This window comes from Psittacula echo (genome assembly GCF_963264785.1).
Source record: "Psittacula echo genome assembly, chromosome: 2".
NCBI lineage: Eukaryota > Metazoa > Chordata > Aves > Psittaciformes > Psittacidae > Psittacula > Psittacula echo.
Genome location: NC_137737.1, coordinates 146,379,920 through 146,524,098, shown reverse-complemented (window position 1 = coordinate 146,524,098; position 144,179 = coordinate 146,379,920). Strand labels below are relative to the sequence as shown.

Genomic DNA, 144,179 nt, shown 5'->3' with positions numbered 1-144,179 from the left:
GAGGCCTTGGGTGACATGGTTTAGTGTGAGGTGTCCCTGCCCATGGCAGGGGGGTTGGAACTGGATGATTTTAAGGTCCTTTCCAACCCTAACTATTCTGTGATTCTATGGATTGGTCTCCTGGAGCCAGAAACCTTTCCCGGAAAAAGCCTTTCTCAGAAATCACATTCCTGAACATGCCTTTCATGAGGCTGCACTGTAGTCACTTGGCTCTTGGTTATTTCTCTCAAGCATTGGCAATTTGTTGTTTCCTTGAAATGTTCATCTGGCTCTGTTTTACTTAACTGTGGTGTCTCCCAAAGGTCTGCACTAATGAGTTTCTGTATGCATACCATATGCTTTCTTTGCCATGGAGAAGTTTAGCTGTATAGAAAACAGATTTTGAGACTCTTTCTATACCCTTCCTCTTCTGTCCTCAGATCTGAGAGGTTTTCTCGGCAGAAAAGGCTTTTTGGATCCCTTCACCCTGCTAGTTAGAATCAGACCACATCTTAACGATGCTCCCACATAATGTACATTACATGCGACAAACCTTTGAAAGTAATGGTCCAGTTCCTTCTTGATTTGGCTTCAAGTTAATTGGCTTTTTTGGAGCCCTCATGTGAAATCCCAGGGGCCAAGGTCATCCACACCCTCATAAAGTGGTGGCAATTCTGGGCAACAGACACCAGCTTCCTATTGCAGGAGCTGTGCTTCCCCTGGTGGTGTTGACAGCAAGGCAGGACAGGGAATGACTGCTCCCGAGCAGGGGGAGGTTTCAGAAGGCTTTAGGAGGCCCAAGGAAGCTGTAAGATCAGCACCGGAGCACAAACCTCCCAGAAAAGGCCAAGCCAACTGCCCTGGAATTAATCACAGACAGCAAAGGGAATCACCCAAACTACTCAACTGATAAAAACAACTCATAAGAGCTAAATACCCCAGAGAGAGAATATAAAGTTTCATTTTAAATTAGCCAGATAGGAAACAGCCCAGCAAGAAATGTTCTTTACAAGAAAGTCCTTGGAGGATTTCTATTCCCACCCTTTCTGGCAATGGCTCTCTCTCCACTCCCATAAATTCCCATCCCAGGGCACTTCTGACACAGATCTGCTATCAACAGCAACACTTAGCTTAGTGAAGCATCACAAAAGCGTAAGTGTTCCCTCCTGCATTTCCCCCATATGAACCACATTGTTTTCTAATTTTCTCTTGCAGATGCAATGGAAGCAGCATTCAAATGGCATTCCCTTTTTTTCAGATTGTCCATGAAGTTGAAAGTGTGTATGAGTGTTGTTTGCTAATCCAGATCCATGCATGACCTGTTCCCTGGTACAAAACACTATCCATCACCTAGAACGTAAGGATGTACGGAAGAACCTGGTGCTTTTGGTCCAAATAGCATCAGGAAGGAAGGACAACTCACTCCAATACAGCTGTATCAGGAAACCTCCTGGGCAGGGAGCTCTCCATGTACTGTCCATGTGAAAAGTATGGGAAGATGCTGACTGACCTGAAGGATGAAGACAAGGACAGTGGCACTGACATACACTGGGGCTGGGGGAATTGTGCAGAGTTCATATTTGCAAGCACTGGGAACATGTGGCAGATGAGCAGGGAGACCTTAGAGCAGCCTCCCAATACCTAAAAGGGCTGACAAGAAATCTGGAGAGGGACATTTTACAAGCCATACAGTGACAGGACAGGTGGTGATGGCTGTCCTGGATGCTGCTCTGGGATGCCTAAAACCTTTGTCTCCTAATTTGAAATATATTTGTGAAAGCAATAAATTTTTCCATTACACCAGCAAAGTAGATGTTGGATTTTATTTCTCTGAGTATCAAAACTTCCCACCCCTTAACAGATGTCTTTTGAGTAGCCTTGCAAACTTGATAAATGAAGTACAATGAATCCAACTGATGTCCCACCTTTAGAGCAGGGCTATTATCAAATAGGAGCAAAAGAATGCTCTTGCAGCAAGTGAAATCACAAGAAAGGTCTCTTTATGTTCTTAGCATACTTGGAAATGTCTGGCAAAAAGTAGGACAAAGTATTTTATTCATGTATGTGCACATAACTGTATCTTCATTCATTTAGAGAAAAGGTCCTTGTGATGTAGGACACAACTATACAAAACCCAACAGAGCCTGGCAATAAATGCCCTGTGCAGCTTTGACCCACTGTCTTTCTCCTCAGGATTGTCTCATTTCAGGTGTCCCATCTTCCTCAGCTGTGCCTTTGTGTTCCTCTATTTCTTTTTCTTTCCCTTTTTCTTTTCCTTTATTAAATTCAAACTACAGGACAGAAGCAAACCAGAAATGCTCCTGATGCTGAAATATGCTACCCTGATGGACAGACACCTGAGCTGTCTCAGTCTGGTGGCCAGAGACATTCCTGGAAGAAGACTCCCAGATATCTGGCATATCTTGTCCTACCCAAACCTGCAGACACTGAGCCCTTGCTGTTTTGGAAAGCAGGGTACAAGATAGAATAGATCCTGGGTTTGGTCTTCTGCTCTTAAAATCCCACTGCTTCCCTGAAACCCATCCTGCCCAAATCGTCCTGCCAAGTTCCAACCTGTGGAATGGAACCTGCATCCTAGCACCAAGCCAGGGCTGGCAGAGCATTCACATCTGATGCAAATGGCAGTGTCTTCACTCCTAAAGTGATTTGCTGAACCTGAAATACGAGTGCTTGGCATAGAAAGATGCACAGCAGACAGCACAGACCAAGCCAAGGAGTCTGAGGGTATCCCATACCTAGTAAGAGCTACAGCCAGAAAAAGAGCCACCCATTTCCCTTTGAGTGCAGGTAACAAGGATACGCAGCCTGAATTGTGATAGCAGTTGTAAATGTTTTAAAATCCATTTGCAGGTCACATCTAGCAGGCAGGCGGGCAGGCTGTCATCAGCTCTGATTTTGCTGTTTCATTTCCACTTGCTCTCACTCACATGGAAAGATGCTGAAGCGCCCTGGGCTGTGATCTGCTCAGTTCTGGTCTTGGCTGTCTCCTTCCTGAAGGACGGTGATTTCTCACATGTGGTTGTTTTCCAGCTATCACTTGTTGAGACAAACTCCCTGTTATATTACAAAGAGAATCAGGCGGCAAGTCATTTACAAGTCATTATTCTGAGGCACAGGAATGCCTTATTGATCCAAGCTGTGAACTGAAACTGTTCAAATAGGACTCTTGGGAATCACACTTCTTCTGTCTGAAGTGACTTCTGTGGGACATACAGAAAATTAGGATTCATCTCATTCACTTGTGTGTGTGACTAGGGTGACAGTGGTCCATTGTACACGAATCTAATATAACCAAGTGTCTTCTACAGGATGTTGTAAAGTTCCCATTGTATTTGATATTAAACAGGCTTTCTTCCAGCTACTGTTCACCCACTGCACACCAAGCTGTGACCCAGCTGCTTCTTTCATTTCAAAACCTTAATCCTTTTTGGTGTATACTATTAGTTTGTAAAGCACTTTATCAGGAAAGCATGGATTTGTGAAGGGATGAGTGGGTGAGCTAGCAGTGTTGTGGCCTTTCCTTTTGCTCTATCCCACTCACAAGATGCACGGGATTACCTTTGAGCTCTATCGGCAGCATATGTTTGGAAACTGGAAAATGCATGGCAATAAATGAGACATTTCCATTAGCAGGGAACGACTGACCCATTCTGCATCAAAAATTAGCTTGAATATTGACAGCATTATCATCACACATCACATACAGGACATCAAAAGCCTTGGGGCTGGTTCCTGGCATGGGCTGATCAAAGCCATGTCCCCTCCCCACCATCCACTGTCCCAGTGGGGTCCCAAGGCAGGTCCCAGCAGTTCCCAGTGCATCCCAGTCACAGCAGCAGGACCAGCAGGGTCTTGCTTGGAGCAGCCTTGCCATCGGTGGAGGCTCCCCTCTGTGTCAATGTGCAGGACCAGCTCAGTGAAACCTCCAGACTCTGGTTTCCCTCCATCCTGTGAGCTCCCAGAGGAGGCAGAAGTCCTGGTGAGATCTGCTGGGAGGAGGTTCTGTTTTGTTGACGCTGTGGACATTTCATGCCTCATAACCTTCGGGTTTTTTTGGCAGCCACCTCTCCCTTTGCACCAGTGTGGTCAGAGCTGTCTTTTCTCCTTGAAACCTGAGTGAATTTGACATATTTCTGCAGTTTCTGTTACTTTGGTGAGCAATTTATCCCAGGGTCTTTACACCAGCTGCTTTCCTCTTCCAGCTGTTCATGCACATCTGATGGAATGATTTCATTAGAGCAGTTTCAAGCTCCTTGTAGTCAATGCCCCAGTTTCCTTTACATGTCATTGAGATGCAGTTCATTTTCTTGCTTGTAAGTTTTAGAGATTGAAACCGAGCTGCTTCATCATTCTGGTAATTTCTGTTTGTTTCTTACCCATCTTTTTATTTATAGACATCCTATTTTTTCTAGGCAAGCAATAAACCCATTATCTCTCTTCTTTCTATGTATAATTTGATCAGAAAATCAAATCTGACAACCAACTCATAGGGCTTTTCATCTACAAATGTACGTATTCAGCCTGTGGTGAGTTGTTTTGGCTCTGGTTCAGATAAACACAAGTACCAGATGTAAATATGATACTTGTAGGTCCAGGGAAACTGAAAGAGAAAACCAGCATCTTTCCAAAGGTACCAGAAGGATGCACACAGTCAGTGTAGGAGCTTCCTTTTTGAGGCCCACAGGCCTGGACTGTGCAGCCTTACTTTGTACATGGGCACTTGTATTGGAGATTTCTGTGAGCAACAGCTACCAGAAGGGAGTGCTGAGAAAGAAATAAGGGGTATGATAATGCTGCAAAAAGCACGGGTCGTGAGTTGAAAAGTTCAGTAATAGCAGCAGATAGCCGCAATGGAAAATGCCCTGAAAATATGTGATTGCTCTCTACAGAGCCTTGCAGTTGAAATTTCAGGGCAGTAAGTGGACTATTTCTGTATCAAACGTGACAGGAAGGCAGAGGGGCCCGTAGGGTACCATATAAATATGAACTATGACCATTATTTAAAGCCACCCTACTGAATAGTCTGACACTTGGAAATCCATCTACCAGCAAGAGCAGTTATTTTGTCCATGTCTAAATCATATTTCTGAACCTTTTCTACCTGTCAGTAGTTAGGTTAGAAATAATTACATGATTCAATGGCATGTTTCTGGAAAAATAAGGAGTACAAGAAAGCAGGTCTTTTTCCCCTGTGCAGCTTTGTTTTCCGTGCTCCCTTCTGGGCTGCTTTCACTCTCCATGTATTACATGGGAGACTCATACTAATATGAAGGAAGAATCAAGTGGCCTGGAAATATCTTATTCTAAATTACATGTGCACTTGGGATTCTGACCCACAGAGATGTCTGATAGAATAAACTGGTGTGGTGGGTTTAGTTGAAATAGGATTTACTGCAAAGAATAAGCAAGGGAGTTTACTCTTAGGGCAGCAATAGTTAATCTTTACAGATTTGCTACATTAATTAAAAATGGAACAATCCAGTGATTGCATCAGGGTTCCTATTAAGACTAAATCAATAAACCAATGGGCTCAAATCACGGAATCACTGAATTAATGCAGTGAGTAATCAAACTGGAGTCCAAGGTTGGCAATGGAAGGAATTACTTTGTGTTAGTCCTACTCCAAGCTCTCGTGAGAGCAAGGGGCAGAATTTAAGGAAAAGCCAGCTTCCTCCCCTTCCAGGCTGCAGGCTGTAGTCTAACCAGCGCATGAAACTATTTATCCAGGGAAAAATCATTTTGCTTTCAGGCCCATGCCAAGGAGATATTGCAATCCCATCCTGTTTCATTTTGAGGAAATGCAATTTAGAGTTCTCAGCTCTCCTCTAACAGAGCTCTTCGTGCTCAGCCGCTGCCAGCGGTTTTGGGCTAACTGTTCCCTCTGAATACCACAAAAGCTAGAAACTACCCAGAGAAGAATAGAGACCCCTTCCATGAGGCGCCCTCAGACCAACTGCTCTTTCCCCTCTCCAAGCACTTGTTCCCCTCAGCAAACTGATAGGAACAACTCTTCTGATCTGTGTGCCTTCAGAAGAGGCTATTCTGGCACAGAAATAAACATACCCTGTTGTAATTGCTCCAACTGATCGACTTTGGAAGTGGAAAAGTTACCTGAGACTAAAGACACTTTTCTTTTGAATATATCCAAGACTCTGAGTTTGTTATTGCAGTATAAAATGTCCATCAAATTGCTCATGGCACACAAAAAGCCTCTCATGTGGGTGACACGGCGCATCCTCCCTCCAGATCTTCTGCACTAAGTGCCCCTACATGCACTACGCGCCCTGCCCTCTCTGCTCACTACTCAGCCAAATCAGTGGCAAGACTTCAGAGCAGTTCGGAATAACGATTTGATTTGATTGCTTGTTTTATACAAAGTCCCTTTATAACCCAAGCTGCTTTACTTCTCTGAAGAGAGACCTCAGCCTCCTTGCCGTGGCTGTGACTTTCCTGCTGCCCTGCTTTTATCAGACAACTTCATGGGAACATAATCCAAAACTATTGTCCAAATATCTCATGCATTCTTGTCAGGACAGAGCAGTGCAAGGAAAACAGGGAGCTTTTACCTGTGGAGACTTAGTTCAGGCTTCACTGGGGAAGTTTTGAAAGCCACATTTTTAAGGATGCTGAAGATCCTAACAGACAACTTGTAGGGGTTTTAGTACTGCCTTTACAACTGATTTGTAAGCTTTTGAGTGTCTAACTCTTGCTCACATCAGTGCCTTTAGAAATCAGGTGTAATGACTAATGAGTGCATGCTGGGGCAAGTCAAAAGTTGTCCTGTTCATTTCCCTATGCTTACAACCACCTCTCTGGTACTGAGCACCCTACTGTGTGAAGTGTCCCAGTAGGTATCTTTTCCTATGTTTACCCATTTTGGTGCATTGCTTCAAGAACTTCTCACAGCTCAGATGGACACACTATCTAGGGATTCATTAGGACGTTATGATAAGCCTGAGACAAGACAAAATGCTTTCTTTTTTACCCCTTGCCTGGAAAAGTTATTTCTGCCTCTGTTTCCTTGTGTGTAACACAGGGTACAAAACTGTGCCCCTCCTTTGCTGATATCCATCCTCAGAGACACAGGCTATTACAGAAGAGAGAGGGTCAAATCTTAGTCATGGTGGCTCCACACCTGATCTAGTACCATCAGTAGTCAATATGATCCCTGTCTGAGTGCAGTAAAGTCCTGTGTGGACACCGGATCACACCAAACAGTCGGAATAACCAAATAATTTGTTCCCAATGAAATCACTTTTACAGTGTAATGACTGGGAGTTTGGCCTGTTGGGCATAAATACACCACATCTAGCAGAGCAGCTGTGGTTGTGCCATCATCAAGTGATTAGAAGGCTGGGTAGGCAATGATAACAGTGCCATGGACTCCTATGCGAGAAGTGAAAAACACAGGCAGGATATCGTGTTTTACTGGATTTGACATATTTTTAATGAATTAGAAAAAATCCATGGTAAATTCATTAAGACTTTTCCGTGGGGGTCTTTAACCAGAGTCCCACAGCTGGGATTTAGAGGTCCTGAGACAAGATGTAGAAGTTTTCCCCCTGGATGAGGCCCAGAGAATGTACTGGAAAGATAAATGCACACTCCTCATCTTCTTTCTTTCTCTGTAAAACATTCAGGCTTAGATCTTCCCTGGAGATAAACTGGCACGGTTTCACTCGCTGCAGTAACGCTGCAATAATTTATGAAGGGCCTGTGCATTTTAAATCACTTCAGCTATGGCAAAGCACTGCAATCCATGGTCCCTTCTGAACGACCACAATCCCTCTAGTGCCTGGTCCCCACCTGACTGCTTTCCCCATCAGCCACTTTGAAGCTGGGTTCAGAGGCGGTTTGCACATCTATCAGCACCCCAGTTCTGACATGGGGACAAGGAGTGCCTGAAGGAGCCAAGCTGCAGCCAGAAGCAGCTCAGTGCCCATGTGCCCTCTCAGTGCTGAGCAAAGGCAACGTTCAGGCTCCCTGCAGAGCTGTGCCTTGGGGACCCCACACTGACTCCCACCCCTTCCAGTTCACAGCCAGAGTGCAGGGCCCCACATCCAGCCTGGCCCTGCAAATCCCCCATCCTTTTCCCGGAGCCTTTGCAAGGTTTGGGGTTTCCATTTAGCAGGCCTCTGAAGTAATTAATACAGGGGGCCATACGCTGATTCTGCAGAGCCCATTAATCACTTCTGCTGAGACAGAGGGGCTGTTTGCACAGAGTTTGTAGAGATTATCGCCCTGGCTCCGGGATTTGTCACATTGCATTACAAATGGTGTTTTAGTGAGCTCCTCAGTTCCCAGCGGGCCATAACCTGTCTGATGCAAAGTCAAATATTGTCGAGCAGCAGAGATTTCCCAAGAAGGGGCTTATCTGTTCCAGATTGCTTGATTATATAAATAGGACTTCGATATGAGATACAAATGCAAATAACTCCTCAAGGGTTACATTTGATAATGGCACAGAAATTAATCTTCAGTCACAGAAATAACACTGGCTGTTTCACAGCAAAAGCCTGTAGAGATATCCACTATCCCACCAAAAATGTTTTCCCTTTCCAAAGAATTATATTATTATTCTTGTAACCTACTGAGATTTCTTATTTGAAAACATTTTAACAAGGATTAATTCATTAGTAACTGAAGGAAAGGGCACAGCAGCCACAAGCACTGTTCCGCACAATCAAGAGGCTAAGCCAGTGTTTCCAGGTTTGAGAACCACTCTCCCTGCCGTTATCTGTTAGAAGAATGAACCAAGATGGAGTTTTACAAAGTCATTTAATGTGCCTAAGTACTCTATTGTGAGTCAGTTGCCTAACACCACTGGATAACACCTCCCAGGGGAAACTGGGAAACTCTCATGTGATTGAACAAGGAGATGCTGATCATAAAACCACTCCTGGAAAAGCTTACCAGCAGGACAGTCAGATAAGGACAGTCCTAATGTCAAGGGCATTAGTAAAGCATAACTATTTTGGGGACTATATCATACATTTTTCAGCCGTTCCTTCTGCTTTCAACTGAAGAGCAGATTTTCCAGTCTTAAGCTTTTACTTAGAGTAAACTTAGTAATTTAGATGTATTTAAACTTATTTAAACTTAATAACTGCATTATTGATTCTTGTTTCAGGTTAGATTTTCTTTTCTGGGCCCAATGTACATGTAAATGCATCCAGTGCCTTCCCCAAGCTCTTGTTCTCCATCTGTTAAGTGGTGGCTCTATTCAGTTTGCTGTCCATACACCTTGTACGCCCATGCAGAAGACCAATGCACCTAAATGCCACAGTTTTTTCTGTGGCTTTCATAAGAGAAGAGAACCTGGGAAGAGATGGAGGAGTGAGAGGAGAAGAGGGGAAAGGAGAGGCAAAGGCTGGTAGGATCTGGCTTTGATGCAGAGATGTTACTGCAGGGGTGCACCCAAAGATAAGTGGTGTTCAGTCACTCTCAAATATACCAAACAAGTGGTGCTTAGATATCAAGTGAAATGTGCCCAGTGACTGGGACACATAGTTTTGGCCCAATCATGGAAAAAAAATGCTGGGAAATCTTTCAAAAAAGGTGAAAGTGGGGCATTGGTCTTCTTCAGCATAATGGTACTAGATTGGTTTGTGGCGGAGGTAAGCTTATGTGTAACAGGAGGGGAGCTGAGAAGGCCTTGATCAAATGTAGGTTTAAAACATAGACATGAAAGAAAAGTTTTGCTATTTAGAAGTTTGGTGATTATGTATTTTGAGCAATCCTACCACCTGCAGCTCGAGTCAGCTCCCTGCTTCAGAGACTGTTGGAAGGCACAAGTGAACAGATGGTGTATTTGTGACACCATCAGGTAGTGGGCAGTGGATATCAGTTAACTGGCAAGTATCCACCAAAAATTATTCCAAAGCAGATAATTAAATAGTTATAAATAACGAAACAACAAAAAAATTCAAAAAATCTCAGGAGTTGAAAAGGAAGGAATGAGGAGGCGAAACGAGATCTTCAGATGAATTATACAGCCTTATTTCTTACCTTTTCCTAGTCCATTACACACAGAGACCAATTAAATATCTGATAAATTAAACATCCATCAGATATTCTACGCAACTATGTCTGCATTTTCATATGGTCAAGCATATGTAATAACAATATTCTAGTTCTCACCAGCATTAAGAAATCAGCCCCTTCCAATCTGGGCTGGTTTATGATTCTGTTCTATACAAATTATCATTTGCATCATAATTTTGGTGTACAGGGATACAATCATAAGTTTAATGTATGACATATTTAGGATTTATTGTGGATTGGGTGAAGACTGACCTCTTACAATGTGTGTGTCAGCACAGCAGCCAGTTGACTTGTGTGTGCCAGTGACCCCAGCCTCTGAAGATTTTGGGAGCTCAGGGAAATACTTACACCATCATTCCACAGGCGAGAAGCCAAGACACATCCACGGTCAATGGTATTCAGCTGAGGCACGCAGGGAGCTGGTGGCAAACCAAGAGCTGAATGCTGAATGAGTTCCCGTTCTCCACTTTTTCTCACAAGACTTGTCCACACTCTTCCTCAAAGAACATCCAGCGGAAAGCAGAGATACTCTGGTTTCTTCTCAAGTGGGCCTGAATAAGTTGCAATATGCTTTCCTGTAGGTGCTGCTGTTCGTGATGCAGAAGACACTTGGAAAAGAGATGAATGAGGGGAAATATCACAGAGGTCTATGCAGTTGCGAGCGGCATGGGAAGGGTGACTAGGGAATGCTTGCTTAGTGTTTCATTCATTACAAGTGCTAGCTGGTAGGTAGCACACTCAAAACAGTGACAGTATTTGTCATAAATATGTTCAAGTTGTGCAACTCCTCACCACAGAAAACAAGAGGGTTAAAGTTTACACATTCTCAAGGAGAGGTCAAACAAATTAGCTAAACAGATTCATTGTGTGCTGTTGAAGACAATATTTTGTCTGGGTCAGGAACTCCCTCACAAATTGCCAGAAATTTGGAAACTCATCTGGGGAAGTACCAAAAAACCGTTTTGTCTTTTTTCTCCCTATTCCTGAGCAACAGCTTTCGGCCACCATTGGAGGCGTGATGCTGGGTGAGACAGACTTTTGGACCATTCCAGAACAGCCCTGCTTGTGTTCTTGGGAGCTGAAAGAGAGGTCAGGGGTGGAAAGAGGGAGCCAGGAATTCCAGAAAACCGCTCTCTTCATGTTTTCTGAAATCTGCCTATTGAAACCTCTGCCAATTCACACAGTGAAATATGTCCTTAGTGTTTCTCCAAGACAGCCTGAAAGAGTCACTGCCCCAAAGAATCAAATCAGTAGCATTTTGCCCCAGAGGAACATGGCAAAAAGGTCATTCTGGATCAACTGGAAGTCAAGGCTGCAAAAAGAAACTTTTGAAGTCCCCTACTGAGTTCCTGGAAGATTAGACTTTAAAAACCCTCATACCATGCTTTGGGTCATGATCTCACAGCCTCAGTCTATCCCAGGCTATTGCTGAAAGTACCGCCAGGCCAACAAACTGCATGGATTCACCCTATCAATAATGGCATCGGTAAGGTTGCTCCTGGATGTAATATCTGCATGCCGGGCAGTAAGCCACGCGCAGTGTCAGGCCAGCTCTGCAGAAGAAGGATTTGGCTGCAAACTTCCAGTGCTGCAGAGTGTGTCATATTGAAAAACCATAAAGACAAAGCATTTGGCACCATGAGCCCTTCATTCTGCAGGAACTCTCAGGCTGTCAGTGCAGGATCTGTGAGTGGGTTAGTCAGTCCAGCTCCCTGTTTTGAAAGGGCAGAAACTGAGTCAGAAATGGCAATGAAGCTCCCTTAAGGGAATTAGAAAGACTGGGGGTTTACATTTGTTTATGGTTTATTATTCTGTTTCCTACTCTCCTTGGCCGCAGAGCCATTTCTTGCTCACCTTTTGCTACTGACCAATTCTTTCCTCCAGTTCACACCCAGAAGCCCTCATGTATATTTTTGTCTCTTCCTTGGTTTCTCTTAAATCCCCATGACTAATCTACTGTCTCAGCTCTTCCTCCCAGCTCCAAGTTGTTTTTAATTGGGCCCTTGTTAACAGCTTCGTTGTTTGCCTGTATCCATACACAGAGCACAGCTGCACGCTCTCCCTCTCAACCACAGGAGAAGAAATGAGCAAGTAGAGCCTGTCCAAGAGAGCCCAGCCCGTCTCTTCTGTAACAACCACAGCAACTTGTGCAAAACGACTACCTCTGTGGGCACATAGATGAGCTTTCTGAGACAGATCTGTGGCTTGGAGCGCACAGACGTAATAATCACCAGAAATGCATCACAAGCCGCTCTCCAGGCATTCCTTAGACCATTCCTAAATCACCAGGTGCAGTCTCCCACTCCTGACTCTGGGTACGGAAACTTTTGCTTTCTGTCATTCCCTCTCGGTACACTGCAATCTTTCTGCCTGAAATTGTAAATGATAACACCTGCTGGGGCTCTTATTTGTTCATTCCTCATATCTCCGGCTGCTCCCTGTGTGAGATATTATGCCCACACAGAGGTATGAAATATACAGTAGTTGCTTGTGAACGTTCTATATGAAAGATGCAATGAGTATAAATAATGGTATTGTTCTGACGTTCTTCATCTTGGATGTGACAGAACATGTTCAAGAAACTCCGGGAACACTCTAAAGCTGATGGAAAAGTCGCTCACACTGTTATCAGCGTAGCTGAAAACAAATGAGCGGGACTGCTCTGGACATCTTATTTTCCTTTCACCACCAGAATGTATTTATTCCTCAAGTCATACCATATTCATATTTAGTTTAATGATTCATAAACATCCCAGGTTCCAGAAGCTTCTAATTAACTCATCTATTTAGTGTCGTTAACAGATGCTCAGGGAGTGATTTATTGTACAATACCGGCTCATACCATCGTATAAATCCAGCCAATCTAATTGGCAGGCAGTCTAGGTAAATATCTTATGCTGGTGGATGAGATGCTGTCCTAAATTCAGCATTAATGCCCTGCAGACTGCAGCTGAAGCATTATTATTTTCTCCTTCTATTACTCTGCACGACATACGTGGTACTGTAGAACATCGGTTATTTCCCTCTTTTTAAAAAAAAAAATGTAGTGAGGTACTGTCAGGATTCGGGACATTTATTTATCCTGTCTGAGAAAAGAGAAAATCAATAGCTTCAAAGAAGTTCTTGCTCAAGCTCTTTTTAATGTACCTCTGGCTTTCTGTATTTTCAAACCCCAAACCAATCCCTCTGAAACGCTACAACAAAACAATCCTAAACTTTATTAGAAAAGTCATATTGGGAATCCTGTCTATACCAGAGACGTGGCCAGATGTCCAGGCCATTTGTTGCTAAATAAGGGAGTGGGACTGACCACAGTGGCTCTGGGCCGAACATGGAGCTGAGCACCTACAACAGCAAATTTAGCTCTACAGGTACTTCCATAGCAGTGGAAGTACCTGTAAAGGTACAGGTACAGGTAGAGTGCAGGGACACTCCCAGCCACTCATGTTGCTGGATTGTTAGAGGGACCCCAGCATGGTTTCCAGCCCGGGCCAGCTAAACCTCCACCAAATCCTGACTGGCAGAGGCAGGACAGCCAGAGAGCACCGCCATGGGGCTGTTTGCAGGCAGCCAGGCTGGTGAGCACCATGTGAGTCCAGCCTGGACACAGCCAGTGCACAGGACTCTCTTAGTATCACTGTTTTAATGATACACATCCACCCAGCAGCTTTGGTGAACTTGTTTTACTTGGAAACTAGGGTGAGGCTTTTCTTCTTCCCAAATTTCAGACTGGTAACAACACACAGGCTGATCCCTCTGCTTGTTGCCTGGGCAGGAGCAATCCTCCAAAACTGAAAGACAAATTACTTACCTCTCTGGAGGAGAGCTGCAGCTATGCTGCAGACAAATTCCACAGCTTTTCTCTTAAGAGCTCACTCCCTTTGCATTCCAGTTCTTCCCAATGGCAAAACTGTGACTCAGTTTGTGTTAACAAAATACTAAGGAAACATGGATAAATATTGTCATAAATTCCTTAAGGTGGGAGTCATTAGAGGACTGCTAAAATATTCTTTTTTGAATTAGTTTTTGTCTGTCTTTAGTCTTCAAAAAGGTTTTATTTAAGCTTTTTGTTTCAATGGCACTGAAAGAAACCATTGTAAATAATTAGGGTGCGTTTTCTCCTCATGTTTTAAAACCAATGTTTTTAGTTAAGTTGCTGGGTTTTAATATATTTTTGACTCAGAATGAGATTTTGATGATGAACCATCTCTGCTGTCTGCTCCAAGCTTTACTTACAGCAGTGCCTTCCGTGGGTGGGTTTGGTGAGGGGGAGGAAGTACAGGGAGTATTTAAGAGGGAGTGTGAAGCAAAACTACACTAACATGGGACTGTGCCCAAATAAGTGAAGGAGAAGGGAATATGACAGCTTGAGAAAGGTGATATACAGTAATCATATATGCTGCAGAATTTCTAGGATTTGTTAAAGTTCTCCTCAGGACTCACTATGAGCAATCAATGTAGGAAGAATACCATGATGAGAATGACTGGTTTAACTAAAGCTTTAATCTTCAGTACAGCACTCTTCCTTGCTGCTTCCTTCTCTCGTGATCTGTTCCCAAAGTGCATACGGTCTCTAATATGCAAAGGCACAGCCCACTCCTAACACCTGTATTGCAAGGAACAGCTTTGACCCAGGCCACAGCAGCAGTGTACTATGCTTCAAGTACTTTCAAATCATTGTATCCTGGATTTGAGTTGCATGTTATGGGAATTATTATAGCAAGAACCACCTGAAGCAATGGAGTAGAAGCCTTACAAGAAGCACACAGGTGCAGCAATGACCCAACCTGAGCTGGCTTTGTTGCCCAGTAACTCCACACAACAAACCACCTCTCCTGTCCTGAGAGGCCATCATTACAGATGGAATCCAAAGCCATGGACTAAATTAATTCAGAGGACATTTTGTGGATATTTTACAGATTTTATATAGAGGTGGCCCATCAACTTAGGGAATCATATCTGTGTATTATATCAAAGAATAAGGATGGCGGTGGCGTCTAATGAGGATGTGCTGGATAACGTGGGACCTGAGCATGATACAAATGGCATGGATTAAGGGGTGGAGAATGTGCTTGTCTGGAATAAGAGTTAATTTTCTTCACACATGGGGCTGTGTTTTCGATTTGTGCTGAAAACAGTGTGATATTAGAGACGTTTTAGTCACTGCTGAGCAGTGCTTACAGAGGGTCAAGGCCTTCTGTACTCCTCACCCCACCAGTGTGCAGGCCAGGGGTGCACAAGAACCTGGGAGGGGACACAGCCAGGACAGCTGATCACAACTGACCCAAGGGATATTCCACACCAGCATGTAAAACTAGGGGAAGATGAAGGAAGGGGGGACATTCAGAGTGATGGTGTTTGTCTTCCCAAGTAACTGTGACACATCACAGGGCCCCACTTTCCTGGAGATGGCTGAACACCCACCTGCCCATTGGAAGTGACGGATGAATTCCTTGTTTTGCTTTGCTTGCGTGCAAACTAAAGATAAACTAGATACACTAGAGATACTATTATGTCAGGAGTATCAACCCAATTGCATGCCCTCTGGGATCTTCTTAATAACAAAGATCATAAACAACAAACATACCAGTTCACATGGAATTTACAGAATAACTTAGGCTGGAAGGGACTTCTTGAGAGCATCTGGTCACTTTGCAGAAGTGTTAACTTTTCTATTAAAACAACAGAGATAAATAAGATACTCTGCTCTTTTAGGTCAATTCCACATTCTATACCAAAACAAGTGTCAGAACTAGTTTTAGTATGAATAGCAACGTAGATTTAGAAAGAAGTCTAGTATTCCACCAAAATCCACATGAAATATAAACAATTCTAAAGAATTCTCATTGATCACATGAATTCTCTGACAGGAATCAGGATGCTGAAGAGAATAATGAAACATGAGGGTTCCTAAATATTTTGTCAGAAACCCAGTTACTAAACAACAGAATAAATTACTGGACAACCACCCGCAAACATTGAGATGCAGTAATGAGCTGTACCACCTCATAAAAATAAGTTTTAATATTAACAACTTCATTTCTTTCTGCAAAGTTCAAACAAGGTTCAAGTCCTGCATTGTTTACAGAACTGGGGTTACTCTTCTTCATTCTTCTGCACTGACTGCACAGCTTCTGCTTTAACTCTATTTCGTTTTCTTTTTCTTCTTTTCTTCTTCTCAGAAGAAGGCTCCTGACCCTCCTGTGTTTTCTTCTTTTTCTTCTTCAGACAGCTGAGGGGATTGGGGCCACCTGCCCTTTTACGTTTTCTTCTCTTTTCACCTCCTTGCTTTGCTAGTCCTTCTTGTTCTTTAAGCTGCACAATGCTTTGTTTTTGGTGCTCCGGAACAAGCTGATTTGTCTGCAACTTTTGAACAACTGCCAAAGATTTAGTAGAAGGTTTGTCTAGCACCATGGTGTTCTGAATAATAAAGAGGAGGGGAACGCCAGCCTTCTTTTTCACTTTGTTTGCTAAATCCTGGTCCTGCAAAATTAAATACTTTAGTCAATATTTTGGGATTAAATGATATTTGCAATTCAAATGCGCCTACTTTTAATACAAAACTATGAAGATAAATTACATTATGAAAAAGATAAGAAACTTAATCTATCAGATATACATGGCAGTGCATTTCAGAGCAATTTAATTTTCAATTTCTCTCCTTCTGATAAGCTGTCCTTCTGACGGAAAATTTATTAACATTTCCTTTTTTCATGCATGTGTAAGCATACGTGCATTTTCTGAGGAAGAACTACCAGTTCATTGGTATGCACTCCACCACTTCACAAGAAGTAACATCATTACTCATATAACAAGAATTTTAGATTCCTTGTGTCTTACAGAAGTATATAGCATTCTACTGTAAACCATTATATATATATTGTATATAAGTTAGACATACAGTCCTAGTAACAGACCCAAGAAAAAATCTGCCCATCTTATTTGTACACAACTTCTATCTTATTTAAAACTTCCCAAGTTTCTTAAAATCAAAGTTATATGGTCATTTAACAATTTATTTTCAGACTACTGTGCAAAACAGGGGCAGAGAATGCACACACAAGCAATATGTAAAGTAACATTCATCAGTTGTTTGCTTACATGTCAATAGGTTGTCAGCATGCTTTCTACACCTGCTAAAGCAAGCAATATCCTTCTAGCGTAAAAAAACCTAGTTGTTCAAGTAGGTGAAAGATTCCCTACTTCATAGTTAACAAACACATTTAAAAGCCAGTAAGGCTTTATGGCTTTACAAGATTAATTCCCCCAAGCTATTTAAAAGTCTCATAATGGAGGACTCCTTGTTTCCTTATCCTCAGGTATCAAAGGATCACCTGAAATGAAATGAAGTTACGTTCTCCATGCGCATTTACCTGTGTAGCAATAAAGAAGTGATGAGGGTTGCCTTCTTCAATCATTGAAAATAAACAGCCCGAACCACTCACAGGATCCTTGTGGTGAGAACAGTTTCGAACTTGAAAACTTTGGGCAATTAATTTTGCTCCATAAAGAGCTTTTCCCAATGACTGCAGTTCTTTTAGAACACATCTGAAAACCAAAATCATCAATGATTTAATGTGAAAGAGAAAATAACTACTCATTTTTTACAACAGCAGAAGGTTGACATAGCTAATTAGGAAGGAGCAAGGCCTAGCTGTTCAGACTTTATGATTTATAAATGACACCGAGCAATCTGAAAGCAGTAGCCCATCTGAAGGCATCAGCAAGATTTTTTAGGTTCCAAACAAGATTAAGAAGCAACAACATTAAGTTATAGTAAATGATTTAAAAATATTTCCTATCAGTGGCAATGCTGAGTCCTGACATTTATGTTCAGATATCACCCAGCACAGGAAATAGTACTTAACAAATAAAATTACTTGAATTAGCAGAAACTGATTAATCACTGCATATAAGTTAAATTATTAGTGTCCACCACCCTGCTTCAAACTTGCTATCAGAATCCAACTGACTCAAACAGAAGAAGAAAAGAGACTATCTATCTAATTAAAAATCTGGAAGCTTACGGCTCCACGACATTCCAAGTAGACAATAAAATGCAAACCTAAACCCCTCCTCTCAGCACTCAGAGCAGACGTTCACACAGAAGTAGCAGTCTAGGAGGATGCTGCTTTCAGGATATTCAGAAATAAACACTGGATGAAACCCAACTGACTCCTGCCACTGAGTCTTACTATTAAATATGGCCAGTAGTAGAAATGTATGGCCTTGAAATACAACTTCAAGGATATGGTAACAACTGTTCTTCTTTCCAGAGAAGAAAGGTTAGTCTTTGAGGACAGTCTTTGTGGAGACCTGAGCCTGTTCTTTTCGCAAAGACTCTCACAGTGAGACAGCTCATTTCCGCAGGGAAGCTCTGGCCATGCCACGGAGGTGCTGCCTCACCGACCTAGCATTTTGACAGCAGAGAAAATGAGTCCATTCAGCTGCCCTACGTGAAAACAGGTCAAAAAGACAAACAGATATTGCTGAAAGAAGGAAGCAAGAAGGGTCATTTAGACATGACTGCAATACAGTTTTGATCAATGTGATTCACAAAAATTTCACAGCTAAGGTCATGATCTGATACTTTGTACTGTTTAGAAGTAGAGATCAGTTCTGTATGCTTTGCAAGATGGCTCAATGTTCAATTTTTGTAGCCTAAGGTATACATCTTCCTGATCTTTTCAGTACTTGCCTCCACAATGGGCAGTTGGCTTTTCTTTCATTGCAGAAATCCAAGTGAGGGAAATCTTACCATACGCAATATGGAAAGTAAAGTAAAAACAAAAGCAGCTTCAAGGCAACTTAGACATTTAGTGTGCCTGCTTTACTCCCACACCTTTGTCTAGCATACCCTTGTTCTGCCTTGAGAACAGCTACTTTGGAAACAATCCCTTACTGGCAGGCTGAAACTCTAGACAGGTAGTAATTCCCTCCATGCACAAGAGATCTGACCTTGCTTCTGTTCTCACTCTGCCAAGAAACTGGGAGTGGGAAGAGGCCACCCTAGATGTCTGTCACTCACTGTGGTTACTTCTTGCCCCACCACCATGTTCAGCTCTGGGGTCCCAACACGAGGTGGTCATGGACCTGTTGGAGCAGGTCTAGAGGAGGCCACAAAGATGCTCTGAGGGCTGGAGAACCTCTGCTATGGAGACATGCTTAAAGAGATGGGCTTGTTCAGCCTGAAGAAGGGAAATCTCCAGGGAGACCTTAAAGCAGCCTCCAGAACCTGACAGGAGCCAACAAGAAATCTGAATAGGGACCTTTTACAAGGGCATGTAGGGATTAGACAAGAGAGAATGGCTTTAAACTGACCATAGGACAACACTGACTTGAGCTAACAGCCTCAAGCTGTGCCAGGGGAGGTTTAGATTGGATATTGGGAAAAAATTCTTCACAGAGAGGGTGCTTAGGCATTGGAACAGGCTGCCCGTGGCAGTGGTAGAACAACCATTCCAGGCAGTGTTCAAAACCCTTTAGATTAGGCCCTCAGTGTCATGGGCTAGTGGTGGTCTTGGCAGTCCTGGGGTAATGGTTGGACCTGATGATCTTAAAGGTCTTTTCCAACCTCACTGATTCTATGATTCTATGGCAGAGGGCAGATTTAGGTTAATGGGAAGAAATTCTTCACTATGAGACCCTGGCACAGGGTGCCCAGAAGAGCTGTGGCTGCCCCATCCCTGGCAGTGTTCAAGGCCAGGTTGGACGGGCCTTGCAGAAACCTGTTCTAGTGGAAGGTGTCCGTGCCCGTGGCAGGGGGTTCGAACTGGATGAGCTTTAGGGTCCTTTCCAACCCAAACCACCCTGTGATTCTGTAACAGTTTGTGCCATCTTCAGAAGGGCACCCGGTACCGAGTGCAGCTCCCGTCCCTCTGCAGGTTAACCACAGTGCTACCCCCCCTCCACAGCCACAGCTCCCGCTCAGCACCACAACCACGCGAACGCCACCCCCACGCTACCGTCCCACCGCCGGCGGGGCCCGACGCGCGGCTGAGGGAGGGGACCCGCCCCGCCGCGCATGCGCCCTGCGGTTGCCCGCCAGGCTCCCAGTGCCGGCGGTGCTCGCGCTGTACCGTGTGGTGCAGAGCTGCACGGCGCCACCGAGGTAGCCGGGCAGCTGTTCGCGGATCTGGATCTTGTTGCGGAGGGCGGCCTGGCAGAAGGTGCCGTCCAGCAGCACCTGGAACGGCTCGCGGAAGCTGAAGTTGTTCTTGTAGAACCCCATGTTCCTCTTCGCGTGCTTCTGCCGCGTCAGCTTCATGGCGCCTCCGCCCGCACGGAGCCACCGGCTCACCCGGAAGCTCAGCGGGGCGGGGCCTTGGGGCCTTCCGTCCCCACCCCGGTACTGAGGGAGCGGGAGCTTTGTTAGGAAGGTGTCGGGGCTGCCCACTGCCTGGGTGCTCTATGCCTCACCTCCAGGTCGCGGCCGGGCCTCCTGTGCGCCACCCGTGAAGCTGGGTACTGCTCGCCCGGAGAGGTGAGGCCTGCGAGGGGTCTCCCTCTCGCACCTTGGTGCTTCGCACTGATTAACTAAAGGCTAGTTCATTACCCTGTGTTTGCAGTGCTGTCCTAGCTCCTGCCTTTGCTGAGATCAGAAACACACAGTTTTGTCTAATTCACTTGAGGGAACTGGGGTTGTTTAGTCTGGAGAAGGTACAGGGGAGACCTTATTGTTCTCTATGACCAACTGAAAAGAGGATGGACAGAGGAGGTGGCTGGTCTCTTTGCCCGAGAAACGAGTGATAGGACAAGAGGAAACAGCCTCAAGCTGCACCAGGGGACGTTTAGATCGGATATTAGGAAAAGTTTCTTCACCGAGAGAGTGGTCAGGCACTGGAACAGGCTGCCCAGGGAAGTACAGGAATCACCGTCTCTTGAAATGTTGAAAAACCGCGTGGATGAGGCGCTCAGAGACATGGGTTAGTGGTGGTCTTGGCAGTGCTGGGGTAATGGTTGGACCTGATGATCTTAGAGGTCTTTTCCAACCTGATTGATTCTATGATACTATGCTGATTAAATTATAGTTACTGTTCCAGAGACTGTAGTTTAATCATGGATTGACATGCTTCTCTTAGGAAGCCTTATTCAATGGTTAGTTATGTTGTTTGTCTGTATTGTCTACATTAGTGTAAACTCTGTATGCATCAAATGGAAGTTCCAAAGCATATATTCTACATTTTAATTATACTTTTTCCATGACAAATAGAAAAATCAGTTTCACTGTAGTCTGGAGAAATGACTGTCATTCAGAAAGCTAGATTACACAAACCTTGTCCAACAGAATACATGAGCACACCAGACATTGGGCAGTTAAACTGAACTTAATGCCTGTATTTTAGGCAGCAAAGGGATGTGGTACCTTAACACGATCAGAAAGGGAGACATCTGTCTTAGTATGCAGGTACTGTGGGGAAACATCTTTCTGCCAGGGACAACTGTCATGCAAGCAAAAAGTTGCAGGCACCTTCCAGTTAGCTGTAATCTGTCAGACTAAAGTCTAATTTAAGTAAATATTTGCCTGTAATATTGCTCTTTTTGTTAGCAAACAGACATGGAAAACATCTGCCTCCAGCAGGTTAATTAGTGATAAGAGAAATTGACAAATAGTGCAATTAACTACTATTCTAGAAATTCAAATGTTTAAATAGGAGGATATTTAAAAGTACTTCGAGGATGAAAAGTGTGAAGAACGGGTGATTCAGAGTGTTTTCCATGGGACCTCATACTGTTAACAGTATTTTTCTGTCATTAAATCCTTCTTTCAAGCTGCATTCAGGGGACAGTTGTGTGTGTTCATGAGTATCATGGACATAGGTGGCCACACGCCTGTGAGCCAAGTGATACATTGAATTCATTGGTCTTTATTAACCTTCGATCCCATGGCCAATGTATTTGCACACTAGTGTGGAGTCCCACTTCCTCCATCTAACTCTAATTAATAGTTTTAATTATTTAAAAAATAACACAGAAATACTTAGCAAGAGGAAAACTTTAGCAGATTTTTTTTTTTTCAAGTAGTTTTTTTCTTTTTTAGGGGGGAGTGATGGCAACTAATTAAGTGCCCAAAGACAGGCAGGTATTCCTTATTAAAAACTCTTTCCACATCTGACATCTAGAATGGGGAATCTTCAGTGATAACAGCAGCCATTGCAGAATGGAGATAAAAAGGAGAAACAAGTAAGTGAGAGCTTGAACTAGTCATCATTTGAACTAATTGCAAAGTAAGATATAATCCAGAGCATGGTGTTAAATACCGTTGTGATGAGATACTCTTTTTCCTGTTCAGTTGGTAAATAATATCATCACAGACAAGCTGTAATGCGATTGGCATGGTAAAACAGGTTCAGGAGGCTGGCCAGAAGGCAAAATGACAGCACAGATTTCTCCTTCTTCATCGTGCCGAAGACAGCGTTAACTATACGATAAAATACTTGCAGTACCATTCTGTAGATTGTATTTCACTTCTGTACAATTCTTTTGAATTATGCTAAATAATTTTTAAATGTTAAAAGAATCCCATGACAGTGTGGAGAAGTACAGGTTTTTTCAGCATTTTCTTTGATACTTTGTCAGTATTTTGCATATAATAAAATTTGCCATATTCCTTTCAAGTTCAGTTCTTTTATTATTCCCATGATCCATCTGTAAAGTGGACTTTTTAACCATAAGCCTAAGGATCTCATGAGAGCTGCTGGATCCAGTGGTCTCTGGGACCTGAGGATTGCTGCTTCAGGCTGCAGAAGTCCATCTACGTACACTCTTGGATTTGGGAGGGTTCCTCAGCTCATGTGTGTCCTGGATAAGTATCTGCATACGCATGCACACATGGAGGACACTAACGCAGCCAGCCATGCACACCACAACAGCACATACAATTCTACTATAAATCATGTACATGGTAAGCATGGATAGTGCAGTCCTGCTCCCCTCTCCAGCTGATCAGCACTGAAATTCCCAAGTGACTTCTCACATGCCCTTAACTCTCTACACTCACCAGCACACCTGCATTAGATATCAGCATGGCCCCTCGGTCTGTCTGATACCCATCTCTGGACCTTGGGTTCCTGAACTCCTACTAGCTGTCTTGGCCAACTTAAGTCTGCTAGTGGATTACACATCTACAGGATTAAAGTCACTAGGGAAAGATAACTAATTAAGAAGGGTAACTAATTAAGAAAGGGGCTTAATAAGAAGACAGGATAGGCTGCTGTGCTCAGGCAGAGAGCTCAGCCTGCCAACTGTACTGACTGCTGCCGGCTTGTATGTGAGCCTCCCTCCACCCCATTTTCCCACTCATCCTCCTAGATTCACCCTGGTCCTTCCCTACCTTTGGCCAGTTCTGTGTACATTCCACAGAAAGTTTTGTGTAGTCCCACAAGCCCATGCAGATATCCCAGAAAATGTTTTGCAGAGTTCCATCTGCCTCCTCAAGTATCTTGCAATAATCTTCTGACCAGAGACAAAGCCTGGGCTGACCCCTTCAGGGTGGCTTTCTGGGCAGCTCCTTTAATGGTCTGGAGAGTTCTGCTCTTCACTATTGTTTTTGTTACCACCTGCTTATCCAGCAAGTTTTGTGTGTTTAATATATCACTTCTTTCTCGTTTCTAATTTCTTTCATACTGAATAGTCTTTAACCAGATGACTTAATGGACCAAATGCTCTCATATTCCACATACTCTTACAGAAACTGGCTGTAGCACAGCAAAGCTTGTCATAAAGCTCAGAGAAAGATACCTTTTTGAAATTACTTGTTATTATATTTTTAATGAATTCATTTTCATCATGTGGCTGCACCACTAAAAGACTTTGAGTTTGGGGTTTTTTTAAGCGAGCATTTTATTGAAGAACTAAGAAACCACTTGCATTATCAGCAGATTGCCTGCCAGCAGTGTCACTGTGGAAGTGAGCCCAAGGAGGCGTGGAAGCTGTTGAAGCACCACTTTTGTTAATGTGACTTGTTTTTTCCAAAGGTATTAGAACTGGGGAGCTTCTTTTTCTGAAACAGAAGTCCTTGATTGCTGCTGGACAGGATACATGTCTAGGGTTCAGTTCTGGCCTAACAAAACTATTCATCTGACTTTATCCATAATATTAATACCTTGTGGGTAAATATACAGTATTTATGGAAAGGTGTCACTGAAGGAGACCTTCTGTCTTCATGCTGAGCTTCTCATACCTGCACAGAGAGATAAGCCAGGCACCACAGGAACTTGGGCTTCCTTAGTCATATTGCACATGAAACCTGCTCCAGCAGAGTGTAGCTTTTGCAGAGAAGACTGTCTCTTGGCCTGTGAGTTCAGCTCTGTTTTTGAGATGCTAGGTGATGCAGAAGTAGAATTAAGTAACATGAAATTGCTGTGACATGTGGATTACTTGAAGTGAAAGCCGTTCTTTATCAAGAGCTTTGATGAAGGCCTGGTAACAAAAATTTCCCTTAATAGCTGGCACTTGGCAAATGCTTATAGCTTGGCAAGAAAAACAGCTCTCGATTATCCCAAAGTTGCCCTCTGTCAGACCTTTTTAATCTGAATGTGTTGCTTTTGGCCAAATCTTGTGCTCTTTGGTTATCTGCAAAAAGTCTTAGCACCAGACACACTTAAATTTGAAAAAGTGACCTGATTTAAAAAGAAGAAAAGGGTAGGGTTTTCAATTAGAGCATTTGGAAACAAACCCATAATAAACACAGGACAGTAACACATTGTTAGAGTGTGTCTCAAAATACTTTTCTAGGTGTAGTTTTGAAATTTTCTGAGCTATGTATAGGCCACAGAAGCATTTAATATGCTAAATTATATTTGTCAGAATGTTTATTGTTCATTGCTGCTCCTTCCTTTCATTGCCTTGGGGCTGGTTTTGAGTTTTTGAATTTTAGCCTTCATCGTGTACGTTCATCTTTTACAGCACCTGCTTTTCTGGCATCTCTTAAGAATGTGGCAGCTGGATGTATAATGAACACGGTTGTGACAAGCTCTGTTCTTTATGTATTGGTACGAACTCAGCAGGTGAGAATTTTGTATGTGATAAAGCTTTCTGCACCTTTCTGGCTCTCCTGTTACCATACTCCTGAGTTAGAAAATTACTCCTGGTATTTATACCATAACTGCCCATCACAGCATGTCCCACAATAACTATCTTTTAAATTGTATATTGTAAGAAGAACACATTTAATGTAGAGGTTAGGATGCTTAGTTTCGCTACACACTGGTGGCTTCCATGGGTAAGAAATAGAATACAGGAGATACCTATACAGGCTTTTAAGTGACTGCTTGTAGTAGCAAATACTTTGAGATTTGCAGGCAACTTCAGCTTTCTTACTAGAGCTGAAATAAATTATAGGGCTGAAAATAGTCAGTGGGATTATTGACAGCTTCTCAAATGTTATACCAGCTTTTCTCTCTTTTTTGTCCTCAAGGACAAAATTCACATGAATGATGAACAAAATCAGATCTTACGTAATTTAACTACATCTTTTCTCTTGCTGAATAAACACACTTCACTGATACACATTATTATGCAGTCTTGTTGGTTGATGCAGCTCTAAGATATGCATGTTAAACAACTGGTTTCATGCCGCTGTAAGGACACACAAGGGCACTCTTTAGGAGCAGTCTTTCCTCCCTGCACTGTTCATCAAGATCTGCACTAGTTAGTTGCCATTCTGCACATGTAACATGCTGCAGTACTGCTCCCTCTGTACTTGCAGAGCTTGTAGAAGCTCTTGAGTGATGCAAGAGTGCCATAATCTAGGAAAATAGGAAGCATTTGCAGAATTGTAATTTCAATCTGGGGAGTGGGAAGAACACAGAAGACAAGAAGATATCTTGCCAAACACTGATTATGTGATAGTTGATGTGCTAGGTAGATAGAGGGGAAGAATGGAGTGATGCTTTACATCTTGTCTCCTATTGTGCCTATTGAAGTATCTGTATTTTGTTTTTGTGGCAAGGTTTTGGTAGTGGGGGGCCACAGGGGTGGCTGTTGTGAGATGTCCGACAGAGCCAATATCAGGCAGCTCCAAAACAGACCCACTCATGGCCAAGGTTGAGCACATCAGCAACAGGGGTAGACCCGTTCAGATAACTTATTTGAGAAGGGAGAAAAACCACTGCACAACATCAGCTGGAAGAGAGGAGTGAGAATATGTGAGAGCAAGAGCTCTGCAGACACTAGATCAGTGCAGAAGGAGGGGCAGGAGGTGCTCCAGGTGCTGGAGCAGATATTTCTTGCAGCCTGTGGTGCAGCCCATGGTGCGGCAGGCTGTGCCCCTGCAGCTGCTGGAGGTCCATGGAGAGGAGATCTCCACCTGCAGCCTGGGGAGGACCCCACGCTGGAGCAGGGGGATGCCCGAAGAAGGCTGTGACCCCATGGGCAGCCCACACTGGAGTAGGTTCCTGGCAGGACTTGTGGCCTCACTAGAGAGAGGAGCCCATGCTGGAGCAGGTTTGCAGCAGGGGCTGTGAACCTGCAGAGGACCCATGTTGGAGCAGTCTGTTCCTGAAGGACTGCACCTCATGGAAGGGACCCACACTGGAGCAGCCTATTCAAGAAGGATGCACCCCATGGAAGGGACAGATGCTGGAGCAGTCTGTTCCTGAAGGGCTGCACCCCCGCTCCCTGTCCCCCTGTGCCACTAGGGGAGGAGGCAAGAGAAAATCAGGAGTAAAGTTGAGCCTAGGAAGAAGGGAGGGTGGGGGGAAGGTGTTTTAAGATCAGATTTTATTTCTCATTACCCTGCTCTAATTTGATTGGTATTATATTAAACTGATCTCTCCAAATCAAGTCTGTTTTGCGTGTGTCAGTAACTGGTGAGTGATCGCTCCCTGTCCTTATTTCTCTCCCCTGTCCAGCTGAGGAGGGCAGTGACAGAGCAGCTTCTGTGGGCACCTGGCATCCAGGGTCAACCCACCACACTAGCCATTGCTTTTTTTTGAACAGAACATCCCTCTCCCCCTTTTAATATTTCTAAGTAAATATATCAGGTCTCTTTTAGTTCTTTTAAATAACTACATGGTTTTACTTTGGAGATCACAGGAAGTTAGAAGACAAAACGTTTTGGATTTTTGGTATGTTTACTTCATTTATTTCCTCATTTCTTGTTCTCCTTAGAGAAGGCTGTTATATTCTGCATGTGATAGCTTGCGCATCATCAAGAATCAGAAGGTGCGTTAGTTGTTAATGAAGATAAGGCTGAACAAATTGACATCAAAAGAAAAATGACGTGGGAAGCCATCTCTGACAAGAAATTAACTTCACGGCCAAAATTCTGATTTGTGCAAGAGAATTCAGTTCAGTTGCCTGAGATGTGTCTTTTGTGTCTTTTCACCCTTTCACTGTTTTCAGGGAGAAATCAGTTAACTGGGAACAGAGAAATGGAATCTTTACACTGTGGTGATAAATGATAGTCTACTTTCTATGCTTACATAATTTTCTAACTTGATACTATAGGAGGAGTCTGGCTTTGCTTAAAAGCATACAATAACTTTGTGTAAATAACTTTTCTTAGTTTTACAGGCCAAAATTAGTCCTTAAAATGTCAGTCTTTTTCATCAAATGCATTTTCAATGAGGCAATTTTATAGTTAGTTCCTCTGTCTTTTTTTGTTCCAATTAGTTGTATCCTGAAGGTTTTGAGGTGCTATAGTAAATGATCTATTAATAATAATAATACCGATTAGCACCTGGAATGTATAAAGAGTGGATAAACTACAAACAGGTATTGGAAAAGAGTTACTGAAGAAAGCAATGAAAAAGTTAAGCACTGGAAAAAAAACAAGCCTACTTTTCCCATGAGGAGAGCTTACATTTTTAAGTATTTCCTTCACGTGCAGAAATATCTTATTATGCTACTGTCCAGGATACCTGTTCCATTTTTTAATATAATGCTTTTACATGTAGTCAAGCAATTGCTAAAAGGTTGCCTGTCTGAGAGCATGGCTGAAACCATGCATGGCCTTTGAAACCTCCATTCTTAACAGAAAAGAAATTGAATTTTCCAAGCTCACATTCTGGTCCTGTAGCTCCCTTATTGCATTTGATGTTTGTCCCTGGGGGTTTTTCTATGCTGTTGCAGCTCCTACCTTTGCCATTCTTCTATCACTCCTGCACCTTATTACTTTCAATTTCTTATTTCAAATAAAAACAAAACCAAACCATAAAACCAATTTCTTCACTTCGATTCTCTTGAAGAAAATTAGAAAAAATTGTGGAATGGACTTCAATATTGGAGCCAATAACTTCCAAAATCACAATTAGCCTCATGAGAAATACTAGTAGTTAAAAATTCTTTGGCACAAAATGCCTGCAGTTATGTAGCCTGATCTTATATCCTCACATTGAACTCCTCTGTGGAAAGTACGATGGATGCAGTGGATGAAAGCACTGGATGAATATTTGACACTTCAGAAGATTATTATTTATCAGTGAAACAGAATGTTGTATGTGCTGTAGAAAGAAGTGTGCAAGGGGCCTTTAGTGACTCACATTTGACTATCAGTGGTATCTGAACACGGTGGGTGTACAGTGTTACCTTATTTATAAGGAAGGACCTTTGCTAATGGGCTTGAGAGGCCAGGGGATATTTCATTTCCTTTTGGCTAAGAATGCTGTGGTCAGCAGAACACAAATGGCTGAGAACCTTGAATGATACAAGACTTACACGGAACACTGCTCCCTGAAGCTGTAGTGAATATTAGGAATTGCCTATGCAGGGCACACTCTGCTACTGAAGATGATCACAGTTACACAGTTGTCTATAGTTATTCAAGTGTGCACTTGGCAAAACTGTCTGCTGGAGAGACCTGAGGGTTCCTGTTGCCTCTTCTAACCCCCTTGTTTTTTGCGGCACAGGCACATAAAAGAAATAAAGGAATGAGTATTTAAGAGATTGCATCTGTTCCATTGCTTCTGAAATGGGATGCACAAGTCTTCTCACTATCATTCTGTTTTCTCTCCATCCTGTGCGATGGGAGTGAGCAAGAGGTGAAATAGGGGCTTGGCTATGGGCTGGGGTCAACCCACCACATACCTTCACATATAAACACATGGACCTTCTTGTTATCAGGACTTTCACTTTATGAGAGTGGTATGTGAGAGGCTACTATCAAAGATATCCTGTGAATAAGAAAGGAATTTCAAAAGGAGCAAAGAGGCCATGCCATGTGTGGAATCACACAGAGTAAGCCTTTTATTTGAACACAGGGATTAAGTACAGCCTTGTATTCACTATAGTTCCCCCAAACACAAGCCTTACTTTACACAGAAAAGATATTAGATTCTTGCTTCATTTTTAAGCAATGCTCCTGCCTGCTGAGCCAAAATAGGTACACTGCATGTAATGGCACCTGGAAAAATGTCAGTGACACGTTCATAAGGCGATGGGCAACATGCTTGTGTTTCTTACTGTTTGAAAGTTTAAGCCTGAATATTTCATCTCTTTGAGAAAACTGAACTTTTCTGAACTTGAAACTTTTGTAAGGGCGTGAGATATTACAAAGGCAATTTTAAGTTTGTGTTAGGAGAATCTGCTGCCACAGAGTTTTGGAGATTATTTTACTGGAAACAGCTTTTTTTTGTAGATAATTAATGTTGGTTTAGGCAGCTGTAGTTATTACTGCAAGTCTGCATTTGGGGTGGTGGTGTGTCTCAGTGCAAGTACAGACTGTTATATGTGTATCCTAAGTGATTCTTCCCTATTCCTCTACACTTTGTGATAATGAATTTAAGGTATTCATTATGGTTAGAAATACTTGGAATTGCTGAGAAGGTAGGGAGGAAAAACACAGAATTCAGACATGACCCATTTAGCAGGTGGTAACAAGTCACTGCAGGTTAGCCCATTTATGGTAACTATTCATGTGCATGGTCTTAGCCTGCAGCATACACAAACAAAATTCAAGTTGGTTTAGCCCTTAAGGTAAAGACAGTCTGACAATTTGGAAGGGATTACATCTTTGAACCCTTAATCAGATAAGTTCCACTTAGCAACACTAGTTTAGCACTGACATGGAGCAGCGGCGCTGTGGAGGGAAATAACACATCTCAGTTACAGCAAGCTTTTTACTCAGGCAGATCTTGGGAGTAAAAGGGTTTTGTTTGGCTCCAGCTGTCTTTTGATTTAGAGTATAATTTAAAAATGATTAATGGAGTTTGTGTGCTGCTTGAATTTTTAAAGTATTTTGATGGAAGTCTTCTGTTTTGTGGTTTTCCAGAGTAGCTTGGGCAATGCTCCTAAAATTCTTCAGTCTGACATCCTTTTTATGGCCTCTTTTTTAAGAATTCAGTATTTTCAAGCTGAATTTCTGTATTACCTCTTGCCTACAATGATCTGTTGAGTTCTGTACGTAGAAAGTTGATATTTGTGTTTTGTCTTTCATGTTAATAATAATTAACCAAATTCACTGAATTATTCTGGCCGTGCATTAAGTAATGTGAGCCCTATGCCAGTCCACTGAGTAGGGCTATTTTGGGTGCCCACAGCAACCTCTTTGAACATGCTGATGTTCTGTGCTGTAGCTACTTGTTGGTTTGGGATTTTTTGGCTATTTTTCCCCCTCTTCTTTTAAAATTACATTGAGTTTCTGTTCAAAAGCTGATAGGCAGGACTAGTGTATTGCATTGGTCTATCCCATTCCTTTTATCTCTATTTATTTCCTTTTCAGATCCCAAAGAATTTACCAGTGGTAAAGCACTGTGCATTTACAGACAGAAGGTATGTTTTTTTCTATTTAAATACCTTTCAGCAGTATCTTTGAAGCAGCCCACAGATCCCCAGTTGAAAACCACTGTATTACCATAATACTGTTTCCTAATCTTATTTTTCTTTAATTAAAGCTATTTGATCATATTTGTAAATTAAAACTGGATATGTATACGTAAATAACAGAAAAGTGAAATATCAACACCGAATCGAGCAACTTTGTTCTTTAGAAAAACTTCAAAAGGCAGTGACAGAGGGAGGGCAACATTAACTCATGGAAACCCGCTGAGGGTAGGAGTCAAGTTTGCAACACGAACATGATGGCAGAGCTCACTGGCCACAGCACGCTGCCCTGAAACTTGGGGTTGTTATTGCATCCGCCTTCCTCCAAATTTACGTTTTACAGCAGTGCCCTAATCCCGTTGCACATGCACACTTCAGTCCCTCTGGGGCACAAGGCATGTCTGACATCAGCTATGCTGCAATTCCAAACTTTCCCTTCAGTCTCCATTTTACATTTTTTTTTTCCCAATGGAAAATGGAAAGTGGGATATATCTCACAGAATCATAGAATGGTTTGGGCTGGAAAGACCTTAAAGCTCATCCAGTTCCAAGCCCCTGCCACAGGCAGGGACACCTCACACTAGATCACGTTGCTCCAAGCAGTGCCTCACCACCCTCATAGTGAAGAATGTCTTTCTTATAATCTAACATAATCTCCCCTGTCAATTTAAAGCCATTCCCTCTTGTCCTATCACTACTGGCCTCTGTCAAAAGCCCTTCTCCAGATTTCTTGTTGGCCCCTTTAGGCACTGGGAGCTGCTCTAAGCTCTCCCCAGAGTCTTCTCTTCTCCAGGTTGAACAACCCCAACTCTCTCAGCTTGTTTTTAGGCTCCAGCTCTCTGATCATCTTCGTGGCCTCCCCTGGGCTCACTCCAACAGCTCCATGTCACATAAATGTATGGCAGTCTGCTTTTCTAAAGGTAAACCCCAACACTTTCAGATCTGTTTTGGCAAACAATGATAGGACAAGGGGTAATGGGTACAAACTGGAACACAAGAGGTTCCACTTAAACTTGAGAAGAAACTTCTTCTCAGTGAGGGTGACGGAACACTGGAACAGGCTGCCCAGGGGGGTTGTGGAGTCTCCTTCTCTGGAGACATTCAAAACCCGCCTGGACACATTCCTGTGTAACCTTATCTAGGTGTTCCTGCTCTGGCAGGGGCATTGGACTAGATGATAATTTTGAGGTCCCTTCCAATCTCTAGCATACTGTGATACTGTGATACTGTGTTCTCTCCTGGAAATGCTTCTCTGTATTGAGCTGGTTCATCAGGTGCCAGTGCTCCGTGATCTGAGCCTGTCTCAGCCCTGATGGCAAACCCTCTCTGCAACCACGCTGACCCCGAAGTATGGCGGTGATTCACCTGCCTGTGAGCACCTGAACCGCCACGGGACGCCATGAAACTTCCCCACCGCGTTTCCGCCCGGAGCCGTTTCCCCTCGCACCGCCGAGGCCGCGCCACTACTTCCGGTGTTCTCTTTCCGGCCGGTGCGAGGGGAAAGATGGCGTCGCGCAAGGAGAGCTCCGGGGCTGCCGGCAGCGGGTTCGGCGCCTCGAAAGGCAAAGGCAAGGCCGCCGCCACGGGTGACTCGGCCGTCAAGCAAGTGCAGATAGACGGGCTGGTGAGCGGAGGGGTCGGGGCGGCTGCTGGCGGAGGCGCACGGGGAGGGGCGGCCGCGTGGAGCCGCCGGCGGAGCTGACCCCGTGCGTGGGGCGGTGCCGCGGCCAGGAGCCGTGTCCGTTCCGGGACTGGGGTGGCACTGGCGTCCCGAGGGGCAGGAGCGGTTCCATAGAGTCACAGAGTGGTTTGGGTTGGAAGGGTCCTTCAAGATCATCCAGTTCCAATCCCCTGCCATGAGCAGGGACACCTTCTGCTAGACCAGGTTGCTCCAAGCCCCGTCCAGCCTGGCCTTGAACACTGCCAGAAATGGGGCAGCCACAGCTTACTTGGGCACCCTGTGCCAATGTCTCACCATCCTCACAATTTCGCTCCTCTCAACCTTCCTGACTCATGGGCAACTTCTCTCATGCTCATCTCTGAGGAGGGGAGCAACTTGCAGACTTAAGCAAGTGAAGGCTGGGACAGGGCAGAAAAGAATTGCTTTTAAATATTCTCTTTGATTCTTCAGCTCCACTGCTGTGGTGACCAGGTGTTCTCTTTCTGGGTTTCATACATCAAGCTAGTGAAAGCTACACAGGTGTAAGAGATGGCAAGCATAGTGGGTTTTCCCTTAATCTGTTGTGCTTTTTCCCTTCTTTGTTTGTGCTGCCCACAGCTACTCTGTTCTCTTAATAAATAAACTGACAAATTGAATGGACTTGGTAGAGAAGGGGGTCATCCTAATAAAAGCAGTTCATACAGACTTTAAATGGAAGAGCATCTACTAAACTTGGTTCTTGGCTTTGCTGCTGTCTCTTTTTGTGTTCGTATACATGTCACACGGTTGGTAATGGTCATAATGACACAGAGTGGGGAAAACCATGGCCACTTAAACTTCTTAAGGGTAGAAGCATTGTTTGTTACCTCATTATTTTTGCCAAGTGTTACCAGAACACTGTCCAGCTGAAGCATGAAGGAGAATGGATATACTGGTGATGAGAAGGAAGAGCATAATTTTGAGTGAAGCTTTGAAGCCTGCTTGGCATTTATAACTCATAGTCCACAGTCGTTTTCCTGGAGTTACACAGAATAGTAAGTACTTGTGAAGAGGAAGAATAACTTACTTATGTGTAGTGGTTCTTATGAAAGACTCAAATTCAGATTCTCTCTTTCTGCAATACTCTGTTCAGCAGTCTGTGTATCGGTGGTTTTCGTGCACATAGCGTCTTCAAGGAGTGGTGAAAACTGACCAGTTGTGAAATATAGCCATAGAAATACGGCAGCTGACAACAGCCTGGTGCTATTGCAAGCTGGGTAGTGCCAGACGGACAGTGGTGTGTGTGTGGCTTTTTAATAGCGGGACTGAGGGAATAATGAAAAAGGGAATAGATAAGAGCGGGATACAGGTTGGTACCTTTAATTCCATTTCTGTGGGTGTAAAACCTGTTTCATCAGATTTGGACTTAACAACTGTTACATTTGATTTCTTTAATTTTTCTTTTAATAAATAAAAAGGACAGATGTTTAAAAACTGTTCTCCATTAGATGTGTAATCAGCTTTGTGAACTACTGTTCATTCAGATCAGCTATGAGTGGCTCTAATGGTCAGCTTCTGACAGTCTAACAAATGCCTATGATTCCTTTTGCTTTATGCTTTTGGTTTTCTACCCTGTTCTTGTGTAATCTCCTGGTACAGCACAGTGGTGCCTCTTGCATGGAGTCTGTGTGGAGGAAGGTGACTTACTGAAAACAATTGAAAGCTTTCATCTTTCCACCTGCTGAAGATGTCTCCCAGTGGATCTTACACAAAGTGTTCTCAGGGCACTAACAGTATGGTTCGCAAACTTCCATGACACCTGTGGTGAGGAGAAGCATTGGCATAAATTTGCTTCCTTTGTAAGCAAAGTGACTCATAGGAAGTCCTTCAGATGTCTTACTGGAATTCTGCTAAAACATTTCTAAGATCTTCCTGATTTAAATGTGTGGTGTGTGGTCTGTGCTCTCACAAAGTAACAAGACTTCGTCAGTCATCTTGATGATAGCAGGGTGATTATGTGCCAAAATCTAGGGTGGATTTTGGTGGATGTCAGGGAGGTTGGTGATCTCTTTCCACTGTTGCCTCATCTCTTGGCAGTGGCATAAGTAACCCTTTCAGACGAGGCTGTTTTGAAGGCAAAAGAATGCTATGTAGGTTGCTTTTTGGATCCATGTATGCAGAACAGAAGATGTATCAGTCTTCTCTGTATGTGAGGATGTGAAAGTAATTTTAGAAAGCTTGTTATTTCAGAAGACCAGTAAAGTAAAAGAAAACAATATTAGTAAGGAAGAGAAGTTCTAAATATCAGTATGAATACCTACTTTTCTGGCCTCCTTTTTAATTTTGGTACAAGTAGAGCAACCTGTAGTTAACTTCTTTTGTATTTTAATCTGATTAATTCCTTATTTGGTTATGTAATGGTGTAATTTGGATTTAGATCAAGTCAGTTGTATTTCAGGTAACACTTAATAAATTATAAAGCGTTGCCATGGTAGGAGTAAAAGCTAACAATGAAACCTGAACTAATAGGATGGGCTAAAGTCACATAACTTACTAAAATGTTAATACTGTTAGAGTATTCCACAAAAATAATAGCACCAAAATTTGGGAAGACTGGGGGAGAACTGTGTCACATCGTAGACAATTGATAACTTGATTGAGCTACCTGAATACTTATTTATAAAATGCTTCTGAAATGAAGGGTGAATGTAGATTTCCAATCTTCACAGTTTGACAAAGAAGAAAAATCCAAGTCTGTACCTTTCCTATGAGCTTTCCTGCTAGATACTGAGGTCTCAGTCCTCAAATTATACGTGTGGCTAGCTACTGTATCAGCATGATCATGAGATTCCAAGTATTTTATTCTATTTTTGATAGCGTGAACATGGTTTTGTTTTCTGATGCATTTTTGAAAGGTTTGCAGCAGAGAGGTATTATGTATCATACGGTTATATTGGCAGTTTTGAATTAAGAATGTCTTTTGTAAGGTGTGATAAGCAAAAGTGGGCGGTATTATTCATCCAGCTTTGGAATATAAGGAATGACTGCAGTATCAAAGAAAATTGACTCTATCCAGTTGCTTTTACAGCACAGTGAAAGACACTGATTGCATGTGGATTCAGAGCCATTGAGGTTGAGGAGGCTTATTAAGGCATCTTTGAGGTGCTGTCTTTTTGAACTTGTCACCTCCTGAATTCTTGAATTGAATGAATATTGTGGTTTTGACTATGTGCTGAATGGAAATATGAGATTTCTGTTAGTCCTTTGAAGATGATATTGTGATCTGCTTTGGGTTTATTTAGCTATAAAGATTGTGGCAGTATGTGCTTGTTCTACAGATCACTGCGTTTTAACTCATCCCTAGTGAGAAGATATGTGTAGTCTATATGAGAATTTGTGTAACTCTAAGGGATAACACAATTGTTGCATACTGTGGAAAGTCCTAATATGTCACTGGTTTATGCCATCATGAAGTGCTTGGACTGATTCAGCAGACTATGCTGTGTGTTTAAGTTTTTACCTGGAGATTTTGTTGATACAACAGTGTGTTGGAAAAATTACAGGCTTGATGAATAAATCTGTAGTGAAAGCAGTTTACAATGTAGGTGATCTAGTCTAAGAAATTAGAAATGGCAGGGGAAAAAACAACCCTCCAGAAACTTGGATTTAATGTGCGTTTTCTTTCAGATGAGAAAAAGTTCAGCAGTTGAGTGCAAACATCACATTTTGTTGTCTTTGCTTCCTGTTGTAGAAATCTGAATAGAAATTCCATTGTCTTCTCTCTAGTCAAGTAGTCCAAAGAAAACTTGTGTTCACAGTAGCTTTTAATATAAACGCTGAAAGAGGAGGAATGAAGGGAAAAGCATGATTAGGTTTTTGCAGCTTGGTTTGCAGTAGGCTCTTGGACCTAATTAGAGCTCACACCTTCTTAAAGCTGTGTGTCCATTTGGAGTACCATAAGCTTTTTGGCTTGAATGAATTGCTTTCTAAAGGCATTTTTAGAAGGTGAGTGAGCTTATTCTTCAGATAGCTGAGCAGAGTACAAAGACTATCTACTTGCATGGAGTCCATAGAAAAGAGAGCTTTCTTGAAGAAGTTTAGTTTCTTAAGTTTAGCAGTATCAGCAGCAGCAGCTTTGGAAATATAAGTGGAAGAACATGTATGAGCATGGACATGATTGAAGTTTTCCTTCTATAGAAGGGAACTAGACTAACAATTCTACTGACTCAGTGTTTTGTCTTATCGGAACGTGTATCTGATGTGGTGACCTCAACTGTTTTGTGGTTGTGTTTTAAAAGAAGTACAGATCATCTTATGATCATCTTTTGCCATTTGAGAAAGTGTAAACAGAATTCAGACATATGAAGACTAAAAATCACTTTGGTTTATTATTAGCTCTGGGGTCCTGCATACTCTCACCTTCCTGGTGGTAGATCAGGGTAGCTAGTTTCAGGTATACTGGATGCCATCACAGTTGATTGCAACTGTATTTAAATGCAGGGACACCACTCGGAGATCAGAAAATTGTGACCAGACATCCAGGAGTCCCTCCTTGTAGGTAATTAAATGTTGTCTCTGTTCACTTTTTCATTGAAATAGAGGATATATAAGACATGATTTTTCTAAGCTTTATATATATGGAGGAGAAAGGGTAGCATAGCTCTGGTGTGTGTGTGCAAGGAATGCATGTAAGGAAAGAACATAGTCTTTCTTCTCAATTGCTCCTGTGGAGCAGATTGTCCAATCCCTTTTTCCTGCTGAATGGGAAAGTAGCAGCAGATACAACAAATACTGTAATTTGTAGCTCTCACTACACTTGCTGGAGGCCCTTGTGATTTTCTGTGTAACTAGTGGATTAATGCTAAAGATACTTGGACTTTAAGAGCCACTATAATTATAGAAGCAAGTGTAATAAGCAATTCTGATCACTTGCATTCTTTTGCAGTTATTTATTATCTCTTACAATTTGGTGTTTGTTTGGTTTCCCCCACCTCTCCTTTTCCCCCAAGTTGCTATTCTGCTGTTGCAATTTTTATTTGGCCTCTTACATCTGCACGGGATTATAGCCTTTAACTGTGTGAGTGACAGTTCTGCTCTGTAGTACCTTTGCATCCTTCATCTCACACAGCAAAGTGAGTAAATGAAGTGGACAGAGAAACTCCGGTGCTAAAGTAATTGTGCTATGTCTGTGAGAGCAGATGGAGTGAGTTAGTTTGTCATTGAAGTGTCTCGCTTCCAGTTTGTTGCATTATTACAATGGAAGCTGCAGGGTAACCTTGTTTCATGTTTGTAGCAACTCTTCAGCTTTTGCAATATTAGTGTTCTCTTCAACAAAGCCACTGTATGTATGGTGATGTTATTTAGGCTCAGTATCTCATTGCTTTACTGGAAGTAGCAGATTGATGGCTGCAGAGTGTTACAAGACTGATAGTTCTTCTTCATTTATGGGCTCGTTTCCCATTGCTATGTAGCCTAATCTTGCAAAGTTGTGCTCATGGGTAAGCTTGTTCCTGGGAAACGTGGAAGTTTAGTTTTGTGTAAGGAAGCAGCGTGCAGATTCTCCAGTTTCCAAATTGTCTGCAGCTGGTAGTACTGGGAAATGGTGTAGTTCTAATAAGAGATTCTGAATTTCCATCAGAGCTTGGAGACTTTGCTAGACTGTTGTTTTAGTGAAACTTCTAACCCTGCTCAATTGATCCGGAGTGATGTCAGGCAAGATATAAAGCTGTGAAAGCAGAGATGAACTGGTGCATCACTCGGAGATGTAAGGTCAGGCAGGGTAAGTAACATTTTTAGTAGATGAGCATGAAAGCTTATATAATACAGAAATTGAACCAATATTAAGAAACAGAGTTATTCCATGTGGTAGATTGTGGGTTGTGTCTGACCACTGGTATGTAGATAATGGATATATGGAAACTTTCTTCTGGGAAAATAACAGCTGTGGGTTGGGAGATGAGGATTTTGTAGCAAGGCAGGTGTGCTGCCTGCTAGGCCAAATAAGTGTTTCTTATTAATCAGGTTTGCCTTCAGAATAGTCACAAGGAAGTACGTTGTTAATGGGAAGCTGTTTGCATTCTTTGCAAATCTTCTGCATGAGGATATTGTAGGAAGGAGTGTAAAAGTAAAGGAAAATGATTCCTCATCTAATTAAATTCTTAAGCACCAATATATGACTTTTTTTCTTTTTCTTTTTAAAATCCTAGTAATTTGAATTTATGTGTGCATTCAGAAAATTATAGCCATTAACACTTTTGTTGACTGAGTCAAGTTTTCTTATACCTTGTTCTTGTATAACGATACAGCTGGAGTCTTAACAACACACAAAAGCATTAATATGCGTATTGCTCTTAGTATTTCATTAGTGGGAATGATGTTTCCATTTTTATTTAATCTCTATATGAATTCTTTTTACGCTTATGCAGTATTTCTACTTCTACAGCGTTTTGTATGTTGTAGATGGTAGTGAAAGTTACGTAGGCTTCTCAAAACAACTATAAATTTCTATTTCTTTATCTTCATAGCTGCTAATGTGGAAAGATGTAATAGTAGTAACAAATTGCCTTTCTGTAGTTAATGAATATTGCAAGAGCATTCAACAGAACCCTTCATGGATAGCAGTGGGTGAGGGATACCTGAGTCCTTATGCTGTCAAACTCTGACATGAGGGTTAGAGGCCATGTTACTACTGAAGGTGGTGTTTGTTGCAGCTACTTAATTCTATAAGTCTTTGAATATATATATGTGTGTGTGTGTGTGTGATTTGTATAGAACTAAAGCTAAACCCTAAGACATCCTTGTCAATTTATTTGTATTGAATGCAAACATATATTGGCTAAAACATAATATGTCAAGAAGATGGTTAGAAGTTGTAGGCTTTTTCTGCATTTGTGTTTACACCAGTATGGCTATAGTGCAGATATTTCTCTTGTGTCAGATATGACTGATTTAATCAAAGATTGTTACTTTAAACTTCATTATACCATCCCTGGTTTGGTGATGGTGGAGTCTGCGTAATTGTTTGTATTCTCATCTGTGGTATGTATAAGGTTTATTTATTTTAAACATAGATCAAACCACATTAATTTACCTGTTTTAAAACACTCTAATGTTACCAGATTGTTTTTAGATAGTTACTCTACTCATAGTTGTGGTATTTGAGTTGTATATGTCTTGTATTCTTTACCAGCCATTTTTGTCCTAAAGGTGTAGGATAGACAGGATTGTATCCCCAGCTGTTAATACGGAAAGCCTAGTCAGTTTCTCAGGTGAGGAGTGCTTTAGGTTGATAGGTTTGATAATAGTAATTGAAACAAGATGCCATGTTTACTGAAAATCAGTTTTTGAGATTCATCTTACAAATGTTTGTTTAAGCACTTTTTAAAATGACAGCTTTTGACAGTCTTGGAAAGGAAGCAATCCATTTCTGTAATATTGAGTAATTTGTAGTAACAGTGAAGCCTGTATTGAACTGGCTAAAAGGCTTTCACATTTCTTAAATTGTGAAGATTGTGCTTTTCCTAGCTTTTGTTGTGGTTTCTTCCCTCCTTTATTACCGTTTTTGAAGGCTTTGCAAGAGTGCCCAGACTCTGTTCTGCCTGCTGTTCTCTGTACAGCTGCCTGACATTGCAGAGCTGTAGAATGGGGTTTTCAACATAATGTCCTTCAGGCTCTGTTGTGTTTTGTGTGTCCTCCAGAGGAGTTCAGATGGAATTTTAAGTTGAGTTTTCATCTCTTCGACTTTTCCTTGACCTGTTTCCCTAAAAATTTAGATCAGATTATGCTGGCACAGGGTTAGTGTGTGAATTGAATAGTGGCTTGATGTGTTGTTCATGGATACCTTGAACCATGGAGAAGACAGAAGCTTTTTGTATTACTTAGGTGATATACATATACTTTCTATTAATTTTCAGGTAGAGTGAGTTGCATGAATCTAACCCAGAGGGGAACTTCTGACATGTAATCCATGCTTACATTCAGAAGAGAAAGCATTGATGTGTACTAGCATGTTGAAAGGGCAAGAACCTCCTTGCAATATAACACTTTTCAGGCTCAGTGAATATTTCTTTGCCTGAAATGGGTAGAGTACCCACATTGTGGTGGTCTGGGGATTAAAATTCCAGTGTGTTTTGTCAATGAATAGCAGGTATACTTGCTAACAGAGCACAAACTTCAAATGATGTATAAGGGTGCATTGGTGCACTCAGCATCTACTAAGTGTCATGGTAAGTATACTCCAGTGAGGCATTTAAAACTAGAACATCTGGTATCACTTCATACCGTGGAACTTGTGTGCTGACAAAAGGAGTTAATCTAACTGTGGAGGTTGCTTAAATGTGTGAGCAGCATTATACTTCAAAACTTGAAAGGGAAAGTATTATGTCAAAACAGCCTTTTTTTTTGTGCTGTGTGCAAGGAGAAATAATGTGTTGCATTCTACACTACTGCTATTAACAGTTAAACTTCCCATTTTTTTTTTGTTTGTGTTATGTGCATATCAAACTATTCTTTTGCCTCATAGTATCTATGTGTAGCTGTTGAAAACAGGAAGTCATGCTCTTGTGATACCTATTTGGATGCTAATGCCAAGGAAAAGAGCATTTCCACCAAATACCTGTTGAGTAACGTACTACATTTTAATGATTAAAATACTGCATGAGAAACTAACAAGGTAATAAGCATTACCTTTGCTATTCAGGTGTTAAATTTGACTCTATCTATGAGTGGGGAAGATGACAGTTCCTGGCTTTGTTGCAGAGACAATGCATTATGTCCCCTGCACACTGAAACACTCTTAAATATTCTCCTTGGTTTTCAGTTTATTGTAACAGAATTAGACCTGTGCAGCTGACATACAGCATGGTGTAGTTCAGGGAGGCATACAAGACACAGAAAGCCATGGATAGAAAACCAGCACATACAGATGCTGAAAGGCCCTTTGTGGTATGTATAAAATGAACATTTTTATGCCTTACTATGTGATAGGACTTCCACCTTTTAAATCTTACAGATCTTATAAGAGACCTTGTAAGAAGAGAAGCAAGACTTGTCCAACAAACCCTAGTGTATTTTCAGGTTACTATTGCTATAATACTTTCTTATAAATCTGTCCTTGTCAGAGACATTTTTTGGATATGATTACTCTGTGTGTTATTTTTCTATATATACACACATGCTCAAAATACATTCTCAGTGATGGTACAGTTTTGAGCATGCTGTTCTTTCATATTCTTTTTTGATCTTCAGGCAGCATTAAGAGTGCAGAGATATGATACTTGCTCCAACAGCAGTGCTTAGCAGTTTGATTATGTTAGCACATAGCATAACAGTATAATCTTAATGGAAAGTAAATACATTGTTAATGTAATAAATCGGAAAATTTCAAGCTTGTGTAGTAAGTATTCTTGCTAGTATTTTGTAAGATAAGTCAATCTAAAATCAAGAGGGCAAAACAAAGACAATATAACTTATTTGACTTATGATCAGAACTTATTATCTTTTGTAACATGCATACACCAGGTTCTCTAGGCATAAGAGTGGGAATATTCTTTGATGGCTTTTATGTTAATACTTATTTCAGATAAGTATTTTATTAATTTCTTTTGGCTTAATCTAATTTTAAGGTTAATAGAGAGGCTTATTTACTTACTGGAGTTTGAAGATGCACCTGAATTTTCTGCATGCATACAATAATAGGCTAATTCTTTTATAAATATTTGGTCTTTTACTGGAAAAGAGGGTCAGGATGTTGCTTTGAGCATACAGGGCTTGTCAGTCTGCCTTTGTTCTGCTTAAACGTTGTGTCCTGCTTTGCAGCCCATTTGCTTTACATCCTTTCCATTCCATGGAGCCCTGTATGAGTGCAATACGCAATATATGTACGTATTGGTGTTAAGCAAGTGTTGTACCCATTTGGCATTTAGGAATTAGTTAGAGGTGTCAGTTCTTGCCGATGTTTGGGGGTTTCTTATGCAAATCTGAGGAAAATAAGCAATCTTACTGACAAAATTCCTCCTTAACATAGAGCGGAGTTTTCCGCACTTAGGACTCACTTATTTTTTTAATATTATTATCAATGCAAAAACAACCCACCAACTTTTAAGGCTTTTTAAACTTCAGATGACATACAGGGTATTTACTGCAGCTACCATGTCACTTGTTGGGAACAACCTGAAAGCCATATCATTTTATCCATTGGTGCTCTCAGTGATAAAATTAGAATGGTGGTTTTTAATCTCACTGTCGCAGTAGCTGTTACTAGAAATTAAGCTCTTCTGGAAGTGGTTTCACATGGCCATGTTCAGATGGTGATATCAAGGCAAGTCCTATCTCTATCTGAAAGATGGGGAAGCTGAAGATTCCCACCAGTAATTCACTTTCATTCCCTTTCCTGAATTTTATACTTTAAGTGGGAAAACTGAGATTCAGTCCAGGCTTGGTTCTTTGGATTGCACTACCTGTTACTAGGAGGATCTGTCCCGTAGCACATAACCACGCTTTTGCCAGAAAGGGTAAGTGCTTGAATGTGGAAAAAATTATTGCACAAAAGCTTATAAATCATGAAAATGACGTGGAAGTCATGTCCAGTAGTGATTTTACTGGTTACTTGGAAGCATCTGTTGAATGCATATAGAAGTCATGATTTTTTAAGACATACCCCTAAGTAGTATATGTGTTCCAGTTCTGTTGTGCAGGGTATGGTATTTGAAAAAGATCAGTAGTCTCAGATGAGCCCCCACTCATTCCTCCCCACATAGCTGTGCCCTGTTTTACTAATTTCTGAAGGTCAAATAGGTGAGGGTTACTGTCTTGCAGTTTTTCTTCAAAATGATAAGTTTGGCACAATCTGATTAAAATATAGGCTGTTAAATAAAATTTGCTGCTGCTGCTTTTGGCTGTCATCTTTAAATCTTTTTATAGGAAGCTGCTAGAAGTTGATGCTGAAGAGAAATCCTTTTGCGTGCAAATACACTACCAGCTCAATGAGCTATGTGGATATGTGTACGATGGTGACTCACTAATACATAGAACATACATATCAACTGTATATTGGAGTATAAGCTTAAGGCTCTGGTGTATAGAGCGGAAAATGTTGAAACAGTGCCTGCCTTTACTGCTTCTATGTAATTTCCTTATGTTGTGCTCTTCTCAAGGAGTATATTCATCAGCTTGCATTCTTGGAGTGATGGTTAGGTATTGAATTCATTAAAAATAATTAATATAAATTGTATTTGCAGTTTGCAAAAATTGCCTGACGTACTGAATGTGTTCAGAAAAGATTTGAGTTCCGTGAGATTTGTGAAATAGGAGAAATAATACACTAAGTAGTCCTGGGGAAATGCTGCATCCCACTTGTAAGTAGCAGAATTTCGGACATTAATCTTATTACAGCCCTATTGCTGCTTCCTAACAGTGTGCTAATAGCATCTAATGCCCTGCTGCTTGCATGATTGAAATCCTGGGGCTGCTTTACAGAAATGTTTCTACTAGGAAGTGATTCTGCAGTGCCTGTGGCCCTGATGGTTTCCATAGCAATGAGCATGAGTCCGTGTACTGTGAAATGTGTTATGAAACTTTGTACTGAGGAGAAATATATTATTCCAGTGTGTAAATAGGGCAGTGGAGAATTTAAATACACAAATGTAACTGTGCATTTTTACTGATACTGGGGCAGTATTTAAAGCATATTAATGGCTTGAGAACAATCACGGAGATAGATGGCTGTTAACCTAACCTGTTGTGCAGTCCTAAAAAAACCTGAACAAATGAAAATGTACCAGAACAAAAATCAGGAAGAGATTTTGGTCTGTTTGGTAAAACACACCTTAACATTTGATAGTTTTCTGTGTTTTAATAAGCTTTGCTTTTCTCCACTATTTAATGACTTCTTCCTTTGGTGCACTGCAGTTTGTGTTTAACTTCTTCCCTTTGCAAGAGCAAGCAGCTCGCTAGGACAAGCTTAATAAATGGCTTGAACAGATGTTTCGTGGTACCTACAAGACATTAGCTGATTAACGTAAGTTCCTGACAGAGTCAAGGAAAACCACAGCCTATGAAAAACCAACAGGCCTCTAGGCCTCTTACCAAACTCCAGAAATCTACCTTTCTAGTGTGTGTTTGTACAGATACAGGCTTAGTGTATCTACTATTTCAGTTCTTCAGGCTGAATTCCACCTGCTGATTTATGTCAGTAGCAAAATCTTTTTTATTATATATATTTTTAGGTAAGATATTTACAAGCTTCAATTCTGGGTATTAACTAATGGTTTATTCCATTTCTATGTTTAGTTTTATACAAAATCAGTGATTTTTATAATTTGGAGTAGTTTGTTTGGTTTTTTTGTTTGTTTTTTTTTTTTTCATAAGCTTTATGTTTTTGTTAAATCCCTCCAGCTTTTGAAGTATCCCAGTAATTTAATGAGGAGCTAACCCATGTGTGCAGCAGCTGAGTGTGCTTCCAGTAAATACAGTGTGGGTGTCAATCACTTGGCAGTGCCTGTAGTGAGCCTGGACTCTCACTGTGTGGACAGCCATGGATGCTGGAAGGCTGAGACTTTTAGAAGGTGCAGACAGGCTGTAGAGAAACACCCTGGTCTTGTTTCCCTCTTGTTTGAAGGGCAGCTGTAGACCTGCTGAATTACAGTAGTGTGGAGGTGATTCTTAAAAAGAGAAATAACAAAACAACTGAAAGAGTGGATGCTTATGAAGTATTTTATGTGGGGCATTTCCTAGTAGTGGTTTAAGCTGTGCATTTGTTTTGCATTGCATGGGTCGCTGAGGCACATGTAATCTGTGTAACAAGTACAGAAAGTGAAAAATGAACTGAATATCTTCTTCAGGGTAAACAAGGTGCAGCTTTTCTGGCCGTGCCTAGAGACTGCACATTACCAGTTAATGTTCAGGAAGGAGTGACAAAATGCTGCTTGGCTTGTCACTGACTTTGAGTTGTGCTTTGAGTCAGCCACTTGCTGAGATAGTCCAAGTGGCAAGGTATATTATAGCTAACTTAATGCTGTGTATGGATATTATCACTTTCTTTGTCCTGTTGGGGGGGACCCCACCAAAAAAACCAAACCCTCCAAACCCCACAGGAAAACGTTGAGTTAGATGGCTATAAGTACTTTATGAGGCATGGGATAATACTGTAAACCACTTAGATCCCTGTAATTACAGGGTAATAAGTTTCCAAAGCCAAGTAGAAGTGATCGAAAATACTATAAAAATAATCAGTGATCTGTTATGATTGTTTTAGTTTTCTTCAGTCTAGCTTACATATTGTGAGCTGCATACTTTCTGAAGTTTACTGATGTTCCCTTTTGTAGTTAAATCTTGGGGTTTACAAACTAAGCAGGTGATGTGTTACCAAGCGATGTAGTAAGTCACCGAGGGAACAAAAAGCTTTAGTTGGTTTTCATATGCTTCCTTCTACTCAAAAGTATTTAAATAGTACAGAGGCATGTAACATCCCCATCCCATTTTCCCCTAAGCCCTACAGTTCAGAATGTAATATCTTCCCTTCAGTTTAACATGGATTGCCAAAGTGATTTGGTAATCACTTTAGACCTACATGAAACAAAACCAACAAAATCTGATGATTTCCAATTTCTGTGTGAAATTCTATGTAGTATCCCCTGCTTGAGGACCTCAGATCAACATGCCTTGATTACTAATAATAGTTGAATTTGGGCTCAGCTCCAGGAAACTTCCACTCTTGTGTCAGAAAGAGATTTTGATGTTTGCATCTGATTGGATTGGTATGAAACGTCATACATCATTCTGGTATGCCTCCTATATAATTATTGTTTTTAAGCCCAAAATTTCTGTCAAGTTCAGAAATATGATTTTAACATTGGGTGTTTATTAGCTGTTGAGTGACATAAAATGTAAGCTTACTATTCCAAGAACTGTATTTTCAAAGGCTTTGTAAATGTTGGTGTTAGGGCTCTAGCCACTCAAGATAAAGGTAAAATATTGTGGGGCATTTGAGGTCTTCTGTCCAACTTGCTAGACAGAAGAGTGAGGCCTAAGACTTGCTGTTTCTGAACAGCAAGTTCAAAAATAACATTTTTGTGGAGTTAACTTGCTTTCAGGTCTATTCAGTCTTGGCCTTTTGGCCTTAGATTTTGAGCAGTATGTTCAGATTAAGTATCTTTTTGGTTACTTGCCATGGAATTAAAATAAGTTGTTTTTTTTTTTTTTTGGCCACCAATCATAGTTAGGATTGAAGGTATCTGTCATAACAGTTCCTTTAAAATGTTGAAGGTCTTAATGGAAAACACTGGTGTTTTTTTTGTTGTTGTTGCCTCTTCTTTTTCCTCACAAGATAAAATGGGTCTAACAGTTGTAAGAGTTTTTATTCCAAAGTTCAGCATGAGGAAGAGAAGAATAAATGTTTAGACATCAGTCGTGTCAGGAATGGTTAAAAAAATCAGCAATATTAAATAGGAGAATCTAGAAGATCCTCACAGTTGGGCTGGAATATGCACGTAAGTGAATTCAGTGTTTGACTGTAGAGATTGTCATATTTCTCAAGGTTAGTACATAATGGAAAAGTAACTTTCACCTCAGATCTTCAGTTCACTCATGCCACGACTTTCTGTGGTGGCAGTCTTGTGCTGTGAAGCTTCGTATCCAGCGCCTAAAAGACTAGGGCATCAACCTGTTGATGTTGTGCTTTTGACACGTTATCTGTCAGACAGTGCTTTCTTTCTAGAGCATGTTTCTGTGGACTGCTCTGATTAGGTTGGAATTTTTCATGTGTGTCTGTAAACATCTGTCTCCTTAATCATCTGGAGGAGAGTGTTATGTGTATTAGACACATGTTTTCTTACTCTTAACCACTGCAGTGGTATCTCTAGTTTCCTTCAGAGTTCCTTTTCTCCTGGCAGGAAAGTTGAGAGACTTTGTTACCATCTTATCAAGTGCTGTAACCAGGAGACAAGGCAGCTCAAGGCAAGTTTTCGCTTGGTCAGCTTCCAGAACATGTCTTTGTAACTGTAGGATAAGCACTTATCTGTAGTGTGTAAAAACCTCATCTGGAGCTATTAAAAAATGTTAACATTGCTGATGTCTCACTATATACTGCTCTAGTTTTCTCTTTTTTTCTTTTCATGTTTCTGTTTAAAACCAAAGCCATTCAGTGGTTACCTGAGGATTTCAGAACTGTGTAACTAAATTCCATTTTTGTGTAGCTAATAGGTTAAGTTTCAGCATGATACAGGTTGCTTTTGGTGTAGTGTGAGTTGGGGAAGCAGGCAGGGCCACTAAATTAGTATAAAATTTGATGTGTAACGTTTGGTCTGGTTTTGCATATTATTAAAGAGATTAACACGTTTTCCAGAGGTGACACATACACATTTTATGTGTATCAGATAGATGTCTTGATTCTAGGCATCCTTGAGGTTAGCACAACTCAAGCTCAATTGCATGCCTCATTGTTAGTAGTAGTTAGTATCTATGCATTTACAAAACAACATTACCAGTTCTGTCTTGAACTTTGTCTGTACTAAGAATTGGAGTAAAGTTGCTTATGCTGTAACACTTTAAAGTTCATGGTTTGAGTTTTAAAAATACATACGGAGAAGGCACCATATGTGATACGGATGTATTCAGAATGTATCAGACATAATAAGATATAATACTTTATATCTTTAATAATAAGAATAAGATAACTTTCAAGACTCTTTTACCAAGATAAATATTGATCACAGTTTCATTAGTGTTAAATATTGAGAGGATGTGGGTGTTGTGGCACCTTCCATATTTGGTGCCCTTGTTGGGTTTGCAAACGGCTACATAGCAGTGTAACTTACTCTTTCTGCAGATGCTGGCAATTGGTGCTAGTGGTTGTGCCCACAAAGCTTTCTTGGGTGGGAAAAAATGTTAAGCATTCCTAAAGACTTAAATGCTTTATTTAGGACTGTAAATCGGCTTGTTACATTATGTATCCAGTGGGCTAACAGAAGCTCTCTTTTTGTCTGATATCCCATCTGTAAGGCACAGCAAAGGTACTGGAAACCTGGTTTCAATGTGGTGGCTCTCAGCTCTCTGGAACACAATCATAAATGAAGCTTCAGTGCTTTGGTTTGCTATTGTCTCTCTTCAGAGAGATACAGAAACATGGATCTTCTCATGTTCATGTCCCTGCAGCAGAATCTTCCCAAGACCCCCGCAACGCTTATGATACCTGTAACATGAACCACCAGCTGAAGTATTTCTGTAATGAAATACAAAACCAAAATGATGTCGGGATGTAGCCAAGGTTAGAATTTGACACTACAGTCCTGCAGCTAAAATATGTATCTTTGAAGTTTTTAATAGTTTCAGAATGGTTCTTTTTTGTAGTATGACTTCATTCTTAATGTTTGAGCAGTGCTTTGAAGTTCTGAAGATTAGAAGCACTGCTGAATTAATGACCATTAAAATCTGACAAGTGGCTACTCCAGATAATTAAATTGCTTTGTTATTTTGAACACTAAATTTACAAGGCTGTAAGACTCTTGAGTTTTATTTAGGAGTTATTTGTATATCCTTTAGAGTCTTAGTATACCTGAATATTTCTTACATACTAATTGTATTTACTAAATCCAAGCTGCATACAATTATTGTCTTGTGTGTTCAGAGGTATCAGAATTTAGAAGTCAAATTACTTGATACATTTTTCTACTTGAGTACATAGCCTTTCCTGGTTGGCCAGCTGCATTACTTAACAGGAATAGTTGGAATGTAGTTTGGTTACTGTTAATTTCATATAGCAGTGGTACAGCAGTGAAGGGTCTAGGAGTATTTAAAACCAGTTTGTACAAAGAGACATTATCTCTAATTAGATGAATAGGTGGATGGGAATTGTTAAATAGTGTTTGCAAAGTGAATCAGCACTGGATGAAGGATGGGTTAGATGGTGTTCGTTTAGATTTCCTTGGGATTTTTCTTTTCCTGTGTCATTTTGAAAAATTGGTTTGTATTTCTCTGCATGTTGTTACTTGCATAATTTATAGTAAATTTTCCTATCTTTATTTTCAGAACAGTAAAAGTATTCTGATGCTGTTCTGATGCTTCATAAACATCACGTCTTTCTGAGGAAATGTCTAGATACAAGCTAGTGTTCATTTTTTGGCTGTGTGTGTGGTTTACTCAGTATGAAGTATTGATTTGTGTAGTCACATGCCATGGCGTTGTCATGTTGTTGTATAGTGACCAGCTCTTCCTCCTGTATCTAGACTAGCAAATAAATGGAAATGACATTTTTAATGTTTGAAACTGGTCTTGTTATCGCCAGACAAATAGTTCTACTTCACACCTGAAGGTCTCCTTTTTAGTACTGAAACACAAGCTCCAGTGCACATCTCCCGTGTAGTCATATGGTAGTTTTTTGATGACAGGTTTTTCAATCCATGTTTAAGAGCCTGCTATACTTGTGTCTTATGTGCTAAATAAAACAAAGAACAAAATGTAAAACAAGAACGGTTTTTCAGTGGATGCATTTCTCAGACTTGTTCATTTATCTTTTTATAAATTATTTTGGTGCCTAATGCATTTTTCAGTGCAGTCATAAACCTCAACTTCAGCAGCTTGCTAATGGGTATGAAATACAGAGTTCCTGACCTTCTCTGCTACCTTTCTCAGACTCTGTTATTAAAAAAAGCTTGCAGGCAGGCCCAAATAGGTGTCTGTACCTCCCTGAATAACAACTGTGGTGTCTTCAGGCTGGAGATTGAAAACTGCAGACTTGTGTAATAACTTCATTGTGCATTAGGGTATTTGGTTAGCATTTAAGAGTTTCAAACTCCTGGTTTGATCTCCCTGAAAAATCACTAATACTTTATGACAGCCGATGCTCATTTCATTTGCATCTGCTTTCTGTGAGCAGTTGGCATCAATTTTATTGCAGCATTTCTGATGATGTGTCACAAATCTCCTAGAATGGAATTAAAAAGGCAAACAGGATTCACGGTAACAAGGACAGTCAGTGTGCATGGAAAACTCAAGAGCAGGTGAGGAAAAAAATACAGGAGAAGGTAAAGCTTACACACATGTAAAGAGGTGAGAATAGTTATATAGTAGGCTGAGAGCATGCTGTGCTGTAATCTTTACAGTTAGTTATGGATTCCTTAACTGTGCAAGACAGAGCCTATGGCAAATATATGATAAACCTTAACTTTATACTAAATTCAGGTTGAATATTATTTATGTTCTGGCTATATGGTGGAAGACATCCATCTTCTACATCCAGGTGATCTCAAACTGGTGTTTGCTCTATAGTCTTCAGCACTGTTAAATTCCACTTCATTGTCTGATCGTAATTTCCTTACTGTTTTCCCATGAAATGAGATTTATATCACCAAAGTGTATCTTTGTCTCTCTGCTCTGTAAATTTGCTTTAATAAATTGGATAAAAAGGTACAGCTTCAAGAGTTTTGAGGGACAGATGTGAATGTGTATTGAGGTGAAATGGTGTTACCCATCCGAGATTGAGGAGCCTCAATGCAATTGCATTTAGATGAAAGGGAAAGCATAAGTGAGTGATGCTGTGAATAAACAAGAAATCAAGTGGGTTTCAGTCCTGTTTGATACTTACATCCAGCTTTGTTGGGAAAAGGTATTTCTTTTCCGTTCTCTGACGTTCATCATCTTCCAGTAGGCTGAAGGTCTTGGTTTTCCCATTTTAGCCCAAAAGGGCAATGTATTTGTAAAGAATTTATTTTCTAGTCACCTTTTCTTCCGTTTAACCTACATAGTGGTGCTTTAATTCATTAATGGTGTTTTTAAAATTGTGACATTAAGTTCTGTGAAACAACCAACGGGAAAGTTAAGGACAAATATGTGTTCCTGAATGTATGAATATGAACTTAACATTATTTTCCTGCCTCTCTCCCCTGTAGAATGTTCTATAAATGCGAGTATTTGTACAAAATCTGTTCTCAGGGTGGTTGAGCTGTAATTTATTAGGCTAGTCTGTTTGCCAGTAGACATTGAAGTAGGATTGCTTTAATGACAATATAGTCATCAGACAATTTCTGATGCATTCTGGCTGGCTGGATTAAGTTTTAGTGAAATAAAACCTGCTTAAGCTGGACAAGGCTTAAGTTCTTTCAAGTCTGTGTTTGTGGTTAGTGTCTTAGCTTGTTCTGGTTCTTATTGTTAAGCATAAAATGTTATTTAAGTATAAAGTATTTCTAGCAAATGACTGACTATTTTTGAGGAGTTTTGTTCATACTATTCCAATTTACAGTATCATCTCATGAGAATTATTCATTGTAGAGTCCAGATTTAGGGAAGGAAGTGAGAATTACTTTATTAAAAATATGATGAGTAATTTGTGCTTCTTTTACCATTATTCTGAAGTATCCTATGACACAGTTTACAAAATATAAATTAAACTGTCACCTGAAGTAAAACTGCAATGAGATGTAATTTTCAAGATTGATGCAACTGAAACTTGATGTATTTTGTACCTTTTAAAAACTTCCTACCAGTTTCAGCGTAGTTACTTTTAAGGTGGTGTTTTGTTAGTTTCTTGTACAATGTTTCCCTCAGGAGGGAGCTTACTGCCCCTGCAAAATAGCTTTTAACAGTTACAGCAACAAGGTAAAGTAAAAAAGATCAATATCTCATTTTCAAAGGGTGTTTCAGCAAGTTGGTTTGGAACTGCATCTTGACCATTCATTTACTTGTCTCTTTTTCAATTCTCCTTGAAAGAGAACGGCCACCTATTCTTCTACTTATATTAAAATTGGTGGTAAGCCAGTAGCTGTCTTGGTTTGCAGCTGTAATTTATGCAACGCTTAAACAAATTCAAAATTCCAAATGCGTAGTTTGAGGACAAAAAAACCCATTGCATATTATGATTTTCTTGTTTTGTGTTCTAGGTTGTGTTAAAGATCATTAAACATTACCAAGAAGAAGGCCAGGGGAATGAAGTGGTCCAAGGAGTGCTGCTGGGTCTTGTGGTGGATGACAGACTTGAAATCACAAATTGCTTCCCTTTCCCTCAGCATACAGAAGATGATGCAGATTTTGATGAAGGTAATGGTTACAGTGTTGAAAAACTTTAAAAGAATATAAAATCCATATGTGCAAAAAATGATTTATATTTTCCCCACAGTGGCCAAGAACCTTGTATATGATCAGAGAGTGTTTTTGCTTGACTTGAGGCACCAATGGGTTGCTTGCAGTGCCGTACTGAGTATCCAGCTGAAAGCTTGTCTGTATGAGGAAAGTTGTACAGATAAATACTGTATTATGTGGACACACTTACTTTGGATTAAGACTCCACACAGGAAGTTATGTTAGTCTCCAGTCTATAATTCATACAGACTTTAAACCTTTTTATGAAAATGGCTTTGTGTGTATGTGTCTGTATGCATACATACACCTATGTACATTGTCAGGTATATAGATTGCCTCTCTTTGGATTTATTTGTTTTAAGTACTCATTGAAAGCCTGGAGAGCAGAGCTTTGTAAGTTTATTAGGCTCTGGTTGACTTGAAATCTGGGTGATCTTTTCTCTTCTCCAAGCAAGTTAGAAGTAGCATCAAGTGGTTTCTGTCTGCCTTGGTGTTTCCTTGCTGATCCTAGTGATGTTTTGTTAGTGCTATTAAGTCAATATAATTGGCTTGACACAGAATGATATAAAATTTATAAAGTAAACTTGGAAGGCTTTCAATTCTAATCTTTGTAATGTAGATATATGTGTGTTAATGATGCTAGTAGAAATCCTTCTTTGTTAGAGCTTAAAGAGACAGTTTAACTTCAAGAGTAACTAAAGAGAAAATATAGTCAAAATAGTTGTGGTTGGAAGCTTGGTTCTATCTAATTTTGATAATTCAGTTTGAGCAAGATTACTTAATCTTTAAGTATAAACTGCCTTTCCTTGCTTATAATGAGATTAGATATTATTCAGTTAATATCTTATTACAAAAGAATCTTCGGCCCTGCCTTTTAAAGGAGAGAGCATTTTAAGAATTCTTTGCAACTTGGTAAGGTTTCTGAGCTGTTTATTGCTTCTGTTGTGGGATTATACAATTTGCTATATGGAAAAAAAAGAAAAGGCAAAACACAAGGGAATCTGAATTGTCCTATGTTAATATGGTGCTTGAGTCAGAGCTATATTTTATTAAAGCCTAAAAGATGTCTTAAAGATTCATTCTTTTCTGGAGCTTTTCAAAGGGTTGGAGTAATGTAAATTTTTCATTGGAGCCCATGCTTCAGTTCTTCCTGTAGAAAATGGCTGAATTATTTCCATGTAGCTGACAGGCAAGCAAGGAGTGAAATAAATTTTAGTTTCAGAGGTGGATTCATCTCACCGTATGGTGACTACCATGCTGAAGCTGTAAGTCTGTGATCTGGTATGCAAGGTTCAACTGTTCCTGCTTGGAAGAAGCTTCATTCCAAGAAAGAGGTTCTTGTTACTGCTCCTTCTTTTTCTCTTTTTGGCAAGTAGGCAATAATCTTACTAATAATGTGCAAAAGGCAATGCTCGTGGAGCTTCTCTCACCTGGATGCTGTGCTAGAGGCATGCACCAGCGTCACTGTGATAGTTTCACTTCTGCTCTGGCTAGGGTTTGCTCTTCTTTCTGTGCCTTCCTCTTCCTCAGTCTCTCCTGTGTGGTTCACAGAGGTGTTCTTGTCCTGGGTTCAGCAGCAGCAGTCAGTTTTTTTCTTCTTCTTAGTAGCTGGTGCAGCACTGTGGTTTTGACTTTTGGCCTGGGAATAATACTGATAAAGCCGATGTTTTCAGTTGCTGGTCAGAATGTTTACCCTGACCAAGGACTTTGTGAGTCTCATGCTCTGCCAGGGAGGAGGGGAAGCTGGGAGGAAGCAGGGACAGGACACCTGACCCAAACTAGCCCAAGAGATATTCCATACCACAGCACGTCATGCCCAGGATGTAGAACTGGGGGCCGGAAGGGCTGGATCATGGCAGGGTGGGGGTGAGGTACCGGTTGGTGAGCGGTTGTATTCTCTTGCTTGTTATTTCCTTTATCATTATTACTATTAGTGGTAGCAGTAGTGATTTGTGTTATACCTTAGTTATTAAACTGTTCTTATCTCAACCAGTGGGAGCTGCATTCTTTTGATTCTCCTCCCCGTCCCTCCAGGAGCGGAGGGAAGAAAGGTGGGGGGGGAAGTAGACTGCGTGGTTCTGATTTACGGCCTGGGCTTAAACCACGACAGTTCTTCCTGTATTTTTCTGAGTGAAATACAGTTAAATAGACTGAACCATTCAGGAAATGCACCACACCTTCATTCTGCTTCGTCTTTACTTAGGGCCTGTTCAGCCATTTGACCTATGCAGTAGAGGCTAGGGAAGATGAAAACTCAAATAAAATGGCTCTTGAGGTTGCCAGCTTGAGCATTAGATACCTTTTTAGGCTGTGTATAGAGGTGTTTTCTGTCTTGCCAATGTGAAAAACAATAATGTTTTATAAATGCTTCTTGTTTGTTTTCCCTGGAGCCATGTTTCCCTATGCAAACATCCTGCCAGATTTTCAAAAGCTTCTTTTCTTTCTTCTAGATACAGGTATTCCAGTAGAGAAATCTGTTGTTACATGCCAGAACTTTCAAATTCAGGATGTTAAAAACCAAACCAAGCAAGGCATCTCCCTCTCTACAAGACTTGTATGTTATCTCAGTGTCATAACTGGCTTTATATATTTGCACAAATTCAGATCCAGAGATGTGGAAGGAAAGTATAAGGGTGTTGACACTTTAGTGCCTCTGTCACCCAGAATGATTCTTAATGTTGTTGTCATTGGTCAGAAGAACATTGTATTGGCATTTCTTCCTTAGTGTATTCCCCCTCCGCCTTGTCAAAAATTCTGGAATACGAACAATCCTATTGAGATTCCAAATTTTTGAGCCTGCAGAAAGCATTTTGCATCAGACTTTGGTCATACCTGATCTTATGCAGGGACTGTTGTATTGGCTGAAGGGCCACACTACCCCAGCTGCCCTTCTCCTGAGGGAATGAAACAGCGAGCAACTGTGGTATGGTTGTCTTTTGGCAAACTCCTGATCTGCTTCACTGCGAATTGAACGGATAGACCCCAGAAAAGCATTTCTTCCATATCATTTTGCAAGAACTCTAGGAACAGGTCACCCAAAAATACTTGTTTGCCTTGTGGTCTCAAGGTGATCATTGTTGAGAGAATTGAGCTTATGTTCCGGAGAGTGTTATTTGAGCAAGCAAACTGTTGGATAATGGGCAAGACACATTTAAGCTAATGCTTTCCTTTTTCAAACTGAGCAAATCTAATATAAAACAGATTTTTGAAAGTGCTAAGAAAATATCCTTAATTTGAACTTGAACTAGGTATGCATGACATTTAAGAATCAATTTGATAAACATGCATTTCTAACTTGTTAGCAGCAACCATTTCTTCTGATATGCTTAGATATGCTTCTGTTAGGGTGCCATTTTGTCTCTTGCCGCTAATGCCTGAGGTAATACTAAATTTTGACTACTTGCTGCATCAGAATTGCTTCAGAAATTTTTGATTAAAGACACCCCCCCCCAAACATACCCAGACTTGTTCTTTTAAGGCAAGAACGTTTTTTAGTGTACTTTGAACTGGACTATATCTAGAAACTATGGAAAATGTGAGAGGTTTTTTTAGCCTCAAGTAATTCTCATTTCAAATCTGGGAGGATTGTCTACCATTTATGTGAATCCACAGGTGTTTTTCATCTTACAAAGTTTCTCCTGCAGTGTTGTCTTCCTATGATCCTTTTTACAAAGTGTCATTATTTGGTAAGGTTTTTCTGTCAGGGAGGTCTTAAAACACTTCGGCCTGGTGCAGCACGAGATTTTTGGAGGGGATGTGAGGGTTCAACCTAGCTTTCTGTGTTAGAAATCTGTAGGTCAAGTTTGGTTGATGATGTGTGAACTAATGGAGGAAAATCACAGAGCAGGGGTATGTTGTTGAGTCTTCAGCAAAAGATGCTTCAGTACAAATGTTTTGGGGCTGCGCTCTGGGCTTTTGGTCAGCCATTTGCTTTTCAGATAACTGTGTTTCCTTATTACTAGTGCACTTAAATCTTCATAGGTATCAAATTTATTTCTCAAAACGCAGGTATTTAATTTTAAGGACATACTGTGTTATCTACAGGTACAGCCCCTATTGCCGTGCACCTTCCTCCCATCCTCCAGCTGATGGATTCAAGCCTTGTTTAGGGAAAGCTGGATTTCTGCTGTAAGGATTTTTGGCTTAGGCATTTCTGTGAAATGATGAAGTACCCCAGCTTGTGGTTCTGGCAGTGGTTTTCTGAGAATTGCTTTCACTTCAGGGTGCTCATAAGCTTTTTCTGAGCGTAGTTTTGCTTTCTTTCAGTTGAGGTTTACACAAAAGGTGTAATGCATGAGGTCTATTTTCTAAGAAATAAATGTATTATTCTTGACTGTAAATTTTGTATCTATGTGACAGGTGAAGTTCAATCCTTTGCACTTTGTTGTTTTTATCTTCAGTGCTATTCACTGAGTAGCTCTTCTCCCTACTTAATGGAAATTTATATTCCTTTCATGGAAAGCAACTGTTAAAAATGTAATGTACATCTTGTAATTCATTATAGATCTTGTGAGACATTATTTTGATAAAGTATTTCGAAACAGATTTTATATCAAGCTGATATGTTTTAGAACCTTACTTAGAAAGCTGAGATAATAAATTAAGTGCTATGGTAATTATGCCAATAGAAACTTTGAGACAGCTGTATAATTATACATCAGAATAAGTTCTAGAAGGTTGTAACTTTTTATTCTTTTATAACTATGCAGAGTTTTCATTAGATTCCCTCTGAAATGCTACGGATGAAAAGATGAGGCCACTTTCTACATATCTTTTCCAGCCACCAACGTGATTTTTACCTTCTTACCTGAGAAGGTTAATTTTTCAGTTTTCAGGTTAGAAGTATCTAGGTGATTAAAGACTCCAGTATCTGCATTTTTCTGTGCTGTAGGCTGTATTTAGTTGTATCACCAGTCAGTAGCATCTAGAAGTAACATAGTGCAACATTTCCACAAAAACACCATTTTCTTTAGCCTCAAATGAATGCAGTTGCATATGGAGAAACATGTCATAGCTCTTATATAGTACTTTTACATGGGTTTCATTGGCTAGGGGTAGCAGCAGCTACCTTATACTGCTGAGCCTTACCTCCAGAGTTGTCAATACAGTGACTTGCAATATATGGCCCTTGCAGAAGTAGAAGACTTCAGGTAGCTAAAAGGAGCATGCTTAGAAAAGTTAATTTAAGGTAAAGCAATGAACTGAATGTGTCCTTCTGAACTGCTGCTTGCTGCAGTGAGAAGTCAGCAAGTGTTGGCTGTGTTGAGGCCTCTTCTGTTTTATTGGAGGCCTTGTTCTTGGGTATATTTCTTGAAGCTGGTGGTCTGCACCAGTTTGGCATTATAGGGACTTCAGGACCTAAGTCACATGAGTTCTTGCCTTCCCAGCATACTGTGTCTCAGTGCAGAGGTGTGGTGGTGTTCGCAGGACTGTTTTGGCTTTTTAAAAAGCATCTTCAGAAAACAGACTTCTGTCTTGTGGAGTCATATTTTTGCTTTAATAGTTAATAGTGTAGCTCCACAAACAGCCTTGTGAGTACAACCAGAGAGGTAGTATGAAACCCTAAGGTGCTTGACACCCCTATATGGTCAAACCAGGATCTCTGAGACAATACGTAGGTTGATTTCTTTTGCTAGTGTTGCTGTAGAAGTCCTGATGTCATTAAATCACAGCCCCCTGTTTCTGTTGATTCATGTCCTTTCTGTAAAGGCTTCTGTCAAGGCTAAATTTTGCCAATTTTTTTGGGAAAACAACTTTCAGTTACTCCCGTTTTAAATCTGCTAGTATAACTCAAAGGTTTATCATTGTAGGCAGGTCTTTTATTTCTCTCATTTTGTTTCAGGACAGAACTTGAGCATGCTGTAACTGTGTTCTGAATAGGCAGATGCAATTTCAGCTGGCAAATTCTTTGCTGTTTTCTTCTGTTTAGGTTTATTCTCTTTAGGTATCACAGTTAGCTAAAATAGAAGTGGTCATGTGTATTGTCTGCTATTGTAGGAAAATGGAATGTTTATGAATTGCAGAAATCCAGTTATATGAAATCAAAGTTTTATTTCACTAAGGACAGGAACAGATGATCCAGAAGCACTTAAATCACAGCCTTGATTCTGACTCCAGTTATAGTCCGTTTATCAGATTTCTTCGCCTGTATTTTTCCTAAGTTCCTGTAGTAACTTAGGAAAAAAATCATACTATGTAAATATTGACTTATCAGTTGCAGAGTGCTGGCAAAAGCCCATCAAGTTTGTGTGTGCATTTATGAGTTTCACTTTGTGCTGTATGTAGAAAGGATATTGAATTCCAAGTTGGATTTTTCTTTTTTTTTTAACTTATCATTTGTGTGTAAGGAATTAATGAAATAGTCTGTAGACTTGGTGAGAATTAATTTGTATAAGGAATTCAGGTGGTTGTAGCAGAAGGCGGATGGTCATTTGTTACACACTCAGAACTATCTCATCTAGTCTTCCATGTTTTGGGTTTGGTTTTTTAATGTGAGTGGCCAGAACTGATACTGGAATATACTGATTGGCAGAGAGTTTGGTTATTATGTGTGCTTAATTGTCATGTTATAAAATGTATCATATAATCAAGGTTCTTTAATAAAGCTGCTAATCACACCTTTGTGCTTTACCTGTCACTAGTGCGAGTTCTTGATTTGTTTCCTAAAGGGAAGCTAATATTGACACATAATTGTAATGGTTCAGTGGAATAGCAGACATGCAGCATGGTGATGTTTTGTTAAATTTTCATATTGTGTTGACTTATCTCTACGGGGTTTTTTTGTCTTTATTGGGCAAAGAAGAATAAATTCATACAAAAGGCTAATTTTCAGGTCACAGTCTAAATTGCCCTTATGTACAGATACTTGGACACATCTGTGTCACAAACAGCAATGTACTGTATGCTTTTGTGATAAAAAGTCGTAGGAAAAAGTGCTTTTAAGTATCTTGAATATGACGGAGAAAGGTGAAGAGTACTTGTGTGCATCCTCATCTCCATTTTAAAGCTCCCTGTGGACTGGTAGCAGGCGGTCTTTAAGGAACCCCCGTTAGAGGGCACTCGTACCCAGCACACCAGCTCCGGCTGGCTGCTGCTGAGCCAGGAGACCTGGGGCTTGCAGGCAGGAGAGGGATAAAAATCATTTTCAGCTGATAAGGTTCATATAATCTTTTATACAAGTGAATTCCGAAAATATGTTACAAAGTGCATTGAATTAAATGCAGCTTTACTGACTCAGTGTTTTTTTGTTTCTTAATCAGCCTAAATATACTGTGTGTTCTAAGGAACTATATAGATAGCTAGAATTGGACTCAGACTTTCGTGTGTGTATGTACCTAAAAGCAGAACAGGAGCTTTCTTGTTTTGCAGGTTCTGTTCTTCATGTCCCAATTCTACCACATGTAACTAAGGAAGAGGAGATAGCACTTGTGGTGGAACTTCTTCAGGTTATTCAAGTGGGGTTATACTACTGAACTGTGCAGACTTTCCAAAGATGTATATAAACTATTCCTTTTCTGACAGTATTGCACAAAATGCCTGAAATACTGTGTTTATTGCATTTCTGGATTTTCAAGTTTATTTTTTACTGTAGAGGCAATGCTTTAAAATGGTAGGTAAATCCTGTCGTTCAACATCTAATTTTGAATAAGAAAAAGAGAAATAATTTTGCTCTTTAAAGCACCAGGCATATTGAAATTTTATTTAAATTCAATTCCATTAAAATTTTGTTGCAAAAGAAGTTTGCGTTATTGGCTTCTAAATGCAAAAATTTACTATGTGGTGGCTTTGGTTTTTTGGTTTTTTTTTTTTTTTTTTTTTTTTTTTTTTTTAAGGAAAATATATTTTCATGGCATTTTTCCTTGAGTAATTTTAAACATAAAAACTTTATGGTTGCCTAGATTCTGATAAATCCAGTCATAGGTTGTTTGATTATTATATTTTTTAATAATCCACAATTGCAATGGATATTATTGTCGTATTTAATAACTTCCATGCTGAAGTTTACTGAAAATTATGGTCAAGAATAATTGTTTAGTAATTCTAAAAATGAAGCTAGACAAGCATCTATTTTCAATGGCAGGTAGTTTGCTGTATGTAAATGTCTTCTGTCGGCATTGGAATGAGCTGGAAGATTGTATCCAGCTCAGTTTTGCATTTTACTATTTCACTATTTGCAAGTTTTGCAGTTGAAGCTGGGAGGTTTTTACTTCATAGTTTGTGTTCTACCTTAGTTGTATTCTTTATTTATCATCAGGATATATGATCATTTAGTTTGCTACATGAGTATTTCGTATAGTTTTGTAACACTTGCAGGAACTCATTAATTTTCATGTAATCAGCAATGTGAAAGCCCAATTTATTTTACCTGCAATTTAGGTAAAATATTACAAATGAGCTATTCTGAATTCGATTTTTTTTTTGCTAATATAATGAGCTCAACTTTGACTGAAGACATAAAAGTGCACAGAAGAGGAAAACCAATTAAATAATAAGGTATGTTCAGATGTTTAATATTTGTTCTTTGATTTCAGGCATCAGTCTGAATTTTATGCCTGTGTTACAGTTTGTGATTTGAAAACATTAAGCCTTATGCTTACTGTTTATTAGGGGAGAGAAAATGTTCAGGTCATTTACCCCGAGTACTCAAAAGTTTTAAAAATAATTGTTAATGAGTTACAGAAAATCTGAAGGTTATTTGGTTTTTACAGGTTCACTTAATGTTTCATTTGCTCCATTTTGGGAAGATGCAAGAACCCTGACATATGAAAATATTTTGTATTCCCCCACACTTTAAATCACACAGATGCAAATGACCATGTGTTTTTATTTTATCATCAACTTGTGGAAATATTATGGTAAACGCTATCTAATGTGCTAATTCCTATTAAAAGCAGAGACTCCCAAGTAATTCTTTTAGCTGTTCTACTACAGATTAGTTTATGAAACGGTATTGCTGTGAACATATGGCAAAGATGAAACCTGCTGGCTTCCTCCCTCCCCTCCTCAGATGTAATGTATCTTTAACTAAGCATTTCAGTTTTACTGTACTGCAGTTCAGGAAAAAAGTCTGGATATAACCGTTTGTATATTAAGGAAACAGAGTTTTTTCAGGCAATTGCTATTACATTTAATAGATATCCTGGTAGATCTGTATCCATCTTACCCAGCTGAGGTAGGTGTCGCCTTGGGTGCCTGAAAGTTAGAAAAGTATTAGCTTTGCACTGCTTTGGAGGAAATAAACCTTCATCCAGAAGGAAGCTCAGACCACATAAAGATGGTTTGTCAACTCTGCTAAGTTTTCGTCTCTGGTTATAATTCTTCAGTGTCAGACAACATGCTGCAGGAGTAGACATTTCCATTGGGCTGCCTGGGTCACTCTCACTGTGCTTTTTGCATGTCTTGTTTTGACCTGTAGCATGTCCTTTCTTAAGAGACCGATTGCTTGTGGTTCCTCTGTTCCCCCAAAGCTTTGGCCAGTTATTTTGTCTCTATGCTTGTTTGTTCTTTTGGTAAGACTTCTCCCAGTGTGACTGGATCAAGAGGAAGAGAATGTTCTTTAAACACCTTCTTATTACCTCTTTTCATTCCCTCTCTTTCACTTTTTGCTAATGCAAGTATATAGCCATTTCCTTCCCTGAAGAATGCTGCAATACAGTTAAGGGAGCTGAAGAAAAGCATGGCAAAATGAGCAAATCCTATGTGCTGGTATTTTTTTCTGAGAGCCAAAATGAAGGAAGTGCCTATAGTTCCATTGAACAACAAGTCAAATCCGTACATCTGGGTGAAAAATTATACAAACTGGTTTAATAAGTAATAGTAGTAAATGTAGAAAAATATTTTTGGTTCTTGTTTCTTGCTCCATAATGTTATGTTCTCAACTGCATAATTTGGAAAAATTATGGACCAGTTTTCTCTTCTGGAAGAAAATGCTGCATACTAGAGGCATAGAACACAATAAACTCAAGCAACTTTTGTGTTCATAGCATTTACTTTCTTGATTGAAAGACAGAGACATGTTATTGGCCCAAGATTCAGTACTAAATATTGAATTGAATACTTAAGAAACAGACTTGAAATCCATTTTGCTAACAGGAAACTGACTGCAGCACTGCAGTAGAAGGGATAAGAAATTGATTCTTAAAGATTACTAAGCAGAAAGGATTTTGTAGAGAAATACTAGTCTTTGATAGAAAAGAGAAAAATCCTTAATGGATTTTAAGTTTGTCTGTATTTTAGCATTATTTATGATGAATATGTGTTGTTAATTCCAGTGGTGTGGTCAAAAATACGTGGAGAAACAGAAAGCTCAAACTGAGCAGATCATGCATTTTGCTGTAGTCTGATATGCCAGTGTATTTAATCTTAACAGAGGCAAAATGTAAGGAAATAACTTCTTTAAAGCTCTACTGAAGATGAGCAGGGTGTATGCATAGCTATAGCCATTGTGCATAGTAGTGTAAATTTATGAAACTCCTTACTGACTGTACTTACAAACGTATTTATTGCAGATAAGGTTGTTCTCACCCATCTAACTTAAAGGCATTTAGTATATTTTGGTTTGTGGTGTGTTGCTTGCTGTAGTTTGCAGCTTGTCTTTTGTTTCACTGTTTGCTGAATACACAGTTGTTGGATTACATGCTTCAGTTCAGTGTAAATTCATGCAGTAGGAAAATACACATAAAAATAGATTATTTACTTTTCAGTAAAATACTTGTATGTTTTTGTAGGTTTAGTGTGATAAATCCTTGATGCACATATTTATAGCCAACATGAACATGCAGCATCATGGAGTCAGTAATAGAAATGGAAAGATTTAAAACTTGTTTAGAAAACAAGATAGGCATGTTCTGTGTGTGATATATTTAGGTCAGAAGGGACATCTGCTAAGGACAATTTTTTAACACTTGCTAACAATCCTAATATAACATGGTCTATTCATCAGTCATATTGTTCCTGAATTGGCTAGTGTGGATTTTAGTGATTCACGATGTGCATTCAGACGCTTAATTGCTCGTTTCTTGCTGTTCTGTCTTATTGTTTTGTAGGACAATGCATAAGCGGGCACAGAGTAATCAAAATGGTTTCCCTGGCCATATTAGGCACCTAACAGGGATATATTTGCTCTGCAATGTGTGCATGTTTTTGCAAGTGGAAGTCTCGTAGAAACAAAATAAATCTTAACAGGGAAGCAATTCAACAAGGCTTGAACATGCTATTCAGTATGTGTCTGTGAATATATATATTAAAAATATATATTTATACTTATACATGTGTTTACATATATATTTGTATATAAAAACCTAATCCATGTGATATATCTTGGAGCTTTTATAGTGTGCATTTATGCATCAGAGAAATTTAGAGGGGTAAGTTAGGGAGGGAGGCACTACAGGCAGTGAACATCACGATTTCAGAATTCTCGATAAACTGTTGAATTGTGCCAGTTTTGTGCCTTTGGTTGCGAAAGGAAAGCCGGTTCAGAGATATTTGCAGTATAACAGATCTAATCTTTCACGTTCACATGAAGTCAGAATTTCATTTAGCTGTAAGGCGTTTAACTCCCGAAGAGGCGCATGTAATGTTCCTTGAACTATCATATGCAAGGCAGATAGCAAGAAAGGTGGGCGCTGCTAGACTTTATTGTTTGAGGGGAGAGGGATTATGGTGGGTGTTAGATTTTGGTATTAGTGAAACAGGAAAACTGACCAGCTGAAGTCTGGCAAAATTACTGAAAAGGGTATTTGCAATTTGACTTCCATGTGTAAATGGAAATAGTTTTGTTCCCCCCTCCCATGTTGGTTTTTTTTCTTTTTTAATTTTTAACAGTTTTTACTGCTTCATATTGAGTTCTTATCTACTGGTAGTTTAATAGCTGGTTAATGCTTTAGGATGATCATTCTAATCGTTGTGTGTTTTAGTGCAGTTATGCAACTCTGATTTGTTTGTGATAGTGAAAGAAAAAAAGAAAGTAGAAATAGTAGCTTTTGTAGCAGGTTGGGAGAAGCTTACTTTAAGGCTTACTCCAGCTGCTGAATCTTGTTTAAACCTAAGTCTTATCCTTCTGATCATTTTGGGAGGAAACAAAGGACTTTATTTGCTAGATTTGTTACTCTTATGTTCACTCAGTTGTCTTAGCCAAGCACAACAGATGATCTTTAAAATTCTGCGTTGCTGCAAAACATGAACATAGGGATATTTTTTTTTCCCCAATTCTTTAAGTGATTTTTAGTTCTCCTCCAACAACTCATGTTTAGGAAAATTGGCTTGGGCTATTAAAGCATTACTAATGATTGGGAATAAATCAGCTTGTGGCTGTTAAGTCAGTTGTTGAGTACAGTTGAAAGACCATAGTCTACACAAATGTTGATTTCATTCAGAGTTTAAAATGTGTAGCTGTATGGCTTAATTGAAGTATTTTATTGGACTTGATCGTTGTTCTCCACATTAAATAGTTGAAAACTTGATTCATCTATGCACTGTTGATTAAAACAGTTTGGCAAAAGCTTTATGTAAAGTGCTTTACTTAAAGTATGCTTTACGAAACGTATGGTTTAAGCATAGAGCTGCTGATTTTTTGTGGCTGCTGCCTGGGAGGAAGAAATGAGGGAAGATCGTTTGAAAAGGGAATTGAAGACGCTGTTGTAAGGATGCAGTTTGGACACTGGGTGCCACTCCTGGTACACAGTGAGGCTCGAAAACCTTTCTCACTCAGTGGAACAACAAGCACTCTTAAAAATGGAGGTCTTTGTTACTTGGGAAATTCTGAAGGTCTTCATCCCCTGAGCCTACTGATTCTTCCACTTGAAAAACATATTCTTGGCGCTTACAAGGAGTAACTAATGCTACAAGGGTAGGATTTTTTAAAATTCTATTATTATATTATGAGGATAATTTTCTAGACTTGATGTGTTGCTCTCTGGTTATGTAGCTCACATCACATACGTGAAGGACAAATTCGCAGTGCCAGTTGCTCAGGAACTGGATCAAACATTGCAGTTCTCAGGAATAGGAAGAAAAATTGCAAAGCAAAACAGGAATGAAATGTCTCCCTGGAAGTACTTCTTTTTTCCTTATGCCTGTAGCTTGTTAGAATAGTACAGTGTTAAAATCGTTGGGTGGTGTGTTAACTAATGGAAGACTAGAGGAAGGGACTGTTGAGGATTGGTTTGGGATTAATCAAGTTATCGAAACTGGAACTAGAAACATAGTGATAATTTCCTGTGGGCACCAAGTGCTGAAGGTAAGAGGAATGCTGAGGTGATGGAGAGAGGAGTGGGCATAAGAAGGGCTTAGATGTAAACTGGAAGAAGGTTAGTGTTCCCAGCCTGAAAGCTGTGTAGGCCTCAAACTAGGAAGCACAACCTGATTTATACATTACTCTGCTCATGCCCAGAGGCGTCAGCTGGCTCTGGTTGTCCTAAACATTGTACAAACACATACTTGCTCAAACAGTTTAGACGCAGCGCAGGAGTTTAGGTGTCCAGGTCTTAATGTCTTTCAGTGGAATATTGGCATCTCTGCTTGCCTAATTTTGAAACTGAAATTACAGTTACTACTGGAAGGCAAATGGGGGTTTGGAAGGCTAAATGTCATAGCATTTTAAAAAACTGAAACAGATTTCCATGCAAAAATTTTATCCACTCATTTGTTTGAAAAGGAATTTGAAATAGTGAATATTGAATAGGTCAGAAATGAAAATGCACTTGGAGGGGAGGGAAAGCAAGACACTGCTTGAAATAATGGATGGCAGGGTGAGGGATGAGGGAGTTCCTTGTAAAATTTGACTTTGATGCAGTGATGTAGAGTTAAAAGCAAAAAGTCCCTCTGTCCTCAAATGTAGAAATTCAAGCTCTTGGTTTTACTTTTAAAAATGACATTTGCAAATGGGTTCCTGTTATTCACAGTGCTCCTTTCTGTGATGCTTGACTGAATCTTCCAAGCCATTTTTCTTATAATGATGTTTTGAGCAAAAACTTAATTGATGTATTTGGATGCATAAGGCACAAAGTTAAAATGAAGAATAAATGTCAAATCATCTTTTTTTTGTCAGAGCTTATACTCCTTTTAAATGTAAAGACTTCCAAAAGTAGTTAAAAATGTTAGCTGTGGTTTTAATTGAAACTTGCAGTTTAAGTGTCTTAAAGTTGCCATTAATTTTTTTTTACTTTCCAGGACAAACATATTGGGCCACAGAAAACTGTGGCAAACATGAGTCATTTGGTATCTCTTTTGTAATTAACTAAGCTTTATGTAGACAATGAATAATACAAAGCCACACTGGTTTCTGTGGTTTTGCCAACTGTGGCAAAAAGCCTGACTCCTCAAATAAATATTTTTTAACTTTTTTTTTTCTTTTTGCCATTAGACCTTCTTATCGAAAGGCAGCAGATACATAAGCAGAGCCAGAAATGAAAGAACTGGCAAGAAACCTTCTTTTGTTGACACCTGGAAATCTATTAAATGGGTCACTTGAAATAATAAATGTGGCATGTGATAAGATGGAGCCACCTGGGTTTTATTAGGCTACTTGGTGCTTTGATCACAACTTTATTTCAAGAGGTGTCTGTTTATTGTGTCAGTGCATCACCGTGATTTAGATTTTAATCTGACACAGTACAAAGGGATTGCAAAAACCAAGACAGTATTCAAATCAGAAATTAGTATGGAAGAAATGCTAGTTCAGTGTGTCGGAGTTGGAACAAAAGCACCTGTTAAACAAGACCTGTAATCTGAAAGAGCAGTAGATGGTTTTCAGCAGATGTGGGACACATCTGCATCACACCAGGGAGAGCAATGGCAACAACTCAGGTGTGCTGGAAGCAGGCAAAAGAGTTCACAGGGAGCAGTGCGCTGCTGTCTCGGGTGGAGGGATCAGGGTGGACATCATTAAGGATGTGTGCGTGTTGGCATGCTGCAGCAATCTCCCTTAGAAGCTTGCGTCAGGACTGTAGGTCATGTGCACAGGCTTACATTGCACTATGAAACACCCGAGTTTGGTCCAGCTTCGGGCTCCCAGTGCTGCTCTCTGTATGATGCAGGTGCACTCCTTATGGTTTTCCTTTGCTTTCCTTTCATGCATTTAAGTGGCACTTTAACATGAAAGCAGGAACACTTAGGTCAGTCCTCTGATCCTGCTCATTCTTGTTGATAAATTAATAAAATCTAATCCATCTTAACTTGATATACTTTGCTCTTAATAAAATGTTGGTGTAGTTTTGCAGACATGGAATAAAATTATCACTATATACAAAATTACCTAGGTTGTAACTTCCCGAGCCTTTGCTGATTGGCAGAGCTAAGAGAGCTGCTTGTTTCATGGCATCTGTGCATTTGGTTTGGTCATGGATAATTTGGCATATCATTTATCCTCTAACAATGCTACTTCCCTTGCCTACTTACCTGCTACTGAAAATTCACCCATGCCATCCTTTTTTTTTCCCCAGTATATAAGAGTAGTATTTAATAATAAGGATGGTCATAATTCTTAATTGAGGTTCTCTTTGTTTTGGTTGTGTTTGGGGTTTTTTAGAGCCATTGGGGTGAAGGGATGTTTGATTAAATCTCCATTAACAAAAAAGGTTTCTGCAAAAGAAGAAGAATATTTTTTTCCTGTGTCCCATCTGGCTGCAAGAAGCAGCAGTCTATCACGGTGAGTCCTGAGGAAAAACACTGTGAGGGTGGTGGTACGCTATGGCAGGTTGAGAGGAAGTCTGAGGAGGGTTCGAAGGACACTTTAGCCAAATGCTTGCCACAAACAGCATATACTAGGAGGAAATGGCTATCAAATGACTTTCAGCTCTGTCCCTATGATTTTGATATCCAATTTATCCTGAATTTGAAAGAAACTTTTAAGTTACTGAAATGTATGCATTTCAACATCTGTAATTCGATCAGCTTGGTTGGCAATATTTTCCATATCCCTCCCTATATGTGGAAGTCATTGTTTGTGCAGGGGTTAATGTGAAGGTGGTTTGATTTCACTGAAAGTATTTAGGGTTATGAAATGGAAAACTGGAGTTTGCATGAAAACATCTCAAATGCTGTAAGTCAGGTATCTCAGAATAGAAGAAATAATGGTTTACTTTTATTGTTTGGCAATTTACTCAGTTGTATGTGTTGCAGTTTTTTCTCTGTAGGCGCAGAGGAGGGTAGTTGATACGAACATGTTATACACAGTATAATGTCCAAATGTCTTTGACATTGTAAAATGAAACAGATCATCTGGGGAGGATTATTGGGGTGGAAGTGAGGGAAATAAGGCAAATCTTCTGCACTTTTAAATGTTTGATTGTTATTTTTTCCAGATCACATATGAAACTTAAAGCTTACTTACAAGTTACGGTTTATGTGCGCCGTTATTCCATAGGGATCTGTAGCTGAGCCCTTGCTTGTACAGGTGTGAACTGGAAAGTGACATAGAAATGGGGATAGATCTGGGACTGCTTGAGGTTATCTGGTCCTAGCCCAGATACTTAGGACACTTCCACATACCTTTTACAGTGAGTCTGTTTCTGTCTGGATCAGTTCTCAAACGTGGTACTGAGCTTAATGGTCAAAAAGGTATTGGCCAAAAAAAGCAAATGGTAGCGGTCATTTTTATATTCAAGTGTCAAAGTATATCTTTAACATACACTCCCAGTCCCATTAACTCTTAAAGTTTGCTAAAATAGTGCCACAACTTCCACCATACTCTAGTTCTTTCTGCCAAATGTGTGTGTTTTAAGTATGGACACTGATTGATCGAATGATTTGTTTATTGTAAAGTTGGGTAAAAATAGTGGTAGTTACTTTTAACTTTAACTTTGTATAAGCTGTTGAGGCTGCTAAATTCTGTGCCTTCAGCTCAGGTAGACTTTCTTGTTCTCATTTCCTAGTCAGGTCTTGGCAGATCTTTGGCTCTCTTGAAAATTACAGGAAAGTGTTACAGGAATGTGATTCTGTGATTTTATGAATAAAGTAATACAGGCTCCCCCCTCGTGAAAGATCACTCTCATATCATGATAGAAAAAAGAGCACCATTCTGGGTTTATCAAGAAATGGCTAAAAGTTTTAAGAGAATTGTATATGTGGCTAAATAACTAAAGTTTTCACTAAATTTATGTATTAATGCTAAATGAGTTTTGTCTATGAATCCATTCAAACTCTTGCAAGTTAACGAAACCCCCCATTTTGTTACGTAGGAATAGAATTAATATGTCATGACATGAACAACATAATTGATCAGGTGTTTTTAAACACTTCAGCAGCCTTATAATTTAAAAAGTATTAAATATGTAGAAGTGCCGTTGGTATTTTTCTTCCCAGGATACTTTACTTCTCCAGTCAGGATCTCAGTAAATGGATATGTGTGCTTTTTGTCTCCGTGTAGCAGAAAGGTGTATAGTGCACTGCACATCTATAAAACACTATTGCTGTTGGCGCCGTGAAAAGGGAAAAATACTCAAAAGAGACTTGGAAGAAAAGAATGGAAAGGGACCTCAGTTTCAGGCCTGGGGAACTGCAAAGCACTTCTGAGCTGCTGGAAGGAAAAAAAAAAAGGCTTTGTTTATGCTAGTAAATCATAACTAGAATCTATAGTGAATGCAGAACTAAAGTGTATTTAGCCAGTGTTGTATAACTTTGATCATCATTATGGTTTGTTTTGCATTTCCTTTGCAGTGTCCCACCAGGCTGTCTTTGAATTGGCTTTGTTGTCATCATGTCATCCACACGTGCAGACTCCAAAACTGCTGTTCTTCCGTCCTATCTGGAACCTTGCAAATGCTGTATTTTCTTTAACTTTCTGAAGTGTTTTGCTTTTTCTTCCATCTTTTTGTACAGAATATTGCTTTATGGTAAATCAGTTTTTACTGTCACCTCTTTTTCTAAAGTCTTTCCCCTCTCCAATCAGATTATGGCATTAGGGTAACAGTTGATTTACGTCTATTTTCATCTCTCTCCTTGATCTTTCTCTTTCCTTCCCTCAGCTTGTCCTGTTAACATAGAGCAGATCTACCCTTGCTCCCTCTGCTGCTCTTTTTCCCCTCTACTTCCTGCTTTGAAACCTTTTCTTTACTCGATCTTCTGACCTGCAGACCAGGCTGATAAAAGCACTATCTCGTTGCTGCACCGTTCTTTTTTCTGCCTTTGCTGGAGCCACATCACTAGTGAATCGTGCCTGTGATTTTTTTTTTCCAGCGTTCATGTTACTGCCTGCTCCAAACTTAAGATTGTTTTGCTAGTTTAGAAGGAAGTCTTCATTTAATATATTATTTAAATAGCATTATGATGAGTCAAGCATAAACATTTTGACTGGTTATAAAACCAACGCATGTTTTGAAAAGTATGCAATTAAAAGTTAAATTTACAAAGTCTTCCTTTTGCTCCCTGTATGCTACCACTCTTTTATGCAAGTTAGATGGTATGTGGCAACATGTGTTACATGCAGCCGATAGGAGTTCTATGGATCTCATAGTACTGCAGCCAAAACCTCTCTCTCTGTATGCAGCTCGCAGGCTGTGTATTTGGGCAGTCTACCTGAAGCTGCAGATGTCTTGAACCAAATTCCCTGTTTTATGCAGGAAAGTGTAGGTAGCTGAACCACAAAAGTGTACTGTGTCTAAGATGTCTGCTCTAGGGAACTTAGCCAACATATGTAGCACGGAGTTTTGATGGTTGTAAAGCTGCCAACACAAGGTGGAAGGTGGGATAAGAGAATGATTTGTACCTAGAGTGTGAGATTAATACCCTGCACTTGCATAGCACCTTTCAGTTGAGGATCTTGGCACACTTTATGATCAGTTAATTGCCTCATAACCTCTCTGTGAGGTAAACTATCACTAGTTTACAGTTAAAGAAACTGATGCATAGAAGAATTTCAGTGAATTCTTTGGGATGCCTGGGTAGTTGTGGGAGAAACGTGTGAAGTTGCTTGTGCTAATTTTGGGATGTCTAACATCACAGCAGTTAATTTCCCTAAACAAAAGGCAATAAGTGATTCTCGCTCTTTCTTGCTTCTCCAGCTCTTCAGTTGTGTGGGTTCCTTTCCTGAGTTTTTCCTCTGTGGTCCTTTGAGCTGTAGTCTTACAGATGGTAGCTGTAGGGAACTGTTGGAAAGGGAAATGAAGTGCTCTTTTACTTGTGAGTTACAAGCACTGCAACTTGTCCATCTTTGTTAGATGCTGAAGTGCAGAGTTTTACCATGAAAAGTCTTGACTTTCTTCCCATCCTCCTCAACATAGAGCTGTCTTCAGTCTTCTCCCTGTGTTCCCTATTGCTCTTGTCCTTTAGAGAAATCATAAACCATTAATCCTGTAGCGCCTGAGGTACCATGTTCCTTCGATAAATTCCTGGTGACATTCTAGCCATGCTGGGTGAGCAGACACTACTAACTAGTAGTGCTCATGTTAAGGCATGGCTTTGTCTGTGTTAGAACGTACAAGCATTAAAAAAAAATTACATTTCTGTTTTAGTGTATGAACGCATCTCTCTGTCCCAAAGAAAACTTTCATAGTTTATTCCTAATTGGCCTTTTCTCATGTTAGGAATCAAATAATCAGAGCTATCTTTTTAATTGTTTTAACTATGTCTGTGTAAAATTCTTGCTTGTCTATACTGGTTATAAAGACAGGAGTAAGTAGAAGTTAATATGTGCTGGGAGAGGATATGTTGGGTATTTGGTTGAAGAGGTGTTAGAATATGAAAATTAAATTTATCTTTTCAGGAAGACAGTGCTACAGGCCGCATCCTTCGTGGTAGGATATATGTAAAGTTAGCTCTAGAAAGGCGACTGAGAGTAGTAAATAGTTCTAAAGATTGAAAAGTGCTTCAGGATTTCTTGGATCTGTGACAATTTTTATTCTGATTTGAAGCACACAGGGATGAAAATGGACACTGCATATACACTCTAACCCCCACCACTTAATGAAACTCAATTTCCTTATTACATGTACTGGCTCATGTTAATAGTGACTTCCTTCTGGTTTTAAGACCCTGGACAGTGAGAGGTGGTGAAAGAAAGCTGGTATTAGCTATGTGCTCAATAAGCAAAACACATTTTTTGACCTTGGCTTTGGAGAAGAAAAAGAAGAAAGTAAACAGGGTTTTCCTTTAAGATACTGCAGACTTGACAAGACTGATAATTCGTTTTAATCTTTCATTTCAGCTGTTGTTGCCTCATGAGATAAAGTATTTTTTCTTCTCCTTCTTGAAAGGCAATAATGCATCTCGTGCTGCAAGGCAGAATCATAAGGTCAAGTAATCAAGATAGACGAAAATTGGTATTTACATAATTTTCATCCCAAACCTACTGTTTAATTGTTCAACTTTTCTGATCTGCATCTCATTTAGCAAAGCTGTGCAGTACTTCTTCCTTAAAATAAGAACAGCTAAGGCTGAACATCATTTGACTAGTTTCTCAGCGATCTTTTGAAACAGATGGACAAAGCTTGTCTTTGTTACAGGAGGCAATTTTAGAAACTTTTTAGATGGCACAAGGATGACTGTTGTGATGGGAAAGGTAATGGATCATTTCCAGGGAGAAAACTTTAAGTTCAGAAAACAAGCTGAGTGGTTTTGAGCTAGATACATCTCCTGATTCTGTTTTTAAAAATGATGCTGTTACTCCTGTCATGTATTGCACACGTGTAATGTTAACCAGCTCTCTCTAGCTTATCATCCTAACTCCAAGAAAGTTAATTATGGTCACACTAGGTATGTTACAAATTTCAGAGATTCATACTGGTAAGTGTTTGAACTCACATGATGATAGCTGAGCAGAATGAATCCCTTGTCTTGTAAGGGTACCTGTAAACCTGCTGACGATAGCTGTTTCCTCCTAGTGTTTAAGAGGACTTGGTCTGCATTTCGGATGTAATTAAAGAACAGGCGTTACTGGAGTACCTGTTGCTTTAGCCTCAGTAAAGTTATGGTGGTCTTGAAGAAAAACAAACACCTTTGGTTGTTTCTCTTCTGAGTATGGTGTAGTGGGGATTTTATTAATTTACATGCTCTTCCTGTCTGGAGTTGCATTCCCGCCTAACCTGTATGCATTTTTCATTGTGGAAATGGTACTGGTGCATCGCCCATTTTCAGTGCTCAGTTAATTTGTCATTCAGAAGATAACTGACTCTGCTGGCCATAAAATTTGTTTTATTGCCAATATATTTAAACACTTCTGATTAACTTTTACTGGGGTCATTTTATTAAATTTGATGCCTGCAAGTATCATGCTGAGGTAAAGATTGCTACTTCAGATGCCACAAATTTATTAAATTGTTATCTGAGAGCATGGTGGTTCTTTGTTCCTGCCCTGGACATCAAGTTGATTTGGGATCTGGCAAAAGAACATGTTGTTTCCTTCTTTTAAATTGGTATCATGCTAAGTAGGAGGGCCTCCCAAATGCTTTACACAATTATTTTTAAAAGATGCAGAAAAGCCCAGAAATATGAGGTGACTTCTTTTAAGAAAATTGGATGGCTCATTTGAAGGACAGATTTATTTGCTTTGCCTCTTCTACAGAAGGGTTCACAAAATAATAATGCCCAGAAAAACGTACCTCTTTGCAGGTGGTTTTATTGCCTTTACAGAAAATAATCCAGCTGACCTACTCGAAACACATACTTGCTGTTACCCTTCACAGTGGGCTGGAAATGAAGTTTTTAGTATTTAGTGATTCAGCCCTGGAGGAAATTTGTTGGGTTTTTTTGTTTGGTTGGTTTTTTTCTTTTTTTTTTACTGAACTGACTACTTTTAGTGCAAGGTAACGAGATTTTACTCCTAAGAAGAGTAAGACAGTAGTGATCTCACCTGCAGCTCAACATAGATTTGAAGATTCCATTTTATTAATTTATACTTTAAAAATAAATACATATTCATTATTTAAGAAACACTGCTATGAGAAGTAGATTTCTTATTTTTATTGATAATAAATATTTTCTATATAACATAATAGTTATAATGAAGTTATATGATTCCATATCATGAACGCTTTATGTGGTAATTAATTGATATCATAACAATCAAATAATATTACAGATCCATTCTGCTGGGGAATAGAGGTGTGCCAAACAGTTGCATACTGGGACTTGAACAGGCCAAGTAGGTTATTAATTTAAGTAGTAGGTAAACATTATCTAGTAGCCCATTTACAATTTATACTGGGAAAAAGAATGTGTTTAATAGGCTTTCAGATAGAATTTTAGATAGATTAGCTGTGGTCCCCAGCAGTAAAATAGAAAGGCAAAGAAGGATTAGCAAAACATACTGGAGAGTAATGCTTAAAAGAAATGCAGACGATGATAGCTTACTACTTTTATGTTTGCAAGATGATAATTTACTACTTTTGTATTTACTCAGTGGGAGTTGCATAAGTAAACAGGCAAAGCTTAAGCAGCAGGGACAATGGAAAGAAATATGGGCATTAAATTGACTAAGAGAGATCACAGCAATAAGAAGTGGAGAGAGAGACTGGAAAAGAAGAGGAGAATTTATACATGAAGAAATAATGTATTTACTGTGGTGTGAGTTGTAATTTGGTGTTACTGGGAGTGAAATGGTGGTGGGAAGTAGAAATAACAGGGCAAAATATTGGTCTTTCTTTCTGAGCATAGTCTCTCTTTTCATAAAGATAAGGCTAAACTGGGTGAGTTTATTTCCTACATTGTAAAAATCAAAGTATTTGATTCAGCGCATAAAACCAGCATTTGCGAAATTTGATGAACTGTGTGCTAAGTGATTATTTTACCTCCAGGAGAGACCTGAAAACCTACAAGTTTTTGACTCTGAGGAAAACGTGCAATTCTTTAAAATTACTCCTGCTGCTAACCTAAGTAAAGAGAGAAGTTTTGCATGGAAGCCTAGTATGTGTTCCCTTAGTTATGCCAGAAATACAGATAGGGTGTTTCATGTAGGCTTTTCTGTGGCTCCCAGTAACACAACTGCTGAACATCTGAGAGCAATGAATGTATTTCACCATAAATTGGTAATAATCTGTGCTTTGGATGAGAAGAAGATGGTAATCTTTTGCCTTGTGTCACCTCACCTGATTTTCAGTTCTTCAGTTACATAAACACTACAAAATCAAAGTGTGGGTGTCTGTTCTAGAACATTTGGTGATTTCTTTTTGTAATAGTAATTTCTATTTTCAGTTTGGCTTCTGTTTAAAAAAGATTTTTTTTTTTTTAATTTTATTTTTCCTTAGTCTTTCATGGACTGATCTTCTCTCTTGATATTAAACCATGTCTTTGCTTTTCTAAAAATGAAGAAATAGCTCTGAAACATCTCATTTCTTGAGTATTTATTAGTTGTTCTTCATATGAAGAGCTAAAGCATATCAGCTCCCTCCCTTCTTTTCAGAGGAAAATTCTTTGCTTTCTAAAAATTGCTAAAAATACTTTATCACTGTGTGCTTCATCATGGTAGACAGTGTGTCATGATAAAAACATATAAGGTACAGATTACAAGAAGTTAGTGTACTGTATAGATGTTATGGAAGGTGATCTATCTACATACTAGGAAAGATGTTTGCTTCTACTCAACAAAACCAGATTATTTTCTTAAGCAAGAGATCTGTTTATACAAAATATTGTCACTTGAGTATACACACAAAGTTAATGACTAGATGAATCTGTTTGAGGTGCCATCAGATGGTGGTATGCGTTTTTGGCACGCCATACTTAGTCGTATTCTGATGTTTCAGGCCAGATTTTATTTTTAACATAATTTATCCGAAAACTGGGCATGTAAATAGTGCTCTCCCTTCCCCCTGACTGAAACACACTTCTCAAAAATCACCCAAGATGTTTAACTGTGTCATTGTGAACCCAACTGCTGAACAAGACCTGAACAGATACCAGAGTCACGGTAGTTAAAGCTTGCTCTGCCTGCTGGGTTTTGTAGGAGTATTTTTAGTTCACAAGTAAGAAGAAAATAAATTGCAGCAAATGACTATAGCTGGATGGCCTTCATGGAAGTTGAAAAAGAAAGAAAAACAGTTGACTTGCTAATAGATTGTATAATTTGTTACTGAAAAAAGGATCCTTCACAGCTATTAGAAGACAGTGGACAATATTATAAGTAGCTAGAGGAAAATGGGTTGTAAGTAATTCCAAAATAAATAAGGTTTGTGGTTCTTACTGTGATACTGAAGGGGAGGAAGAAGTAAAATTTGTAGAAATATTTTAATGTGCTGTTTTTGTAAGTGGAATTAATTAATGACACTGAAGTTTTTTTCATGTAATTTGTATAAGTCAATTATGACTAATGGGAGGGGGGGAGGGAACCAAACCCAACAGATTTTCAGTTGTTTTAAACAAAGTTCCACAAAAGATGGCGAACAAAGCCTGGTGGCTGCGCTGTTCCTTGCAGTGGGCAGATTGAGCAAGATTTTTAAGCATTTCTTTAGAGTAAGACAGCTGCCTACCCAGTTCTGAAAATTTTAATAGATAATTGAGAGAAAGGACACGGACAAATTGCGTTGAGCCTGATCTGGTCACACTCAACACTTTGGGCAGAAGGAATCCTGTTTCTTAGACTCCTTTTTTGACTTTCTTAAATTACATTAAAGTATCATGTAGTTTCTTCTCATACTTCTAGTCTTTTGGGTATGTTGGTGGCTGTAGTTGCTGTGGAAGCGGTGGGCAATTGCAGACAAAGGGAGTAGATCACAGAGGTGGAGGAAAGATGGGGTAGTAGCTTGTTAAAGTCCCTTGACAATGTCTCAGAGGTCAAATTTGATGCAGATCTCCCTAGTCTGGCTCCTTATTTCTGTGAGGGAGAAGCTCAAAAGGAGTAGCTGATTTGGTGGTAGGGAAGATCTCAACTGACATTTCACTCCAAAATGAGGAGGTATCTGTGATCTGGCCATAACAAAGGCACATCACTGAATGGAACTAAGCAACAAATGGTAAAAATAAATATTTAAAGCAGTGCATAACTAAGCTGTTAAATGTTGAAAGTATTTACTGAAAGAGGTAATTTTTCATTCCAAGTTTATAAGGCAGTACTATGTTACACCCCCACAGAAACACCCAAGTGAAGAGAGGATAAGGTGAGATATCCTGTATTTTACTAGAGACAGAATTACTTTTCAAGGTATATAAAACAAATGGTGTTTCAGTGTAACACCATTTGTTTTAAAAGAAGGTACTAGCTTTTAATCGTTTTTTTTTTTTTTTTTTTTTTTTTTTTCCTGTGCTTTAGCTGCTACGTGTTGATTTTTTGCAAAGCCCGTCATGAGTTCTTTGTTCAAGCACATTCTAAACTGTAATTGCACTAAATGTTCTGGTGAGATGGAGGGGACTGTATCTGTGAGTGGCTTCTTAAATTATATACTGGATCAGTTCTTAAAAAATATTCTACTATTTTTGTCCTTATGGTACCTCAGCCTACCTAGTATGCAGTTTAATGAACTGTCTCTGTTTAAACACAAGCATATTTTCTCTGCTGTTTCTTACGTGCCTAAAAGCTGGGTGTCTCAGAGGATTTTGAGTCATTCAGAAACTGCCCACTCTTTTTTCACTCAATTCAGTTTTCTTCCCGTAAATTACATTTAAATGGCTCAGAAGTTGTAAATGGGTCCTCGGTTCCTAAATGTATAGGAGTGTCCTCCTTCCTGCAGTGTTCATTTGGTGGTGTAGCAGTTAAATCCTGTATTAGAAAAGAGGGCCCAAAGGGATTGCTACATGTTTGCTTATTTATGTGAAGATATTTGTCAAACCAAAATGTGGTCACCTTGCACTTGTGGGATGCATAAACTCCCATGTTTACCTGCTTGGAAGTGTCAGTAACCTGAGTGTGGCTATTAAAATAGACCTGATAAATTAATAGACTTCTGTTGAGCTTTCTTAACCTTCCTGACAGAGGAGTGGTTTCTTAAAGAGTAACGAGAAGGATTTGCAGCTCTTCATAAGCGAAAAGGGCAGTGTTTGTGCGTTTCTTAAGTTTTAATTAAATACTGCAAAAAGGTAATGGGGATGGGTATGGGCTGTGGGAATAGTGAAAAGGAAATGAGCCTTTCATTCACTATTGAATAGAATTTTACATGCACAAAATAGGAAGGCAGACAAACGCCTTAAAAGTGGAGAGATCAACTTACATTTGTTGTAACTAACACCTCTTCCTTTCTGTTCCAGTTGTCTTTATATACTGCGTTAGGGTGGAGTAAAGAAGTTGTATAGAACTATCTATATCAGCTTGTGAATTGATATGAAGTATTAGTATTCTAGTCAAAGCAAATGTCAGATTTATAATCCTGTACACAGAATGGCTGTGTTTTAAGTTGTGATTAACTTCCTTGCGGAAAGGGTCTAGGATGGAACTTGAGAGGATCTTCACATGCTGCCTGTAGGAAGTATATTTACTGAGCTTTATGTATCAATAAAAGTAGATGGTATTCCAAGGTGGGATTTTCCATGCAAAGTAAAGCGAGCTTGGATTGACAAGAAAATGAGCCATAGGGAATGTCAAACTAAGGAAGGAGGCCAACTCTAAAAAAGAAGAAAATACACTGTCTACTTGTTATCAGTTGTCCTATTTATAGATGAAGTTGAGAGGTTTTGAGGAATGGGGAAAAGGTGATTCAGACTGTTGGTATAAAGCCTGAACTGCTGAAGTAACATTCATTCAATACGAAGATACTCAAAGATGTCACTTCTCTAGAAAGGGCATGGAGGTGTTCGCTGGTGCTGTGGGAAAACTCAGCTGTTGTGATCTAATCTGAAGGATCAAACTCAATTTGGGGGCTTGATCTTGCATTTGCTGCAAAATTGAACATATGCTTCAGTCCTTTCGATTGCACCAGTCTCCCAAGAATAGAAATCTTCTTTCTCACAAGAAATGCAATTCACAGTTGGAATTTGAATAATACTCTTTGTGATTCATCTTATCTGTATAGAGTTCTACAGAGGGAAAGCCATTTCTTTGATGGTTCCCATCTTGACTAATTTCATGTAGTTGTTAATTGATCATAGAGAGAAATATAATATGTACCATTGCGTCCTCTGCATAATTTGATCCTACTCAACCTGCTGACAGCACCACAAAGCTAAAGTATGCGGGAAGCGGTTTGCATGCACTGCAGGATGGGCAGAAGAATACAGAATGACTTAAAACAAGGTATGTCAACATTTCCAAGACCTGTAACTCTACTTGGTGATACAACTTTTCAGAGACTATTTCCAAATAATGTAGTTTTGTATAAAAATACTCAAATCAGTAATTCTAACTCCAAGCAGCCAGGAGACCTTGAGTATTAACACAGTTTTCTGTTGCATATTTTTCTGTTTCAAACTGTTTTGGAGTTTTCCTTTATTATTAGAGTACTTTCTGTATTGATACATACTACTGCCAAAATACCTGTTTTAGCTGACGAAGCAAATGCTTATGCTTCACACAGCTTTTTACACAGAAGACTTTTTTTTTTTTTTTGGTAAAAGATTTATTGTTTCAGAATTCCAACACTCGTTTTTTAATCATTTGCTGCATAAATCCTGTTTCCATAAATAGAGTAATCTGAATATGGGTTTGTCCAATGTTAGTGAATTGAAGTTTCCAGTTAATGTCATAGGGCTCTTGTCTTTGAGTTTTGCAATCATTTTTCGGTTTCTCGTAAGTGAAAAACAAAGTAAAGTGTATGTATTATTTGATAAATCCTGTAAGTTCTGAATGTTTTTAATCATTTTAATGCTATTCAAGTTTCTTATGATACTCCTAATGAGTTATAGCTCTTGTTAGGGCACACATTACTAGGAGCAGACCATTTCATTGCACTGCCATTTCTGAAGCAAATGATGGTTGTTACAGGGAGACCTTTGGAGGTAGTGTTTAATTTAAGTATGTTCTTACAGCAGTCTCTTGGCTGTTAGATTTTGTAATTCAAGCAGCTGTCATTCAGAGCTCACTCCCTAGCAAAGCAAATCTTAGGTAACAGAGGCATTTATATTGCGGCCTAGAAGCAGCAGTGTATTGATTAGTTTGGATGGTTTCAAGAATGGTAAATTAACTGTAACGTGTAATTTACCCCTTCTTTGTTATTTTATTAGGACATGTTTTAGATGATGTATTAAAAAAGAAAAAGAATTGATTGGGTGTTCCTTGTTACAGTACTGTTCATTCTAGCAGAAGTGATTTGTTGTCTGCAGGTGAACTTTCATAATACGCGTAAGCAAATCTAACAGCCAAGGGATGGGAGGAGTCCCGGCTGTTTCTCTGTGTGCTTTGCTGCTGTTCCTGCCTCCTCCCTTGCAATTGCATGGCCACAAAGTGAGTCAGATTAGTTTGTTGGTCCGCTAGAGAGTGAACCCAACATGTTGATGCAGCTCACATAGCTGGAGGAAGAAGGGGAGGGAACACCAGTTTCAGCAGCAATTCGGGGTAAAGGATTGAGTGTAACATAAAATAGTATCATTCTTGTTCCCATCTTATTTCTGTTGTTGTCTATTAACACACTGGAGTTTATTTTATTGTCAAGTGATCAAGCATGTGAGCATTATGGAGGGGTGACTTGTTTTACTCTTCGCTGAATATCTAGATAACATGTCAGATACAGTAATTCTGAAATAAACCTGAGCAAAACGTTGTCTGTCTCACAGCTTATGTGTGAAATTGTGTGAAAAGCCAAGTAACTGTTGTGTCTATCATTAAGGGAAGAACTACTTTTCAGCTCACAAAGTCAGGTTAGCTAGGTGTTTATTTTTAAAGGATACTTTGCTTGAGATTCCTCCAAAGGGCTGTACATGGACAAGGTAGTGTAAACAGATAATGATTTATAGACCTTAGCATACAGATATCGTAGGGCTTTCCATGTCAGAATCACATTTTGGTCATTTGTACTGGTTTTGTTTTTTGAGGGTTTCAGGTGGTTTTTTGTGGTCTCCCCCCTCCCCCCCCCCCCTTCCCCAGCTGATTTGAGTTATGAAAGCCTTTTGCATCACACTTATATTCATAGAATCATAGAATAGTTAAGGTTGGAAAGGACCTTAAGATCATCTAGTTCCAACCCCCTTGCCATTGGCAGGGACACACCACACTAAACCATGCCACCCAAGGCCTCAAAGCATTTTAAAGTTACATTGAAAGGTAGATTATTCCAGCAGTTATTTGGAACAGAAGTTGAAGCTTGCTTGCTTTTTCTTAAAAACAAACAAGCACAAGTGCCCCCACCTCCCCCCGGGTTTTCATTATGTCTCAGGTAGTCTCTTTCTTTATCCATTCTTCTGGACCTTTCATCACTTTTCTGCAGGGTGTCAAGGGGCAGGACACAAGCCGAACATCAACACCTAATAATTTGGTATGCTTGGTATTGCAATTCTATGGCTGCATGATAGGTTCTTGGTATCATGCATGATTTATATCATGACACGATTCCCTTAACTGTGTTTTCCACGGCCAGCTCTTAATCTCTGTTTCCCCCAGTTGACCACTTTGCATTCATCTGTTGCCTGTTTTTGCCTCATGTCTTGCATTAAGTTCATGTAAAATGTTTTTTGTTATAATAATAAAGGCTATTATGCAAAGGTAGGTGGGAGGAAAGGGCCCTATACTGTGAGAGTTCTCTGCAACACAGTTGGTGTTAACGTGTGGTCTGTGTGTTGAAAAAGTCTCTGTTCCTGTGATGGCATTAAACATTTTATTCAGTTCTACTATGAAATTTGTATCCAAAAAAAGTAAGTTTGGGTCTGGATATCACGTCTTTGTCTTCCAAGTTTGAAAAACCAAATGCCCACAAAGGGTATTAATTCTTCTGATTTTTGTCCCAGATTTGATGTCAGAATTCCAGAGTGTCAAGAGTGACCAGTTCTCTTGGTCACTAACCATTGTTTAGTGACCAGTTTTGTTTCCACTGTCAGTAATGTTCCTAGTATTTATAACACTTTGTAAAATCCAGCCTCTCTTTCATCAGTGCTAATGGAAGTGAATGATAGGATGAGGTGATGGAAACATTTTATTTCCTAAACACTTCTCGGTTTGCCGTTGATTTCAGTTACTCCAGAGGACTGATCTTTCACAGCTGTTGCAAAATGTAAGTGGGTTTTTTCCCTGCTGTGCAGATATCTGCCTTTTTCTAAACTCTCCCTGGCACAAAAGGGTCTTTTTAAAATGTCACAAATATAAAACAATTTATGTTGGCATTAAATGTAAACATTTTGCTGTCATTGTTTATGGAAGAAATTGAAAGTTTAGGAGTGAATGGGTAAAAAGAAGATAAATATTGAGCAACCTTCTTATAGAAACAGGAATGCAAGTTACACATAGTTTATTCCTTAGGAAATATCTTAGATTCAGTTTTATCAGCTACCACTTGAGAATACTTGGGTCTTCACTTTTCTGTAATTACAATAACTAAGCCTTTTGTTCTTTACAAAAAAGATTTGTCAAATGCAATGGCGTATGATGAATTAATTGTAAGTTTGCTTGTGGTCTAAGTCTAGTGAAAACTATATATACGTATGTAGATCTCATTTTACGTAGATCACATTCGTCTATATAGCTGTATATAAATGTGCCTAGGTAAATGGTTGTACATACATAAAACTGTCTAAGCCCCCCAGTGACATAAAATAACAGGGTAGGTTTTAAATGAGACAATGCTACTTTTACAAATTATTTTCTGCTGGGGGTTAGTGCTGGACATTAGTGCATACATATGGAAGCACAATGTTGATTCAGATGGAAGAGGAAATATCAATTTAGATTGAGGAATGTGTTCCCTATAATCCTCCCTGTTCTCAGTTATTCTTCTAGAGCTTTGCATAGAGCTTGTAGCTATGGTGCGGGAATACTAACTTCAGTAGCAGATGTGAGCCTGAAGCTTATTACATATTTCACCAGATGTTTCATTTATCTTTAGGGCAACCTTCTGGTTTTTTTTTATATCAAACACTGTGAGAAATGAAATTCAGAATGTATTTTAAACATGTTATGGGCATTTGGAGATAAAGGAACCCTTTTAAAACCTGGAGAAGCATTGTAATGTCTCACATTAAATATATTTTCTTTTAAACTTTGAAATAAAGCTTAAAAGAACTTTATATTTAAACAAGATACTTTATAGTATTGATCCAATTTTATTTACACTAAGCTTGCTTGTAAAGATAATGTAGCCCTAAACTGAGCAGGTTTTGTTCATTTATGTAAGCTCATTGTCTACTTTTAAATTTCATTAATAGTTAATGTGATTTAATGTTTAACATATTTGCTGTTAAAGTTTATTTACGGCTTAAAATAATATTTTGGTTGAAGAAGCTTCAGTATTTATTTTCAGCAGTAATTGCGAGTATCAAGAAGAGACCCCTCAGAGAGGGTAGTTGTAGAAGGAAATTGATCTTTGGGACACTTCTGTGTTTCGCTGTCTGTATCTTTGCACAGTCACCTCTGTGCCCCACAGGGTGTTAGAAATGCATCTTCTGTGTTCCTCCACCTGCTCACGTGCTTGTGAAGCTCATGGAATAAAAATGTGTGATGTCCTTGCCATGTGTGAGTTACCAGGTTGTCCTAAAGCTGATGCATGTTTGGTGTCTGATAACAAAAATTTTAGTACTTGTTACTCATGGTTCAGGAATATTAACAGAACCACATTTTGAAAAGTTTTATCAGTGAAAATTGTAGAGGATGTTAATTTTAATGTCTGTAAAGTCCGTTTAGTGATTTTTGTTCACAAAGCACATTTAATGGCGTTGCTCATCGGGCACTGTCTCTGCTTTCCGCTTTTTCTTTCATTGTATCAGTTCCATGAAAAAGAAATACCCTGTTCACAAACTTACAAAGAAAACCTCAGGGTGAATTGTAAGTCTGCTTCAAGTAGAAGGTCAGTAGGAACCAAGTAAACACTTAAATCTGACCCTGGTCTGTAGACCTGAATATGACGCTTGAGTTCTGTAGAAAAGTTGTCAGACTTTGCATCGAGTGCAATCTTGCACTTGCAGTACTGGAAAACAAATTCTTTATTGCTCTTGTCCTTGAGAGAAGAAGTAAGAGAGAGACATTTTTAAAAGCACTTTGGATCAAGAGTTTGTGAACTCTTGTGTAACATGGAGCAGGACTTAACAAAAGGTTCTATGTACACACTCCTTCCTCTGTGGATCTCTCTTTTGTGGCTGTGCAAGCGTCTATCCCCTTTGGGACTTAATTACATATTCTACTTGTGACAGCTACAATTGCTTACATAAAGAAGTAGTATCAGGAGAGTATTTAATGTATTTATAGCTATCTTTTGAAACAACAGCTGGCTACCAGAGCCAGCGTGATGTGATCAGCAATTGCTCTCCAAAATAGAATTTGGAAGTCTATCTTGAAAGCAAGTTGGCATGTCATGAAGTCTGGGGTAGTATTTTTGTTTGTCCTCATGCTTCCAAAGTAATGCCTAAGAAAGGAGGCCTGGAGGATAGACTTTCATTGCCACATGGCTGTGTGGCAGTAGAGGAGTAGAGAACAGCCTGGTCTCTACTTCTCCTTTAAAAGACAACAGTGGAATAGGGGAATTTTCAGCTGTGTTGAAGTGATCATATCAGTAGTTCAGACAGTTGCCAAAAAAACTCACTGAAGGATTGTCCATTGCAGATGTGGTATGGTTTAGCATGGACTGGGTTATGCTGAGTCTCTAACGGAAGTCTTGATTTGTGGAATCATTTTGGAGTCAGCTCTCCCACGCTGAGGTTTTGGTAGTGCAATTGTCAGTTTATTGAGTGTTTCTAACACACAGGATTCTGGTGAGACCTTTTTTCACATGAAGTCTTCTTTTTCACCAGCCAGAGGAGTAGGACATAGTTTCCAACACCCCTCAACTCTTAAGTGTAAAAACTCAAGAAAGATTATTTGTGGGAAGTGTGTTAAAGTCTTAAGCTAAGCAGTAACTGAAACAACTTACTAGGTGGAAAAAACCTTTTCTGTTGTGCAACGCTGTGGCTTACAGTCTTCCTACAGAAAGAAGGTTGGGTTATTTACTTTCAACTTCATTGAATATATTCTTATGATAAAACATGGAGGAGGTGTTGGAAACACAAATTGCAGTTTTCAAGTGTCTGGTTGGTGATTCTGAGAATGTTATAAACATATTTCTTCTGAGGCAGACAAAACTTCTGACAAAAATTGCAGTATTTCCTGCTGGCACCTGGTACTATGATTGTGATATATAAAATACACTGGGAAGTTTAAAATAATTATTATAAGTAGACAAAAATTGAGCTTATTTTAATTGAATTATCACCTTCCAGGTACGTCAGAGTTGTCACTGTGCAGCTCATTAAATTTTCGTTACTCTGAACTGTTTTCGCATAGGAATATATAACTGTGGTTTTCAGTGAAATACTTCAGAAAATATCATTCTTTGTAATATCCTACAGAGAGATCTTCAGCAGTTTCTCTAGGTTTTTTTCTGATTAAATTATTATTCAGGAGAATTTACTGACTTTGCTGTTGATGGCTGCAACAGTATTTCTCAATTTGCTTGATTTAAATGTAGTTTTAAACAGAGGTGATCATGGTCAATGTGCTAAGATGCTTTTTAATCTGTAGTTCTTTCTGCCATGTTTCCCCATCTGTTGAACAAAGTGAATTCTCTAGGCCTCTCTTTTCAAGTCCTCTTGACATAGCAGTTCAGCATTGTTCAGTCCTTGGCTTTGTTTCCTTTCTGTCCTTTGACAGTTCTGTATTTTCATGTTTACTTACCATATTGAACTGCAGTTGCAAATCTAAGCACAGTTTGTGAAGCAAAATATTTTCAGACTGGCTTACCCTTGTTAATTTTTTGAATCCATTTCTGCTACATTTTTGACATTCAGTGAGAGTGGGTAAAATAAATACAGTTTGTGGCTGTTAACCAGAAATTTTGTACCTATTGTAACTAGTGTCTTGTTTGCATTTGAAAAAGTATTTAGGCTGAATCCTTTGAGAATTATATACTGCTCCGCATAATTGCTTTTAATGTTTTCAATAACTAACAAAAAGATGAATGCAGAATGAAAATAACTACTTTTCAAACACAAAAAGTCTCCTTTGGTGAAATTTTACACTATGGTTGGTTGTTTCTAAAAGCCTGTATTTTACTCAAACCAAACTCAGAGTATTTAGATTGCCATAATTTTTCTTTAGTATTTAGCAGAACTTTTGTTATCTTGGCCCTTTTCAAAGAATAAAATAATCAACAATGTCTTATGTGACTTGAATTAAGGTTTGGTGGGGTTTTTTAGGTTTTTTTTTTTTTTTTTCTTTTAGTTTACTGTGTTCTTATTTACTAAGCCATCTTTTCTAGTCATAGAATCACTGAATAACTGAGGTTGGAAGGGAGGTCTAGAAGTCTATGGTCCAATCCCACTGCTCAAGGCAGGGTCAACTAGGCCTTTGATCATCTCTGAGGATGGAGGCTCTGCAGCTTCAGTCTCCAGTCATCCTCAAGAACCTGTCCCATAACTCTCTCCAGTAAGCCTGTGGTTCTCTTGAACTGGGGAGCCTGTGATGGGATGCAGCACTCCTGATGTGTCTCACTGGTGCTGAGCAGAGGGAGGGGTCACCTTCCTCAACCTGCTGTCAATACTCTGCTTATTGCAGCCCAGGAGGCTGCTGGCCTTCATCGCTGCAGGGGGACATTACTGGCTCCACCAGGACCCCAGAGCCTTTTGTGCAGTTTCTTTACAGCCAGTCAGCCTCAGCATGTTCTGATGCCTGGGGTTATTCCTCCTGAGGGGCAAGACTTTGTGCTTCTCTTCACTAAACTTTGAGATTCCTGTTGGCCTATTTCTACACCCTGTTGAAGTCGCTCTGGATGTTGATAAAAATCTCTGGTGTAACAACCAGTCCTCTTAGTTTTGTGTCATTGCAGACTCGATGAGGGCACACTCTGTGCCGTCTTCCAGGTAACTAATCATAGAATAGTTAGGGCTGGAAAGGACCTTAAGATCATTTAGGTCCAACCTCCCTGTCATGGGCAGGGACACTTCACACTAGACCATGTTCCCCAGGGCTCTGTCCAACCTGGCCTTGAACACTGCCAGGGATGGAGCATTTACCACTTCTTTGGGCAACTTGTTCCTGTGCCTTACCACCCTCACAGTAAAGAACTTTTTTATATCTAACCTTCTTCCTTATATCTATACCTTCCTTATATCTAACATCCCCTGGTTTAGTTTAAACCCATTACTCCTTATCCTGTCACTATAGTCCGTGATGAAGGGTCCCTTTCCTGCATCCTTATAAACCCCTTCAGATACTGGAAGGCTTCTATTATGTCTCCACAGTCTTCTCTTCTCCAGGCTGAGAAGACTAATGAATATGACAGGAGAGTATTAGACCCAATATTGGCCCCTGGGACATACCACTAGTGACTGGCCTCCAGCTGGACTTTGTGCAGCTGATCACAACCCTGACATTGTCAGCGTGTCTTTTATCTGAAGTCTGTTTGGATAGCGTTAATCTTGATGAACTTATTTTTCCTCCAGCTATAATTCAGACTTGTAAATATAATTTAGTTACAAAGGCATTTTGGCAGTCAGCGAAACATAGATAGGTAGAACCAACTGATCCAGTGATTCATGTTTTTCTCAAATAAGGCTATTTTGCTTTGGGGCTGTGTTCAAAGAAAATGGTGAATGCTGTCCCAAGTGTTTATAAGCTTCAGAGAAGATGCAAGAATGGAAAGAATTGACTTGTCCAACCCCCCCAACAGAGTCCTTCAGCTGAGCGAGCGGCAGAACCACAGCCTCCTGCCTCCAGCTCTGATGCACTTTATTCTGTGCTTTTTCTCTTGGTAGAGAATTGATTGGACTGGATCTGCCCCTCTGCTTCCCAGCTCATTTCCCATGTACAAAACCTACTTGAAGTTTAAAACTTCCTCCTTGGCACAGAGCACTTTTTCTGCCTGTTTAAACAGGGTGTGAGTTTAGTTCTTGGCTACTTTAAAAGAACAAGCCACACTTAGATATAAAAGTTGCAACTGCTGCGTTGCTGAAATACTAGCTTTGGCTTGCAGAATCCTGCCATATGATGTTACAAGCCCTTGAAAGGGGAGAAATTCACCCCAACTCTTGTCTTGTGTAGCTTGATCTAAAAGCCATGAGCTTTTATTTTCCAAATTTAGTATTCTGAAACTGTTGTGGTTTTTAGTTTTCTTTAAATTAATTGGTATCTTTTGTATTTGAACATAGTGCATGATCTTAAGTTGCTAAGATGCCAAAGGCTGCTTGTGAGAAGGCATGACTGTCTTCCACCTCAAATATCTAACCACTCCTGTTTTTATTGTTCCTCTTGCTGTGCTATGGGAAAGACTTTTTGAAGCTGGCCCGAATTCATTGTTTCTTTGAGGACACATTGAAGAAGTTATATTAATGACAAGCATTGCTAGTGTTAGCCTGAGCTTTAGAAACTTGACTGAGTAATAGCAGTGGTAATGCCATTCACTAGATACTGTGCAGTGCTATAGCTCCTAACTGCAGCACTAGCACACAATGAAATTGTTTGAGTTGCCTTGGTCTGGATTCCCTGTCAGGTTATTATCTGGGCAGTGATGTGAAATCATAAGCTGGATTTTTCTTCTGGTTGTTTGTTTTTGTTGGGGAGGGGATTAGAGATGAACCTTGTAATACTGCAAAGAAACATGCTGTCAGGCTTCTGTGTATTGTTTGTTGCTGAGAAGTTGCCTTTCCATTACTTACTGCTGAACTTGCTTTACAACGTCCTTTTTCCAAGTATATGAAAGTATGGCCATGTGTGTTAACATTTACCGTGGTGTCCACCTTGATTCTTGGTTAAATATATGTTTAATATGGGGGGGAGTATACTCCCCCCCCCCACCTCCCCTCCCATATTTATTTGTGTATATGTACATATATATACACACATATGTGAAAATAAAGAAGCAGTAAGTGATTATGATAAATCTGATTTCCTTGGGAAGAAAATGGGACCTCTGATAGCTAATTATTCAGGTTGGAAGTCTGATATAGAAATAGTTTGGGGATTAGGAGAATGTTTATCCAGCAGCACAGTTGGGCTGGATCTGCCTCAGCCACTTGAAATGTCACTTAGTTGTACCAGGTTTACCAGGTTTTACTTTCTTCACATCCATGTGGAAAGCCTTTGAAGACTGAACTATGCTTGTTTAAATACTTATGTAGATTCTTGTACGTTAAAACAAGGACTGGCTTCCCCCCCTTCAAATATGGCATGCTAAATTGTGGTTGTCTTCCCCCAGTTGAGGAGTGAGCATTCTAGTAGAAAGATAGTGAGAACTGGAAAAAATTACTTTCATGGTTCTTATGTCAGAAAGGCTCACTGGCAGCAACTACACCATTCAAAACTACCTGCTGGCTTTCCGTGGCACCTGTGTTGTAAGCTGCGAACCCTGTGTTAAAGCATCATGCTGGAACTGTTTAGAAATCTGTATTGTTGTGCCTGAAACTGTACGCTTTTAAAGTGTTAAGTACCTTAAGACTGTTTCATTAATTAAATGTTGCACATGCTACTTAATTGATAGCTGTTGTGGCAGCAGTCATAAGGAGACAGTACAACAGTATAGTAGTGATGTTCTTGAACATCTCTGTGTTGGAATTGGCAGAAGACCCAATGTTTCACTTACTGAAGCATAATGCACTTCTTAGTTGATCAGCTCCAAAATTCTTAACACATTGTTCTTCTTCTGACATCGGTGCTTAACTGTATGGGATGAGATGTGTTGAAAATTTGGTTGCTGTCAGTTCTGGATGATGATTTTCTGGTCAGAATGTCATGTCTCTTATCACTGGGAGATCTGGCTGCCTGCTTAACATCCATGGTCACTGAATAACTATTTGCATCTCCAATACCATGCTAATGCTATTGCCTGTCCTGGTGACATTTACATAGTACTGTTTGGCTTCAGGAGTTGAAGTAGGCTAGTTTTTACATGTAGGAAGGGACAGCCTGTATCAGAATTTGATTTAACATGCTGTTTCTTGGTGTAGCCAGCAGTTTCCAAAATGATTGTGCCATGGCCTTTGGCACAGAGAACTTGATAAAAAGGCATAGGTTTTCATGAGATATGAAAATGTCTCATCATGTAATTGCAATAACTCAGGAGTCTTTGAAGCCAATTCTCTCACAAGTTCTGAACCACTGGTCATATTCTTCCTTCAAAATTGTATATTTCAAGCACTGTGGAAAATATTAACCAAGATCTTTTACTCTTGGGCCCACCTACAGTCAGTTTCCTTCATACTGTTTCACAAACTCTGAACTACCCTAAGTGAGAATTGAGAACAACTCTTGGTAACCTTCATACTACAGTAAAATAGCACTGTAACATGTATCCCCATGAATATTTTAATATATATATAGATATAAAAGGGACAATTATTTCAGATAGTTCTGACTTGTCATTAGTCATCAGCTAAGTGTGGATCCACAGACTCCACATGTGCCACACAAGCCTTTCACTTTGTCTATAGAAATGTTTAGGTGGGGGGGTGGTTTATTTATCCTTTTGGAAACCTGCATGCTAAGAACTTTTTATATTAGCACTAGGATAGTAAAAGCTGATTTTCCCCCCCTCTTTTAAAAAGTTGCCCAGTTAAGTGATAAGTGCCCATGATAAGTGATGTTGAATATGTCTTTCTCCTGTGCAGTTGGATCCGTAGCTCAAGAACTAAACCAGCAGGGAACCCATCACTCTCAGATCTTTCTGTTTGCAAACTAAAGAAAGACAAAGATGTTTATTGTGGAAAGGATTGCAAGCAAGAGGGCTTGATGAAGTTTATCTGAAAGTCAGTGTTTGGTAAAGCAAAGGTCTTACCCTGGATCTCGTAGTGGAGGGATGTTTTCTTATCCATCTACTGGGTAGGACTTTGCCTGGATTCTTACTCGTACGTTGTGTGAATTAAAGTTATGTTGCTTATGGCTTGAGGACCTTGCTGACAGCAGTGAGGAGTGCACATAGATGGTACTACAGCTGAGATCTATGGAAGCTGCCCTTGACTGGAGATTTTATGCAGTTTGATCATTGCTCTTAAGCTAGTTGATGACATGTCTCAGTCTTTCTTTGTGTCATGGTCATTTAAATGGCTCCCTGCTCAATGAGGATGTGTTACAGAAAAATGTCAGGTGGTGTTTTAAGAATGTTGCAAGAAATATACTGAAATGTCTGTGTGACATTTAGTTCATCTAGGTATTATACAAAAGTCCTAGTTATTGCTTTAAATGAGGGGTGAGAGTTAAGTGTTTTATTTTATTGAAAAGAAAGAAGTGAACATGACATTTTACTGCTGTTTGATCAGTGAGCAGCAGCACCTGGGCTGGATAAAACTGGTAGACTTTATAATCGTGTGAATTTTGAGGATTATGTGGGGTCCTCCTTGCTTCCTTTAAGGAGCTGTAGATGTTAACTGCTTCAAGCCTCGCTAGTGCATGGGGAGATATCGCTCTGCACAGGCAGGCCCCCAGTGGAAGAAGCTGTAAGCCTGAGGCCCAAAACACGCTCAGCTTTTTTCCAGGTGCCTGTAACTCATTTGAAAGCTATATGATTGTGTAATTTTGATTCAAAAGATGTGTTTATGGGGGTAGCTACCATGTTGTTGTTCTGTTTTGCAAAAAGTAGAGCTTTTCTTGGCTGACTCTCCCTGCCCAATGTTTTAACAGTGTTATCCCTGCATGATGGACTGGTGCAGGTCACAGAAAACGAATAGCTTGTGTAACTTTAAACTGAAGAAGCAGTCTGTAGCAATGATTTTTCTTTTAATGAATCCTGATTTACCATAAGGACTGTTCAGGAAAACTGTTGTATGGCAGCTATGTCTGCTACAGTGTATGGACCACATTTTGTGAGCTTGAAACTGAAGAACAGTGTGAGAGATTCTTCAAAACAGACGTGTGGATATTTAATACTAAAGCATCAGAAAACCACTTACTCTAGTGTCTGTGGTAACACAAGGCGGATGTTTTGGCTTTAAGTAAGCTGTTGAAGATGTCCCTCCTCATCCCTCTGCCCTTTGAATTTTTGCAATGCAAACACTCAAGAGTGGTACAAGATACCCAAATTTTGAAGCTTTACAAAAATTCTTTTCCTGCTTTTCAAGGGGAAGTGAGCATTTAAAAGCCCCCAAACGTCTTCTGTGAAGTCATTATTGTTTTTCTTCACCTACTGAAAAGTTATTGACACAATGAGACTGACCTCCTTGTGGTATGTACTGTATGCCACTGATTTTCAAAGTGCAGTGATTGCTGGGCTGTTTCCGTTTCAGTGCTTGTCCCCATTCTGCTTTCAGATTGTTTAGAATACGAAAATCTGTGTTAAATTAAAAAAGCAAAAATGACCATGTAATTTGTTAATCTTTAAACATTTCCCAATTTTTTCCAGATAAGTTAATAACCTCTCCGAGCATTTATGTAATATAAAATGTCATAAAAATACATTAATCTGATTAACATTTATGTAGGAAAGTAATTAAATTTTCACCATATATTTTTGTGTTAGTGTGTGTTTAATTGCTTTGTAATGTGTAGCACTAAGGTAGATACTTTGTAAAGAAAGAGCTTTTATTTTTTGGTGTAGCCTCACATTGTAAACAAGAAAGAAATCAATGGCCAGTAAGAAACGTAAGGAAATATTACTAAATTTTTGAAAATATGTTTCTTTTTAAGGAGGTGCTTGGTCAGATATGAGGTTACTTTAACATATAGTTGGATTTTAACCGTGCTGATTCCTATTCATGCCTTTAATCCTGCTTTGTAATGACATTTATTGAACAAAAATTGTGTAAGTAAAGGCTTCAAGGTGCTGAAGTTCATGAGAATGCATTCCTAATAGAAAACATTTGATGCTTTCATTAGGCATTTGATATTTATTATGAAATGAGATAGCGTCTTCTTGCTGTTTTTAAAGGAAAGCAAGAATTAATTTTCTCAGATGGCATTTTTAGTGATACCATCCACTGCTGTCGTGACAATGTAGGCTGACTAGAAGTTTTTTTTTCTTTATAAAGATTTTGATCTTGTATGAAATCCATCTTAAGTCAACATCAAAATAGCACTGTAGTAAGCCAAATGAGTGCTTAGATATGGGTAATGTTTACCTGCAGTGTAGGAGGAGATTGAGGATTAAGTGATGGGTGTTTGTAAGGTACTGTGAAGATGAGCTTTCTATATAAGTGCCAAGAAAACTCCTCCAAATAGATGGCAGAAAACCCTCAAAATAGGTTACGTTCTCTTCTGGCAGTTGCTCCTTAAAGATCATTGTCAACCAAACAGTGAAATTACATCGCTTGGCTTCAACTTCATTTTCAAGATGTTAGTTTAAAGTGGATTTCTGAGTTAAAAAATGCTTTAGAAGACTCAAGGGTTTTAATATTTTTTGAAGATAGTATTAAAATGCTTTTATCCTTTGAAATCGTGTTGCATGCCTTAGAAGGCAATTTTGCAAGTTACCTTGACAGTCCTCTTTAGACTATTATTGAAGCTCTGGTGTATTTGTTTAAGAACAGCACAAGTTTCTGTTATCTTGAGTTGTGTAGAGAATTGTGTGGTCAGTGAATTTTATTTAGTCTGTCAAAAGACTCATTGGTATGTTTCGCTCAGGTGGTAATAAAATGATATGATAGCTTGATTGGTTTGATTGCCTCCTAATTCAGTGATTATGTGCTTAGACCAGAGCCCTAAGCTTGCTGTCAGAAAACACGGGGCAAGTGCCAGCACATGTGCTTCCCATTGTCCTGTCACGCACATCCCCATGCTACCCCGTCCCTTGCTTTACTCCTTTCCTCTGAAAACTTGTCCTCATCTTCCTTTATTCCCACCAGTGAGAGAGCTACCCTTTCCTCCTTGCCCTGCTTTGGAAGGAGATGTGTCCTCATGTCTTGGGGCAACCTCTGTAAAGCAACAAGGAAGTAATGGGCAGTTACCACATGCAGTGGTGTGGTTTCATGTCCCAAATGTGAAGGCAGTTGCCTCTGCCTGGACTGCCAAGCTTCTACCCATCAACTCTGGTGGAGCTTATGGAGGGGCAACTGCTGCCTAAATTGGTAATAAATAACAGTCTGGAGATACATGCTTACATCTTGGGTACAGAAGCACTCCAAACATGTTTTCATTATGTTGCTGTTACTTTTCACCATTCACCTACTGATTGTGATACCTCCTCTGGGTGTCCCATACCTTTTTCTGCAGAGCACAATTAATACCACACAGTCCTGTAGTAAAACTAACCTTGAATTGTGATCAAGGTTAAAAATGAGTGAGTTCACTGAACCTACACAAGGAATAGTTCCCTTTTCTGTTTCTCTCCTTCTCTCTCATAAAATGAAGGACTTTTTGCTTTAGAAAGCATCAGGGCACTAGCAAAGCCTCAGTCATGAAAGACTGTTGGCTTCAGTCAGTACATCAGTACTGACTACAACAGTAGCATCAGTAGCATAATTGAAGGTGATTTAGTAAAGCATGCTTTTCAGATGGTGTGCAGTTTTTCCACTGGAGTAGCTAACTTATTAAAATATAACAATTCCTTAAGAAAAAATTCATGTACTTTGGACAAATATATTCTGCCCTATTTTTAATCCTTGAATTTAGCAATTAAAATGGAGTTGAATTAAGTCTTTTGACTCATTTTTGTTTTTGTGGTCTTATGACTGACTATGACTCTTGGAATTTTGCCTATTTTCAAGTGATATTTTTTTTTTTTTTTCCCATCTAGCTACTTACAGGCCCTGGGCTGCTTAGCCTCCAAGTTTACAGGAGATCAGGTGCTTTCAGCCCAGTATAGCAGAAGTGCATAAAATAGAGTACTCTTTTGTAACCCTGACTTGATATTTCAGAGAAGGAAATGAATATTATTGAGGAAGGCAATACTTACTTTTAATTCTTTTCTCCCTGAATAGGAGAATTGTTGAGTTCCTGAGCTTGTGCATTTGTCTTGGTAGAAGTGTGTGGGAGGGTTGGATATAGATAAAAATCTGCAAATATGTGCATGCCTGTGTTCTGCACACTTAAGGCTTAAGAAATATATTTCAGCTGTATCTAAAGGCTTTTTGAGATAAAATACTGCTTTTGCCAGAATTAACTCTGAATTCTTGTTTCTTTTTGCCCATCATTTCTACTTTTTAATCAGAATAAGTTGGTTGTGGTACTAATTGTATTTGTATCCTCACAATTGGAATTGTTATCAATAGATGCAGTCATGATGATTCAGTTTTTTAGGCAATTAATTGAGATTGTGTCTGTGGAGGGAAATGAATGAATCTGTTGTCTCCATAATTCTGTGTTTAATTAAATAAATCAGTTTTCCATCTTTTCAAATGCATACGCTGGTTCCTTGAACTAGCATCTGCTAACTTGTTTTAGTCATTGAAGATACTGTCTGAAGCATACATGTGGTTTGGCAAAGCTTAATATGTATAGAAAACCAGAATTTTTTGTGCTAAGTGTATAGCACTTGTTCAGTACGCATGCTACCACATGGTAGCACTTCAAAAGAAACAAATTATTGCCTTAAAAATACTATCCACATTAGTAGTGGTGCCATAAAAAGAATATTTTAGCTGTTTTTCAGTATAGTTTCACCAGAAAAATTGGAATTTGTGATGTTCATGCTGCCAGTTAAATTCAGACAATTGCTAGCATGGAGACCGGATGTTTCTTCTGATGGACTTTTGTGTCCCTTGGAAAACATGCACAGTCTTGAGTAAATTTTATTTAGTGACAACCTTAAGTTTTAGTTCATCTGTCTTTTGCATGCCCAGGATTCTGCAAGGAAACACAGGTGCTCCAAAGAATCTTTCTATGGAGGCTGCTGTGGCTGAGGGAGCAGTAAAGGTCTGCCTTGTTCTTGAATCAGTGACCTGCCTTATGAAGACACGTGTAACTTCTGGTTGAGCTCATAGTTAAAGGACAAATTTGTGAACTGTGAGTCAAGACAAACACTTCGCTGTGAAATCGAAACTGAAGGCTATGCAGATGTTAGTGGTTCCTAGCATTGAGTTGCTCATTACCTCCTTTGGCAGTGCTGCCTGTGTCCAGCATAGGCTGCAGTGAGCTGGGTGAGCAGCAAGGTAAAGCCAGGCTATGGCATATGGTACTGGATATGAAGTTCTTCCGCTTTGGTGGGTCTTGGCTTTTTAGGAGCTGTGTTGGTTGCTGCTCTTAAAACCAGGTTTCTTAAAACATACCAATTTAAAATACATTTTGAAAATTAATGACTTGAGCATCTGAGGCGCCATCGACCATATTGCTTCCAGACCGTCTTTGATCAGGGATTCATATATCATAGTATTTACTAGCAGTCTCAATGAGCCAGGCTGAACTGTGTCTCACCTCATGGTAATGATAACTATTTAAGGACTAAATTTCAGCAACATGTACATTGATATGTGACCTCCTGAGAGCTGGATTTTATGACTTGTTTATAAAGAAATACAAATAATACAGTTTTAATGACAAATAAACTTGCAGCATTTATCAGGTTGCTACAAGAGCACTTGCTTTGGAAGTGTTTCAGAAATAAACTGTAACTTCAAGAAGGATGTGAATTTGCCAGTTGTTTGTAGGCTCTGATGTCTTAGATTTGCATTTTAAAATCATCATTTGGACCTTGTTTCTGTTTTTCAGTGCCTCAGTTGATGTGACCTATTCTTAAAATAGGTTTTCAAATAGTGAAGTTATTCACTGAGGATATCTTAAGATATTTAGAGAATGGCTGAGTTGTCCCATTGTTGAATGGGTCATCACATTAGTGTTCAGTTCTTGGCCTTGTCTCTGATTTATTATGTAATTTTGGGTAGGTGATTTTCTTATTGGTAAGGTAGGGTATATACCTCCTTTATGTTAAAGCCCAGATAAATTTTCTAATGTTGCCAGTACTTTTTGCAGAAGGAAGATGTTTTTACATTATTTTAGTGTTTTCTTTAATCTTTTACTAGCTTTTTAAAATGTAGTTGGATTCAGGGAAAAAATATCCACCAAATTATTGTAACAGGTTTTACTGTTTTCAGTCAAGGGATTCTATTAGTACAAATTGACACAAGTCAAGTCATATTCAAGCAGAATATCCATTCTGTATAGTTTTGCACTTTATCTGCTTTAGACAAGTTATAGTAACACTTTCTAGCCTCATTAATTCCACCCCCACCCCCATCTGTTTGCAGACTAACAAAAAAATTGCCCTTTTAGAGGCAGGTTTTTTTTTTTTTTTTTTTTTTTTTTTTAATAATAGCAAAAGAGAGAATCTTCTGTTTAAAAAGGAAAAAAATGCCCCTGAGAGATGTTCAGGAGATCATGATGGCTCAAGAGACAGAGGCTGTGCTTTGTCAATGCTGGAAGTACACTAAAGAGTGCAAGCATGGCTGTTGGTTTTCCTCATCATAAGGACACTCCTGAACAAACAGTTTGCTTAAAAATGAAGCTACTGTCTGAATGATAGGGAGAGGAGAGAAGCTTCCTAGTGTGGCTCTTCGCTTGCCTTTTGCTTTTCTAACCTCTGTTCTGGGCACTCTCGGGCTTAGTGGCACTGTTTGGTTGCACCTTTGCGGTGTGGCTTGGAAAGGGCTATCATTGCGTCAGTGAAGCCTCGTTAGAAGCCCATGACTATCCCAAGTCCTAACAGATTGAGGACTGGGTAGGAGAGAGCCCTTTTCTAGTCTGTGCTAAACTCTAGGTAAAAAGATGTTCTGTAGATTGGGCAAAAGCTGTAAAGAAACAGTGGTAACGATATCAATAAAAGCAGCTTGGGGGCTGTTACCCATTTGTGCAAGTTGGCAGCTTGTTGGAGCTATCTAGCTACTAATATATGTTATAAAATATGTATGTTTGGTTAAAAGAGTTTCCATTTCTCCCTGGTGGGGACTGCATCATGTTTTAATTTCTACAGTTGTTTTCCCAAGGCAGAGATGTTAGCTGTTGATGCTTTATTGGTTCTTTGAGATTTTTCTGCCAGTGCCTTCATTATCATCTATCTGCCAACAGTCATGAGAGGAGGAATTGCTGACTTGAAATCTGGATGGTTTTCAGTGAGTCCCTTTTCTTCTGGACAATTTCACTTACATTTACGTTCAGTTACATATTGCTGCTTATTCCGTGTTTAAGAAAAGAAGTTGTCCTGGAACTTGGTTATCAGTTACCTCTCAGATGAACACTTTTTAAGAGCATGATATACCTTTGTTCAAGTTTGTAGGAGATCTGGATGTCCTCTTTGGCTATTTCCTCTCTTTAACATTACATCTCTTAAGGGAGAAATTATCTGAATGGGTCAATCACTTGATTTTGTAGGAATCTAGATGTAAGTATCTTTTTCCCAGCATTACATGACTACCTCTAATTTGACAGTGTCCTCTATTATAACAGAATTGCCACTGCAAGGAGCAGTCTAGCCTCAGCCATCTAAAATTCACATTTAAATTAATTCTCAAAAAAATCTTTTATCTCTTTCAGTTCCTTTTGAAAACCCCTTTCTAGTTTTTCGTTTTCATAACTTCATTTGGCTTGAAAGGATCTAGCCATAATTTCATGTTTTAGCATGTTGTAGCATGTCATGAAAGCAAGCCTTTCTTTCAGAGAGATATCTCTGAAAAGCTTCTTTAAACCGAAATAGTTTATTCTGCCTACATTTAATAAATAGATCATATGCTTTTTCAATTCAAAATTGTGGTCACAGCAGGAGGCTTTTAGTTTGTTCTGGGGAGGTCTTTGTTCTTTGTTTTAATTGTAAAATTTGGTAACTTGGCATCTTCTCCTCCCCTCCCCCCCCCCCCCCCCCCCCCCCAGCAAAATCTTCAAGTTTAAGGACTGAGCTTCTTTGCCAAGCTAGATCCTAGTTTTACTGTTGTGAGCAACATTGGGGTGCTACCTGCTAGAGTATGGGGGTTGCTGCGTAAAGAGCGTGCTTGCAACACCAAAATGTGTTTCTCGAAGTTGTGCAATAAAAGCAGGCTTAAAATTTATTTTGATGTGGCAAGGGGGAAGGTTTTCATACTGACTTCAGAACAGCTGATTGACCAGTTCTGCCACCTGGCTGTCCTGGAGTGTGCAGTGGCATCTTTAGATTTGCCTTGATTCAAGAGCCAAATTGTGCAGGTCTTCTCTTTTCCTTGCTGTGTGTGACGGGATTTCAGACTGTAGCCTGGATGGATTTGCTGTATTAGTTTTGGGGCACTATATTACCATGGTGTTCTGGATGAAACACAAATTGCAAGTCATTTCTATTAAGATATTGTGAACCAGAATACAAGCACCAACATTTGCTGATGGAAAAAGTCTGCAAGGGTTTATATAAGTCTGCATAGATTACTTTAAAAATACAGTCAGTAAGATATGGCAATTAAATGAAAAGGGCCAGCAGGCTGCAGAATGTAGATTGTGCTGAAAGGGCGATAAGCTGGAAAAATATTTGCTCAATCTTGAAAAATGTCTCCTCATATCTTTAAGGAATATGGTTGGATTTTTGTTTTGCTCTTGAAAGGATATGAAGTGGGGGTCTGAAAATGTAGCGTGTTCTGTCCCCTAATTTATGTTGCTTTCTTTTATAACGGATATCATATTTGCAGCTGCAGAAAAATTTAAGGATTGTGCAGCGTTACTGCATATGATTTCCTATCACTTGAGCATTGCTTCATCTGATAATCGCACTGCAATCTGTTTCCTTAAATTTAACTAGCAGGCATAGTGTCTTGTCTGTTTAAAAGGTCTGGTAAGTGATAAGGTGTGCTGATCTGCTTAATGGGATTATGCTAAACATTCCTGAATAGAATTCTGTTCCATCAAGACAATGTGTTTGAATGAAGCATTTAGTAGAAATAGGATTTATGTGTTGGTACAATGAAACATTACAGCTGTTGGTATAAAAAGCCTGACAAAAAAATATTCTCTACAGTATAAGGTAACTTAGTGTATATAAATATGCATGTCTGTTATGTATGATATATACATACATGCAAACTTATGTGTTTATATACATCTAAAAAGAGGAAACAATGTTGAAAAATTGAAGATAAATGCAGTCAAAGCTATCTGACAGCTATAGCCGGTCCCCTAAACTCTAATACTGAAATATAGTTTTACATTGTGAAAAAGACATAAATAGTTTATCTTCTATATCATATACTCACTACATAATTTGCCTTTGGATTCCAAAAGCTATTTTAATTCCAGACAGTATTTCAACTTAAATCACAGTATTTATTTGTCACTGAATGGTAAATTGTTACTGCTTAATGGAACCCAGTATCCAAATTATTATTTTTTTTTTTATGAATGAGCAAGGTAATGCACATTGTAAATGACGTGTAACAGTTTGTTGATCACTTCAGCAATTAACTGCAGCTGAAAAAAGTCTGCTTACTCAGGCTTACTCTAATTCTCTGAGGAAGCTCTGGATTTTAATGAAGACAGTCCAGCAGTGAATAAACAAACTTATAGACTTTTGCAAAAATGAAACCAAAATAGAATACAATTTACTCATTTAATAACAAGCTGTCTCTCAAAATAGTACAGATTGTGTAAGTTTACTTTTTAACCATACTTTTTATTTAATCTAGTTCAATACCAGATGGAAATGATGCGAAGCCTTCGCCACGTAAACATTGATCATCTTCACGTTGGCTGGTACCAGTCCACGTACTATGGCTCTTTTGTCACTCGTGCCCTCCTGGACTCCCAGTTCAGTTACCAGCATGCAATTGAGGAGTCTGTAGTTCTCATTTACGGTTAGTATGAGGTTTCCTTTATTATTCTTTTCCCCTCTTAATATTATTACTACTATTTTTGTATTCTGTCTTTTGCCTGTAAGAGTAGCCTGGCAGGCCTTTTCAAGTAAATACCAACCCTGTGTCTACGGCAGCCTCAGCAGCAGCTAAGTCTAGACAGGGTTTCCTTCTTTCTGTTTATTTTTCTTGCTATCAGAGCCCTGATGTGTACGTTTTGGAATGCTGGAGTAGCTGCTTCATTTTTATTCCTTCATCTCCCCTCCCTCGTCGAAGGGGCTGGTGGAACCCGACCAGATGTCTAACAAACCCTGCTTGCTAGCGTGTCTGGCTCTGTACGTGACTGACCAATCATCGCGCGAATTGCCAAGTTTTTTTTATACCTCTGACAGAAGCATACAAAACCTGGACTGTTTCTTAGCACAAAGATTTTTTTCTTTTCTGCCTATTTAATGGTGTTTCCTCAAGCTCTCCAGACCAGATGTTCTGTGCTGTATCAGAACCATAGGCAATTTAACAGCTTTATAGCCTCCCCCTCCCCAAACACTCACAGTTTGCCATATCTGGCAGACTTGCATATAGTTTCCAGCTGAGAAGTAAATGTAACGTCCTGAGTATCTGTCAGAAAAAATACTAATGAATACGATCAATCTTATGAGCTGCCCCAAAATTGTTTCAGTATGTTAACAATTGGATTACAGTAAAGAACAAGTTGTTAAAGTATACTTATATTGGCTGGAAACATTGCATCATCAGACCTTGATGAATTTTCCACTTGTTTCAGTCTATTTTGGTTTTCATTTTATCACCGATCGCTAAAAGTTTTACTGTGTTAAGTTTCAGACAACATGAATGTTAACACAGCTTTTATTCTCATGTTGGCATGCTACAGCCGTTATCATGCTGCAAGTGTTAAGCTTCTTTGTCCTAGGAATGTAACAGTTTGTTTAGAAAGTTTCCCCCTAAATTCAGTAAAGTATGTCAAGGCAAAGCTAATCTTTTTATATACCAGTTACATTGTTATGTACGAAGCAGCAGGGCAACGTGATCTGAATTAGCTTATTGCTACTCTAAAATCACAATTTTTTTGGTATGAAGTAGAGTTTAATGATTATTTTAATTTACTGCCTAATAATTTGAGGGAAAAAAATCTGTATTTAAATGAGGTAGCTCTTACATAAGTTTGTGGAGATTTCATATTAAGAAAAGAAAATGTCAATTAGACCTTTAATAGGGAATGATGTTGCATGTAGAATGGGTCTAGATCCCTCCATGTTCTCCAACTTAGGTTTATTAGTTATCTTCACTGTGTGTAATTGGATGTATTTTATGTTCCAGTACAATAGGTTTACTGCTGCTATAGTGGCTTTTCTGTGCTGCTTGTCTGAATTTTTTTTAATAGGACTACTCAGTTATTTTCCTCCTGTTTGTGTCGTTTAGATATTAAAAGAAAAAGAAAACTAATCTGGGGTTAGTAATAATACACTTCCTCTATTTTAAATTATAGATCCCATTAAGACTGCCCAAGGGTCGTTGTCACTGAAGGCATATAGGCTGACTCCTAAACTGATGGAAGTTTGCAAAGAAAAAGACTTCTCTCCAGAAGCGTAAGTGACTTAAAAGAATGTTTTCTCATCGTTTTTGCTGGATAATTTTGGAGGCAGAGGGGTACAGAGGGTAGTGAAATACTATATTTTAATATTTTAAAATCCCATGTAATAGTATGTGCTGGGGAAACTGGCTGTGTATGGGTACCAACAGATGTGCACTGATACAGTGTGCTGCAAAGGCATGGACATCTGTCTGGGCATCTGAGTAAGAGCTGAAGTGGTGGAACTTGAACTGATTTTGGAGGTGGTCAGTAAACTGGCTGTAAAGACTGTGGTGAAAATGGCTGTATCTGGGAACAGGGTCAAGAATATAAAAACAGAAATGAAGAAGGAAATAGCTGGTCTGTCTTTAAAAGCTCTTTTCTTTTTCCAGAAGGAAAATTGAACAGGTATTCTGGAATAGCTGCTGTTCTGTATTTATTCCAAATTAACTCCCCCGTGTGGACAGAGGCTTCGGAGTAGAGTAGAATAATTAGTCCGTTATAAAAGATTAGACACTTGTAATAGATGTAGGCCTGAGTAGTCTTTTTCCTCAAACAGCTTGGTGTTCAACAGCAAAAGCACTTGTTAAACTTTCTGTGTTGAGGAAAGATGGAAACATTTCATTGCTTGGAGTAAAAATACAACATTTCCACGATAAACAAATCTGTGTTTAGTCAAAAAAAAAAAAAAAAAGGCGGGGGGGAGAGGAGCAGGGAAGGAAAGGCAAAAAACCAGTATGCATACAAAGAAGTTAAGAATATGCTTCCTTAAAAACTTACCGATCATGCCTGCATTTCCAGATTTTATGAAAGGTATTACTGTCTACTTTATTATAAAGCACTAATAGTAGTTTTTATATGTATATTGTTAAAAAAATATACTCTGGAAATGTATATTAATATCCACTATGGAATTTAGTTATTCCAAAACACACACTGTTTTATTTTGCCAATCTTTATTTTGGTCAGTAAAAATTTTAATTATTCAGCTATTGGGGAAATTGTTTTTCATTGTAGTAGTTACGATTTTAAAGGTATATCAGTGTCATGTGGTAACTAACTGCTTACTGCTTACCTCTATTTAAGAAACCCTGATGGCAGGGAGATCAGTGAAATATTTGGAAGGGGCAGAGTTAACCGTGTTAGTACAGTCTTTTGCTGGAGGCTTTTTCATGTAAGTAATGTATTAGCAAGCAAAGCGGCTGCTTGACTCCTGAGAGTTTTTCCTAGAGCAGCTTTTCCTAGTCTTTGTAAACGTGAGGTTTTGCCATGCAAATGCTCTCTTACCAAAACTTGACTCTTGTTTGATTGCAGAACTATGAAAATCAAGAGTTTTTACAAAATTGCCAGTTGTTGGAACAGCAATTCAACAAAAAGAACAAGAAAGCTACTGGTTATATTAATAAATACTTTTAAAACTTTTTTTCACAGCTTGAAAAAGGCAAATATTGCTTATGAAAACATGTTTGAAGAAGTGCCCATTGTAATTAAGAATTCATACCTGATCAATGTGATGTTGTGGGAACTGGAAAAGAAATCTGCAGTAGCCGATAGACATGAATTGCTCAGTCTGGCTAGCAGGTAAGTACTTGTTACAATAATGGATGTATTTTTATTCGCTTTCCCAAACCACAGTTTAACACCTTGGGTGAAATCCCAGTCTCATTACAGTCCATGGAAGCTTTGCCTTGACTTTTAATGGGGTTAAGACTTTACCCTTCATGTTCTTTTGCTGAAGGAAAAAACTGTGTGGTAAAACTATAGCTTTAGATTGAAGGGCTAAATTCAGTCTGTAATCCGTATATACCTGTACTGCTTGAAGTGTGTAATCTTTTCAGAAGTGTATGTTTCTTCAAGAAAATACTGACCTTGATAATTCAGGCAAATAGATCTGGAAATAAAAGTTGCTTTTTAAAAATATTCCTTAAGTAATTATAGAAATTATTTTAATAAAAAATAAAGTACATTTGTTCTACTTTGGTAGCAGGATGCATTTAAAACTAAACTAACATAATAAAGCCTCTATCTGAGAAACTGGAAAAAATGCTCAGACTGATTGTCATGACAGCCAGCGTTCATGATGTCAGAAATTGTTTTAAGAGTTTTTGGAATGATCTTCTCATAACTTTATTTTTATTTTTCCCCTGAAAATACATTTCTGATAACAGAATAGGTTGACCTGTAGCAGTATGATTAGAAATTTGGTGGTACTTAAGTCTTACACAACACAGTACAGTTAATTGGATTATTACTGGGCTGACCAAAATAACCAGATGCACAAAATGATGCACTGTCTTGCTGAATGTAGAAACTGGGATGTAGTCACTGATAGGTTTTTGGGGTGTAACACTTTCTTTTTATGTCAAGGTCTTGTCTGCCAAGATTCTGATCCCCTCTGACTGTGACAACCAAGCTAGCTGAATACGAGTGGCCTCTTTAATTTTACCTATTTTCCACTCCTCTCTCTGCCTTCACATGTAAGGCATAATACTGGATAATGGACCAGTAGTGCTAGTGGTCCATATGTTGCCTGAATTAGCAGAAATTTTCTACTCTGTTTTCTTTACTTGAGCTTATGTGGATGTATTGAGGGATCTGATAGCTTTTAGAGAAATTGGTCAAGAGAGAGCAGGTATAGTGTTGAACGCTGCCAGGGAATTCACAAATTGCCAGAAGAGGTACTTACTCCCTAATTTTGTCCAGTAAAATTGTGACTTTGCACCTTGGAGTTAACAAATTCGATAATTTTTTCTGAGATGTTCAGTCTGCTTGACTTTGCAGGCTTTCTGTCAGGTTCTTTCCTTGGTCAAAGATCACAAAGCTTTTTCCATCTGAGGAGAGGGTGGACACTGGATCTAAGACGTGACAGTGACTCCTAATGAATTCTACGACTTTACTGTGAAAAGGAGCAAGTTTCCAGGTGACCTGACAGCATTTCCCTGGATTGTTCCTGTAGGTTTGCTCCTGTAAAATAGGTTGGGGCTACCCAGCGGCCTGGATCCTAGCACAGGCTGTTGCTAGTCATGCAGTACAGTTTTGGAAATAGAAATTAATTTGAACAGATCACAAAGCACATTTGAAGTTTTTCATTGGCTTTACATCTTACATAGTAACTGTTCCGTAGTGCTGCCTTGACTAAAGATAAAAGATAAGAGCTGTACAAATTAATTTCCTTTCTGAAATTATGGTGTTAATAGCCTGGTGCAAGACAGGCTTTTATGTTGGTCCTTATGTAGGTAAACAGGATGAGAAGTTAACAGGAAAAACACAAGCCCCAAAGAAAAAGGAAACATCATCGTTTGTGTGTAGGAATCCTTCACAACAGGAAAAAAAAAAGTGATAACTTTTTTCTTAGTGAATCAGACTTTCTTTTCAGTGGCTGTTCTTTTGGAGCAGTGTGATGCTGTTGTTGACAATGACACAGGTGGAACGGGATTCTTCATGAGCCTGGTTAAAAGTGCCTTTTCAATTAAGTGTGTTTCTTTGAACTTAGCCAGTTACTATCCCATATACTGGCAGTGTTTTCTTGAGCTTATTGAAGTCTAGAATTTCCCACTAATGGGGAATTAATTCAACACATTCATTAGTTTTCAGAGGTATTTTCTGCATTATGTCTCCTAAACTGATTTTCCTGGCAGAATTCTTCTGGCTTACCTGGTCTGTTTGAGGAACTTAAGGTGCTTAGTTTAGTTTGAAGGAGAGAAAACTTTGGAAATTACCTCAGTGGGTTTATTTCGAGGTTTTTATTTGTGTCCTTTTTATATTTATTTATTATTAATATTTGATAACTGCTTTTAGGTACTGGGCAGGTTACATTCAGTAATATCTTGCAGTGGTATAACTCAGCAGCTGGCAGATGAAAACATTGTAATGCTTGTTTATTCAAGATAGAGTGACTTGTACTGCCTGTTGAAATACTTAATTAGTTTTTACTTGAATTCAACTACGACGATTTCTCTATCAGAGCATATATTGCCTGAAGTAGGGGGAGTTCAAACCCCCACTGTTTTGGAATTTTATTTTCGCTTCGTATTTCCTTATTTTTGTCTTTGAAGAGTTGTGGCTAAAACACTTCAGATACCAACTTTTAATTTTGGTGCATATCTTCCTCCCTTACCTTTGCTATTGTAGAAGTAGTTGGCAGTAACTTTAAGGCTACTTTTTCTTTTTGTCTGTTCTTTCTTCCTTTTTTTTTTTTTCTTTCCTTTTCTAGGGTTTGGGGTTGGTTGGGCTTTTTCGGGGTTTGGTTGTGGGGTTTCTTTTGGTCTTTTGTGAGCATCCCTGAACCTTTTTTAATCTTCTGAAGCAATGGTTTTGGCAATGAGATTATTTACCCATAGTTCTTCTCTGGAGAGTTTGTTTCATCAAGATTCTCACATGCTCAGCCACCCACCTTGTCTGAGTTTGAAGCTGTACCCATTTGAGGTACTTTGTCTGCATCTTAATATCTTTCTCCTTTTGAAGTACATTTTGATAATTGTATAAAGCAGTTTGCTTTTTGGGGCATAGATTTGTGTTTCTCTTGTGAAATCTGAATTAACTGGAATATTCTGGGGAAAGAAGTTGAAGGCAGAATAGCACAAGACTAGCAAGTAATAGCAAGCAAAGGCCTTTTGCTCAAACTGTTATCCTCCTGCTACCCTTAAGGACCAAAATGTCTTGAAGACCTTGGAGTACTGCCAGTCTTTTGATAGAGATTCAAGAATTAAAATCCTGTCAGATAATGTTCCAGATCTTCAGAGAAATAATTACAACCAACTTTCCCATTCTCATCCATCTCTTCCCTATTCTATTGATGATCTAGCTTAAATTAAAAAAAGCTTTTTTGTGGTCTAGCTTCATAATAGGGTTGTTCTATAATATCTCAATTTGTCTCAAGCAATTTTTCTAATAGTGTGTGTCAGTGGAAGCAAACATGTGCTGAACATTTACTGCAGCAACATCTACTTGGCAGATACGTTTTTTAAGCATCAGACACAGTACGTTTGCGAAAGTGACATAAGGAGGGTTCCTTTGGCTTTTGAAAACAATATTAACCTTTATACATTGTACTGCTTATTCAGAAATCTCAGTGTGCTTAACGGATTATTAAGATAATTATGAAAATCTCTAATTTGCAGAGGGGGGAAGCTGACACAGAGAGGGTAAATGTGTTGCCCAAAGGCACACATCAAAGTCAGAGCAGAAAAGGGAATGGAACTCAAGACTCCTGTCTTACATATCTCATTCAAACAAAATCCTCTTAAAAAGAGCACAGGTTGAACTCGTGCTGAAATGCTGAGATGTAAACAAGTTCTGCTAAGCAGTGGGAATGTTACATAGAAATACTTAATCAAAAAGATGTGCTTTGCCCAGCAATACCTCTGTAATGCACCCAAAGCTGTTCCCACCAGGAGGAGAAATGTTGCACAGGGTGGCACCTTTCCCAAAAAACAGCAGCTCTGAGAGGAACTTTGGTGGAAAGTAGCAAAAATGAGCAGCAAATACAGCATTTTCTTATGTTTCCTCCTGCTGCTCCTTGTTCTCATCTTCCTTAGCCAGGGTGTGAGCAAAATAAAATGAAGTCAGTGAGGGGATTAATTTATGGCAATTGTAGGCAAGTTGAGGGGACCATCATTTTTTGGATACCTCCAGCTTCAGAATTGCTATACCCGAAAGTTAGGTGCCTGGGTGCAGCAGTGATTCAGATCTTAGAGGCTAGGTGCCTCTGTTCCCTCCCAGGCCAGCGCAGGAAGGCAGGCAGAGTGTGAGCTGGGGCTCATGAGCTGTGTGTAGAGACAGTTATGAGTAAGACATGGCAAGCTTAGCATGCTGTGAATTGCTGCCTTTCTTTGAAGATCTTGTGTCTGACTGGAGGCCACGTTTTGGGTGTTTCAGACCTTTAGCGAGTGTGTGTCTGGAGTCCTTTCCTGATTAAAGATGCTGAAGTAAATGTGGGCTTCATGTGTAGTTCCCCATTACGAATCCTACAGAAGCAGAGCCAGTTTGAGGTTATAGCCCCAGCTGCTTGCATCATTTCTCCCCCATTTCATCCCTACACCCCTCCCACCCTCAAAGATTTTTATTCCCTCATCTGTTTCAGAATATGGCTGTACAAATAGCTTTGTAGAATAGTCTGGTGGAAAAAGTCAGGCCCCCACTCTTCCCTTCCAGCCTTTCCCTCAGCCTCCCTAAAAAAAAAAGAAACCCCAGCAGAGGGTGTTTTTGCATTTACAGTAGACTGTTTCACTGAGAGGGTTTGAAGTGTGCCCACGCAAACAGCTGAATCCATACAGCTGAGAGTGCTGTAATCCTTGGGCAAAGAGGGAGGGAGGGAGAGGCAGGAAGATGCTGATGCTGGAACCTCTTAAATTGGCTTTGCTGGCAACAGCAAACTGCACCTTTGCTCTCCCTGCTGGTATGAGCCTTCCCCCAAGAAGGGGGAGACATGCATTCGGGTCCCTTAGCCAGATCCATATGCTAACAGGATGCCCTCACGTAGTGAGTGATCCATGTGTGTAGTTAACGTACAGTTGTTGCACTCTCCTTCTGCGGATGCTAGACCATAACACCACCAAATGCAAGGCTCGCCAACAGGAAGAAGACAACAGAAAGTGGCTGTTATCTGCAGATGAGGCTGCTCTGCTCACAGGTTTCTACTTCTCACCATCAGAATTATTTGACTTTGATAACTGCTAAACAAGGAGTCAAAAGTAAGCCATGTATCAATGAGTCAAGTTCATGTCTGCCCTTTTGGGTGAAGGATTGTAGCTTATCAAATATAAGGTTGTTACAGCAAAAATTCACAGCATGAGAAGTTGCTTTGCAGGTTATACTCTATATTTGTTTTGGGTTTTTGCTAAACAAACTTGGACAGTTTCCCTTTGACAGTTTGTATTGTTTGTGCGTTTTTGGCATTTTTGATTGTGGTATCTGAGCTGTATTGATAAGGCTCAAATGGTACATTTCTGGAAGTTTTACGTGTCACTCACTGCAGGTGAGTGGTCCTAATAATTCTGGTGAAGGAGTTCTTTCACATTATATTATTTCTTCATTAGATGTGTAAGAATCCACATGACATATTTTTTGACTGTCCTAACTGCAGGAAAAGCTCCTTCCTGATTTTTTTTTCTCCTTTTGTTATCTATGTTTCTTCCCAAATAAGAACACGGTCCCCATGAGTGAACTTCCTGTTGCTTAGTATGATACCAGTTCTGCAGCTGATACTTCTCTCCCAGGAAGACTCACTGATACCTGAGGTTTGGTGGTGTCCTGGTGCTATGTTAAGGTGGAACTTTTAGTTCAATTTGGGACTGTGCTCACATCGTCATCACTGGGTGATCTCAGACCTGGCTTGTTTCAGATGAAACTAAACTAGAAATAGGCTTTAGCCACTGAAAAGGCTTCAGATCACTGGACCACATCCAGTGGACACATGTGATGTGGACATTGGTTTCTTAGCACCAGCTGTTCTGCTTTATAGATCTGTTCCTGTTGCTCTACACTACCCACTAATCTAAATGTAAACTCGATTTAACTGACTCTTTCACTGCATCAGCTGACTGAAATGCATCCATTGGAAATGCATGACTTTATTACCAGTGCCTCAGAACAACTAATGCAGGTGCTGAGCTCCACCTTGTCTGCATGTGATTATCACAGAGACTTGTAGGAAAATGGACCTCAGTGGGGATGTGAGCAGGATTTATTGTCACTCCCCTCCCCTTCTTTTTTCTTTTTAATTTTTTTTACTTTTTTCAGTTGCATTGACACGTAGGGGGCATTTAGTTACATGGCAGTGACATCTTTGAGGTCTGCTCTAGGGAGATTGCACAAGGTAAGGAGGTGCCTGAAATAGCCTTTGGTCTAAGTAAGTGCATGATGAGTCTCATGGGCTGGAGCAATGTGATTTAATTTCCTAAATCTCACCAGAATAAGCTTCAGCTGAACAAAACTTGCTTAAACATCATATCTATACATTTTTTACAAATTACTTCCTATTGTTTTTTAAGAGATGAAACAAGAAAGGGTATCACTGACTTGAGAACTGAGGAAAAAGCTGGTCCTGTATTTGCAGCATACTTATCACTTCATGTCTCAGTTCACATCTGTTTAAGTTATCTGGTTTTAGCTTTTTGTTTCCCTGGCAATGAGAGCAAACACTATACTACTGCTACTTCTAACAATAACTCTTTGTTTCTGTATTCTGCTGTACTAAGCTGGTCCCAAGGATATTCACATAAAATTATTCTTTGTAACCAGCTATATTTCATATGGACACTATCTGTAAAATAATTATGTATTCCTGATGTCCACATACTCTACAAGGCTGTTAGTGTGTACCTACATAGGCATTTCTGATAATATCCAGTTCTAACATTAACTCTGTATAATATAAACTCTATAAAAACCTGAAAATATGCACACCCCTAGCCAGGGCAGTGTTTCACAGTTCTAAATATCGTGTGCTTGAAATGCTCAACCAAAAAAACCCAAGAAGTTTAACAATAATTATTATAGTGGCGCCTTTCTTGCTGCTGTGTAGCTGAAGTCCTCCTCACCATCTGCCTCTGTATGCAACTGAGATTTAAAGCTCTGGCTTGTGAATAAATTGTGGTCTGAAGTTACTCATACAGCCTTTTGTTCAGTGAGCAGGCAGCTCAGATAGTGAAGTAGCTGTCCTAGTTCTTGGATATAGGGGTGTCTTTAGCTGCATTCACAGCAGGTAACCTCTAGTGCCTCAGTACGTTACAACCTTCTGTCTCCAGCTATGGTTTCTATGGATTTGGTTAATAATTCAGACTTTAAAAGGGATGTGCGTAGTACTACATGCATGGTTCCATTTTCACTTTATGCCTGTCTCTTCCAGTTAGAGTTTCTTCAGTCCGTAGGCTGTAGGATGGTGTAGAAATGCATTGAATAAAGCAGAAAGAATCTCAGATAACCTGGAGGAGCAGTGACTGAAGGATATTGATCTGACAAAGAAGTGCACCAGATTGTTTGGTTGAAAGAAACTCTTGTGAATAGTAGTGTGTTTTAGCTGAGGAGGAGAAAGATAGAGTTTAGCTTTTGAGTCACTGGTCTTCAGGCATGTAGGACTGGGTAAGGCTTATATCAGAGCCACAAACTACGTTGTGATCAAAGGGATCAACAGAGAGCAGTAAGTATCCTTCTTTTACTGCACTGCCCGATAAACAGAGTTTAGGATGAATACTGTCTCCATGGGCACCAACCTAAAAACTTCCAAAACTTTGACTTGGAAGGTATACCTTAAGTTGAACATTCCTGCAAAATACTCAATCCATTGCTAAAAACGGTTACAGTAAAAGTTGTTTAACAGACAGCATTTGTCTGGCCAAGGCAGTAGATCGCATAACTGGAACTGGACACGCCCAGCCTAGCTGCTTCCATGTTGTGTATGGTATGGAATGTCAAGCTGGCTGGACTGGATGCAACACTCCACTCCCTCTCAACAGCTAAGATCAAGCAATGTCTGCCGAACTTCCAGGTGTGGTTTGATAGACCAGTTAATGAGACTGAGTTCTGAAGAATATTTAACTATCCCTGCAGAGGGGTAGTTAAATATCTGTGAAAGAGTTAGCAGTAACTTGAAACCAAACTCTTTGAACACGTCTCCTGGAACCAGGATTGCATGTCACAAAAACATCAAGCTTTTCCTTTTAAGCATTTTACCTGCATCTGTAATATCAGTAAATCCATGCAAGGTGGTGTTTTAACTATAAGGTTCCCTGCAAAGACCGAAAGACTTAATTATGGCATTTGCAGTGTGGCAAAGTTGCTAGAGGATGTGCCGTGTAAAGTATCATCAAATAAATATGTGAACAAAGATAACCAGGATCTTAAAAATTTGCAAACTGTGCCATTAGTGCAGAAATGCTGGTCAAGTGACTTGAAATGGATTTTAAATTTAAAATCTTTTTTAATAAATTTAATCTTTCATGAATGTTGTATTTCAGTAATCACCTAGGGAAGAGTCTGCAGCTGCTGATGGACAGAGTGGACGAGATGAGCCAAGACATTGTTAAATACAATACCTACCTGAGGAATGTAAGCAAACAGCAGCAGCAGAAACACCAGGTCAGTTACATGGAAAACCTGAATGAGAAGATTTTTTTCTGGCAGAATATGGTTTGGTTGGTGTTATGTAAGACACATAAATTTGGATTTAAGCAAGATAAAATTCTTCTAGAAACATATCTATTAAGTAGATCTATAAAATGTGCTAGTCCGTGGGGAATGGATTCACTTCTGCCGACATGTAATGTGGATTGGTCTTACTTTGCTGTTTTACATGTCTGTTAGTGATTTATGATAAACCAGAATCATTGATAAATATGCTGTGGACACAGGGATTAAGGGTTTAGTAAATGAAATGAAAGAGCTGATGAAACTACAAGTGAACTGTTCCAAAACAAACTGTTTTAATACCATCATGTAGTCTGCATCTAGAGATAAAGAAACACAGTCCATATTTAAAAGACAGCAGACTGTTTTCTGATTAGAAATGACATTTTAGTCATGTTTTGTATCATTAGATAGTGATACTGATCAGGTGATGCCAGTTTCTAATTCCTGATGCTTTAAAGGCCTTTTTAAAATGCAAAGTAGTCTGAATAGGGAATAATAAGAATGGAGACCGGCTCTGGGTGGCCCTGCTTGAGCAGAGGAGTTGGACAAGGTGACCTCCAGAGGTCACTTCCACCCTCAACTGTTCTATGCTTTGGAGATGGTGTTACTTTATTTGCTGTTGCTGCATTTGATAAAGCAATACTGTGTCTAATTATAGAAGAATGCTGGTAAATTGGAAAAAAGCACTATGAGAGTGATTTAAAAGCCTGGAAAGCAGATCTTCGTGAATGCTGTTCACATAATAAATTAAGTTAATGAGTGACTTGCTTACTCAAGAAGTACCTGCATGAAAAATAAATTGAACTCTTTAATCTTGCAGACAGAGATATGACAAGATTCAATATTGGCCAACTGAAAATGGGCCAGGCCACTTTAAAGATAAAATATTGCAGGTATTGCTACACAAAGTAGCTAATTATTAAAAAGAGCACCTGTGGTTCACGTGAAGTGCTTCATCACTATTTTAAAATCAAAATTGGCTTTTTTCACTTAAGTGAAGTGTAGCTCGAACAAGGAGTATTTTAGGAAAGCAGCAGTGGTCAGTGGTCTCTTCTGGCTTTGTAATTCCTGAGGACATAGAAGCTTCATGCTTGTTATCTTCAGAACATTTATTTTCCTTTGCTGCCTAATTTTAATAGAAAGATGGCATCCACTTCAGAGGCTTTTGCTAACAACAAGGGGGTCTGTTTATTTTGAAAAACGGAGCAAAGTAGGTTCCATGGTGTCTCACTTAATTTCTTTACTAACTATAGCTGCTTTAGTAGTGGCTCATTGCAGCATAGTTAGTGGTCTTAACTTCATTTTTAAAACGGAGCAACTGTGATTAAGAGCAAGCTGTTTCAATAGAGAATAATAGGCAGACTGCTGAGAAGTGAATGGGGTAATGCAAAGAAAGAAGAAACTACATGCAATTCACATACTAATATGGGCATTTAAGATTTTATTTTCAACACTGTCCAAAAACATGTATTTGTCACTACTACTGGAAAAAATAATTACTTCATTTGAGTATGCCACCAAGTATGAACTGTTTTCAGGCTGTTATGCACAGATACATTTAAGTGAGAGAAAACACCCTGTACTCTTTGGCCTGTTTATTTTAAAGATATTTTTTCTGCGTGTTGAATATGGGGGCTTTGATAGACAAACCTTGCAACTAATTCCTGGCTGTGACGTACAGGACAGAATCTCACATACGTGTTTTTGAATGTGATAAACTTCTGAAAGAACAAATATGTATCCAATAGCTGAAGAAACGGTCTGCTTTAATTTTTGTGAAGTTTGAGTAATCTACATGGCAAAGGGAAGCACTGGAGACAAAGCAGAGTAATTTCTGCAAGCTGCTACTCTAGTGTATCTTCTGGTAACCCACAAAGAAATGGCATCAGAGTGGCAGAATAACTGGAATGGAGAAATGAACCATTATACTTTGTTTCAGCCACCGCTTTGTTCTCAGTTTAGAGTTAATATTTTGTGGCTTAAAATACCTTGTTTAATGAGGTTCTTTTCCCCTTTTGCACTAATACTGTTTTGACCTTTGACTGGCATAAAATTGAGTATTTCTGGTGTGTATAACTGTTTGAGGTAATGGCTTCTCATACCTACATATTCCAACCTTGTTTTCCTTTCTGTGTGGGGAAATGGAGGTCTTCATCTGCCATGCTGTATTCTTTCCATAACCTACAGTATTTATCTCAATGAAAAACAATTTACAAATGAACCCCACATCTTCAGAAGCACAGACTTTTCACTTGTTTAAGGTGCCAGCCTGGGGGGGAATGCCTGTTGCCAGTGAATTAAAATCAATTGTGAATTGCATTTGCATCATTTGAAATAAACTGAATTGTATTGAATAAGCATAATTTTAAAATCATACTTGCTAGTTAGACAAGAAGCATCTGAAGAGGAAAGTTTTTTGCTGCTGTGGAAGTCTTGTTGCATTCTGTTTCTGTCGCTTTATTTTCAGTACCAGCAGAGACGTCAGCAAGAAAATATACAGCGTCAAAGCCGAGGAGAAGCCCCTCTTCCTGAGGAGGACATCAATAAACTCTTTAAACCACCACAGCCACCCCCAAGAATGGAGTCACTCCTTATTGCAGGTAATGTTCTAGCAGCTTCTTCAACTTGTCTTCATATATGAGTGTTACCTTGGGAAAAAGTGCACTTGTTACTTTAGAAAGCATCTTAATTTTTCATTACCTTTGCCATTATGGTGTGATATTTTGGCATTGGTAGTATTCCAAATACCACCCTTTGTTTAGACAAAGGCAGTGGTTTCAACCGTGGTATACAGCCCTAGTGTCTGAAGAATTAAATAAAGAAGCTAAGAACAACAACATTATTGGTAGTAGGCGACCCATGCCTCTGTTAGGAAGTAAGCTTCCAGACACAGTAGAATTTTTAACCATCCAGGTAAGTAGCAGAGGCATTTTACTCATGCATGTATGAACATATGTAATTTTTTGAAAGCAATCCACTGTGTTTAACCAGAATGGCTGAATAAAGCTTTAAGTTTTATATATGGACACTTTCTCCCTTTTATTTTACCATGGTACCTAGCTCCTGCTTGACCATCTGTGCCTCCGGGGTTGATGGGAAAGGGCATGAGCAGCAGCCAGACCCTCTTCCCAGCTCCATTCTGAGAGGATGAAGTAGGATTGAAAGGAAAGCTGGAGAAATGCTCCATGGAGCAGGTTTTCTGCACAAATGGGTATAGCAATTACTGAAGTCAATATGCTGCTCCCTGCACTTATACCCCAGCTCGTCCCTCAACTCCAGAAGTCAGGCTGTACAGACAAGAGGCAGGAATAAGCTGTTTGGGCTGGAACTACTGATCAAAAGCAGAGCAGTTGTCTGCAGCCCTAAGTTACTGGTAACATCCCCAGGTGTTGAACTGAATCCCCAGCTGAGAAGATTTTACTTTTAGTTTTTACTTTTAGTTTGTTAGATTTTACTGACTTGGGATATTTTGTTTAATTTCTGTGGCCAGAGTTTTAGGGAAACTATCCCCATCTTCCTGCACCCCAAGAGAAATGGAAGAATATAAGTGAAACAAAGCATAGGAATAGGTGTTCCCCCCACCACCACCCAGTTTCTTCAGTTTGCTGGTATGATGCAGGATGTAGCCACAGTTTGGTACAAAAGCCAGTGCCTGTCCTGTGCCTCCTGCAAGGGTGAAAATATCTGGGACCTCACAATGGCAGCAGAGAGCAGTAACCCAGGATGCCCTGCTCAGTAATCTAAATTTGGAAAATGTCATTAGAAAGCAAATTGCGTTTTGGATCGGTTAGCTGTTACCTTGTTTTGCACTGAGAGAAAATTAAACCAAAGTCCTGGTCATTTGCTGTACAGAAAAGAGTGCTTTGACATTAAAAAAAAGTGCATTTGAACTACCACTCTTAAATCTTGGAGTAACCAAGAGATGATTATTTTAATAATAATACTGTTTCACACTGCTAAGTAGTGCTGCTTTTAGAAGAAATGGGGTTCTTGATTTATTATTCCTTTCAGAGTCTTTCAAAAACCCTACTGTTTTGTTAGTTTTTACCAGTTAATGAATCCTAACAGCATTCAAGTATTTAAACATTCAGCTTCACCATAGTTTAAAAATGCAGCAGAAGTGTGTATGTGTGTACACGTTTGTTTTATGAAAGTGATAGCTTAGGATGAATCATCTCTTATAAGAAGAGGAACTGAAAACTATTATACTTAAAAGAAAGAACAGTTTTCAGCCAAAGCACTCTCTCTGTTCTTTTACCATAGTCAGGGGAAGAATTGAAAGCATCCACTTCAACTTAGATGAAGTAAAGTTTGTGGATAAAGAATAAAACTTAGCTCTTTTGTCTGTGAGGCATTTAAATATTTTTCAAATAGAGCATTAAATTGAGAGTTTATTGGCCTTCTAAACAGTCTTAATTTTGATTAAACTGGCTTCATGTTTTGCTATTCCTAGCTAACAAGGGAAATAACTTGTAGCAGTATGTGTATAAAAATGTTTTGATGAGCACGCTTGATTTGTAAAGCACTGACAAATCTTCATACCCTGATGATTCTTGAAATGGCTAATAAAGTGAAATATTAGGTGGAAGAAAAGGCTAGGAAAATGTCAAACAGGAGTACCACGATTCTCATCTGCTACTGAAAAATGTTCGTTACAAATATTTTAAGAGGGACCATAGATGCATAAGAACAGAACTCAAAATCAGTCTTGTAGTATTTTTAGAGCAACTAAATTGAACTGTTAATGTGATTAAGCTTCTAATACTGCAGCAAGAATTGTTTATTCTTTTTATTGTCATACATCTTTTCAGAACTTGTACACAATAGAATAGTAAGGAAATAAAGGGGGTTTTGAGCATACCAGCTTACCTATCCTGCTAATTTGGTTTCTTCTTCTTCCCAAACCTATTTGGGAATACTGAAAATGTAAAATTTCCATGTGTAGAGTAGTTGAGCTGTTTTGGTTGCTTCTCTCTGTAATCCCAAATGATTCATGCGCATTTGGCTCTCTAAAATTTATGTTCTAGGACATCTTTCTGAATTTAAAAGTTGACAGGGGTTTCCTCCTCTTTCCTATTGACAGGTCAAATTAATACCTACTGCCAGAATATTAAGGAGTTCAACGCACAGAACCTGGGCAAGCTTTTCATGGCTCAAGCTCTCCAAGATTACAACAACTGAAGAAATGTTGCTGTTGCCCTCAACAGGAAAAGTTATTTACAGTTTTATACTGCTCGTGATCCTCTTTAAAATTCAGTATATTGGGAAAAGAGTCTTGTAAAACAGTCACCTTGGTCTGTGTAGAATTCTGCTGTAAGAAAAATAAAGGCAAATTTTAATGATATTTTAGTATTTCCTTATTTGTTGGCCCTATTGGACTGGAATTTTCTGTGGTCACTCAGGTTTTCTAAGTGTTTGGCAGTTACTCATGTTTAGTCATAGCAAATAATACAGGTTTTATTTAACTTGGAATCTGGAGTGAAAAGAAATTATTACAAATGTTCGGTATAGCTGACTTCACAGAAGAAACCTGTGAAGATTTCCCAGTTTTGGTTGAGAACTTACAACCATAATATGCCAGTCACTTGGAGCAGTTGCTTGTTTTTATTTTAATCTGTTTGGACAGTCTGGTGTGATGGACCTTCCATATTTCATAGGCTTCACATTTGAAACATGCAAAACTAGTTTTATGTGGAGAGTGATCCCCAAGCTGGTTAACAGTTGGACTTGATCTTAAAGGTTTTTTCCAACCTAAATGATTCTGTGAAATCCAGTGGTGCTACTGAAGTCTTCATGACAGGAACTAGAGAAGTAGCTAACCTGGAGCAGCTAGTGTGGTGCTTTATGGACTCTGCATTAACTTTGCCATCTGGAGGTGCCTATTCCTGAACTCAGGCTACTTATATCTTTAACAAGAATGTTAATTTAAAGTTTTAAGATGTGGCAGCTCACATGTTACTGTCATTGATTTCTTTTTTCTTCTTTTTTGAGTTCTTTTTTGCATGTTATCATGTGATGAATTCTGAGAGCCTAAAATGGCTGAAGGACTGTGGTTTGGTCTGTTCAAATAAATAACATCCTCTAAATGTGGTCCTAGCATGGGGTATTTCAGCCTCTAAGGTGAATGTTTTGGAAAGTCAGAAGTATGTGAAAACTGGGGCTTAGACATAGAACTTATTATTTCCAGTCTAAACTATAGTGATTGCAGTATTTATGTAAATATGGGTGTAGATTTTGTTCAGACCTTGCATATCTTGCAGATTGCCAGTCTGACCTTCTACCTTGGAAACTTTGGGCACCTTTGTGTTAGCTTTCATACAGTGAACGTCTCTGAGGTCAAAGATTAGTTAAGGATCCTACTACAGTGCCACATGATTGAGTTTCATTTCCTATATAGATAATATTCAGTGTGAATTTTCTAGTTTTCTGAAGGACCAAAATAACCACGAGGGAACAGAGGCAGGAGCAGACAATTAGACTAAGATGAGACATCTGAGATAGAGAATCATCTGGATAACTGGGAATAGAAGCCTGTAGTGTCTGTGTATAGAAGGAAGCAGCAGTAACATTATATATACTAGAAGGTGTTACCAAATAAATACTTGGAATAGGTTAAAAACAAGCTGTGTGTTTTGAATTAGTTCTTTAAGATTGAGGATATAAATGCAAGAAAGAAGGCAGTAATATTCTAGAGTTTAACAAGATAGGTGAATTTTATACAGCTAGGTTGAATGTACTGAGTGTCAGTTAAAGTCCATGAGTCCATGGAAGACTTCAGTAGAGATTCATGGTGTCTAAATGCATGGACCCAAGTCAAGCAGGGGAATGAGATACAAAAGTAGGTGAGATGTAAGTAGACTTTGGAGATTATTTGACTATTCGGTTTTGAATTACGCTGTTGTCTTCTGTTGTGGAAATAATTAGAGGAATCCTTGCTCTCCCTGAGTGAGGGAGGTGGAGTCAGTTGAAGATGTTGGTCTAAAAATGGCCTGTGGAGATTAGGAATTAAAAGGGGATGGGGCTGTGTCTTTGTGCTGGGTTCAGTATGAGCTTCTCTCACTGTCTTTATATTCCTGGAACTTTGCTTGTACATGTTCCTTCCCCAGTGTGAGTGTCATGGTTTAAGCCAGTCGGCAAGTCAGCCACGCAGTTTCTACTCCCCCTCACCTCCCGGAGGGATAGGGAGGAGAATCGAAAGAATATAACTCCCACGGGTTGAGATAAGAACAGTCCAGTAACTAAGGTATAACACAAATCACTACTGCTGCCACCAATAATAATAATGATAAGGGAAATAACAAGGGAAGAGAATACGATACCACCCGCCGAAAATGAGTCCCACTCAGCAGCACATGCCCTTCCGGGTAACTCCCAGTTACATCCCTGGGCATGACGTGCTGTGGTATGGAATACCTCTTTGGCTAGTTTGGGTCAGGTGTCCTGTCCCTGCTTCCTCCCAGCTTCCCCTCCTCCCTGGCAGAGCATGAGACTCACAAAGTCCTTGGTCAGGGTAAACATTCTGACAGCAACAGAAAACATCGGCGTTATCAGTATTATTCCCAGGCCAAAAGTCAAAACCACAGCACTGCACCAGCTACTAAGAAGGAGAAAAAGTGACTGCTACTGCTAAACCAGGACAGTGAGCAAGCTGGCAGCTCATTCACCATCAGACATGTCCTTCCCATTTCTAATTATCATAGCCCTGCTTATTTCTTCTCCTTCCTTGGCTGTGAAAGGCTTTTCTGCAGATTAATAAAAATGTAGTGACATGGGAGTCTTTAAAAATCGCCTGTAAAGAACCTAGCACTGTTTTTGGTTGGCGATCCTGTTGGTGTTGCAGAGGCAAGAAAGGCCTCCCTCTCATGGCTCTATCTCCATCGTGTATCCACAGGTAACATGTTATGCACACAGAAGACAAACTGCGTGTAAGGGAAAACTGTCCCTGCAGTCATTACACGCATAGTCCAGATCAAGCCATTGTCTTTCCTGTCACACTCCTGACCATGCAGGTGTGTGTTGAGATAAGCAGCTTGTAGTTGGTTTTTATTTGTGGAAAACTATAATCTTTGTAAAAGAAAATGTTAATTTAGAATCCAGCCCCAATTGGTGTGAGTTTTACAGGCAAGTCTCCTAAGCTGAATGTTGTGCAACTCTTTCAAAAGTGAGGTTTGCAAAGAGGAAAAAAAGGGGGTGATTATTTTAGTTTGGTGCTGAAGAAAAACAGTATTTTAATTGATTGATACTTGGGATCTTCACATGGATAGGTTCAATTTTTTTGTAACATTTATTGCCTGTAATCCAAAATGTACTTCGTGTGCCCTTATCTCAACATCAAGATACAATGTGCTATTTCCATTCTCGTTTCTGTGTTCTCAAAGTTGGACCAAGCTCTGTTTAACTGTAAGCTTTCTGCTGCCAGCTGGCTTGCATGGAGGAAGTCTGGGGTGCTGTCCCTCCTTTTGCACAGGTTAGCACAGACTTTTTCTTCTCAGCTTCATGTGACGTTCACCCAAATAATTAAACATTATGGAAGCTAATTTTCTACTCCACTGCATCTTGTCAAAGTTTGGACATCTGTGCAGAGCTGAACAGTGCGAGTGTAAGAATGGGTGTGTTTGTGCAGATGTGAACAACTGCACAGAGCAATGAAGGTCTGGGTGAGGTTGCAGATGTCCTTTTTGGTGCTAATGAAGACGTTGGATGGGATTGGCACTTGAACATCTGACATCTTCACATTCGTCCTTTTTATGCTTTGCACATTTCTGAGTGCAGTCATTCATTAATCTTGTTGTATTGCCTCATTTTTTGCCTTCTGATGAATCTCTGATATGACAAATCACTGGTGACAATCTGAGGCATCTTTAAGAAGTAAGCACTATTTAATGGTTCTCACTTGATACTCAAAGGACTCCTGGTGCTCTGTTCAGAAGTCGTGAGGAGCTGGTGATGCAAATAATATCCCCAGCCAAAACACGTGCAATGTGTGCAGTAAGAGGAGTTGAATTGCTCTCTGTAGAACTGCTTCTCATCCAGTTTGCCAGCCCTGGGACGAGAGATACGTCCCTCATGATTTTCTGTGCCTGTGCATTTTCTTTCCCTGGATTTTATGCCTCCTTTTAATTTTCTTCAGATTTTGCCCACAGCTTGTTGATTTTTAAGCAAAAAGAGCATACTGCTCCTTATCTGGTGCCATCTGTCATTGTGTGCTTTATTTTTCTGTGAATTCCTCTGGAAGGCTTTGTCTGCAGTTGGAAATATGCTATAAATTTTGTGATCTCAGCATCAAATTCATGGTGGAAGTAACAGTCACTCAGGTGTCAGGTATGGCCCTGAGTTCAACTTTCTTGCACCTCTAGTCTTCAGCTGCAGGGGACTGAAGGAGATGGTGCTGTTGCTTCATGGGACTTGTGCAGAGGCAGTGATTCAGGAGTTTTTCATACCAACTTTACAACTGGAAGACAGTTTATATAAAGCTGGGCCTGTGTTTTATTTTTTGATCTTTTAATTGACAGAGCAGATTGCTGTTGACACAACTCATCGTATGCTGAGCAGTAGTGAATTGCACAGAGCTGTAAAGGATGTCTTTAAAAACAACAGCTTTGGCAAAAGGCTGCTTAGCGGAAGAAAAGTTAATGTCTTATTTCAATTAAAGCAAACATTTATATGTGAGGAAAAATGGCCAGATCCATTTTACGATGATATTAAAAGACATTAGAGCGTCAGTAAAATAAACAAGGAAGGGTAGCAACAATGTATTTATCCAGCAGAAACACAGCTAAAGGCTTCAAATGATGAAGATGTATGCAACAAGGACTTCTATTCCGGTTTGTATGATTGATTTATTAATCTCACTATTACTGAGGGTGGTGTTCCTTAAATACTGTATGGTACATCGGGCTTTTGGTCTTATCTTTCCTCCTTATGGATTTGAGCAATATGCAAAAGTGTATCCTGTTTTCATCATTGTCATCATTCAGTGTGTGATTTCATCTCTCATATCTCAGTAGGACTGACAGAGTCATATCCAACAGGGCAGAAAGTTGAAAGCTGCTCAAAAGATTCAGGGCCTCATCCCACATCCCGTGTTTCCTTGCTTGCCTATCCTGATGTTGAAACCGGAGGATTTGAGGCAGGTTTTGTCTGTCACAGAATTGGTTAACTTTTTTGTTCCTGAATCTTTCACTTGGCTTCTTGAACATTAGCAAATTTAATTATTAGCTTGCAGATTGCATCTAAGGCAGGAAAACACATTATACAACTGGAATGCTCCAGTTGCGACAGACTTGTCTCTTTCAAGATGTGGTAATAAATATGCCTAAAAGTGAAGTCTAATAATGACCAATTTATATATTTTAGGGGAAGTAGTAAGCAATGTGATGATCAAGGCTCATCTGTCTTGGAATAGACTAACACTTGAGCAGTTTCTGTTTTGGACTAAATGTGGGACTTCACACATTTATTTTGGTGTTTTAGCAAAAAAAGCATAGTCACATTAATTGCCGTAACATTTAACACAGCACAGTAGTCAGGCAAGCCCCTTGTTTGTAGCTGTGGAAAAACTAGTTTCCAAAAGGATTAGCAGTTACGAGCTTTGATGATGTTAGCAGCTGGTTTACACGGACTACAAGGTCATGTTCCGTTTAATTGTTTTCAACATGACTCATGAAGTCATGTTCTAAGACTATCTAGGTTTCTAGTACAGTTGAGGGGTGGGGGGGAAATCAGTCTGTACAGTGATGTATGTGAGCACAAGCAGTGGTGGGCATGGTTTCTTGTGGCCTTTTGGTCGCTTTAGCTCAACCACAAGTAGCTGTTCACAATGACTCCTACGCACAACAGCCACATTATATCCCCAGCTCCCTCCAGGAGTTTCTTACTTGCTTGCTGCTCCCAGCCCTGCTAGAGCTGCGTGTTGTGCAGCTCTGCTCTGGGACCTCAGTGCCTCAGCCCACCCATCTTCTTGCACTTGACCAATGAGTTTGGAAGTTGTCAGAGAGGAATTAAGAGGCTGCATAAGGTCTGCTTCTTTAGAAAAGCTCAACATACCCCATCATTTATGCTGGTTTCACTGACTGTGGATGGTACAGGCTGTGTGTGCATGAAGAGGAAGCTGTGCAGATCTGGGTTCTCATGGACCACCAGCATCTGTCCTGGGCTGGATAACCAGCTGCAGTTGAACAAGCTACTTGAAATGAAAAACTTTCCCATTTGCTATTGCTTTTCATGAGATTTCAATGAAATTTCTAGCTGGGGAGGATATCTAGAGATTTTATATATCTGTAAAAGGGGGAAGTAAGGTGATTCATAAGAAGAGAGGCTTCTGAATTGAGCACTAAACTAGTTACCTGGTCATGAAGTGACCGGATGGTGGCTGCAAATTGCTCATGCTGCATAAACATTAAATCCTATAGCATTTGTTGGTGTGAATATTTCTTAAGGTATTTTTCAGCTATCTTAAATGACTGAAGAGGTACACATCAGGCATCTATCTGAATTTTCTGGTCTGCTTTGTAGGCAGCTGCTGCTTCCTCTCTTGGGACAACCAAAGCTTTGCTTTTCTCCAGCAAAGCTTTCCTCACTGCAGGAGGCGAAAGGGGACCTGGGCTACGGGCTGAGCAGTCCCAAAGGAGAAAGCCACCATGCCTAGAGAAACTCATCCCTGTCTTGTGGCCCATTAGCCACGAGCTCTCCTTGCCACTTCCTCTGCCTGCCACCCAGGTAATATCTGGGAATTTACCACTCCTGTTACTAGAGTGAGTAGTGCTGTTGGTAGACACAGGTGAGTAATGTCCTTATGTATCAAGAGCAGCTCTTCTTGATATGAGACATGAGCTGCTTCACTGTTCACAGGTGCCTGGCAATGTAGACGTGAGCCTAGTGGGAATCCTGTGTCTAAACTTTGATACAGTAGGTCCAGATAAATGCCCTGAGCAGGTCCTGGAATCCCAGTGCTTCCTCCTCCAATGCAATAAGCAATGATTCTTTCTTTTGTATTTTCAGAGCGTGAGCTCCTTAAGACAGATGCTGTCAGTCATGGGCATTTAAAGTGCTTCATGTGCTCAATCCAGCCCATGCTCAGCAGGTCCTTGATATAATTTTGGAGTATAATTGCCTGATTATTACATCTTATGGAGAAAATAGTACATGATTAGGCCATTGAAAGGTTGTGTGCTAAGAAACTGGATGAAGGTTGCACTGACAATTCAAGTTCTTCCTGTCTCTGGAGATCTTGGATTTCCAAAGTTTAGTAAAGATTTTACTTTATGAATCTGTGTAGACTGTTATGCCAACGGTATTCTGAGGTTGTATTGGAAGGACAGATACCATGTCAGAGCCAAGAGAATGGAAAGCAGCAGCACAATGCAACTACCTGCTGTATGTACCTGACAGCAGAGAGGTGTTAATGGGCATCTTTGCCGCTTGCCAGACAGCAAAGCAGTGTTCAGGCCAAAATATGTAGGGGTAACCCTACCAGCCAGACAAGGCTGTTCTGCCTAGCCTCTTCTTAGCACCTGTTTTTCATTTCTTATGTCTCTTAATTCTGTAACTAGCTCATCACACTCATTTTCAGCCCTCCTCTGTGCTCGTTTTCAGCCTTCGCCCATGGTCATTCTTTGAGTTGTCAGCAGGGTGATGATCAGAACTCTGGTAGGGCTCTATGGAAGCACCGCAGCCCTTCACATAAAACTGTAGTTTTCCTCCCTTTTTTCCCCTCTTCTTTTCTGTAACCTCAGTCGTGGAAATAGCTGAATCCCTTGAGCAAAAGCTTCCCAAAAAAGATCCTCTTAGTCAGACAGCTAACATCAGGAATGTTGAGCCTGAATTGTTCAAAGTTATCCTGAAGCAGAGTATTACAATGGAAAATGTTAAGTAGCCTCCACATAAATGTGGCCACTTGTGCTGCCATTAATAACCTTGGCCTTGTAGAGAATGTTCTTGTGTTAGCTAAATTAGATTAGTGAGTAAATTTTCTTCATCTTTAATGTCTATCAGATTTAAGACTTCTGGGCTTAAGGCTGCTGCCACTGAAGCTGATGGTAAAACTGTTGGATTGTGTGTGAACATGGACTTTACAGGAATAATGTCTGAATCTTGCACTGTTGAAATCTGTGAGCATTAAGAATACAAGGATACAGACATTACAATGCACCACTGAAGTTACCAGCTTTCAGACCAGACTTTAGTGTGAACATTGTGTGGCATTTGAGTCAGTTTTAACATTAGCTTGTAAAATCCTTTAAGAACATAGGAGTCCCCATTGTTTCTGGTAAAATTACATTTTTAATATTGTAAGGGAAAAAAAAAGTGTGATGAAGGGTTCAATTCCATTTTTCTGAATGTTTCATATATCTGGAGAATTACAACTCTCGGGAGAGCATAATATAATATAATATCTAAAGTCATATTGGTATTTAATGTTTTATCATTGTAGTTCTGCTTGCAGCCTCTGCACCTTATTCCATCACCCTCAGATATGCTGTGGTGTTATTCAGATTTAAATAGCTTTTACCACTCTCTGGCAAGAAAGCCATTCCAGGAATATTGCTTGCATTGCTTGCTAAAAAACCTGGTAATTCAAGCTACTGCCCTTTTCAACTGGTGATTGCTGCCACTATTAAACAGCGGGTAAACAAGCAGCATTGCAAGGTCTCAGCTGGCACATTGTCACTTAGGCATAGCAATATGCGCTCTGCTCCTCAGTACAGGTGAAACATACAGAGATTTAAAATACTGAGCTGCTTTGTCCTGTGTTTTTGTCCCCATGCAAGTCTGGAGTGCCTTCAATGCTGTTTCTTGTTGGGTTTCAGTTCCCAGAGGGTTTTTTTCAGAGCTCAACACTGCTGTGTGAGGGCACGGAACAGAGCAGAACTGGCTCTGGGAGGAAGCAGTTTTCTTTGCCTGAGAGAACTCTCCTCCTGGCCTGCTGTGATAGCCCAACTAGCTGGAGTGGTTTTGCACTGCTCTGCCACGCACAGTGCATAGTCTGAGAGCCCTGCAGAGCAAATATGCTGTACCTATGAGCTGAGCCACTCTGCTCAGCCTGTACTTCACTCCCCACAATGTGCCAGGGAGCAGACAGTGAGGTGAGAGGATTCTGTGTGACCACGGTGGGAAGTCTGTGCTGCCTCCTTCCTAGTTTGAAAGCAAGAGGTGATGGTGACTGAAGCCAAGGGTTTTACTGAGCATTCCTGGAGCCTGTTCCCAGCAGAGTGGAGCTGATGTCCTGTGAAATTGCAGGGACAGGCCTAACATCTGACCCCCAAAACACAGACTATCCACCAGCTTGTATCCACCACAGAGAACTCACAGTGAGAGCTCTTATTTTATCACCTTGCAAAGTGATCAGATCAGCTACAAATGAGCATCTCTTTTGGATTGCTCTGCTGAGCTACTAAAAGGGAGAATATCTCTGAACCTTGTTTGTGGCTGATTTTAATAGTAGCAGCAGCATCTTGGTGTGTGTGGTTTTAATTGTGCACGTCTCATTAGAGCTAATGGAGTTACGCACCTGAAGTCCTGTGTATGGAGATGAGATTATAAATCCAGGGTTACAATCTCATTAAAGTTGTTTATTTCATGTGTAATAGCCCTTTTGCCACCAGGATACTTTAATTCATTACTTTATTTGTCCCTTTGAATGAAGTCTCCTCATCTCAAGATCATAACTGCTTCTTCTCGCTGTGCCCTGAGATGACCACTCATACTTTTCTCCATCTCTATTGCTCAGCATGGCAAAAAAAAGCCAGGACACATCTCCTGAGAGCTATTGGGACCCCTACACAGAGAATCTACATTATGTCTCTATCTTTTAGGCCTCACCAATTCTGTATTGTTTTTCATTAGGAGTGCTGGAAAGTGCTGCCTAGGTGATGCTGTTTCCCAGCACAATTTTAGTTTTGGAAATCCAGCTGTACTCCACACTTCCCTATGGGCAGTGAGCGCTGGGTGCAGTGGAAGCAGTATGCAGCAGCAGTCAGGCTCATGCTGGAGGAGGTACATGTGCCCATTGAGAAATGAGCTCCTGTGGCCCATAGGGCCTGGTAAAGGCTCCTAAAACAGGGGAGAAAGAGAAGGTGGGAAAGCCAGGGGAGGATTTGGGCTTGCAGAACCAGGGAGAGCTTGCTTCCTGAAAAGCAAGTGCCAGCAGCTCATGGGATAAGAAGATGGGTTTCCCCAAGTGTCAGAAGTGGGCTCAGGTGAGGCCATCTATAAAAAGGGGTGGTATGTGAAGAGATGGAGCATGCTGATGGCAAGCAGCCCATGAGGACCAGCAGGCAGAGGACATGGCTGCTCCAGTCCCACAGGAGAAGACGCATCTGACAAGTAGGTACCTCTTCCCTTGTGCTCATCTTAGGAAGATGGATGCCTTTGTCTTCTGCTGTCTTGTGGTCTTTTCAGTTGTGAGCCCTGTTTGGCTCTGAAGGGTGATGCATACAGGAATAACAGGGCCTTTTCCAATCTGTCACAAAGAGCAGGTGACAAAAAGAGAAAAGTTGTATTCTAATGCCTTTGTTTTAAACTTCTTATTTTGTTTCAGCACAAGTGATTTTGTTCGTAGTGGTCATGCAGATCTTTGCCATCTCCCAGCCGAGACTTCCTACAGCCGTTCATAAGCTGAGTGCCCATCACAGGTTATCTTAAAAAGATTGGTTTGCCAAAGACATGAAGTGAAGTCTGAACTCTCTAAAGGGGGTATAAGAAGTTTAATGGTTATTTGCGAATATTGGTCTTTACTGGCATGGAAGGGTTGAAAAACCTGCTGTAGGCCTTTGTTTCTCAATTTGGGTTTTTATGAGTGTTGTGCTTTTGGCGGGAGGACACTGAGGTTACCGGGAGGGTTTTGGGAAATGAGTGCCTGTGTTTTGGCCAGCCCAGTATGCTGGGGCCAGCTTGGAAATGGGTGATATTTCACAAACACAGGTAGGAAGGTGATCATTAACTGGATATTCAAAGGGTGGATCATATAGAAAAGTCTTGGTGGGGGAGAGGAAAGGGAGCAATTAGGAAGACACAGAGCTATTTCCCTGCCCTAGCAAACTAGCTGGCTTGAAGAAATACCCATGGGTGAGGAAGACATAAAAGTCAGATGTAAATGTGGGTTTTCATATTACTGAGTGGGAAGAGTGCTGCATGGAGAAAGCTGTAACTCCATAGAAAAATCATGAATGGAAGCAGACTGAAGCCAGTGATGAGCAGTGTGCTGCAAGCAGTGGAACAATGACAGTGAGCTGAGAAGAGAAAGTAGAGATTTGAGTAGAAGCTACATAGAAGTGAAATTGTCAGAACAGGAAACTTCCTTAAATATTAGTTATTCTCAAGTATTAGTTCACAGTTGATTCTTTCTTCTGGAGAACTGGAGTGTGTCCTCGCCAGGTAGGCCTGCAGAAACCACTGCACAATCCCTTCAGCAAGGCTCCTGTCCTCGTCGCATCCCCCAGCACTGTCCTGTGTTGTCCTGTGATTGCAGTTTCTGTTCACGTGTGTCTCTCTTTAGGAATAAACTTTAACAGCATTGCAGAGCTTCCATTTCACTTTTGCATTCAGTTTTCACTATGCAGCCCTCTAGGTAGTTCACAAGGGTAGTTATTATGGTTTGGAACACCTCATTTGGAGATGGATCCAGATGAGACAGCAGCAAATATAGAACTCCATGTTATGCATCAAAATAATAACCAAAATAGAAATTCTTTAACTTGTTCTTTCCATTTCCATTTTATTTGTTACTCATTTAAGTCAATAATTCAGATAAAGGTCCACCATATTGAGCAGGTATGGCTGCCGTAGGCACGGGTTCAAACTACAGCACTGCAAACACAGCCAGTATCCAGCTCTCCCCCTCCATAACCAAGACCATCATTTCTCAGCCATCCCTTGGTGCTCCGCAGCCAGCTGAGCCTGGACTTGCATTCAATTGTATGGAAGCTGATGGAGAGCGAGGACCCTTCAGTTGATGACCCTTCAGTGCAATTGCTGGCTCTACCCCTTCTGTGATAATCACAGACATTTATCTATTAAAAGAAGCAAATTCAGATGCCATCAGTCTGTGCTGACTTTTTGTTCTTTGGTGCTGACCTGCTTTGTTGTTCCAGAGCTGTGCCAGTTTTTGTTGTTTTTCAGGGGTTTTATTTTTGACCAAATCAGCACAAAGCAGTAGTGGCAGTAAAAATCAGGCCATTTTATTTTAACATCTGTCTCTGAGCCATGTGTGACATTAGCAGGAATACCCAAAGGGATTCTGCTGTTTCCTTGTGAAAAGAGATTTTACTTTTTCCTGGGCACTTAGGTGTGTGCTGTGCTCACAGAAAGTCCGTCCCATAGTTCCTCTTGAAACTTTCCTAATCATTGGCTGGGTAGGATTAAATGTTTGGCAATCAACTTGGCAGAGAAGCACTATTGGGAGCCACCACCCAGGGAGCACCACACCACCTACTGCTAGACCAGATCCAGCAGTACTGGTACCACCAGGATCCAGGCTGCCATGCCACCCGGGTTGCTGGCCTGGGCAAGCCCTTTGATGAGGCCACACAAGCTGGCTTTTATCTAGAGGCTACCGCCTGCTTTTGAGTATCACTCACCCACGACTTGATTCATCTCAGCTGGCTTCCGCTGCCTGCCTTGGACCTGATCTTCTGGGTGCCTCTCAGTGCAGTGTGTGATGATCAGGGCACCAGATGTCAGCACCTCTTTCAGATGAGATGTTTGTGCCCTGAGCTCTGCTGACTGCAGAGAAGGTGCGGAGTTACCTGCTCAGGTGCACAAAGCTAGATCAATATATCCTCTGGTACCTCCAGTGAGAACACATTACAATTAAGGGTCCCACTCTATTTGTCCTGGTTCATCCGTATCTTCTATATGCCCTTTGTATGTAGCTCACAGAATCATACAATCCATAGGTTTGGATTGGAAGGAACCTTGAAGTACCATCCAGTTCCAACCCCTGCCATGGGCAGAGACACCTTCCATGAGACCAGGTTGCTCAAAGCCCCGTCCAACCTGGCCTTGAACACTGTCAGGGATGGGGCAAGCACAGGTTCTCTGGGCACCCTGTGCCAAGGCCTCAGCACCCTCACAAGGAAGAACTTCTTCCTCATATCTAATCTAGATCTCCCTTAGCCATCCTCTTTCAGTTTAAAGCCATTTGTCCTTGACCTATCCCTACATGTGCTTGTATAAAGTCCCTCTCCAGATTTCTTGTAGCCCCCTCTTTAGGTACTGAAGGCTGCTCTAAGGTCTCCTTGGAGCCTTCTCCAGGCTGCACAACCCCAGCTCTCTCATCCTGTTTTCATAGGAGAGGTGCTCCAGTCCCCTGATCATCCTCGTGGCCTCCTCTGGACTTGCACCAACATTTTCATATCCTTACATTAGGGGCCCCAGAGCTGAACACAAGACTCCAAGCAAGGTCTCACAAGAGCAGAGTAGAGGGGCAGGATCACCTCCTTTGACCTGCTGGTCATGCTCCTCTTGATTGCAGCCCAGGACATGGTTGGTTTCTGGGCTGTGAGTGCACACTGCCAGGTCATGTTCAGCTTCTCATCGACCAACACCCTACATCCTTCTCCGCAGGGCTGCTCTGAATCTCTTCTCTGCCCAGCCTGTATTTGTGCTTGGGATTGCCCCGACCCCGGTGCAGGACCTGCACTAGTAGACGAGATCCATCTCTTCATCCTGGGCATGTGCGACTCTGAACTTCTACCTGGAAGTGGGACCGGAACACCAGAGTGTCCATGCTCAGCTGGGCCACCTTCAGCTCTATCAGCAGATTCTTTGCGTGTGAGCTCCTGCGTGCACTGATTGCCCACTGATAATCATGCTTTGAAATACAGTTCGTGCTTGTCTGAGTGGGACAGTCATATTGGTTACATGCAGTGTATCGTGTTGCCGGCTTTGTCGATATTTTTGTATAGCTACAAATATTTCCTATCAAGTTTTATTAAGTGAGACCCACATACTTCTTCCAGCTGTGACTGTGCGGTCTGTTCCTACATAGCTGTTCACCCCGCCCTTGCTCAGCAACACTCCACAGTCATGCTGTGGTGCAGATGAAGAATTTGGGTTTGAAGTTGGCAATCTGATTCCCATTAAAGCTGTATGGAAATTTGCCACACACCTGCCTAGGAAGCTGGAATAAATAATTCAGTGCTGCACAGTGATACCTAATGGCAAACAGATAACTTGAATAACCTTGTACCGGGTTAAGCTTCTCAGTGCTCTGTCCTTTCAGGACAAGAGAAAGTGAAAAAATCCAAGGCAGACATGGAGAGGTTAGAAAGGGCTGTGAACTTTCTCTTGGAATGCTCTTTCAGCCCTTCTGAAAGGAAGGGGCTGACATCTGGTACATCTGAGGAATGCAGCGAGGGGAGCAAACTCTGAGACCCAGCGTTGCTTGCTGGGGATAGCAGCAATGAGAACGCAGCCGAGTTAATTGCTACGTGTTAATAACCATACAAGGCAAAAAAAGAGCATGTAAATCTTTGTGTCTGACTCCCATTTTGGGAAATACCTTTGGTCTTTGGGACCAAGTGTCGTAAGTAGAACGTAGACTCTCAATCGCATGGATCAATTTTGCAGGGAAGGGCAGCTCCATTACATACATCTATTAACCATTAACTGTGGGAGCAGTTCTTCCACAAGCAGGACTGATTCACTCACTTGAATGCAACTAGGTATGCAGGAGCTGTGGGAAGATGCTTCTAGGTTTAGGTCTGGTGCTGCTTAGGAAGTCAGTTGGTTGTACTGGTTTCCTAGTGCTTCCTCACTTTTTTTTGCTATCTACATACTTATGGACACCTGGTGATTGATATCTGGAGTTAGCATTGTTGATATAACTGCTGTTGTTTCATTTCAAATGTTATAGCTCTGAAAGGCTGGGCATCTTGCATGAGAGGAGAATGTTTTTCTTTCAGAGTTCACAAGCTAATCCATGAGAAAATATTCTTAACAAATAGTGGTTTACATTTAAAAAAACCTGATTTGGATAAAATCATATTATCCTTTTGTCTGCAAGATCTTTTAAGTATCATTTTTCCTTATTCTTGAAATTGATATAATCCCTGCCTCCAGGTTGCTGGTGATCTGTAAGCTACATTGGAGATAACATATCCCACTCAGCAAGGATGTTGCACTAACTCCAGTACATGGTGCAGCCTGTTAAAAAAACATAATCTAATCTTCCTAAATATATGCATAGATTAAGAATGCAGTAACTTGAACAGCTGAAGTTTGTGGCTCTGGGCTTATGACAGCTCTCTCCCTCCTGCCCTCTTGCCGAGAGAGCAACTACAACTGCACCTCGTGCACAGCAGATTGCTTCTGCTCTTTCTCACCAAACCCTAAACCATATCACCTTCACAGAGATACCTGTTAATCCTCTGCAGTTCTTTTATCTACAAAATTGCCATTGCAGGCCTCATCTTGAATAGGGGACGGGAAATAAATCTTGGATGGCATCAGATATGTCAACTCAAGCTGAAGACGTGCCTCATTGCAGACTGTTTGCCCTACCCTGGTGGTGGTGAGTTCCCGTCCCCATTGTGATGCTCCAGGTCACTTGCAGAGAGCAACCCCCTGGGTGGAAGAATCTACTGTAGCTCTGAACACAGCCTTGCTTTCAAAGCAAGCAGAACAACTGGAGCTGCAGACAGGGAGAATTGCTGCACAGGAAGGTGTCATTCTCATAGCATCGCTTTCCAGCGCAGTAAATTCTGGGCTGATGTAAATAATATCAGTGAATTAAACAGAAGTGGTTTCTACTATTACATATTTATTGTAATTATTTCCAAGTTGTATAGCAAAGAGATTTTACCGGCATGTCTGTGCTCAGAGGAAAACTGTAGGTAGGTCTGTGTGCTCGATTTCAGCATTTAATCTTGGGACAAGCAGGTTAACAAGTAGTCTCTCAATGACATTACAGTATATTGTGTTTACGATGTCAAACTAAGGCCATTCTGATTTTTTGACTTCTATAAAACACCCCATATACTGTACTAGGAAATAGTCACTTTTTTACATATGATGTGCCAGGTTGGTATAGCGAGACAGTTTTGGTACATTTCCAAAGAAACTAGACTTCTGGGATTTTTTATTTCATTCCGCCCAATGCAATCTGATCTACTGCTGGTCCCATGTGAAGTCAGTTTATGTACCTTTGGCCACACAGCCCCACATGATTACTAGCTGACTTTCTTGGCTCTTAGGAAAACTGTCAGGCAATTTTTTGATGTTGGCTCCAAACAAGCAGGAACAGGGAGCTTGCTGGTGCTGGTGCTGGTTCTGGTTCTGCACACGAATGGTGAGGAAAAATCCACATCTTTTATTTAAATACAGGGTAATTAAATAATATCCCTGACCAACATTTTCAATCTGAGTAATTATAAGATACTGGGGAGAAACATTATAAGATGCTGGGGAGAAACAACAGTTTCATACCCCTAAACAGGTCTTGAAACAGAAAAATTTGCCTTACAAATAAAATCTATCAATCAGCTAAACATGTATACCCAGTAACTCCTAGCAGGCCATACTAACTGCTCACTGGAAAGTGATGGGGTCTGTAATACCTGAAAATATTTTAAATATGCTATTATTTCTCAACCTTTGTTTACATTTGGTGAAAAAAAAGATAAATAATGGGGTCCTTTCACCTTTTATTTAACTACTGGATGAGCTGCATGCCTCTGGCTGCAGCTATGGTTTATCTCCATTGCACTGGAGACCCTTGGGGGTCAGGCATTTCTTGTCCTGCTCCCAGACAGGGGACCATGGTTGGGTTGCAGGTGCGAAGCTGAAGTCACAGCTCTGTCCTGTTTCACAGAAGCTAAACAAGCATTTCTCAATCTTTTAAAATCAAAGGACCTCCGAGTCCTCTTTGATGTGAGCACCAGCAGCCAGGGAGCGATCGGTGCCTGTAGGCAGGCGCTGACATAAGCTCCTGCCAACTGCGTGGGATGGCGTGTGTGTGTTTTGGTTTGGTTTCTTAATTATACTTCTGCAATCAGTCCATGGACCACCTTCTGGTGCCTTATGGATTGCGGGTTGCCCATGGGCCCCACGGAGCAATGCTGAGCTGGATGACTATTGTTTATGAACTTAGGCTGCACCAGAGACATTATAGATGAAGGATTTATGTGCTGTTACATATATTCCCTGAAATAATCACCTGTCTCAAGTACATTGATACTGACAAGCGACTGAGGTACAATCTGTGTTCCTATCTAGTCCTACATGCCTTGTTTTGAAATTACCAACCTTCACTGGTGTCCTCATATAGGCTTAAGTTTAGTAGCTATTTCTTTGCAATGCTCTACATTAATTCAGACATTGCATCCAAGGGTTTAATCTAATACGTGCGTTTCAGGTGAAACATTAGAAACCTTCCAGCCTCTGTAATAATAATTTCTGTATTAAATGAAGGAATTTTTTAATTTAACATTTAAAAAAATACACTTAAATAATACAGGCCAACTTCAAAGTGCCTGCAGACAGGAAATTGGAAGGTTGATGCTCTCCTTTTAGCCTATCTGAACATAAAAATAAAGTTCCAGAGGAGCTGGACTTGCAGGCCAGCTCAGTGTGGGCTTGGTTTGCTGAGCTTGCTGCTTCACAGGGAACATGAGGTCCTTTCTGGGGATGAATGGAACTCTGGCAGAAGATGGGCATGAGCTGTGTGCTGCCCTGTACCTACCTTGGCTGGGTCCTTCTGGGGGACAGTTTTAATGCTGTGTCAAATCGGAGCCTGTGGACGTTGGACTCAGTAGGTGTTAGTTGGCGGCTACCAGCTTAAACTGAAAATCATCTCTTCCCCTAAAGAGGAGCTGACAGATGCACTGGGGGTCTGGCAGGAGAATGCATGGCCGGCACAGAGGGTGGGAAGTGCCTGATTTATACCACTGCATTAACTGCCATTAATCCTTGTGACTGAGGCTTCGGGTGAACACTAAGAAAAAGCTGCTCTTGCCTCAAAAACACACCATGTACTAGTGTTTAATGCACAGTTTGTGATTTCAGGCTGAGACATGGTGGTCCTGTAACAATGGTGGGTTCCCACTCCCCTCATCCACCTACATGTGAGGCAGTTCCCATAGCAATAGAGGGTGAAGATAGCCCAGGAAAGGCAGGTAATGATAGGATAATGATAAAGAACAGATAAATCAATTATTATGCATGAAAAGGTTAATAAGCAGGCAGGTCACAGCTTAGCAGCTGGGCTTTCAATCTGCATGGTCAGGCCAACGTTTTTGGGAGTGGCTGATAGGCTGTACTACTTGATCTCTTGGGTACATACATCTCATTGCATGGGTAACTGGCTGAAGTGATAAATCTGGCTACACCGCAGTAGAGCTCAACCCTGCTTCTGAACAGCCACTGTAAAAACACTTGGGGCATGTGCTGCATTTTAAACATTGATGTTGTGGCTGGTTTTGTTGCTGTTTCAAAACACTGGAAGAGACAAGGCAACAGGATAATATAGTTCTCCGGCTCTCTTTTGCTTGTTCCTAATCTTAAAGCGATTTCTTTTTTTTCATTCATAAATAGCATTCTTTTCATTTTCTTTTAATTTTGTCTGCCGCTTTGGATGTCAGATCTCGTTTATATACTCAGCGTAAACACACATTCCTTAAAATAGAGGGATCCTGCTATTTTGCCTCAGGCGTTTTGCAGCCCATTCCTGGTTATAGCAACAGCAAATCTACTCGAAGAGCAATACCCTGCTCCCCTGCCAAGTACTTGGCCTGCAGCGGAGCTGGTGCAGGGAGCACTGGACTGTGCTGTCCTTATACTCTACCTGTATGTACCTAAGGAGAACCAATTAGGAATTTTTTGGCCAAAAGAGGGGATGGGGAGAGGAAGCTTCCTCACCTGCCCTTTAGGAACGTGGACGCTTCTGTAGTCAATTGGAAAAATGATGGTGCAGCAATTTTCTTGTATGGCTCTTGATGCAGATTATTTTCTTTAAGCATCATTTCCTGTGAGTGCAGAAGAATATCAGGTTTCATTTTGTATTAGAAGATGGCAATTTTCTAAGTAATGCTTAAAGTTTGTGGAAGAAAAGCTCAAGAGGAAAACTTCAAGGCTTAAAACCCAAAAGGTGGACAAGAAGAAACCCACGGGGTACTATTATTAAGACAAACAAACAAGCCAACCAGCTAACCAACCCAGCAAATAGAGGCTGTCTGACCTGGTTTCTGAGCAGGGCTGGCACTGGGGTGCACGTCTGTCTCTTGTACTGACGCTGTCAATACTCCCTCTGTTCCTCCTCCTCCTCCTCCTCTAAATTTGTGAATGATATTTTTATAACTGCCTCTTCTTGACGTGTTTGGTGAAGGGAGAGATGAGGAGAACACCATCATCTGACCCACCCTGGGCTCGGTTGTGTTTCCCTGTGCATGTTTCTTGCTTGCTGGCCATGCTGCGTGCCTCCCTGATTGCCTCTGTTCTGGGTCAGCAGGTGTCAGTGGCTTGGGAGGGTGCCAGGTCCTCATAAGGCTGCTCTGCCTGGGCAGGACATTTACACATATGCCTTACATCGAGCCAGTTGTCTTCAGCCCTAGCAGAGCTGACATCCTGCAGACCTCCCAGGGTGTCCACTTCCCTGCTCTGTGGCTTTACTTCCATCATTTCCTATACAATGTCTATCTCTTTCACTGCTAGAAAAGCTCAAGACAGAGTTGGAAAGGGAGATACTGTGGCTTTATTAAGAGGATCTGGTATTGTTATTTACTTTCCCCATGGTTCCTATACTAATGGCTGTCACAGCTCATGTTTTATTTCAGTCTGACATTTGACAATTTATTTAAGAATAATGGATGTTTAATTTCAAGCTTTGCCTGAAAATATCCACAAGGTCTGTCTATGTTAGAGTTGCCAAAACCAGTAGCCCCGTGGAAGCGAGGCTGCTGCAGCTCCTTGTTCCACATCCATATGCGCACAGCCTAAAAGTAACACCAAGTAAAGCAGATAGAAATACACAAACACAGCACAAATGACCTAATCCTGTCCCCTTGTCTGACTCAGCAGGATTTGAGGTCCATTAGCGGGAATATATACATGTACATATATACAAGATGGACCCATCCAGCTGCTGGGCTCAGGCCAGATCTCAGCCTCCCCAGTTGCTGGCACCTGTACATGTGAGGTCCCAAGACCACAGCCCCACTCCAGCTGCTGCACTCAGACCCCCTTGCACACACATACACATAGAAGACAGAGTCCCACACCTGTAAGAGAGTTAGAAATGGAGTTGTTTAAGAAGATAGGACAGACTGCTGTATGGCCGGAGAAACATATTGACCAGACACCTTTTTATGTGCAGCTGGTCCCTTCAATGCCCTTTTCCCTTTATTTTCCTGTATCTGTTCCTCCACAAAGCACACTAATCCCTCCCTTTCTCAGTCTTTGGTTCCTCCTTAAACATCCCATAATAAGTCTTGCACAATGCCAGCATGCTCTTCCCCTGCATCTCGTAGCGAGCACTGTTCCCCAGGGCAGGGACCCCTAGTATGTGCAGTACCCCAGAGAGCTTCCCCCATGGACACACAGTGCTGGGTCTCACCTAACCCGTGGGGCTGATGCTCCCCTGGGACAGCACTGGGTGCCTGGAACAGGATTTTGTGTCTCTGACCAGGGCTTCCCCACTGCCTCTGTACTCTTTGCTGTGGATGGGGTGAGCCTTTCACCATATCCAGAAACATGAGAGATTAGCCATGGGTCAGCCATGACTAAGGCATGTTCAGAAATGCCTGCGTGACTTAGCAGCCTTGTGTCCATCCTTGATACTTAGGAACATAAAACTCATAAAAAAATGGTCGCTGTTCGTGATTCCAAGTTGCTTCCAACAGGGAGCTGAGGCTTTTCTCTGCATTATTTATTCCTGGTATTGTACAAGCCATCGATATTGTACTATGAAAACTGCTCCCCACATAACAATTTATGGTGAACCTGCAGCACAAAGAATTGTAGAATGGTTAGGGTTGGAAACAACCACTTATTTTAGAAAGATAGAGAATTTGAGTCAAGACTTGATAAATAATGGAAAATACATCACACCATTTAGAAATTTGTTCCAATAGCAACTTTGTTCTAACAGACAGTGATTTGTCAAAACCCACTGTCTAAAACCTGATTGAAATGGGTTGCTCTGATTGACAGAGTTGTAGTCAACAACATTCAACGTAGAAATAAGAGGATATTTTCTTCCCTGTGTGCTTGTTAGATTAAAGAGCTCTCAAGGATCAGAAGAAGTGTCTCTGTCTAAGGAACAGAGGCATCTGTGAATAGTAGGGGTGTAATTTTCTACCTACCTCCAGTTACGCTCTCTTGTGATCCATCTGTCTGGGAAGCTAGCAGGAATTGTGTTTTATAATTACTGCTTGTTAAAAATATCATCTTCTTTGGAAGTTTAAAAAAGGAAATCTCAAAAGACCCTCAAAAATGGAAGCAAAGCTACCTTTAGAAAAAACTTTTAATGAGAAGAAGATTAAAAATGGGAACACTTTACACAAGAAATTGATTTGAAAGGAAAAAACAACCCCAAACAACTCATGTAAAGCATTTAAATGATAAAAGAGATGTGCATACTTATGAAAATGTTTTCTGTCAAGAAAGTGCATTAAATGTTTAGATGAAGATGTCTCAGTATAATTGCAGGCTTGCATCCAGAGGTGTCCTTTGCCTGTTCAGGTGCAAGAGTGAACTCCAAGTTTGACCTTCAAGGTAACAGCTGTGCTCAGCTCCCTTCATCTGTGAGCAAAGCAGTGCATCTAATTGACAGGAAAGATGGATGGATTTGCTAATGGGATATGGGTCTCCTTAAATAAGTGCCTAATTCCCTCATAGAGCTGGATTTAGGCAGGAAGAACAGGTGCTTCACAGTCCCAGTTTTCCCTTTGGCCAGGTGAGAAGGGACATGGCTACGCCCCTTGTAATCTGCATACCTGGATTTCCCTCCCACAGGAAGAATAGGTTGTGGCTGAGTTACATGTCTGGACCTAGGACCTGGAAGCTGTTCCTGGGCTCCTGCTATGGGTATAGCCAGGACTCACATTCTGGAGGTCTCTGAAGGCACTTCATTTCCATAATAAATATATAAGGAATTAGGAGAACCATTGCAATAAGCACTATAGAAGCCTTAATTATGTGGATTTGATCCCACCTGCATCAATCTTCACCTCAGTGCCACTGTGAAATATTTAAGCAAGAAAGAGCATTACCAGGTAGCAGGGACTGAAAACTCATGTGCTATCTTAGTGATTGCAGTGGCATAACTCAGTATACATGCTGATTTAACATGAGAATTTGTTCTCTATTTATTGATGAAGTTATGGTATTTTGATACATATCCTGTTCCTTATCCTTGTTCTAATATCACCATTTACTTTTATGAAAACCTAGGTGGCCCCAGCCCAGTTGAACCATGTGTTTGAGAAAACCGATTCAGTTGGTACTGTCTACTTTTCCCAGTTTTTTCCTAGTTGCTTCCCCTTTCCTTTCTTGGTTCTTGATCACTCAGATTAGGAATTGGTCATTGTGAGTTGCAGAATTACAAGATTTTTTGTGTGCTTTCTGTTACAGCAGCTGACCCATCTATACCAATAACAGCCCGAGAAGCCACTTAAATCCAGTTGGACTTGCCCCTTCTTGTGGTGTTACGTGCCAAAGATGCTCTCTGGGGTGAGCAAGCTCACTCTTCATGTCCAGGCATATACAGACAGGCTGGCAGATGCTGGGTTGGCATACATTGCACCACTGCAGAGGTTTGTATTTATGCAACCAAAAATGGGAGATACAAAAGTGAAATGACCATGGACTAATTGTTGGTTTCAAACTAAGGTCACATAAGCCCTGATGTTGCATGTCTCCAGCATGGCACCCTCAATGAAGCTGTACAAATTTCTGTGGCCTAACAATGTAGTCTAGTAACTGCATAGCTATTCCTAGCTCTGCAGATGGTCAACATGGGAGCTAGAAAGGATGGATCAGGTGGATTTGCACTAGAACAGGTTGCCAAAAGAAGTGGTAAATGCTCCATCCCTGGCAGTGTTCAAGACCAGGCTGGACAGACCCTTGGCTGACATGGTTTAGTGTGAGGTGTCCTTGCCCATGGTAGGGGGGTTGGAACTTGACGATCTTAAGGTCCTTTCCAACCCTAACTATTCTATGGTTCTATGATTTCTAGACCAGAGTTCAAGTTGGCATGTCAGCATTAAAAAGAATAAACTGAAGCCTGTGTAGGCAGGGAAAGAGTTAAAAACTGTAATTCCACTTTGGACATTGACAGAAATCATGGCTTTTACTACATCCTTCTGCCCAGCAAGTATAGTAACAAACTGGGTGGATGAGGATCTCTCTCTGTTTGTAGAGACTGAAAATTATGGTATTTGCACAGCAATAAACTGCTGTGGGAGTAAAAACAGCTCTCAGATGTTTACTGCTGGCAAACAGGGGGATCCTGAAAAAAAGGATCAAGTAAGGATTTATGCTTTGTGGTGGACGCACTGACAGTAAAATGTATTTTTAAGAAGGCCAGTATTCTTACCTGATACCATGGGCAGGCTGTGCTTCATGCTTTCACCCTCTGGACTGTATTTCACACTCTCTGCAGAGGCAGTGCACTTTCTTTGCAGAATGAGAGTGTGACAACTTCTCTCTCATCCTCTGCGTTGGTGGTTCATTAAAAGGAGGAAGAATAAGTACATCTGGAAAGTGACTGGCTAAATCAGCCAGGAGCCAAAGAATTGGGGGTGAGGGGGTGTGATAAAGTACAATTTGTGGGTTACTTTACTAATATCTCCAATTGCTCATCCCATCCCAGTTACGATGGAGTAGCCAGAAGGGTACTTCACTTTTAGACACAATTCACGTGTCACCCCTGGGGATCCCTGTGCACTGAACGGGCTGTTTTTCCTAAGGAGAGTCTATAATTAAAATGCTCCTTAGGCTGTCCTGTATGTATCTTGAGTCCCTGGGGAGCCTCCAGAGGCAAGTGCCCGGCTGTAACACTCTTGGGATTTCCTCCTCTGAGCCATGAGCACGTATTTCTCCCAGGGCTCTATGTGGCTTTCAGGCTGTGAGGGTGCGGGATGACGGGAATTGGCACACTGCCCTGTGGGGACACTGAGCACAGCATGGCCCACAGCTGCCAAATCTTTCTGGTGGTCAGGGTGCCCAAGGAGGGGCTGTAAGACCTCCCTGCGGCAGTGGCTGGAAGTAGAGGGGCAATTTCTGCATCCAGAAGGGAGACAGCTTTGCATAAGGAAATAATCTCATACGACAGAGTGATGAATTTGTGTTCATGTATATCCCTGCTCGCTGCTGGAGGCAGTCCAAGCTATGTGTCTGTGTGCCATAGGCCCTTTGCGGCTCAGAGCAAACAGAGGATCCCTTTCAGCAGATGTGGTGGAGAATCGTCCTCCTGGCATGAGGCATCCCCAGTTCATGGGTTGTTTCCCAAGCTAGGTGTTTCGACCTAAGAAAGCTCAGGAACGAGACTTTGATTTTTGCTTTTTTCTGCTAGCAAAAGCTCTGGAGAAGAAATAGTTGATTTTGTGCTGTTATGCTAAATTAATTCAATTTGCTAATGGCAGAGCTTTATTGGTGAAAGCCCTCTTTTTCTAATGTAACCCAGGCAACCCGCCTGTGCTGCTCTCCTCTAACAAGCTTCCTTCTACCCAAGTGAGACCTGATGTGAAGGGGTGCTCATAATCCATCCGGTGCCTTCTGCTCTTGCATGGAGAGGTCTGGCAGAATATATCCATGTGCTTCAGCCCAGGGATGTGCTGCCGTGAGAAACAGATCAGGAATACACAAGTGACCATGCCAGCACCATGGGCAGCAGGGGTGAAGCTGTTTGCCCCAAGCAGGCAGCAGGAACAGAGCAGCTCCCCACAGCAGAGCTGCTGCGGGGCAGTGGAACAGACTGAGCCATCTCTGTTCCCCACACTGAGGCCACCACAGCCTCTCTCTTTCCCAGTAGTTACGTCAGAGCCTGTGCACTTTGCCAGTAGGTTTGATAGGGCTGACTAAAAGCACCATTTTCCTGGTAAAACAAACACAGACTCCTTTTTAAAAACACCTTTTGATACTTTATGAGCGGGGCTGGTATATGTAACCTATCAAGCCCAACATATGGCTTATTATGACATTTAGCTGATTAAAATAGTCTAGACATAAACTTGAGATTTCAGAAATGTTTAAGCTAAGTCCGAAATACATTTTAATGTACAGTAGATGTATACTGCAATTTGGGCCACCTGTGTCCCTGTAGGAATTATGGAGCAGGAAGTACTTTTGACTCAAGAAGTGTGTCTGAAAATTGAGGCTGTAAATTAACAACAGCTTGTCTATTAGATTATTTCACCCATAAAGGAGTCTGTATATTTCTAAATGCCTCGTGATTTTCAATACCTTGCTGTTGTTACTTTTATTAAAGAAGGAGTTTGGCAACAGGCTGGGTTTCTAGGTTGGGGCACATTTTTAGAATTTTGTGGAATAAATAGTAGTCAGACGGTGGTGAAGCATACCTGTGGCTACAACAGGAGGAAACCCCAGGTTAGCCTGTTAATGGGCACGGTGGTGCCGGTGTCCCCTGGAACCCAGGAGACTCAGCCCAGCTCATTGCAGATGCTGGATCTCCTGCGTGTTGGCCATTTAAAAGCTGAAGGCAGGGCACAGTGTGTACACTGCTGTTCGCCATGCCTGCAAAAGGCCACATAATTTACCTCTTTGTCAACTTCCCGGTCATGCTGCATAACTTCACATCATCATCTTACTCGACCTGGCTTTCTTCTTTATTTTAACTCCCTTCCAAGAGTTCAGTCTATTTACAGTTGTTCGGTTGTCTCTGGAAAGGCCAGAACAGGAAACTTAGGCAAAAAGAAGTAAGAGTTCTGCCACATAATCTGTCCCAAGCTTCCCTGCAGTAGTTCTCAAAGGGGGAGTAATGAATCTTGAAGGCTGGGGATAGGGAGACATCTGTGCAGACTCTTAGCAAGGGGCATGAGAGTAAGACTGAATAGAACATCGGCAGTGGGGAGACAGGGCTGGGGCAGAGGGAGAAATGCCTACAAGGAAATTTCCATGAGAAGGAAGTTATTGGACAGAATATGCATCCTAGCCCCCATAAATTGCTATGTAATTCCCATTTTGCTGAGCAGTTCTGCCACATAAGTTAGGCTTAATGACTTGCACAGAGCATGAGAGAGTGGCCAACATGGGGGTGATTATTTTGGCAAAGAGCCGTGTTATGTTCAGGCTGGTCATTATGGAGAGGGCTAGATACATTACCCCTCTGGAGTTCATTCTCAGGAGAGGTCTGTACCCCATGATTGGACATCC

At 40.1% G+C, this 144,179-nt stretch overlaps 2 protein-coding genes across 3 annotated transcripts; one reads left to right on the top strand and one right to left on the bottom strand.

Annotated features, from left to right (window-relative positions):
* Window positions 1–15,830: 15,830 nt before the first annotated feature.
* UTP23 (UTP23 small subunit processome component) lies at window positions 15,831–20,334 on the bottom strand. 2 transcript variants are annotated; one of them, XM_080610332.1, is made up of 3 exons: window positions 20,124–20,334; window positions 17,418–17,592; window positions 15,831–16,527 (listed from the first exon to the last, which is right to left on the bottom strand). In XM_080610332.1, the coding sequence occupies exons 1-3, from the start codon at window positions 20,309–20,311 to the stop codon at window positions 16,141–16,143; spliced, it is 750 nt and encodes a 249-aa protein (XP_080466458.1). In that variant the 5' UTR covers window positions 20,312–20,334; the 3' UTR covers window positions 15,831–16,140. The 2 variants fall into 2 exon arrangements, with proteins under 2 accessions (XP_080466458.1, XP_080466459.1); XM_080610333.1 differs by having other exon boundaries at window positions 17,418–18,533; window positions 20,124–20,255.
* Window positions 20,335–32,298: 11,964 nt separating this feature from the next.
* EIF3H (eukaryotic translation initiation factor 3 subunit H) lies at window positions 32,299–118,194 on the top strand. The gene is made up of 8 exons (XM_080611137.1): window positions 32,299–32,431; window positions 52,315–52,471; window positions 100,967–101,134; window positions 102,639–102,738; window positions 104,154–104,303; window positions 112,679–112,799; window positions 115,318–115,450; window positions 117,934–118,194. Exons 1-8 carry the CDS (start codon window positions 32,312–32,314, stop codon window positions 118,029–118,031), a joined length of 1,047 nt encoding a protein of 348 aa, XP_080467263.1. The 5' UTR covers window positions 32,299–32,311; the 3' UTR covers window positions 118,032–118,194.
* Window positions 118,195–144,179: the final 25,985 nt, after the last annotated feature.

Bases quoted from the DNA above. Each gene is read 5' to 3' on its own strand.
- UTP23 (XM_080610332.1), bottom strand. From the start codon at position 20,311: ATGAAGCTGACGCGGCAGAAGCACGCGAAGAGGAACATGGGGTTCTAC. The intron at 17,593-20,123 runs GTACAGCGCGAG...TTTGGTTTTCAG, and splicing joins GTGCAGCTCTGCACCACACG to ATGTGTTCTAAAAGAACTGC. The intron at 16,528-17,417 runs GTAAATGCGCAT...TTAATTTTGCAG, and splicing joins ACTTCTTTATTGCTACACAG to GACCAGGATTTAGCAAACAA.
- EIF3H (XM_080611137.1), top strand. From the start codon at position 32,312: ATGGCGTCGCGCAAGGAGAGCTCCGGGGCTGCCGGCAGCGGGTTCGGC. The intron at 32,432-52,314 runs GTGAGCGGAGGG...TTTGTGTTCTAG, and splicing joins AAGTGCAGATAGACGGGCTG to GTTGTGTTAAAGATCATTAA. The intron at 52,472-100,966 runs GTAATGGTTACA...TATTTAATCTAG, and splicing joins TGATGCAGATTTTGATGAAG to TTCAATACCAGATGGAAATG.